Consider the following 138,757-nt stretch of genomic DNA (forward strand, 5'->3'; position numbering starts at 1 on the left):
TTTTTATCCATTGATGAGTTTTGCCCACAGGCTGTCCCAGTCCCTAGTTCACATCTCTTGTGTGGGCAGCCAGGTCCTCCCACATCCAGGAGTCGAATCTTATTTCCTGTCCGGTGAAGCTTCTCTTCCTCACTGCAGCCACTGCAGTCACCACAGCCACAGACTAGAATAGATCAACGCCGCAGACTAGATCAACGGGGCAATGGCGTTCAGTCGCCCAGGGCGGGGGGTGGGGGCAGGCACCCTCTTCCCCTCTAGCAGCCTCTGGGGCAGGGGATGGTGAAATCTCACCATCGAGGCTGTGGTGGGCTCCGCAGGAACCTGTGATAAGATGCCCAAGCAGTTAGGGCAGCTGCTTTGAGGTTGGGCTGCTGGGAACCCACAGGAAGTGACTCGGTCCAGAGCTGTATGCCTCCTGGGACAGGAGTTGCAAGCCAGGAAGGTGTGGGGCATGTCTGCGGAGCTCCAGGAACCCGGGCCAGAGGGGCCTCAGAGGCCCCCAGGGCCAGGCGGGCACTCAGGGGCCTCTGGCTCAGGTCAATGTCCTCCTCCACCCACGCCTGCCCCCTGGAGCCTGCCCCGCTGGAGAGCGTATGTGGCTGCGGCCGTGCTCTGCTACATCAACCTCCTCAACTACATGAACTGGTTCATCATCGCAGGTGAGGAAGGGGATAGGCATCCCGGGCAGCCCTGCCCATCTACCCCCTGGCTGTCCTGCCAGCTTTCTGCTTGTGAAGCGTCATTTCCCTGCTGTCTTCACCCCTGGCCATGCCAACCTAGTTTCCCAGTCCAGCCCCAAATTAAGAGTGTGCACATAGGTGGGTTGGTGCGTGGGTGAGGACAGCAGGCCTGGGCCTTTAGGCAAAGGCCTGGAGGTTCTGGGTGGAATGATTGGGTGAGGTTATGGAGGACGGGGCAGCCTGGCCTAGTCCCTAAGCAAGAAGTAGTTTGTTGGGTATTTGTGGGACAGTAGCTGCGTGCAAACCTTGCACATCTGCCTTCCTTCCTGTAGGCCCTAGGGTTTAACCTCCTCTGTCACTCATTTCCTCATTCATTCATTCAAAATTCAACCTTCTTTTCTCTATCCCTGATTCATTCAAAATTGACTGAGTACTAACTACGGGCAGGACCCTCTGGGTGGGGCTTGGGAACCCAGGGAAGGGGAAGCCAATCTCGTGGTTCCTGAACTCAGGAATGATCATCTCATAGGGCAGAGGGAGAAGCTCATTATCAAGACTCCTGCAAGGTAGAGAGATGCAGCCAGATGAGGGAGGTACCACATAGCCTGAGAGCTCAGAGGTGGCACCAGAAGTGGTTGGGATCCCTGAGACCACATCAGAGAGCGGCTGTGGAATGAATGGGACTCAGGGGTTGCAGAAAGCCCTAGATCCAGGGTCTGTCTTTGATGAACTCAGAGGGTCACAGACACGTGTGCAAGTAGGTCTAATACAGGCAGAGCGGGTGAGCATCAGCTGGGCGGCCCCAGGGCCAATGACTGAGGGTTCTGGTAGAATCCACAGGAGAGGGAGCATTTGTTCGGCCTTAAAGACTCAGAAAATTGGTGAGGCGGGGAATGGGATGAGGCAAGGGCATTCAGAGAGAGGGGTCCGGGTGAGCCAGGGCATAGGGGGCAAAAGTGCATGCTCTGATCAGGTATAGGGAGGGGGAGAAAGCAGGAGATTGTTCTAAAAGGGGGCTTGGGGCTAGATCATGGACTTTTTTGGCGCCAAAGCCAGGAGCCGGGACTTCCTGCTAAAGCAGTGGGGAGCCATGGAAAATGTTTTTACATGGGAGGGACCGCAGTCAGATTTGAGGCCCCGATGGAAGCAAAGTGAAGCAGGGGAGCCAGTTCAGGGGCAAATGCAAAGAATGAGGCCGAAGCCGAGGCAGCCTGAGCTGGAGGGTGGGCCCAGGGTGTGAAGAGGGAGGGACGGGCAGGACACAGATGACAGCAGGGCCATCATGGGTGCAGCGCTCTTTGAGCCCCACGGGCCGAGGTCCCTGCTCTCACTGCCACTTGTCCGGATGCCTATGGCTGGGTCAGGCCCTGAGTTCTGCCTGCCCGAGGCCCTTCCCGGCTGGGACTTCCTCTGCTGTGAGAAGCGAGGCTGAGGAGGCCGTTAGTGGGAAGAAGGAAGCCTGGAGAAGTGAAACCAAGCTGAGTGCATGGGGGCTGTTGGGGGCAGGCAGGTACCCCAGCCACTGGAGTTCTCTGTGGGAAGCAGCCCTTTGGGAGGCCGGAGTGACCGCTTAAGGTAAAAACGGAGGCTGCGCCTAAGCCCCAGAGCACCACGGGGCTGGGAGGGGCCCAGGAGCGGACCAAACCCGGGGTGAGTCCTCGTCCCTAAACATGGGAGATGAGTGTGGTTAGAGAGAATTTTTATTTAGTCATTTACTTTGCTGATCTGCTCGTCTATTTATTCTTTCCAATGATTCTGTCTTATTCGTGTAATTAAAAATATTGAAAGGGACGGAAAAGGCATAGAGGTTGGTATGCCTAGATGCTGTGGCAATTGGGCCCAGAGTAAAAGTCTGAACAAAAATCTTACTTCACTTCTCCAATTCTTTGCTCTTTCCTCACCTGCTGACAGGTCTTGGAGGTGTGGATGGGAGGCTTTCTCCTCCCTCCCCACCCCGTGGGCATTTCTGCAGAGGCCCATTGGGGGTTTCTGCCCCCTTCTGTGACTCTGGGTGGGAGAGCGGCCTGCCTCTGGCTGGGATTCTAGTCCCAGCTCTCCCGTTTCCAGCTGTGCAAGCATGGCTGGCTGGAGCCTCTGTCTCCTCGACTGTGTTGTGGGGACAATGATAGTTCCCCCTTCTTGGCAAAATGCTGCAAGTGTCCAGCTCAGGGTCTGGCCCTCATGCATCTCATAATTCAGTGAAAGTAATGATTGCTCCTCATCATGACAGGCCAGATACTCGGGTGCCTAGAACCCCGACTTCCTAAAATACACCAAGGGCTGAGGGATTTCAGGGAACAGAGCCTGGTGTCAGGGGGCCTGATTCCTACTCTGTAATAGGCTGAGGGCCCACGGCACCGCCCACGGCCCAGCAAGGCCTTAGAGGGGCTTTGGAGACCTGGCTAGTGCAGAGCGGGAGCCTGCCACCCTCAGGGAGGTGGGGCCAAGCTCGGATCTATCTCTGAAGCGTTCACGTGCACTCTCATGTCTGCGTGCTCGCGCCTCTGCAAGAACATGCTTGGGTGTGCGCACGTGCAGGCCACGGCACATATGTCTTTGGATGTAGATGGATGTCTGTGAATATCTGGGGTTTGTACGTGAGCAGGGCTGCTATGCGCAATCCCAGGGACTTCCATTACAGTGTGGCCCAAGGGGATGGCTGTGCACTGGGCAGCAGCAGGGAGCGGCCAGTCCCTCTGACTGTGATGTGAATGGCAGCCCTGCACATGTGCGGACGCGTGCATGCCTGTGGTGTGCCTTTATGCGTACACATCAGTGTGTATGTGTATGTGTGCCTGGGTGTACGAGGCTGGGCTACCACGTCTGTGAGCACAGGCTCCTCTGTGTATGTATATCTGTGTCTCTGTGAGTATATTCTCTGGGCGTTCCTGTTTGTATGTATGTGGACCTGCATGTCTGTGTGTCTGTATGACTATGTGTCTATGCCTGGGAGTGCATGCTGTGTATGAATGTGTCTGTATAAGTCGGGGCCTTTGGGATGCATGTTTCTGCGTGTGTTTGACATGCACACGTCTCTGTGTGTCTGCTTGCGTGCGTGCGTGCGTGTGCGTGCGTGTGTGTGTGGTTGTATTATGTGTAGGAGAGAGGGGGGGAAGGACAGTGGGCCTGGGGCACGCCCTGCGCTGCCTTTCAGCTGTGGCCCTTTCCAAATGTGGGGCAGTTGCCTGTAGAGGCCCGTGGGCTACTTCCCATTTCCTGAGCGCAGTCCGTCTGTCCGTCTGTCTGCAGGAGTGCTGCTGGATGTACAGAAGTTTTTCCGGATCAGTGACAGCAGTGCTGGTTTGCTTCAGACGGGTAAGGAGGGAGTCCTGGCCCTGGGCTGGGGCCGGGGCTCAGGCCGGGCTGGGGTTCTCTGGCAGGTCCTGCTCTGTGCCCAGCAATAGCTCAGTCCCCGGCAGAGGAGGGCACTGCGGGTGCGGTGGGTGAGAGGGACAGCCGGTAGCAGGGGAGACTCGTGCTTGCACAGGCAGCCCCTCGGGTCTGAGTGTGGTGCTGCCGGGAGAGCAGGGGCGCGGGCCTGGGAAGGGCTCCCGGGCTCCTGATCGTGGCTGTGGAGGTGGTCACTCACGCTTCATGTTGCTTCAGCTCAGCTGGGTACCGGAGCCTGGCAGGGGCTGAGAACTCCTGACGCCTGCTTTCCTCTCATGGACCTGAAAAATCTGGTCACCAGGACACACAGACAGACAGACAAAGACTCCCACCCCCACACACAGCCTCAAAGAGGGTCTGGGCCCACAGGCGCCTGCAGTCCAGCATCAGGGAGCAGCCACGTGTCCCATTCCTAAGAGGGGGCAGTTGGGGTCATATGTGCCTGCACATGCACCCCCCAAATGTGTGCATGCACAGTCATAACATAGGACACACATGTGTGAATACACCCGGCCAGTAACCAGCACATGCGTGGTTCCTCCTCCTAACAGTCCACCATCTCAGCATTTTAGAACAAGGCTGTCAAACTGGGGTACGGGGACCCCTGGGGAGACATAGAAACTTTCCAGGAGCTGCCGGAGCAGCGCCTTGAGAAAACCAGTTATAGATCCTCAAGCCCGTGGCTGTCTCTCCTACAGTGGACCTGCCTGAGAGCAGCCTCGGGCTCTCTCCTCTCTCCCCTCCAATCACCCACCCTCCGTTTCAGCAGGAAAGGACACCTCTCCCCCTTTCTGAGTCTTACGATGGACCAAAACCGGCCTGGGGGTGTCAAAACCTTTAGGGTCCAGACAGAGGGCTTCCTCAGGGGTGCGTGGCTTCTCTGGGGAGGGGCTGGGAGCAGAGCAGTCAATAGGATCCCCTGGGGATGTTGTCTCCAGGCCACAGATCCATGGCAAGACGCCAAGCCTCATCTTGCTGTCTCGCTGGCGTGACAGTCTGCTATTTATCTATGATTTAGAATTCAGAAGTGAGAAGGTTGTCTCGGGGATGGGTGTCGGCACATTTATTTCAATAAAAAGTGAAGCCAACATTTTAACGTCTTTCTTACAGACAACCAGTCTGATTTGTCCTGTTGGTTTGGCAAATAGGTCTGGTTTTGCTCATTAGACTCTCGGGCAGGCATTTCTCATAAACTGAATGAACTCGATCTGCAGCCTCGAGGATTTGGATGAAAATATAGTTTAAAAAAATACGATAATGCTGGAAATCACATCCTTTGCAACTATTTACACTTATGACGAACGTGTTTTAAATGTCAGCGAAAAACAAGTGGAGGGGTGCACAATTCTATCAACTTCTCTAAGAGGCACCAAGCAGAAGCTGCTTCAGACCATGGCTCTCCCCGTTGCTCCTGTCTCAATTCCTTCATAATTGTAGCTAAAGCGAGATCATTCTGCTCAATGCCCTCAAACTTCTAGATTAAACAGATAATGGTAGTTGAGTCAACATTTCCCTTGTCTGGCTCTTAACATGGTGAATAGGATCATTACTACAAGGCCCCTGATAAGGGAGATGCTGTGGAGGAAATAGTGTGTGTGTGTGTGTGTGTGTGTGTGTGTGTATGAAAAAGAGAGAGGGAGGGAGGGAGAAGAAGAGGGAGAGAGAGAGAGAGAGAGAGAGAGAGAGAGAGAGAGAGAGAGAGAGAACGTGCAGATGTGGATATGTGAGCGTGTGTTTGGGAGTGGGTGAAGGGCAGGGTGACCTCTGTAGAAACAGCCCCAAAAGGTGTATGGATGGATGGAGAGGGCAGTGGGACTGGAGGCCTGATGGCCGGCATGAAAGAAACCGCTAAGAGAGGGCTTGGTCAAGCTGTAAGAGGGGGATAGAGGGAAGGGGGAAACAGTGCTCAGACCCCCTGCCCCCCAGTTGGACAGAGAAACTTCTGGAGTTAATTGATTAATCATATTAAAAAGGAACATTGATGTGGCTTTACCCTGTGCCAGGCACTATTCTTTTCTTTTTTCTTTTTTTTTTGTTTTGTTTTGTTAATCTTCATCTGAGGATTTGAATCTATTGATTTTTATTTTTATTTTTATTTATTTATTTATTTTTTAAAAATATATTTTATTGATTTTTTACAGAGAGGAAGGGAGAGAGATAGAGAGTTAGAAACATCGATGAGAGAGAAACATCGATCAGCTGCCTCCTGCACATCTCCTACCGGGGATGTGACCGCAACCCAGGTACATGCCCTTGACCGGAATCGAACCTGGGACCCTTCAGTCCGCAGGCCGACGCTCTATCCACTGAGCCAAACCGGTTTTGGCATGAATCTATTGATTTTTAGAGAGAGTGGGAGGGAGAGGGAGAGACAGAGAGAAACATCAATGTGAAAGAGACACATCGATTGGTTGCCTCCTGCATGCACCCCGACCAGGGCCAGGGAACCTGCAACCAAGGTGCATGTCCTTGACTGGAATTGAACCTGGGACCCTTCAGTCCACAGGCCAACGCTCTATCTACTGACCCAAACCGGCCAGGGCCCAGGCACTATTCTAAGTGCTTTATAATATTAACTTGTTTAATCTTCAAAACAATCCCATGAGGCAGGTATTATTATGATGCTCATTTTACAAATGCGAACCTGAGGCACAGAGCGGCTATGGAGCTTGCTGAAGGCCTCACAGAGCTGGGATTCAAATCCAGGCAGCTGCCTGTAGAGTCCTCTTAACCTGGCGGTGCTTGGTGACTCACTCCCACCTTGTCACAGAAATTATTTGAACTTGGAGATGCCAGGAAGGAAAAAAGGAGTGCCTGCCTTCCCCTGAGGGGCAGGTCTCTCCACTCCAGGGCATCTGCAGGTTTAATTAAGGTGTTGATGTCCTGTGAAGCATCCCTGCCCCAAATCTCATAAAAGCATTAGATTTAGGGAAATATTTTTATATCCTTAGGGCAAAAAAGATAGGTGTTAACAGGACACAAGACAACTTCCCTAGAGGAAGATTACAAATTTGACTACATCAAAGCTAAACTCTCCTGCATGATGGTGATTGAAACTACAAATGCAATAAGTAATAACAGGTAACATTTATTAGGCATTTATATAAAGCCAGCCACTGCCTTTTATGTGCCTTATTTTATTTAATCTTATGAGGCAAATACTCTTACTGTCCTTGTGTAGGTGAGAGGGGAACAGGAGAGTTAAGGAATGTGCCCAAGGTCACAGAGCTAGGAAGTGGTGGCATCAGGAGGAGCCCAGGGAGTTTAGTCTCAGATCTTGCATTTTAAATCTTTGACTGGGAGAAATTATTTCCACCCAACAAAGAGCCCAACAGAGAAATGGGCAGCGGATGCTGAGCTTCACTGGGAATAGCACGCAGATTAAAACATCAGCGAGACACCATTTGTTTTTCAACCATTAGATGAACAATAACAAAGTGATTGATCCTATCAGGTGTCACAAGGGTGCTGGCATATGATTCTATGCAAGTGTAAATCGATACAGCCTTTTTGGAGGCCTATTTTGGCAGTAGCTATTAAAATTATAAATGCCATTGACACCAAAGACCATTCTCGGTGGAGTATTAGGTCGAACCATATTAAATTCTCGTTTTTGTAGGTCAAAACTGGCCTAATTTCTGCAATGGCAGGCGGCTTTACCCAACACTGGAGTGGGAGGGGCTGGAACCTGAGCCGGGAGGAATCTGGACACTCTTTGGGCTCAGGAAATGTCAATCATATGTGCTCAATGAATGGAGACCCAGGCAGTGGGCGGGGCCCTCCAAACCCTAAGGCCCTTGGATGGTGGGACTGGGTGGGGAGGGTCCAGACCTTCCCCTCCCACCTGCAGGCGCTCAGAGGCAGTGGGCACGTCCTCCAAGGAGGGTGGGTGGAGGTGAGTTATTTAAGGAACAGTACCAGTGAGGGCATCTATTCACGTGGCAGTTTCTTTGTCTTCACAGAATAGCAAACGTATTCATTAATACAGCCGCCAGTTCTTACGGGTTTACTTTAAATAATGCTATAAACACAACTCACTTGTCAGGGGAATGTTTTACCTACTTAGGAAAACCAACGCAGTTCCAGCCTCCAGGAACCACTGTGCTCATTCTAAACTGAGCTCATCTGCTCCCAGAGGGCCCAGGCACATCAGCATCCCTTCTGCCACCCCGCACCCCCAGCAGGCTCAGTCCCAGATCAGGCTCACAGAGGGCAGGAGTTCTGGCAAAGCTAGGGCACTGGTGGGCACCGGTTCCATGCCAGGCTCCATGTCCACTTCTATCTCACAGCCTCGGAGGGGCTCCCGAGGGTGGGGGGTGCTGGGGTGCTGGTCAGAGAGGTGGAGTTAGTAACCCAGGGCTGCACAGTGAGCAAAGAGCCCCGCTGGGATTTGAGCCTCTGCGCCGGGTCCAGCCCCTGACTCTGGGCAATGGGTTATGTGCTAGGAGGGGATTGAGGGTTCACCTTCTTCTTTCCTCCTTTGGGCCTTGACCTGCTGCCAAGGTGCCCTTCTGCGGGTCTGCTGGGCCCACCTGCCTGCCCCCCCTTTTGTGGGGAGATGCATGCTGCCCTTGCCTGTCTCCTCCAGTCTTCACAGGCTGCCTGTTGCTGTCGGCACCCGTGTTTGGCTACCTGGGCGACCGACACAGCCGCAAAGCCACGCTGAGCGTTGGGATCCTCCTCTGGTCAGGAGCAGGCCTCTCCAGCTCCTTCATCCCCCCCCAGGTAGGTGCTCTCACCCCTGCACAGGCCCCAGGGAACACCCCTTACCCCCCTTCCTCCCTGACCCAGCCCCATCAGAGCTGGGTGGGGCTGCTTCCCTGTTCCAGGGTCCAGGCTTGCTGGGGATTCCTTCCAGGGCTGAGAGAGGAGCCCGTTAGGCTTTCTTAACAGGGGCCTTCCTCTCTTGCACTTCCATCTGCTGCTGTGGCTTCTTTTCTGCCCACTGTGCGGGGGTTGGGGAGGTGGTGTAATACCACCTTACAGTTTGGGGGAACTGGCTTGGTGAGCAAGGGCTCCTTGGGGCTCAGGGCAGGCAGCAGCCGCAGGCGCCAGCAGGGGGCACCCGTGTGATTTGGGGAACCTGGGCTGGGAGGATAGCGAGGTGCCTGCAGCTGGATCCCCTCCTCCTCTCCTGGAGGCACGTGTCTCCACACCCCTCTGACAAACCCTTGAGTCCCTTGCCTGTGGCGATTTCTGGAACGCACCATGTTCTCATGCCTGCCTGCCCAGTACTCCTGGCTCTTCTTCCTGTCCCGGGGAGTGGTGGGCATTGGCACCGCCAGCTACTCCACCATCGCGCCCACCATCCTGGCCGACCTCTTTGTGAAGGACCAGCGGACCCGGGTACTGGCTATCTTCTACATCTTTATTCCTGTTGGAAGGTTAGTAGCACCCTGGACCCACTTCCTGGGGTGGCAAACTGAGACCCAAAGGAGTCAGAGCAGGGGCCGGGTTGGGGGAAGATCCATCGGACTCTACCCCTTTCTCACCGGGTCACTGTCCCTCTCTGGGCCTCAGCTCCTCATCTGTGAATGGGGACCACACACTGGTGGGCTGTGGAGAGGTTTAGCGAGAGGAAAGGTGCTCCCGACATGCTAGTGCACTGCGGAAGGGTGAGCAAGAGCAGCTTGGAGGCGGGCCTGCTCAGAGAGGGGTGGCTCTGGGAGGGGAGGCAGAGAAGTGCACCAGGGCTGCAGTGTACCCCACAGCGGGGCAGGACAGCGTGGGACTTACAGTTAGGCCCCAAGCGCTCTGACCCGGGTTTCCTGATGTCGCCTGACTCAGCCAGAGCTGGGCCTCGCGCGAGGGAGGGGGTCCTCGTATAGAGAGACAGTGGACAGTGGTGCTGGGATGGGCGAGGAGCCAGAGGTCCCTGGTGACCTGACCAAGGGCAGTGGACATCTGGGCCTCACGTGGCTCACTTTTCCCAGTGAAAGGGCCAGAGCTGCAGGGGGCCAGCTCCCTGGGGTGGGAGCGCCGGGCTCAGGCTGGTGTGGCGCCCTCACGGCCCCTCTTTTGCAGTGGTCTGGGCTATGTGCTGGGGTCAGCTGTGAAGGCGCTGACTGGGAACTGGCGTTGGGCCCTGAGGGTGAGTCCAGCTCCTGTTTCTTCCCTCAGCTTTCCCCCTGGGCCGAGGGGACTTTCCAGCCTCCAGTGGCCTTCGCCACTTGGCACCGGACCCGGCGCCATGGGGGGTGATCAGTATCAGCAGCTTCGGGCAGTTGGGCTTCCTATGGAATGTGGGCTGTGGAATCCATGGCCCTGGGTTCAAGTCCTGGCTGCTCAGGCTGCTAGCTGTGTGACCGGAAGCAAACCACCTCCCTCTTAGGAGCCTCACTTTGCCTATTTGTAAGACGAGGGAGTAGATGCTGCTTAGGAACTCTCCAGATTAAGGAGATGAGATGGAAAGTACTGGGGCAGGGCTGGCGTGGCAGATGGAGGGGGAGGGGCAGTGATGGGGGCGGCAGGACACAATAGCCAGGGCTCCGGTTCTCAGTCCTGTCAGGCTCATTGATCCAAAAGAGCAGTGTCCGCACTGGACCCACAGGTATTAAAGCAACCCCGAGGACACCTTGCTCTCATGGGGGAAGGGAGGGCGGGGGGTGATGGGGTGAGAAACGGGTAGGCTCTGTATAACCAGCACCCAGGAATTGAGCCCTTCTCCCAGCACCCCCAGGGCACAGAGCACCCCAAGAGCCTGGACCACAGAGCTCAGTCACCCTAACATCTCTGGGCCACAGGGGCATGTGGCACTGAGCTTCCCGGGTCCTCCTGTCCCTAGATCATGCCCTGCCTGGAAGCTGTGGCCTTGATCCTGCTGATCACGCTGGTTCCAGACCCGCCTCGGGGAGCTGCAGAGAAACAGAGGGAGGTGAGGGACCTGAGGAGCAGCTGGTGTGAGGATGTCAGATACCTGGGGAGAAAGTGAGTGTTCCTGCTCCTTCCTGCTTGTCCCCAGAATCCCTGCCTCCCCCTCTCTGCCTCCAGGGAGCCCTCTGTGACTGTCCAAGTTCACAGCCCTTTCTTTCTCCTCTGAGCTCCCACTCACCAACCGAGATGCCCCTCCCTCGCTTGGAGGCCCCTCCCCCTAGCCACGTGACAGAATATGGGCTGGGAGGGAGGGAGGGGGGGAGGGAGGAAGAGGGGAGGGGGTAGCATGAGCTCCAGCCTTGGCTCGGCCACAGCCTTAGCCCTAAGTGACCTGAGGCTTGGAGCCTCACTTCTCTCATTTATTCAGTGGACTGCTTCTCAGGGCGCCTGGGGGGATGGCGGGAGTTAATCACTTACCTCTCTGAGCCTCCTGGGAGTGCACCTCACCTCAATTCCAGGCATGGCCGGGGAGGCAGACAGGAGGCAACTGCATTCCCAGGCCTCATGATTTACCCAAATGTGGGGCTCGACCAGGACCCAGCTGTTTGTTACAGAGCCATGAGGCCGAGGGCGGGCGCCCGGAGGAAGGTGGGGGCAGCAGGGGGGCTTCTGGAGAGTGTGGTGTTGGATGTGGGCCTTTCAGGCTGGGGAGAGCTGGTCCCAGGGGAGGGAGGAAGGCAAAGCCTGAGTACAGGCGTGGAGGTGGGACGTGCAGGGGCCTCAGGGGATGCTGGGTAGGAAGCAGAGCCCCCCCTGAGTGCCCGGACGATGGGAGAAGGAGAAGGAACAGAAGCGGACGCCCCCTGCAGCCCCAGCCCTCTCCCTGCCTCAGCCAGGGTGCTTTCTCTTGCAGCTGGAGTTTTGTGTGGTCGACCCTTGGAGTGACAGCCATGGCCTTTGTGACTGGAGCTGTGGGCTTCTGGGCCCCCAAGTTTCTGTTTGAGGCTCGCTTGGTGCACGGGCTGCAGCCTCCCTGCTTCCAGCAGCCGTGTGACAGCAAGGACAGGTGAGGCCTCTGGGAGCCCTGGGCACCTGGCCCAGGTTAGGGGGCTCTTGGTGGAGAAGTGTCAGGAGGTTCCGAGCCCCCAAACTCAATCTGTCTGGGCACATGGTGCTCGGCGAAGACCCCAGAGCTCGGGAGCCAGCTGGCAGCAGGAGGCTGGGCTGGCTCTGGCTGAGCCCCAGCCACCCTGGGTTTCCTGAGGCGGCTCCCTTGTCCTCCCGGGACCCCAGTCCCTGGCTCCCCACTCTTGGACTGCTGCGGAGCTCCAGAAGGCACTTGGGGTGGGAGTGAGAATGATGGGACTCTTAGGCAAGTTTCCTTTGAAGGGACCCATAGTATGAGGTCATCCCATTTTACGGATGGCAAACCAAGGCACTGGGAGGCCTCGTTACCTGGCTTAGGGATGTCATCCATGCATTCATTTGTTCTTTACCTCATTTGGGGCTCTGAGAATCGGGGAAAGCTGCTGGGAGGGTGGGGAGGAGCGGAGAACAAAAGCCCTCAGGGAATGCCCGCCTCGCTCTCTGCCCTCCTCACCCTCTTCTCCAAGGACTCCGTGACTCCTGATTGAGAGAGCACATCTCGGTCCTCTCCTACTTGCTTTCTCCTCCTCCTTGAAACCCTTAATCCTAGTTTCTCCTCCTTCTAATGGATGCTTTTCAGTCCCTCCCTCTCTCTGCCCCTGCCCCATGGGCCCTACAGAGTCCTGAGGGCTCTGAGCTCTTCCCAGAGCTCTGTGCTCGCTGAGGCTTTAGTGACACCAGTTCTCTGCTGGCCCCCTCTCTTGCCTCTTCCTCACTCCCAGATGGCCAGAGGGAGAGCTCCCCGTCATTGCCAGGCTGGTCCATGCCCTCTCACTTGTTGGTGCCTTTGCTCAAGCTACGCCCTCTGCCCATAGCTCCCTCCCCTTCTCTCATTATTACTTCCTAGGCTTTCACTTTACTTCAGGCCCTAAGCTATGCATTCCACATGAAAAACCATCTGAGGTTTTATAATAATTAACCCTATTATTCCTGTATGACAAATGAGGCTTTGGAAGATAGGAGAGGGTGAGTGACTTGTCCGAGGTCACACCACTAACAGGTAACAGAGCCAGGATTCAAACCCATCTGACTCCAAAGCTGGTGCTTTTAAGCTCCACATCCTGTTGCCTCTGGAGACTTCCTGTTACTGTTAATTGACCTGAACGTCTCTCCACTTAGCTGGGAGCAGCTTCCTGGCACTCACCCCGTGGGTGCTCAGGGAAAGCACCCGTGAGTGAATCAATGGATGCATCCAACGAGGCTGCCATGTTTGTCTTGGAGCTTGTTATCTCCCCGGAGGCAAAGACTGAGTCCTAACAGCCCCCAACAGCTTGGAAAAGTGGGGAAAAGCAGTACTCGGTTCCACCCTGAGCATTAACTGGCTGTGTATTCCCTGGGCAGCTTACTTCCCCTTTTCTCAGCGTCAGCCTCTGTCTCAGCCCCGTCATAGAACCTGTGTGAGAAACTGACATGGGAGTTTCTGTTAGTGTCCTGGGGCTGGTGCAACAAATTACTGCAAACTTGGTAGCTTAAAGAAACAGACATGTATGTTCTCCTAGTTCTGGAGGTCAGCAGTCCAACATGGTTTCACGGGGCTAAGATCAAGTTCAGCAGGGCCAAATCCCTCCGGAGGCGCTGTGGGAGAAACCGTTCTTGTCTCTTCCAACTCCTGGTGGCTGTCGGCATTCCTTGGTCTGTGGCTGCATCACTCCAGGTTCCACATCTGCAGACACATGGCTTCTCCTCTTCTGTCTCCAATCTCCTCTGCTTCCTTCTTATAAGGACACGTGTGGTTGCACTTAGGGCCCACTAACTAATGGAGGATAATCTCTCCTCTCAAGACCCTTTGTGCAATCACATCTTGTCATGTGAGGTAACATTCGCAGGCTCCAGAGAATAGGATGTGGACATCTTGGAGGGCCATTATACAGCCTATCACAGAGTGGGTAGAAGGTCCCAGTGTTGAAGTTCTGCACAGACTCCATCTATTAATATGCCCTCTGTGGTTAGGATAAGCCTTAGGGTGAGGGTGGGTGAGGGCAGAAAGCTGCAGGACACAGGACTCTAGCTCGGCCAGAGGGAAAACTTCCAACACTCAGAGCTGGCCAGATGGAGAGGGCTGCATGGGGGTAGTGAGCTTCCCACCCCTGGAGGTATGTTAGTAGAAGCTGAACAGCTGCTTGCCAGGACCATTGTGCTGAGAATCAGCATAGAACTTTCAGGCCTTTAAGGACCCCCAACTCTTGGCTCTGAGAGTCTGATTCTGGGAAGGCCTTATAGAGGGGCTTGGTGACTGGGTGTGTCCTCTGGCCACACCCTCTGCTTAGGGGTCTCCCCTTTCTTTCTACACAGCCTGTCTGAATAACGAACCCTAAGACCAATCAATCTTGGTCTCGGAAATCTGCCAACACCGGCTCAGACTAGGACTCAGGCAGATCGCATTCATCCGGGATTCAGGGTCACTTGACTGGGCTGAGCCGGAGCCTTGCACAGCGAGGAAGGGTGGGAGGGTTCAGTGAGCACCTTTAAGCTGCCTAAGGACCCACGTGCTGCGGTCGGCAGAGGGCCAGGAAGCCCTGGCTGTGTGGAGGCCAGCAGGGGCTGTGTGTCCTCAGGCAGGTGCCTGCCCACTCTGGGCTCTATACTTTCTTCTGTAAACCGAGGGGGTGGGGCAGAGGAACAGGCCCACCAGTCCTCAGCCTGTGGAATGGCATTTCACAGAAGTTGTTTAGAGGAGAGGAGTTTCTTGCGACACTCAATTTGTCAGTAACCATAGTCTTGCATCTCTCATGTTCTTCCATCTTGTGGGAGCCACCACGAAGGTAATGGCAGGGCAGCGGGACATCCCATGAACTTCTGGAAATGTTTGGGTCTGGCCAGGTGGAGAAGTTGGGTGGGGGGTAATGTTACTCAAGGCCAAGAGAAGAGTGTGGGCCAAGGCAGGGAAGCTAGAAAGCTTAGGGCGAGTTTAGAGAATTCCCAGTCATTTGTGTAGAGGGAGGGAGAGAGAAGAGAGGGGAGGTTACACAGTGTGCGGGGGCCAGTCCTGCAGCACTGGCCGAGAGCTTGCCCCGAGGACAACAGGGAGCCACTTGGGGGCTGGAACGGTCCTGGTTACATTTGTGTTTTCAAGAATTCATGTTGGTCAGTCTCAGTATCCCTTTGAGCTTCTTTAATAGGAGGCTTGGGAGAGCAGGATGGACTAGAAGATGGAGATGTATGTCCAAATCCTGCCTCTGTCATTTATTAGCTGGGTAATCTTGACCTTAACCTTTTTCAGTCTAACTTTCCTCATCTGTCCACCTGGGAATTCTGGGAAGGTTCAATGAGCTCACCTGCTCAGCATGTAGCTCTTGTGGTCCAGGCTCTATGCTCCCAGCACAGTCAAGAAAGTAAACCAAACCTGGTCTCCGTTCTCCAGGAATTCACAGGTGATGCCCTGATGACAGAGACACAGAAGTGCGATGGTAACCGAAGGGAGTAAAGGAATCAGGGGGAAGACATTTCCAAAGAGGAGATGATTGTGATGGGTCTTGAAGGACGAGTAAGAGTTCAGTAGGTGCAAAAACTAGTGAAGTGTGTCCAGATGGAGGAATAAAAGTACGAAGTGGGAACGATAACAAGTTCCCACTTCTGGAGGCAGAGGAGGATGGAGCTGGAGGTTGGGGTTGAGGTCAGCCAGGGTCAGATCATGAAGGGCCATGTGTGCCAGGAGTTGGCACCAAGTCTGGTAGATGTTTGAGAGCTGGTGGAGAATTTTAGTTTGGGGGTGGGCAGGCGGACCGTCAGATCTGTGTTCTGGAAAGCACCCTCCGGGGACCTGTATGGAAATTGATTTGGAGGCACAGGTTTCCACAGGAGGGAGGTACAAGAGGGGCCAAGTGCGTGAAGTAGGCCCAGGCATAGGCGGGAAAGGTAGTGAAGTTAGGAGGGGGCTGCTTGAGAGGTGCTCAAGGACAGAGAGTGGAAGGTGGGATTCAAGGAGGGAGGGTGTGCAGAATGTCTAGACCAGGGCTGAGGATCATAGGAACTCAGTAGATAAATGTTCACTTGCCTCCGTTCCCATTAGGATTGGGGGTAGAAGGTGAGGAGGTTGGAGCAAGATTGGCACCAGAGAATTGAGGTTTCTGAGTGGGATAGTTTTGGGTGGTGAGAGGATGGAGAAGGTTACTGGGGTTGAGGAAGCCTGGGAACTGGGGTGCGGGGCAGCTCACCTCATGGCCAGTGGCATCCCCAGAATGAGGCAGGAAAGGGGGTGGAGAGGACCTGGGTTCCTACCACGTTCCCAAGGGCCTGGGGGCGCTGTGAGGAGGGAGGGAAAGGGGCCCACACCCACATTTCTTTTGGATCCCAGATCATGCACAGCGGCAGGTGGCTGCACCCACCCACTGACCAATCCCTTCCTGTGCTTTCCCATCAGCCTGATTTTTGGGGCACTGACCATTGTGACTGGCATCATTGGGGTTGTCCTGGGAGCAGAGGCTTCAAGGAGGTATAAGAAAGTCAACCCGCGGGCTGAGCCCCTCATCTGTGCCTCCAGCCTGTTCGCTGCAGCCGTCTGCCTCTACCTGGCTCTCATCCTGGCCCCGACCTCTCTCCTGGCCTCCTATGTAAGTGAGGGCCCCATCGGAGGCGGGGTGAGATGGGGTGCGATGGGAACTCCTGCCTGACAGAGGTTCACACTGTGCCAGGTCTTTACGTGCAGCAGGTGTATCAGTTCTTCCGGGTGGAGCAGGTTATTCCCATTTTACAGATGAGTAAACTGACGCTTACCAAGAGTTACCCAGCTAGGAAGGGGAAGAACTGGGATTTGAGCCTAAGCCTTTTAGATGCGGAAGTGTATTCTCTGAGCTCCCGGCTAATGCTTTGATTGGAGATAACAAGACTCCCTTGCTCCTAGGACGTGAAGAAATAGGGTGGTTCCTTCCAGGTTACAGAGGAGGACAGGGAGGCCCAGCTTGGCCATAGACAGTGCAGACACTGCTTTAGAGGTGACCCTTGTGATACTATCACGTTTCCAGATCCATGACCCACACGTGCGCCTCACACGCTATATCAGTGACAGGTGCTCACGCCTCCCAGCCGTGGCCATGTCTGCGCCGCTGCCAGGGGCACCATTCTCTACTGTGCACCTGGAGATCCTTCTCCTTCTGCAAGACCCAAGTCAAAGGCCACCTCCTACTCTCTGTCTGCTCCCAGTTCAGTTCCCACTTGGGCTCAGCGCATGTGTGGCTCCCATCAGGCACCGCGGCGCACGGGTGGGGCTGTAGCCACATACACACGTATGTGTGTGCAGCGGTGTCCCTGCCCCCAAAGCGCCAGCCCTGACGGACCCACCTGGTGGGAAGGGCGCCGACTCTGGGAACATGGCTGCAGCCTCGCCCCGGCCGACAGGCTTGAGCGCCTCCCTGTCACTGGTCCCAAGGCCGTGAGACCCACCCCATGGACACGGACGCCCCTGCACGTGTGTGCGGGGTTCACTGAGCAGACTGGACTCAGAAAGAAAAATAAAAAAAGAGAAAAGGAAAACAAAGAAAGCAAATCAGTAACAGCTTTCCTGTTCTCCTGCCAGCAGTTTGGAGATCTCACCGCCACCCGATCTCATAGCTTTTCCAGCCACACTCATGGGCTAAAAAGCTAGTCCCGTTTAAATCGAAACTTGGGTTCTACTTCCCAATAAAGCTTCTATCCAGGCCCAGATGGCATTGGGGGAAGGAGGGGAGCTCCAGGTGGCTCTGCTCTCCTGTCCCATCTCTGTCCCTTGTCCCCAACACGGCCCCTTCCCCAGGGTCCTGACCCCTCCAGGGCTGGGCAGGTGGGGCGTGGGGTGGGGGATGACCCCAAATGGGAGCTGAGCTGTTTTGCTGACTGTGCGTGGCCTCCACGGGCGGGTGCCCAGAAGCTGGCTGACGCCTCGCTTTGGGCCACGTCGTTAGGTGTTTGGGACCCGGGCCCTGGCTGCAGCATCGTGCGGCTCCCTGATGCAGCCGACACAGTCACCGCCGGCCTCTCGCTTCTCCCGCTGCCCCTCGTCAGGTGGTGCCTTTCCAACCTTCCTCCAGACCCTGTGTCCTGACAGGCACCCTGTGGGGCTTCTCTCATGAGCCTCAAGCCTGTCTCCTCTCTTGTGTCCGTTTAACCCCCTGGATGAACTCAGGAAGTGCAGCTGCCCCCACCCCTGCCCTCTCGCCTCACCCCACACTGCAGGCTGCTCCCTCTGGCACTACTGTCCTCAGCCTCCCAGTGCCAGCTGATGTGCTTCAAGATGCCCCGAGGATGCCCTCTGTGGATGCCCCTGGGTGGTCCTGGTGCGAAAGGGTCAGCATTTCCCTGGCGTCCAGCCAGAGGGAGAGGCCAGCCTCCTTCCTGTGGGCACTGCCCTGTCTGTGAGTGTCGCCAAGACCCCTCACTCAGCTTTCTCACGCTTCAAATAGACGCTCCCAGCCCAAGTCTCCAGCCTTCTGTACAAGCCGGGGCCACGGGACGGCTCCATTTCTCTCTCTAAACCCTGAGGGTGTGTCCGGCGCCTCTTGTAAGGTGCGGAGCTTCTCACCGGTGTCCTTAGCTCCGGTTGGGCCTCTGCTGAGATTCCTGGAGAGCAGACAAGTCCAGTTAGCACGCCTCTCTCCCTCGGCTCTTATTTGGTCTTTATGACACCTCCGTGGGGAAGGCTTTTTCTCATTCATGTGCACTTGACAGATTGGTAAACTGAGTCCCAGAGACAGCAACACAAAGAACAGAACAGACAAAACCCAAACTCAACCCCACAGACTATTAAGTGTCTGTCCTTCATGCTGCACTGACCTTTGTCACCTGCATGGGAGAGAAACAGCCTGCATACACTTGGCGCCAACAAATGCTTTAATGCTTTCTGGCTGAGGGAGCAGAAGAGTGACTGGGACCATCATCTCCAGCCGGTGGGACCTCGATGGGCCTGACCTTGCAGGCGGGCTGAGTCCCAGGCAGATGGAGGCCCGGCAAAGGCCTGTCCCCGCATTGGCTGGGGCCGTGGACCCCCTGCCAGCTCTGCTTCTGCCTCTGCTTGGTTGCCTCTGGGAGGCAGCTCCTTGGCTGTATTTTGGGGACACAGCTGTCCCCCCTCCCACAGCCTGGCACGTTTCCAGAGCTGGATGGCTCATCTAGAAATGACATTGCGTCTTGGCGGACAGAGCCAGCTGGAGAAGCTCTCCTCCAGGCCTGTCGGGTGCGGGCTGAGGGGCAAGGAGGCAGGAGGCCAGGATGCACGCGTCTTCCAGCACTGGGAAGCTGCTCCTGCCTGTGGCTCGTGTTTGGCCCTGGCACGATGCCCAGCGGTGCTGAGCCTCCACGGCCGGATCTCCAGCCTCACAGAAGCCATGCGCTTCTTCTGGACCTCCCGACTGACCCCCACCGCCACCGTCCTGTTGTACCTCTGAAGTGTACCTGAAGTTCTGACTTGAGATTCAGGCTCCAGCTCCTTCCCCCAAAGTGGTTATAAAACCCTAATACTGCCAACCTACTCACTTCTCTGGGTCCCCTCTGTCCTTTCCTGGCTCATGTCTTACTGTCTTTCTCCAAGACTGTTCTGGGAGCCACCTTCCTGCCCACCCACCACGATCTGTTCTTCCCACTCTGCCAGAGCGGCACAATGGACCTTCCCAGCTTCGAAGCCTTGCATGGCTCCCTGGTGCCTCTGGAACCAAGTCGAACTCTTCATCCTGGAGTTCAAAGCCCCTTACAGACTCTCCTGACAATCTTAGTAGCCTTATGCCCATGCCGTCCAGCCGTGCAGGTCCCCTCTCGATTTCCAGGACATGCCCCAGGCTTCCCACATCTGGGGCCTCCCTCTGTTGCCCCCACCCCTTTTCCATATGCCTGGACCACTCCGGGCCTTCAAGGACCGGCTTGAGCACCATCTCTCCATGGAGCCTTCCCTGATTGGTGGGCCTGACCCTCTTCCCATCCTCCATGCTCCTCAGCATTGCCTTCCTTGGTCCATGGTCATTTATACTTTCACCCTCTCCCAGCAGGGCCCAGGGTGGCTTTGATCTTTCTCAGAACTCCAGCCTGAAACATAATGTCAGGTGTCTTGGGATGGGAGGGGTGGTCACTGCTTGCTGAGTGAACGGTTGAGTGACTAGCTATGTGTGATCATTTATTTATCCAACACATAGTTATTGAGTGCCTATAGAGTGGCATGCTGGTTTAAATGCTATGGATGTAACACTGGATAAAACAGACTAAGATATCTATGTCCTCGGGGAGCTTACATTCTAGTCGGGGGAGATAGACAACAGGAAAGATACAGAAGTAAAGTTCACAATGTTCTGGATGATCATAAATGCTTAGAGCACATTGAGAAGAAGGGAGATAGGGAGTATGTGGGGAGAGGGCTGCACATTTTAAAAAATACGGGTTTTTTGTTTGTTTGTTTTTAATTAAATATTTATTGTTCAGATTATTACAGTTGTTCCTCTCCCCCCCCCCCCCACATAGCTCCCCTCCACCCGGTTCCCACCCCACCCTCTGCTCTTACCCCCCCACCCCACTGTCCTCATCCATAGGTGTACGATTTTTGTCCAGTCTCTTCTCGAAGCCCCCACACCCCTTTCCCCCTGAGAATAGTCAGTCCATTCCCTTTCTATGTCCCTGATTCTATTATAATCACCAGTTTATTCTGTTCATCAGATTATTTATTCACTTGATTTTCAGATTCACTTGTTGATAGATGTGTATTTGTTGTTCATAATTTGTATCTTTACCTTTTTCTTCTTCTTCCTCTTCTTAAAGGATACCTTTCAGCATTTCATATAATACTGGTTTGGTGGTGATGAACTCCTTTAGCTTTTCCTTATCTGTGAAGCTCTTTATCTGACCTTCACTTCTGAATTATAGCTTTGCTGGGTAAAGTAATCTTGGTTGTAGGTTTTTGGCATTCATCACTTTGAATATTTCTTGCCACTCCCTTCTGGCCTGCAAAGTTTCTGTTGAGAAATCAGCTGACAGTCGTATGGGTATTCCCTTGTAGGTAACTGAGTTTCTTTCTCTTGCTGCTTTTAAGATTCTCTCTTTGTCTTTTGCTCTTGGCATTTTAATTATGATGTGTCTTGGTGTGGTCCTCTTTGGATTCCTTTTGTTTGGGGTTCTCTGTGTTTCCTGGACTTGTAAGTCTATTTCTTTCACCAGGTAGGGGAAGTTTTCTGTCATTATTTCTTCAAATAGGTTTTCAATATCTTGCTCTCTCTCTTCTTCTGGCACCCCCATAATTCGGATGTTGGTATGCTTGAAGGTGTTCCAGAGGCTCCTTACACTATCTTCATATTTTTGGATTCTTTTTTCTTTTTGTTTTTCTGGTTGGGTGTTTTTTTGCTTCTCCGTATTTCAAATCTTTGACTTGATTCTTGCGATCCTCTAGTCTGCGGTTGGACCTCTGTATAATATTCTTTATTTCAGTCAGTGTATGCTTAATTTCTAGTTGGTCCTTTTTCATATCCTCCAGGGTCTCACTAGATTTCTTGAGGGTCTCACTAAGTTTATCGGCTGTTTCTAGAAAATTCTTAAAAAACCTTATAAGTGTGGTTTTGAACTCTATATCCAGTAGGTTCCTCTCCTCCATTTCTGTCATTTCTTACCTGTTTCTTTGTCTCTGCATTTTGGCTGCTTCCCTGTGTTGATAGAGTGGCTTTCTGTGCTAGGTGTCCTATAGGGCCCAGTGGCTCAGCCTCCCCAATTACCTGAGGTGGACACTCTTGGTGCACCCCTTTGTGGGCTTTGTGCACAATCTTGTTGTAGTTAAGCCTTGATTATTGTAGGTATCACTGGGAGGAATTGACCTCCAGGCCAATTGGCTGTGAGAACCAGCTGTGTCTACAGTGGGAGAACTTCTGTGCTGGAGACATCCTTCTGGGGCAAGACTTGCTTCAGTGGGGCTTTGGTGCTCACTGAGTCTGCCCCCTGAGTGTGTCCCTTATGGATCTGAGGAGTTGTAATCTGGATGGTCCCACTCTGACCACTGGGTACACTGGCTCTAAGGCGGTGTCAATTTAGCCTCTGCCTGAGGCTACCCAGCAGGAGCTATGGAGAGAACTGCAGATTCCTCTTCTTTGTTTGGGGTTTGGAGGTGCCCAGATGAGGCCCAGCTGTGAAGCAATGCAAGCTGCTGTGGGGCCTTGGGCCTTCTTTTGGAAGTTCTGGGTCTCTCTGACCCAGCTGCAGTTTGTTAGGTAATTTTCAGATTGCAAAGGGCCAGGCCTTTCATATGCAAAAGCCTCTGTGCACAGCTTGGGTGGGGCGGGGTCTCAGGGAATCAACAGGGCAGAGAAAACAGCTATGGCTGATCCTCAGTCCTACCCTAAGAGGCCCCGTGTCTCAGTGTCCCAGTAATTTCTGCAAGCACCTCTGAGAGAAAGTTGCCCTCGAGTTCCGACCGATGCCAGAAAGTCCAGTTTCTCCTCGTATGAGTCTGGGTCCCCAGAGACTCACTCAGAACTGGAGTTCAGAGCAGTCAGGAGCTTGAGACTCCCTCCCGATTGAAAAAGACAACCGTGTCCTCAGTTGCCAGCCCTTTCCACGTGCTCCTCTGTACCTCTGCACTTTACTTCCGCACCTCCTCTGAGTCTCAGTGTGCTTTTCTCTTTCCTTACAGTTGTAGAATTTCCACTCAGCCAGCCTTCCTGTGGTTCTGGATTATGTCCATTTTGTCTTTTAGTTGTTTTTTTCAAGTAGTTGTGCGAGGCAGCATTTTCCAGTATTTACCTATGCCGCCATCTTGGTTTCTCCTTCCAAAAATACGTTGTTATTGATTTTTTTAGAGAGAGAAGAAGTGAGAGGGAGAGAGAGACATCGACGAGAGAGATGTCTGCATGCCCCCTACTGAGGATGGAGCCCACAAGCTGGGCATGTGCCCTGACTGGGAATTGAACCGGTGACCTCTTGGTGCGTGGGACAACTCTCAATCAATTGAACTACACTGGCCAGGACAAGGGCTGCAGTTTTATGTAGCGTAACCAGAGAGGCGCCCTGAGAAGGTGGTTGTTGCGTGAAGACCTATAGGAGGTGAAAGTGTGAATTATGTGGCCATTTAGGGGAACAGTTTTCCAGGCAGAGGAAACAGTAACTGTAAAGACCCTGAGGCAGGAGTGTACCTGGTGAATTCGAGGAGCAGCAAGGAGCCTGTGGTTAGTGTGGCAAGAGTGAAGGGAGGGAGGGAGAAGAGGACAAGAAGTTGATGGGGCCGGATTACATAGGGCCTCATGGGAACCAGGTGGGATCGGCTTTTACTGAGAGTGAGACAGGGTTTTGTGTTGAGGAGCGGGAGATCTGGCTTGTGTCTTCTGCATCAATTGAGATGATTGTGTTGTTTGTCCTTTATTCCATTCATATGGTATATTACTTTGATTGATAGTTGTGTGTAGCCAACCTTGCATTCCTGGGATAAATCCTGTCTTGGCCATGGTGTGCCGTCGGCCCTCCATAGCCATGGGTTCTACATCCATGAATTCAACCAATCTCGGATAGAAAATAACTGGAAAAAAGGGAAGTTATGTTGTTGCTGACTTGTACTATGTTAAGCCTACAGTGGTTGTGTCTATACTAAACATGTACAGACCTTTTTCTTGTCATCATTCCCTAAACAATAATCTATAACCATTACTTACATAGCATTTCCATTGTGTTGGGTATTGTAAGTACTCTAGAGATGATTTAAAGTATACAGGAGGATGCATCTAGGTCATATCCAAATACTGCACCATTTTATTTTTTATTTTAATTAAAAGATATACATATATTTAATTGATTTCAGAGAGGAGAGAGAGAGAGAGAGAGAGAGAGAGAGAGAGAGAGAGAGAGAGAGAAACATCAATTATGAGAGAGAATCCTTGATTAGCTACCTCCTGCACCCCCCCCCCCCCTTACTGGGGAGTGAGCCTGCAACCCGGGCATGTGCACTTGACCAGAATTGAACCCAGGACTTTTCAGTCCACAGGCCGATGCTCCATCTACTGAGCCAAACCAGCGAGGGCTACTACACCATTTTATATAAGGAACTTGAGCATTCACAGATTCTGGGGTCCTTAGAGGCCCTGGAACCAATCCCCCTCCGTCGCCGAGGACAACTGTCTAAATCATTTTTACGTGATGCTGAATTCGGCTTGCCAGTATTTGTGGAGGATTTCTGTATCTAGTGTATTCATTAGGAATATTGGTCTGTAGTTTTCTTGGTAATGGCATCCTAGAATGATTGACAAGTGTTTCCTCCTCTTCTGTTTTTTTGGAAGGGTTTGTGACGGGCTTGTGTTAATCCATCTTTCGATGTTTGTTAGAATCCATTAGTGATGCCATCTGGTTCTGGGCTTTTGTTTGTGAGAAGTTTTTGATTACTGACTAAATATTTATTTGTTATAGGTCAATTAAGACTTTTTATTTCCTTCTAAGTCAGTTTTGGTAGTTTGGTATATTCTGAGTTTGTGGTGGGAGGTCAACATCCAAGTAGAGGTATGGTGGAGAGTTGGATACAAGAGTCTAGAGTCCAAGGGACATGACATCACCCCTAAAACTTCAATGGGTGGAACTGGCTGCAGCCCACCATGAAGGATGTCATTAGGTTTGAAGAACCTGTGAGGGTCAATATCAGAAAGGCACCTAAAGGGGCTGAGGAATTGGCTGATGCTGAACTTCAAAATAGGCAGGGTCACTTGAACCTCTTTCATCCATCCATTTATCCCCTTTCCTCAGATTCCTGGAACCAAAGTTCTTGCACTATCTCTGCAAGTCCTCAGAAAACTGATGGCCCCAAGATCTGCTTGGGAAGAGCCCAAGGAAAATTGAGCATGTGTGTCAGTGTGTGTATGCATCTAAGTGGGAATATATTTAGGTCTGCGTATAGGAGTGCTGATGTGTGCTCTGGTGTGTTCAACTTCTGTGTACCTGTATAGTCATACTTCATGGGTATTGCATGTAAATGCATATTCACTAGAGGCCTGATGCATGAAAATTTATGCACTGGAGGTGGGGGGGGGGGTCCCTCAGCCTGGCCTGCCCCCTCTCACAGTTCAGGAGCCCTCAGGAGCAGGAGGCAACCTGGCGATCTGGTGAAGGCGATGCCCCATCACACCTCTGCTGCTGCCACTGCTGGCAGTGCAAGCCTCAGCCAGCCCTGGTTACCTGTACCTCCGGCCAGCCCTGGGGGGGGTAGCGGGCTGAGGGGACTGGGTGCTGCCATCTTGTGGCTGTGGGTGCCACCATCTTCGAGGGCATGACAGTTAATTAGCATATTCCCTCCTTATTGGCTCTGGGTGCCGCCATCTTTGAGGGCAGGAAGTCAATTAGCATATTCCCTCTTTATTAGATAGGATTCTATATGTACACGGTGTGTATGAGTGAGTCTATGTGCGCGTTTTGTATTGTATATATGTTTGTGCATGTGTGTGCACATATACGTGTCAGGGCATGCAGATAATTGTGTGGGACATGTGTGCATATGTGAGTGTGCACATGTGTGTCTGCAGCTGAGTATAGTTTTTCTTCCATTGCTTTTGTGGCTGTAGATGCATCATCTGTCTGCCCCCAAATTTCCTGAAGTAGGAGCCAAATCGTGCTGTATGTTTCATGGCAATGAGGTTTCTTGAGCTTGCAAAGTCTAATCTGGGACCTTCCCCAGGGGAGCTCACGCCCAGTGGCCCACCTGCCGGCACAGGGGTTTCCATCTCTTCCCTCCTTCCAGTCCCCTTGGCACGGGAAGTGGACTTTTTTGGTTGTTAATTGGGATCCAGACATGCACAGCAGGTCTTGGCTCACACCCTCTTCTTTGGCCTTCTTCCCAAAGCAGCTGCCCTTCAGCGGAGAAGGGGTTTGCACTCAGAGAGGGACTGAGCCCAGTGCCAGGCTCCACCGTCACTGGCCTGATTGCTGGAGGACAGGGCTGAACTCTAGCAACCCCTGTGGGTGGGCTTTGTGGTCCAGATGGGAGGGCAGGAGTGGGGGATGGGAGTGAGCATGCATTGAGATGTCTGCAAGACCTGGATGTCATTCCCACTTCGTCACTTACTAGCTCTGTGAGCCAGGGCAAGATCTTGGCCCTGCCGTGCCTCCATTTTCTCAGCTATAAAATGGGAGTGCTAGTACTTGCCTCTTGGTTTCCTTAGGGAGCGAAATGAACTTTTGTGCTTATTCTAGTAACTATGACTATGTAATGAAACTTAGTTTAAAACAGCCAAAACACAGTTGTTCACAAATTTGCAGTTTGGGCAAAGTTGGGGTGTGTGGGTCATTTACCTTTTTTCCATTGGGGGTTAAGTAGGCAGGATGGGGTAGGGCTGGGCCGCCTGAGCTGATGCTATCGGCTGAGGCCGCAGCTGGAACTTTTAGCTGGAACACCTGCCCGTGGCCTTTCCATGTGGCCTGGGCTTCCTCAGAGCATTGTGGCCGGGTTCCAAGGACCAGCATCCTGAGAGCCGGAGCCAGATGAAGCCATATTGCCTTTCATGACCTGCCCTTGAAAGTTACATAGCGTCACTTTCAAGGTGTTCAGTTCTTTGCTGGAACCACAACTTCTCTCTTGGATTTGAGGGGAGAGAATATAGGTTCAGACTTTTGATGGGGACGGACAGTGATCTCAAAGAGCATGTGGAAATATGGCAGTGGGTGTTTGGGGGTAAATACAATCTGCCACAGTGCCCCAAGGGCTCCTCCTCCACTGTGGTCTGGGTCCTGCATTGTGGGAAATAGTGTCTGGGCACATAGCCACAAGGCCCCCACAAATGTGGGCCATCCCCTCCCTGGGCAGGTGTCTAATTCCAGGCTGCTCTTTTGGTCTCATAGGTGAGAAGCCTTGGGGTTCAGTCTTCACACTCAACCCCCGCTGGGCCCCCTGGGCTGAGGGAGCAGGGGCCAGGAGGAGCAGAGCCAAGGCCATGGTGAGGTGGCTGGAGGAGCTGCAAAGCTCCCTTACTTATCAAGCATTTCCCAAGCACTTCCTGTGCTCCATCCTCTGTTTCAGTTCTGGGGATACAACATTGAACAAAACAGGCAAAAATATGTGTGCAATGAAATAAACATGCAAAATAAGTGGTATGTTCGATGGGGATGAGCTCTGTGGACAATAACGGAGCAGGGAAAGGGGAGCAGAAGAGGGACAGGGCAGTGCAGGGTGGTCAGAGAGGCCTCACTTACATAGTGTCACTTCCGTAGTCACTTGAAGCAACGAGGGAGGGGCCATGCGAACCTGGAGTGGAGTGGGGAAGAGCATTGCACACAGAGGGAACAGCAAGTGCCAAGGCCACGAAGGGGAAAGCATGGCTGGTGTGTATAGGAAATGTGGTTGGAACGGGGCGAGCCAGGGAAGAGCAGGGGACATGAGGTCAGAGGTAATGGTGGTGGGGATGCAGGTTGCATGGGGCCCTGTACATACAGGGACTTTGGCTTCAAGTTTAAGTGAAATGGGAAGCCAGTAGAGGATGTCTAGCACAGATGAAACGACCTGATTTATGAGGGTACCAGTGCTCTGTTGCTATACAACAAATTGCCCCAAACTTAGTGGCTCAAAACAATGATTTATTATTTCCTGTGATTATGGGGGGTGGCTGGACAGTTTCTCTGTTGGTGCCCACTCCAGTGGCTCCCTTCACCCGGAGGACAGGCTGGGCTGGCATGTCCAAGCTGGCCTCACTCAGGTCTGGCTGTCCGATCCTCCACGTGGCCTCTTGTCCTCCACTCGGAAGACCACCTCCTTACATGGCGGTCCCAGGCCAGCATTCCAAGAAAGCAGAAGTGGAAGCTGCAAAGCCTCTTAAGGCCCCTGGCCAGGAACAGCTCACCATCTCTTCTGCTATTTATTAGTCAAAACAAGGTGAAAGGCCAGCCCAATTTCACCACGGGAGGGCGCTATGCAAGAGTATGAATGACAAGAAGGATGATGAATTGGGGGGTCGTTTTGGAAGATCTCTCATGTGGTTTAACAGGGTCTCTCTGGCTCCTCTACTGACAATAGAATGAAAAAAGACAAAGACTGAAACAGGGAAAGGAATTAGGAAGCCTTCCAATAATACAGGCGAGAGAGGCTGTGGCTGGGACCAGGGTCATTATGGAGGAGGTGTGGAGAAGTGGTCAGATTCTGGTATATTTTGAGGTGGAATCAACAGGATTTCCTGACAGGTTGGGTGTGGAGTGCGAGTGAGAGGGAGGAGTCGAGGGCGGCTCCAGGGGTTTTGGCCCGAGCCATCGGAAGTATGGACTTGACATTGACTGAGATGGAGATGCAGTTTGTTTTGTTTTTGTTTCAGAGGGGGTGAAATTAGGAATTCAATTTTAGACATGTTAAATTTAAGATGCCTCTTAGGGCAGTCAACTGGAAATGTTAAGAGGCAGTTAGATATATATGAGTCTGGAGTTCAGGAGAGAGGTCTAGACTGGTTATTTAAAGGCATGAGGTCGAATGAGATCATCCAGGGAGTGAGCATGACGACAGAAGAGGACCACGGATTAAGCTCCAGGGCACTCCCCATGTCAAGGCTGTGGAGGCATCAAGCGCTGAGACCAACAATTCAGTCTACCACACGGCATCCAATGACCTTTACCTTTTTAATTGGGAGAAATAAAAAAAACAAAAGCAAAAGCAGAAAGGGACAATATTATCCATATCCTCTTCTTTCAGAATTAGCAACTCTCAACATCTTGGCCTATGTGCTTCCACGTTTGTTATGTAATTAGGTGACTGTCATTCTATACATGTCACACAGATTTCTTTATTCATTTATTTATTTTAAAAATATTTTTATTGATTTTTTACAGAGAGGAATAGAGAGCTAGAAATATTGATGAGCGAGAAACATCAATCAGCTTCCTCCTGCACACCTCCCACTGGGGATGTGCCCGCAACCAAGGTACATGCCCTTGACTGGAATCGAACCTGGGACCCTTCAGTCCGCAGGCCGACGCTCTATCCACTGAGCCAAACCAGTCGGAGCTATTCATTTATTTTTTGTTAGTTCTCACCTGAGGATATTTTTTCCATTGATTTTTAGATAGCGTGAAAGGGAGGCAAGGGAGGGGGAGACAGAGAGAGAAACATCGATGTGTGAGAGAGACATCTATTGCCTCCCACACACACCCAGACCTGGCCAGGGATTGAACCTACAATGCAGACCCTAAATCAGTGATGGCGAACCTTTTGAGCTTGGTGTGTCAGCATTTTGAAAAACCCTAACTTAACTCTGGTGCCGTGTCACATACAGAAATTTTTTGATATTTGATATTTGATATTTGCAACCATAGTAAAACAAAGAATTATGTTTTGATATTTATTTTATATATTTAAATGCCATTTAACAAAGAAAAATCGACCAAAAAAATGAGTTCGTGTGTCACCTCTGACACGCGTGTCATAGGTTCGCCATCACTGCCCTAAATCGAACACTCGACCCTCCCCCTCAGGTGCATAGGCAGATGTTCTAACCCCTGAGCAACGCCGGCCAGGACCCAGCCTCCTGATTTTTGTTAGTTATATCATTAGTTTTACTTTTTCTAGATGTATAACACCCACAGCCTGTTCTGTAAGCATACTCCTTCTGGTTGTTTGACAGCAGTCCAGATTTAAATAGATGCAGTGCTCACTATCAGTCCCTTTACATAGATCCTTCATTCCCGAGTTCTTTATTTTGCTTCTTCTCCTAACCGGGTAGATTTTTGGGATTAAGTAGTTGTATTCATTCTCCCTCGTCCCATGTCCCCCCCAGAAAGGCTAGAGAGATTGTATTCCTTTGGTTCATGCATGTTTGAGATCGTTTTCTCCTCTTCGACTCTTTACTTGAACAACATCTAAGTGGATATATACACTCCTGGCTCACATTTTCTTTCCCTCATTCCTCTGCAAACATTTGCTCCGTTGTCTTTTGGCATCAAATGTTGCCATGGAGAACGAAGTTAGTCTGATTTTTAAAAAAATCCTTCATGTTGAGTCACTTTTTCCATCTGGATATCTGAAGGCTTGATTATTCATTCCTGAAATTCAGTAGCTTAGCTAGGATATTAGTTATCTCTTGCTGTGGAACAACTCACCCCAAAACTTAGCCATTGAAGGCAACACACATGTATCACCTCTCTTTCTGTGGGTCAGGAATCCAGGCACAGCCTAGCTGGGCCCTCTGCTTCATGGTCTCTTTCAGGCTGCAGTCAAGGCAGGGGAGAGAAAACAAGGGCCATCCTGGGAATCATGTCGGAAGACGCTTACCATGGCTAGGCTATGTCTCCGTGGTAAATATCCTATAGCATAACAAAAGCTCTTCCTAATAACATGAATGCTCTTCTCCTTTTTAAAAAATATGTTTTTATTGATTTCAGAGATAGAAACATCAAGGATGAGAGAGAATCATTGATTGTCTGCCTCCTGCACCCCCCGCCCCCCAATTGGGGATTGAGCCAGCAACCCGGGCATGTGCCCTGACCGGGAATCAAACTGTGACCTCCTGGCTCATAGGTGGCCGCTCAACCACGGAGCCACGCCGGGGTGTCAGTGTGGAGTATCCTCCTTCCCCATTTCAACTCTTTGAATATTTCTTATGTTTGTTTGTTTGCTTTTACTTGGGTTGTGTCATCTCCAGGGCTGGGCCTAGGGAGAGGCAAGCAAGGCACTGAGGGTGCATAATTTCAGGAGGTGCTCACTCTCAGGTATTGACTCTGCCCCTGTGTCACCTGAGAGTAAGCAGCTCCTTAAATCCGTGCCTTGGTGCTTGCTTGCTCCAGTCCCGCCCTGAGCACCTCCGCGTGTCTTCCATGTCATCTACTTCTCTCTCCTGTTTCCTTCTCTTGGTGTTTTAAAAAAATCACTGGTCAGTGAGATTATATCAAGCATTTTCTTTATATCAGTAAGTCTTCTGTTAAGGCCTATTCTGTTTCTAGCTGTTTATAATGTGTTTGTTCTGTAATAATGTTGTTTTCTGTTTTGTGCCTGCCCCCATGTGTTTCCTTAGGTCTGTGATATTCCTTTATATCTCATCCTATGGGGGTTTGTTTCATCTCTGAGCTCTTTCTTTTTTTTTTTTTAAATATACTTTATTGATTCTTTACAGAGAGGAAGGGAGAGGAAGAGGGATAGAGAGCTAGAAACATCGATGAGAGAGAAACATCGATCAGCTGCCTCCTGCACAGTCCCTACTGGGGATGTGCCCACAACCAAGGTGCATGCCCTTGACCGGAATCGAACCCGGGACCCCTGAGTCCGCAGGCTGACGCTCCATCCACTGAGCCAAACCGGTCAGGGTCTGAGCTCTTTCTTCATTGAATGAACATTCAATCTAGTTTGAAGCAATTATAAGGAATTGTCTTCTGTTCCTTCTCATATTATCTGTCTTCTAGGTTGGATTCTTTTTTCTCTCCACCCCCCTGCCCCCCTTCCTTCCCTTCCCTTCCCTTCTTCTTCCCCTTCCTCCGCTCCCTCCTTTCCATTTCTTTTCCTTTGCTTTTCTTTCTTCTACTCTCTCTGTCTGCTGAGTGTTTCCTCCTAGCTTGGGCCTGGGCAGCTCTGCTCAGATACTGAATTTGCTTTGATGGCCTGTGGGCGACTTTGCTCTTGACTCCCTTCCAGCCTTCTCTGTGACATTCTCTTCTCCAAAGGAGTGGCAGTTGGAGTTGAGCAGTAGGTTTTCTGCCGCCTGAGGGAATTGCAGGGCTCAGGTGAGGCCTGAGGAGTCTTTGTTCCAACAGCTGGGCTCCCTGCCCTCTCTTCTGGAATTTAGGTAAATGCTCTACCATATTCTACCTAATGACTGGGTGCGTCCCCTTCTGGGATGGGGGCTGTGCTCTGGCCTTGAGTGGAGTCAGTAACTGGAGCCATTGTTCACTTTCTCTACTTTTACCCATTCCCCCCACCCCACCCTGCCCGCACACCCCTCCCCCCAGCAGCTTTTGCTCCTGGTTCTCAGCCAAGAGCAAGGACTTAGGATCCTTCCGCCATTTCCCTCCCATAAGGGGATTTTGGAGAACAGTTTGGGGAGGGAGCTGGGAAGACCTCTGCGCTCTACTCTAGTTCAGAATTGTGTTTGTTTTCCCCTTGTCTGCCAATATTTAATGATTGTCTCATTAAGTTTTGTTCTTTGGTGAAAAACAACATTTTTCTGAGTTATTATTTTTTCCTTTGGGGGGAAAGGGAAGTCTATGTTGCAATTTCAGCTCCTTCCATCTTCACAAAGGAGCTGCCCCAGATGACCTCTGAGGCTCCCTCTAGCCCAGACCAGATCATAGCTCTGAGTTCCCTGCTTGCCCAAGGAGGGATGTGCCCACCACCATCCAGGACAGAGCTAGCTTGGCGGTGACCGAGGTCTTTACATCCAGGTGGGAATTCTGTCCTTCTGAGCTGTGAGGACTCCTGAGCAAAAAGCAGGGGTGGAGGCCCAGTATCTGACCAGCCTGGTGCCCACGGGGGAGACTTGTGAAGTGGTTGGTGGGGATGTGCCAGGACGAGTGCCCACCTCAGCCGTAGTGAGGGCCAGCTAAGGATTTTTCTCTCTGGCCCGGGGTGGTGGGGGCAGACAGATGGGCCATGCAGGTGCCCAAACTTGGACATGGCCATTCCTGCAACTTAGCCCTGGAGGAGCTTCGTGAATAAGCCCTTTTCTCTTGCATCTTGGGCTGGAGTAACCAGGCCTGCCAGGGGCTTCCTCAGAGGGACGGTAGAGACCCACTGGCCCTTCCTCCGAAGGCCCCACTTCCCTGCCAAGATCTAGCAGTGTCTCTTCTTGGATGGTCAGCAGAGCCCCCCTGGAGAGCCCACAGTCTCACTCCCCACCTGCCTGCCTATCAGGCTGCGGGCTGCTGCTGGCCCCTGGGAAACAGGTGGTGCCCTTGTGCCCTGAAGCCAGGCCCTGCAATTACAGATTGGCAGGCCCAGGGGCGAAGTGTGCCAGCCAGCACGGCAGCTTGCTGGCAGCCAGTCTGTGCCTGGGGCCTGTGTCCTGCCTGGGCCAGCCTCACGGGGAGAGGAGCTGATCCATGACAGGAGAGGATCGGGTCTTAGCTCTGTGCCCGTCCCCACGGGCCCATGGAGGATGTCTGCCACCACCCTTCCTGGCGGGGCCTAGCATCCGTTCTTTGCAGGTCAGAGGTCAGGTACTGCCCAATTGGAAGACTTAGGTGGACCAAGGTGAAGACATTGCCCACCACCCCATTGGGACTGAGCCTTCTCTGGGGCTTCCTCTTCCCTCCGGCTCCCTCCCCTGCGGCCCTGTGTGTGCAGGTGTGCCCGAGGAGAGGTGTGTGTGTGTGTGTGTGTGTGTGTGTGTGTGTGTGTGTGTGCAGGTGTGCCCGAGGAGAGGTGTGTGTGTGTGTGTGTGTGTGTGTGTGTGTGTGTGTGAAGGTCTGTGTGAAGGTGTGAGTGTATGCGTGTCTATGTGCATGAGTGCGAGGCCACGAGCATGTTTGTGTACATGCATACGTGTGTGTGCACATGGGATTGTGTGTGCTGTCCATGTTATGAGACCACAAGCATGCACACGCACATGCTAGGCTGTTTTTCACCAAGTGAGCATGTACCAGTGTTTACAGCCACCGTCTACTTGGTTGGTGCTTTGGCCACCTGAGTTTTAATGTCATTCATGTGACCTGCACATGCGTGTACCTGTGATGCATGAGTTTTGTGTGTGTTCCAGGTTATGAGTGTCCATGTACATGTGTGCATGTGAGATTGTGCACGTGTGCTGAAGCTTGTGTACACGTGTGTGTGAGGTCTTGCATACACATGTGTCTGTACGTGCTTGTGTGCCTGCATCATGGTGTGTGTGAGTGTGTGTGTGTGTGTGTGTGTGTGTGCCCGCCTCCATGGTTGGGGTGATCAAGGCCAGGGCTAGTCATCAAGGGGGAATCCTCTTGAGTCTGAAATGGGAAAGGCCAGAGGCTGAGGGGCAACACGGTTCTCAGGCTCCAGGCAGCGTTCCCAGGCCCTGTCGCCCAGGGGGACTCAGTCAGGGTGCAGGGGAGTGCGATGAGGCGATGAGGGGACAAGGGCAGAATCTGATTTCCCTTTTGGAAGTCCCCTCCAGCGCTGGGGCGGGGGTTTGGGGCCTGGGAAACTGGTGAGGAGGAGGGAGAGGGGAGGCCTGGACCGGGCCAGCAGCAGTGGGAAGGAGGGAGGGGCGATTGGAGAGATGTTTAGGATACAGAATGGACAGGACTCAGTGACTGGAGGGAGGGCTGTGAGGGTGAGCAGTGTATGGGGGAGCTCCCCCTCCCACTCCCTGTGTGTGGCCTGAGTGATGGCGTCCAACAGGCTTTCCCAGAGAGCAGCTTTGGGGCTCGCTGGTGGCCATCTGTCTGGGGCCTATGTCCTGGCTGGTTCATCCAGTGAGGACAGCGACGTGGGGGCACAGCAGGAGACAGCACGTTTGGGGACCTGGTCAGTGAGAGGAGCCTGTGGCCATCGGGAGAGGGTGACCAGGAGGTGCCGGCCTGTGGGGCTGAGGCAACCACGTAGGAGTAGCTTCAGACAGTCAGCTACATTCTTCACGGCAACTGCATTTCAAGCCACAGCCCTTTCTCACTTTTAGGAACCAGAGTCTGACCTGGTGACGGGCGCCCCTGAGCTCTCAGACCCAAGCTGCACGCAGCCTGTGGGGAACAGGAGCAGTGCCTGGCTGAGGGTCCCAGCTGTAGAAGCACAGGCTGGAGGCGCCTGGCAGAGCGTCTGGGCCACCCGATTGCCGCCTGGCTGGGGAAGCCAAGGCCCAGAGGGTGGTGCCCTCCCCAGGGTAGCCCAGCCTGGCAGGGTGGAGCCGCCCATCCACGGGGAGGACACACCCCTTGGTTGGAGGGCCCCTGCTTGAGCCGCCGCTGTCTCAGGAGACTGTAATTGTGGGATTGGGAGGCGGTGTCTCCGCCCGGCCTTTGGCCCCTGCAGCCGCCTCGTGGAGAGGATTTGGTGGCTTGGGGCCGGTTTCCAGGTGTGTCAGGAAACCTGGCACCCTCGGCGGCGGCTGCATTCAGCCTGAATGGCCCATTGTGGCTGCAGCCTCCCTCTGATCTGCTCTATTCTGGGCTCAGGACCCACCCTGCCCAGCTGCAGGAAGGAAAAGGTGTATTTCAGCATGTCCTGTGGCTGTGAGGGGGCAGGGAGAGGCAGAGTGCACGGTGCCAGGGCGGGTGCCCACCACAGGCTGGTGGTGGCGGTCCAGGTGGAGGGACTGGAATGTGAGGGGAGGTGGCTGTGAGCCCAGCCCAGGCTTTCATGTGGCCTCAGGAGGCTGGGGGACAAATCCTGTCAGGCTGGAATGCGGGCCTTCGGCCTGCCTGGCCTCGCCTGGGACCTTCCTGCCAGCAGGTCTGCCTCCCACCCTGTGGGTGCCCAGCCCTCCGCCTAGGCCCAGAGGGAGACCCGCCCTGCCCTCAGGGTTCCCGAGTTTGGGTGCAGAGGACCAGGGCCTGGTTAGACGAGAGAACACACAGCTGCTCCCCCTCCTCGGTGGGTTCTGCCCTCTCCTCACACTGGGCCATCCTCCTGCCCACCCCGCCTGGCCCGTGCATGCCCACCTCTCTGCCTCTGCTCCAGCAGGTCCTCTGCCTCCTGGCCGTGGGCTCTTCTCAGCCCAGCCTGATCCTGCCCACCCTCCAGGGCTTTGCTCAGGGCCACCTCCAGCGGGGGCCCTGCCCATCCCGGGCTTTCCGCTGCCTCTCTCCTGCCAGCTTCGCTGGGCATGTGGCTGCTGAGGCCTCTGTGGAGCCTCCCTCCCTGCCCCCCTGTCCCTCACCTTGCACAGGGCCAGCCACAGGGCGAGGGGTTTGCCAGAGAGGGTTTTGCTGTGTGACCTTGGGCCGGAGCCTCCTCACCTGTGAAATAGGTGTAACGATATCTGCCTTAGGAGGTGGCTGAGAGGTTAGGTGGGGGACAGATGGACCCTGCCTGGCACGCAGTAGGTGTGTGTGCAGGCAGTGAGCCCTTGGTTCCTCTGCCCTCGGTGCTCACGGGCCTTTGGAAGCCAGAGCCTGGGCTGCCCAGGGCACAGCCCCATGATTCCAGGAATGGCGGGTTCCACCCCAATAAGCTCTTGGAAACTCTGAGAAATAAGACTTCTTTTTCTCCTTCTTGCTGCTTCATTAAGCTCTTCTTGAGTGAGTGGAATGAGGATTGTCCTAATCCTTTGGCACGAGGAGGGGGTTTAGGGAGCTGGAGAGACAGGCCTCCTGTTACCAGCAGACATTGGGGTGGGGGTGGGGGTGGGGGACACACAATAGGCACCTCATCAGTGTCCACAGGCCTTAGGGGAGCAGAGAGGAGGCAAGGGCTTTGCCCTCTCCCAGGCTGTTGTCCTCCCTCTGAAGGTGGCCTGGAGTCCTGCCTGCCTCCTGCTGGGGCCCCAGGGGTGACCTCAAGTGCTGGACCCGGGGGCTGCCCATGAGAGAGTGCTGTTCCCAGGCCGGCCGGGGCCTGCCCCCTTCTGGGTCATGGCTGCCCACCCACCCCTGAGGCTGCCGGACTAGGAAATGGTTCCAGACTCAGCATCCCAAGAAGTATTTTTTTTAAAATATATTTTTATTCATTTCAGGGAGGAAGGGAGAGGAAGAGAGAGAGAAACATCAGTGATGAGAGAGAATCACCGATTGGCTGCCTCCTGCTCGCCCCACACTGGGGGTTGAGCTCATCCCAGTAAGTCTTGATGGGCCTCCCTCTGTGCAGCCTCAGTCTCCCTCTCCGCAGCGGGGAGAGCCATTGCTCGGAGGGGGCGGTGACAGGTCCAGGGGCCTCACCCGCTGCCCTTTGTCCACAGGTGTTCCTGGCCCTTGGGGAGCTGCTTCTGTCCTGCAACTGGGCAGTGGTTGCTGATATCCTGCTGGTAGGTGTGGGGTTGGGGGGGGGGGCGCTGGTCTTGGGGCCTTTGAGCAGGGGGAGCTGGAATCTGCCTGGCTCAGGCTGGACCCCTGCTCTTAGGTGGCCTGGATGTTGGGAGGAAGACCCTGGGGGAGGGGACCCAGGTCACCGAATAGTTCCTTGGGCATGGGCTTCCCTGACACTCCTAAGCGTCTCCTCTACCACCCATTTTGCAGATGAGCAAATGGAGGCGCAGAGAGGGCAGGGCCCGGATGAAGGGCACACAGCATGTAAAGGCCCTGAGCCAGAACCGGAGCCCAGGCTTTCTGACTCCAGGGCTCCTTTCCTCCCACCCTCTTGCTCGACTACACTGCTTTTCAACAAGCAGGCTCCTTGGCCTCCCCTCTGGGCTTGTAGATGGGGATGCTGGACTTCAGGGCTCTGGCCACTGAGCCCAGGCGGGTCCGGGCCACCACAGCTCCCATGCCAGGGGCTGTAAGAGGCCGGATGCTGTCCTGACCACATCCCTCTGCTAGGCCCAGAGTCTCCCTTCTGCCCGGCCTCCCTTCCTTCTCGGAGACACCAGGGAAGGGCTTTGAGCACCGAAGGGCTGTGCGCTTGTGGATGACACAGGGTCCCAGACCTTGGGGCACCCAAGAGCCCTCATCCCTGGGCACAGGGAGTCGGAGCAGCCTGGCTGAGCGCTGTCCTGAGGATGGGGTGGCCAGGGCACGGGCTCGGGTTCAGGAAACAGACCTGGTTTCAGCCCTGCTGCTGTCCCTTTCGGGCTGTATGGCCAAGGCAAGTGCTTCTGAGCCTTGGTTACCCTGCGTGGCAAGTGGGGATGAAAATGCCCTATGGGTTACTGTGAGGGTGAAATGAGATGGTATGTGAGCAGCTTTGCCCGCTGGCTGGCACGGAGAATGCTGGCTGGGATTCTGAGAGCGGTTCAGAGGTTCCCGCTTCCTCATCCTCCATCTCCCAGAGATATCCTGGCTCCTAGAACCTGCATTTGAAAGGGCCGTGGGGAAGTGCAGTCACTTCATCAGCCGACAAGGCCTGCTTGAGTACGGCTGCTGAAGGGGTGCTCACTCCTGCTCCTCCCCGGGGCCCAGGCTCAGCGGGTAGACGGGCCTGCGGGGTCTTTGACTCTGGGTGGCTGTATCAGCTGCAGGGCGGGCAGGTCTGCTCTTCTCCTCTCTCCACACGGTACCTGGGCTCCCGCCCACACTCAGCTCCGGACCTGCTGAACGGCCCTCAGCCTCAGTTTCCTTGTCTGTAAAAAGGGGTAACCATACAGGCCTGGCGGGGCACGCGAGGGGGCCTCAGGAAAGCCCTGCAGGGGAATGGGAAAGCAGGAACGTGTTGGCAGACGTGCTCTTTGTGGAATTGCCCACTTTCAGGCACAGGGAGCCACCCCTGACCCCACATAGCTGTTCTCCCAGGCGGGTCAGAGGGAGCTGAAACCTGCCCCCCGCAGCGCCCTCGCCTGCCCCCCACTGCGCTGCTCCCTTTTCCACGCGACAGCACCAGAGATATGCGAAGACTGCGCCCATGTCCCCCCGTGTCTGTGTTCGCAGGAATGATTAACCTGGCCAAGAAGCGCCCTTTGTAGGGCTGTGTGTGCTGGGGGTAGGGGTTGGGGAAAGGGGAGGGCTAGGGCCTGCTCGGCCATGGTTGGACCCATCTGGCTCTGCTGGGGAGCTACCCAGGGGGCCGGCTGGCTGTGGTCCAGACCCCTGGGTGCTCCCTGGGGTCCTTCCCTGGCCCAGAGACCTCCAGCCCTCAAGCTTAGCAAGGCCCACCACCCCGGGAAGGCTTCATGCCCCATTCTTCTGCCTCCCCGCCTTCCCGGAGCCCCTTAGCGTAGACTGCCTTTGGGCACTTTGTCGGTGGGAGCTGGGCCAGCGCTTGCAGTCTTGGGAGCTCAGATCCCTGGCAGAGAGGAAGTGGCCTTGGCCAAGCACAGGTGAGGGGCAGCTGTGGGGACCTGGTATGTGGGGAGGAGGAGTAGATGCCAGCTGGGAGCAGGGCCAGGAAGGAGTGGGAGGGGAAGGAGACCTGGAGTGCAGGCCCAGCCCGCAGGAAGCTGTGCCCGGGAGAGACAGGATGGCAGCTGGAGTTGGCAGAAGATCCTGGGAAGCTGGTGTTGCTTTTCCAGAGATGGGGCAGGAGCAGGGAGGGGAGAAGGGGGGGGGGGTAGGTGAGGGCTGCGGGGAAGCAGCCTGGATCAGGGCAGGGAGCGTGTGGGGACATGGGTATGGCCGAAGGGTCCCATCTGTGTGCAGGCTCTTGCTCCTGAGGCACAGGGGTCTCATTGGGCAAGACCCAGGGAGTGAGGAGGCCCCGGCTATGAGGACAGGTGCGCTATCCCTGCTACCGCATCCTGCGGGCTCCTGAGGCCTCCACGGAGGCAGCCCCCATGTCCTTCCTGCCTCAGGAGCACTGCTCTCTGGTCCGCATGTCCACAAATAAGAGAGGCCAGATTCCCCCTGGGAAAGAGACCTCAGGGCTCTCTGGTCCAGTGGTTCTCAAAGCTCATTATTCAGGTTTGGGGAGCTTGTTGCAAATTCAGCTCCGATGCAGTGTGTCTACACTGGGGGCCAGGCACCTGCATTTCTAGTGGACGTTCCATGGGATCCTGACATAGATGTTCCTCACAGCACACCTGGACCCTCTGCAAAACCTGACTAGTGCAGTCCACCCCCTTGTTCACGTCTCTCTGACAAGGAGCTCCCTCCCTGAGCCCTGGGAAGACCCCGTCCTGGCTCATGCTGTTGATGAAAAGGACCTGGCTCCATCACAGCCAAGACCCACCTGAGACCCACTCCAACAAGCTCCCCCTAGCCCAGCTGGGTTCCCAAGGGCACTGCTCCCCGGAAGGCTAACAATTGTGTCTTCCAGACGGAGCTCCCAGCTTCCCTGAACCTACCGTGGGCTCCAGCTCCCGCCCAGCCCCCCTGTCTGTCTGGGCCCCACCTGGGGTGACCCATAGTCAGCTCACTCCAGCCCAGCCCCCCTGTCTGTCTGGGACCCACCTGGGGTGACCCATAGTCAGCTCACTCCAGCCCAGCCCTGGGGAGAAGAGCAGAGGGGAGCTCACACCCTCTCCCAGGTCTGTCCTCTGGGGTCTGGAATTCATCTCCCACCTCCCAGCAGATTCCTCCTACCCCCTGCAGGGTAACCCTCCTGTTCTGCTGACCTAGTCCCAGCACCTCCCTGCTCTGCCTTCTGCCCTCCAGGTAGCTGTCTGCTCACATTCCCAGGGGGTCCCAGTGTGAGGGCTGAGTGGAGAGCGCAGGAGGCAGGCTGCCAGGGTATCTGCACCTGATGGTTGCCACTCTGAATCTCTGTGGGCCCTTGGCTGGTGCTGGTTATACCCCAGGCTATAAAGGGAACAGCTCCTTTAAGGAGGGGAATAAAAACAGGGGTGTATTTGTCTCAGAATAGAGCGAGCCTGGGTGCTTGGGAACCCAAAAGCCTCTCGCTTCTACAATGACCAGCTGGGCTCTCCAGCAGCTGGTGGGCCCAGCCCTGGCCCTCTGGCCACGTGGAGACAAGGGGGTCCAGAGCAGGCAGGGGGTCTGGGGGACCTCCCTCTCTAGCCACTGCCTGGGGTTCCTGGAGGGGCAGGGAGGATGGGAGCAGCCTGCCTGGATCTTACTCTGAGGGTCCAAGCAGCCCCGGCCCCCGAATGGGCTTTTCTGGGCACTCAGGGCCTGGCCTCTAGGAATTCCTGTCCTTTCCCCAGAACTGCTAGTGAGTAATCACATAATTATGGGGTGAGAAGGAAGTGCTTGGGGAAGGTGCAGCGCTGTGGTCAGTTCCTCCTCAGGCCTGTTGGCAGGTTGCCGAGATGGGTGGGAGGCCCCGCTTTCTCAGCACCTGGAAAGAGTGGCTCAGCCCCAGTGACCCCAGGACGAGCGGGTCACCCACAAGAGTGACGCCAACTACTCTGCCCTGCCCACCCACGAGGCCCCTCTCACCAGACCCCCGGCGGCTCCCAGTCCCTGGCCTCCTGCTCCCTTTGCTCACACTGTCCCTGGCCTGGAATGCCCCACCCCAGCCTCTACCAGCTACCTGTTTGCAGGGCTTAGGGATGAATCTGTCCTTCTTATCCTTCTCTCTGCTTTCCAAATGTTCTAGAACAAACACATAAATACTGTGGAAAGGCTCCTCCTTGCTCCTAGCAGCTGAGTGGTCAGTAGGCCAGGCACTGGAGGGAGAAGGCCTGGGGTTGAAGCTCAGCCCTGCTGTTTCCTGCCTGGGTGACCCTGCAAGTTACTCACCCTTCCTGTGGGAGGTTTGCTTACCGAGAAAATGTGGATAATAATCATATCCCCTCATGGCTGGGCTGAATATACATATGTATATTCATTTGTGTATATCTGTACATACATATATACACACACATATATTTAAATATATATACACACATATATAAACATACACACATAAATATATATTCCATATAAAATATATTCACATATAAATATATACATGTACACATATATAAGTGATATGCACACAGGAAGCATTTAGTACATGTTAGTGATTATTCTCGTTGCTAGTGCTCTCTGATGGGCTCTAGGGACACCTAGAGCCTCTGCAGTGGGAGGCTCCCCTGTGGCTGCTCCGTGGGGACCGTGTGGCTTCTGCTTGAACCCCCCACCCTGGCCCCTGCCACAGCTGTGGGTCCAGGCAGGGTTTTTCCTGGGACCAGTTTCCAGATCTACTTGATTTATGTAGCAGTCCGCTCTGTGCCTGGTGCCTCGCTGTACGCCAAGGACCCCAAGAGAAATTCAGAGCTTTGCTGCCCAGCTCTCCTGGAAACCACTGGTCTGGCACAGCAGCTGCTCAGTCCGTGAACCCTCTGCAAAATCAGACGAGTGCAGTCCATCCCCTTGTTCATGGCTCTCTGACAAGGAGCTCCCTCCCTGAGTCAAGAGGGGTGTACACCAGGGCCGTGGGAACTCAGGGCAGGTCCCAGAACTCTGAAAGGCTTCACAGAGGAGGTGACCCAAAGGTCAGTCCCAAAGGACAAAGAGGGATGTTCCAGCTGGACCAGAGAGGGAAGGCCGGCCAGGCAGAAGGCACAGCATGTTCCAATGTCCGGAGGCGTTCTGCCTCCCACAGTCGTAGGATGCTGTTTCCATCCGATGTCCACAGAAGCCTCCGGGTACCAGATGAAGAGCGATAAGAGCATAACCCTCCAGGGAGGCACTATCATTATCCCCATGTGGGGAGGAGGAGACTGAGGCACAGAGAGCAACTTGCCCAAAGTCACACAGACATCCTGACCCCAGAATTCATATTCCCAACCTCCCTACCCTCTTCTGGGGAGCAGTGTGGGGCTCCCCAGCTAGGCTGCTGTTGGTCTCTGCCAAGTGGGGCTTGAACAACTTCCTCCTCCTCCTCTTCTCCTTCTTCTAATATTTTTATTGCTTTCAGAGAGGAAGAGAGAGGGTGAGAGAGAGATAGAAACATCAGTGATGAGAGAATCATTGATCGGCTGCCTCCTGCACACCCCCTACTGGGGATTGAGCCTGTAACCTGGGCATGTGCCCTTGACTAGAATCCAACTTGGGACCCTTCAGTCCCAAGCCGATGCTCTATCCACTGAGCCAAACCAGCTAGGGTGGGCTTGAACTTCTTGAAAGAAAGGCCCAGCTGTCCTTTCCCTGTTCTGCCCAAGCACCCACCATGCCTGCACCTGGCGGGGTACCCACTTTCACCCTGGCAGCCTGCACTGCTGCTTCCCGGGCCCCTGAGCTGGAAGGCCCCACCCACCTCTGTTGTCCCAGCCATGCCTTGTCCCTGCTGGTTTAATAGCAAACCCTCAAGGGGGGTGGCCTCAGCAGGGGCCTTGGCACCCCCATCCTGGGAGACCAGGGAGTCTTCCTGAACCTCGGTGGGGCCTGCCATTTGGTGGTGGGGCTTCAGGCACTGGGGTTGTTGACTCCCTCTCGTCGTATTCCCTGGGCCAGCTTATCACACCTCCGGTTCTTGGCAGGATAGAAGCAGGAGGGGCCATGAGGGGGCACCCACTCCCTGCCCTCGCTTGGAGAGCTACCCTGGTCTCCTCTGTTTTACAGTCAGTGGTGCTGCCCAAATGCCGGGGGACCGCAGAGGCGCTTCAGATCACAGTGGGCCACGTCCTGGGAGACGCCAGCAGCCCCTATCTCATTGGACTGGTAAGGCCAGGTGGGTGGCTGGGCTGCCGGCGGGCATGAGTGTGTGTGAGGTGGGGAAGGTCTGGGGAGGAAGTGCCTGTGGTAAGGCCTGCAAGCTGCCCTGGTGGGCCTGCAGCCCCAGCCTCCCTTCTCCGCAGATCTCCAGCGTCCTGCGGGCCAGACGCCCGGACACCTACCTGCAGCGCTTCCTCAGCCTTCAGCAGAGTTTCCTGTGCTGTGCTTTCGCCATCGTCCTTGGGGGTGGCTGCTTCCTGCAGGTTGCACTGCACCTGGAGCAGGACCAGGCTCAGGCCCAGCAGCCTGGCTCAGGTACCTCCACCGCTCACACCCATGCCAGGCTCAGGGCTGAACCCCATAGGAGCAAGGGGCACCAGCTACCCCTGAGCTCCTGGCCAGTTTATTTGTTTGCTCATTCATTCATAATTCATTCATTCATCATTCATTCATTCAAAAATAGTTATTATGCCCTTGCTATGTGCCAGGCAAGGTTGCAGATGCTGGCAAGTGAATGCCAAGTCCAAGTTCTCCTGGAGCTGATGCTCTAGAAGGCAGAGATTCATGAAACAAACAAACAAAAAAAAAGCAAAAGATGGAGTGTGTTTGAGGTGATAAGTGCTACGGGGAGACATAAAGCAGGAAAAGTGGGTCGAGAGGAACAGGTAGGGGCCGTTTAAAATTTTCAAAAGGATGGTGAGGGAGGTCCTCACTGCACAGGTGACATTGGAGCAAAGATGTGGAGTTGAGGGCATGAGCCAGGCAGCTGTCTGGGGGGAGGAAACAGCTAGTGCAAAGGCCCTGAGGTGGGATGTACCTGATGTGTTTGAGGACTGGCAAGGAGGCTAGTGTAGCTGGAGCAGGAGCCAGGGGAAAGGCATAAGGGTGGCAGCAACAGGGTCAGAGCATGGGTGTTTCGAGGGGCCCTTGTGGGAACTGGGACTCTAACTCTGAGTGAGATGGGGGCCCTGTGGGCTTTCCAGCAGATGAGCCTTAGGGCAACCGATTTATCCTGCAAAAGCATCACTCTGGCTTCTGTGCTGAGAACAGACTGTAGGGGCTTGGCAGTGATGCAGAGAGGCCACAGGAGGCTGCGCAGTCTCAAGAGAGAGCAGCAGGGCTGGGACCGTGGTGGTGGCATTGAAGACGGGGTCGGATTTGGAATTTGTTTTGAAAATGGAAGCTAGAGGACTTCCTGACAGACCTGGTCCCAGAGCTCCTTTTGCCTCCTTTGGGGTTGGCTGAGCTTTTCCTCACACAGGGACCCCGGATGACAAGGATGTGGAGTGCCAACGCCTGCTTCCTGGCACGGACGCTGCCACAGAGGACTCCTGAGGCCCCCCGTCTCGCAGCGAGGAGTCCCACCCACCCTGTCTGCAACCCGCTGCTGGTCTCCACAGTGTCAGTGCCTCTGCTAACCCTTGGCTGTGGCTCCGGGACGCTGGCCGAGCTGCACCTGCCATGTCTTTGCTCCCAGCTAGAGAGCTGGCCGTGCCTGCGGCGGGGCTGGGAATTGAGCTATCAGCACCCTCCGTGGGAGGCCTGGGCCTGTGCCTGCACCCAGCACGGGGCTGCTCTAGCCTGGGGTCCTCAGCCTGTCTGTCAGGAGGCCCTGATTAAAGTGTGGCCAGTACAAAGCCCATGGATTTCAGGCCTTTGGGCCACTGTGTTATTTATAGTCTCGCCGTGTCTCTGCTGGGAGTGGGAGCAGGAAAGGAAGAGGTGGGGAAACTGAGGGAGCCGCTCAGATGGGTCTCTAGGCCTCTCCACCCTCGACTTCCCACTGTGACTGTGTCCTCACTCTGCAGGGTCAGGAGGCCCAGGACGCCCCTCTCCGGGAAGTCAGCCTCTGAACAAAAGGCGGGGGCCGAACCCGTAGTCCTGGAGATAGGTTTCTGCGAGGGTGCGGGTGTGGGTGTGTGGCTTCAAGTTCCAGGGAGCTGCATGGAGGAGTGCCCAAGCCTGCGCAGACCCAGCCGCCCCAACCACAAGGGGCTCACCGGGCTGAGCAGGAGCACTCCTGGCTGTGCCTTGCTCTGCACACTGGCCCCCACCCCGTCCCCACGCTCTGACCCTAGCGCAGCCCACAAGGAGGCTGGCTCTGCGGGACTCCCACTGGGCTCGGAGCAGCTGGGCGCAGTGGGCCCTGCAGGAGATCAGCAGCTTCCAGGCGGGCGGCATGTTCTTTCTGCCTGTGAGCATGAGCTCCTCGCCCCTCCCCTGGTGCCCGGCCAGGCGATCACTTGTTTACTTGCTGATCGCCCCCTTCCCTGTGCCAGGCTGTGCCTGTCTCCCAGCAGCTGTGGGCAGGGCAGTGACCCAGCCCTATGCTCACCTCCTGGCCCTTGCTTGCTCCATCCCTGCCCCCTGTGTGCCCTCCCGGTGCTCATTGGTGGATGGGACAAGTTCCAGGAGCTGCTAGACTCTAGCTCAGCCCACGCCTGTTCTCCAGGCCCAGCTCTCCCCGAGGAGAGGCCACACCAGGCCGACCAGCCCCTCAACCCAGGATTTGACACTTGGAGCTCATGAAGTGGGGGGAGCTGTCCCGTGATAAGAAAAAGGATTCCTGAGGATATTTAGTAAAGGGTTCTGCACCCAATTACCGTGCGGGTGGGGGCTTCCACAGCACCAAGCAATTCTCTGATGGCAGCTGGGTGTCCTGCAGTCCCACTCGGTTCTGACAGTCTACCCAGAGATGGCGTCACACCCTACAGGCTAAGGGTTCAGTCCTACAAGCCTCCCCCACTCCCCCCACTTCTGATGCCAATCCCAAGTCCAGGTTGTTACCTGTGCCTCTGACCAGCTAGGCCTAGTGAGGCACACCTATGGGCCGAGGAACGGGTTACATCCCTCAGAAGCCTTTGGGGAGGTGGCCTAGGAGCTGACAAATAGCAGAAGTTGTGGGGGAAGGGAATTCCCAATGGAAGGAAAAGACCAGGCCAAGGTATGGGAAATAGAACAGATCTGTGATGAATGATGGGGGGGGGGGGGGGGGGCGGACGGGGAAAGGGGGGAAGGTATGGTGTGGCAGGAGAGGAGAGTGCGTGTGTGTTTTAGGGGAGGGAAAGTAGGCAGAAGAGACTGGCTGGGACCAGAGGGGCTCAGATGCTAGCTGAGGAGTTGGGGCTTGAGTCCTGTAATCTGGGAGAGTTTCTTCTGACTTCAATGGATTCTGGTGTTTGGGTTGCTGGGCAGGGTGGGTGGAGCTTCTCAGGACTGAGCTAGACAAGATGCTGGGCAGGAGTTTATAGGATGTTATCATCGGAAGTGGTTTGAAGCAGAGTGGGAGCTTCGGGGCTGGTGGACTTGGGAGGGAGAGACCAGTACCAGACAGGGCTGAGGTCACAGGTGCAGGTCGGTGTGAGCTCAGCCACTCAGTAGAGCAGAGGCGTGGCCACTGGAACACACCTGTCTGGCTTAAAGGGCATTTGCTTTGTAATCCCCGTCACTAATACTCGGGACTTGTTTGTTGGGAATGTCACAAGGGAACATGCTGCTCAACAGGTTGAGGTCCTCAAGCCTGACCTGCTCCCACAATGTATGAACTGCTCTTCCCAGAAACGTGCCGCATGCCAGGTCCCAGGTGTCATCCTGGCATGCGGGTGTGCCTGCAGTGTGTGTGCCTGTGCTGCTCCTTTCTGTGTTGGTGTACGAGCATGTGGAGATGTGTTTACAGGGTCTTGATAAAAGCTCTTCTTCCGCCCTGACCCCAGGCTTGAAGGATTGAACATGTGTATCGAGATGATCACCCCAACCCTGGCTATTCCCCTGCAATACCAGACATCGGCCTGCCTGCTTTAGTCCCTGAAGTGTCTGTCTTTCCTCCATGTCTGGTGGTGGTGGTGGTGGTGGTGGGGCGGCTGTGAGGTTCCTTGGTTTAATGCAGACTCTAGAGACAGAGCTGTCAGGAGGCAGCAAGAAGTATGTGACTACATGTGCTCCTTCTGTGTGGCCATGCCAGTTAGGGTGGTAGGGTTGTGTGCAACAGAAACTACCTTAAGTTGGTAGGAAATGTGCTGGAAGCACATCAGGAGTTCACAAAATTGATGGGAAGATAGGAGATTCAGGAGCCAGGGCTCCTTGGATCATCTTACTGGGGGGCCTTCACCAAGCTCCAGACAGATTTTCCCTGTTCTCTTGCCGCCCTACTCAAGGTTTAAAACACTGGGCAAGAGGATCCTAGGCCAGTGATGGCGAACCTATGACACGCGGGTCAGAGGTGACACGTGAACTCATTTTTTTGGTTGATTTTTCTTTGTTAAATGGCATTTAAATATATAAAGTAAATATCGAAAATATAAGTCTTTATTTTACTATGGTTGCAAATATCAAAAAATTTCTATATGTGACACGGCACCAGCGTTAAGTTAGGGTTTTTCAAAACGCTGACACGCCGAGCTCAAAAGGTTCGCCATCACGCTCCTATGCCATGCCTTGATGTCTAACTCCACTAAGATCAGGAAACGAGAGTGCTGTTAGGAGAGGGGATGGACTCTGAACATCAAAAGAAAACAGTAATGAAAGGGGCGGGAAAGACCAACCCCCCCCCCCCCACACACACACACACACAACAATAAAAAACAAGAGAACAAACATGGTGTCCATTATAATGGTCGTGTGCAGGCCACTGGTCCTATCTCAGATGCAGTCTCTCCATGGGAAAGGGAAGAGGCTGGATTCGATGTTTTTCGAGGGATTCTTCTTTTCTGATGGTCTGTGTCCATGACCAGAGGAGGATGAAGCTTCTGTCATTTAGAAAGTGTTAGAAATGTTCAGATGGCAGAACAGAAATGCCTGTGTTTGTGGGTACTCAGAGCCATCTGTTCTGAGCAGGAGAGAGAGGCAGAGACGAAGCATTCTGAGAAAACTCCTGAGCAGGCCTGGGCTGGGGATGGAGGGGCTCCACCAAATCCGAGCTGGGAACACCTGGCCAGGTGCCTTCTCCCCACTTGTGGGTGGTGACCTGGAGAAGGTAATCAAAGGGCGGACAAAAATGGCACTTAGAAGCTAATGGAGGGTGGAGTCAACCGGGGAGAAAATGCCTTTTCCAGAGGGGCCGGGAGAGGAATCTGGCTGGTTTTGGAGTCGCTGAGAGCAATAGACACATGATACAAATCAACGCATACTTCTGAGCACCTGCTAAATGTCATTTACTCATTCAATCAACAAACATTCTCTGAACACCTCCTGTGGACTGGACGGCAGGGATGAGTCAGACAGGGTATGGGCCCTGGAGACTCAGAGCCTAATGAGGGGCGGGTGTGTGTGTGGGTGGACAAACATCATCAGCACAATGTGTGGGTGGGATGGAGGGACACACAGGTTACTCAGGTAGCCCAGAGGAGGAAATGACAGGTGCTCAGCTGGCTCACGAAGGGCTTCCTGGAGGAAACCATGTCTGCGCTGGGTTTCTAAATAACAAGTGGGAGGAGGCAACTAGGTAGACAGCGTAGGCAGAACAAGAGGAGAGCCCCTGGGGAGGGGGACTAGCCCATGTGACGCTCTCCGTGGTACTGAAACATCATTGCATTAGTAGGACAAGGGCTTTTTAAAAAAATATATATTTTATTGATTTTTTTACAGAGAGGAAGGGAGAGGGATAGAGAGTTAGAAACATCAATGAGAGAGAGAGAGAAGCATTGATCAGCTGCCTCCTGCACACCCTCTGCTGGGGATGTTGCCCGCAACCAAGGTACATGCCCCTGACCGGAATTGAACCTGGGACCCTTCAGTCCGCAGACCGATGCTCTATCCACTGGGCCAAACCGGCTAGGGCAGGGCAAGGGCTTTTGTGTGGATGGGAGAGCAGGAACTATACCCAAGTGGCCCCAACTCCTGCCACTCCTCTGGGCTCCAGGAAGTATAACTATGCGTGAGTTTATGGAGCTCAATTTTCTGTGTGGTGGAATGTAATTTTGAGAGATGGGCGGCAGGATCTGAGGCTAGGGGTTGGTATGGCTCACAAAGCATTATGAAAGGTTTCGGAGATCATATTAAGGACCTTAGATATATTTTTTTAGGGAACTTAGATATTTTTAATCCCACAGGCAGTAAGGAGACATGAAATGTTTTTGTGTAGGGTAGTGATGGGGTCATACGTGCGATTTAGAAAACTGCTGGCAAGAAATATTGAGAAAAGACTGGAGGAGGATGTTGGGGCAGGTGGTGCTGAGCTTTAAAAGGGTCCAAGTGAGATGGAGAGATTTGTACTAAGTCAGTGAGCAATGCAGACCTTGGGAGATATTAGAGCAGCAAATGGAAGGGACTTAGATGTGGGAGTTGAGTGAGAAGAAGGAGTCCTAAATGGCTCCCAGATTTTCGGCTTGGTGACAGTGTAGATGATGATGCTATTTGTCAAGAGATAAATGATACTGGGGTGGGGGAGGTTTAGGAAAAAGATGATGAGTTCCATTTCGGATGTGTTGAGTTCAAGGAGCTGTGGGACGTCTAGGAGGGAATGTGCAGAAGATTGCATATGGACCTAGTACTTGGACATGAGGTTGTGTCTGGAGATGGAGATTGGTGTGTCATGGGCACGGGGTGAGGGCGGAAAGCCCATGCCTGGGTGAGAAGCTGCCAGGGGAGAGTGTGCCGAGCGAGAAGGGAAGAGGCTGAAGCCTGAGGTGGGAACATTCTCATGTAGGGGGACGGGTGGAGGAGAGGTAGACTGAACTCCTAGTTGCTTCCTTGGTGATATGGAGACAGAACCCTAGAAGTCCTTTGACCAATGGTCTCATGACTGCCAGAGGCTCTCCGAAGGCTGCTGGCACTTGCCGGGGGCCACACAGCCAGAAAGGACTATGGCTGAAAGGATGAGGAATTTGGGGGAGGCAGACGGGGCCCCTAAGGCTGGGCTTACAGCTGTGGCTGTGCCTCCTTCACAGCTGGGCAGTCTCACAGCCGGACACTGTGCTCCAGCTGGTACCATCGCCCATGAGGGTCATTGCCAGGGCCCAGCCCCAGCCCCATGGAGCTCCTAGGTCTGTCTCTCTACCTTTTAGTCACCTGTCATCCCCGGCCACCCATCGGAACTTCCCCTGTCCGGCTTTGCAGGCTTGGACTCGGCAAGCTGGAAAGAGGCAGCGAGGCAACTTTCAGAATGAAATCTGCTTTTCTAACCCTTCCGTCACAGTCAGTCATACCCAACATGCCAAAGCATATTTTTAGTCATTTCGCAGAATTTAAAATACACCTCAAGGGTGTCAAAAGCCACAAGCAGCTTGGGGATTAACTGCTCACAAGAGACAGTGGGTCGGGGTTGTGTGGGGGATGCCTCATGCTGAGTCACCCGTTTGCCATGTCATGACTCACTGTGGCCGACACCCTCTGAGAAGCACCTGCCTGTGGACTTTGGATCTGGAGGAGCCTGAGGTAGGAACTGAGCTCCCAGCCCAGGGGGTGGTGTTAGAGCCCCCCCCCCCCTCAGCACCTGACACTGACTAGCCGCGTGCCCATAACGGGGTCATTTCTGGGCCCTGGGCCCTGTCTGTGAAAGACATGGAATAATTCTGGTTTCTCAGGTTCTGTCTAGTTCTACCATTCTGTCCTCAGCATTTTGTACAGGATTTTAATTTCAATCAAAGTCTCAAACGCATGAGTGGGGGGTGGGGGCGGGGCAGAACCTCAGCACCTCTGAGATGGAAGACGGGACTCCCCCCTCCCCTGACCACTCCTTGACTTCCAGATTGTCTGATTCCCATCTTTCCATCTACCCCGCAGAGAGAAACTGAGTCCCAGGGAGTCTAGGCCAGGGTCCTGCCACCCTCCGGGCACAGCTGGGCTAGGTCCAAACCCCTTGTCTTCCATTCAGGGGTCCCTCCCTTACCTACTGCACAGCTGGAAGCTGACGCTTGGGGATGCCACCCACTCAGGAGAGGAGGCCCCTTCTTAATGCCCTGCTTCTGGTGGAGCCCTGGCTCTCGCTGCCCGTTGCCCGGGGCTGCCTTTCTGTGAGACAGGGGTAGGGTCTCAGCGCACACACAGGAATGGGCCCAGGGGGAGATGGGGGACTCATCTGGTTTCCCTGGGGAGATAGCCTCGTGTGCCTGTTGGAGACGAGTCCTGGGCTAAGGCCGCACCGCTCACGCTTCCCGGTTATTACGCGGTTCTCTCCGAACTGATTACATGAGGGCGGGAGAGCAGCTGCTGGAGCGGCCACGGGTTCTCCTACAGGAGCTCCCCTCATCCCCCCCCCGCCCCCCCCCCCCCCCCACTTCAGAGACCCTCTCTCCAGCACGTGCACGAGCTGGAGCCTTCAGCTTTCTTCCAGCTCCGCCAAGGGCCCAGTCTCGTGGTAGGAAGTGGAGACGGAGCGCACTGAATGGGTTCTGGGGAGTCCTGCTTCCCGCACCCTGATCCTCGCCCCGTAGGTCCCGCGGTGGTGCGGCTCCAGCGTGACTGCGCCCCCGTCGGGCAGAAGGGGCTCTGCGGAAGGACACCCCCGCCCCCCGGGGCAGCACGTGCGGGGCGGGGCTGGGGCCGGCTCTGGAGCTGATTGGGCGCGGCGTGGTGGGCGGGGCCGGACCTCAGCTGTCAGAGCCGCGGCGGCGGCGACAGCGCATCGTGCTGAACGGTGGCCGCGCCGCAACCAGGGCCGGAGCGCAGGAGCCGACGGGGCCGGGCCGGGATGGTGCTGCGGCGGCTCCGCGGCGCACACACGCACTGAGCGGGTCCAAGCTGGGCCGCGCGCCCCCCGCGCCCCCCGCCGCCGCGATCCCGGCCGGCATGATGTGCCTGGAATGCGCCTCGGCGGCGGCGGGCGGCGCGGAGGAGGAGGAGGCGGACGCGGAGCGGCGGCGCCGGCGCCGGGGGGCGCAGCTAGGAGCTAGCGGCGGCGGTTGCTGCGGGGCGCGGGCAGCGGGCGCCGCTGGAGTTGTGGCCGCCGACGATGAGGTGCAGACGCTGTCGGGCAGCGTGAGGAGGGCCCCGTCGGGACCTCCCAGCTCCCCCAGCACCCCCAGCTGCGCAGCCGCTACCAAGGCCCCTGGCGCGCAGCAGCCCAAACCCGCCAGCCTGGGCCGCAGGCGAGGGGCAGCCGCCGCCATCCTCAGCTTGGGCAACGTGCTCAACTACCTGGACAGGTACACCGTAGTAGGTGAGCTAGTGCCCCAGCCAGCCCGAGAACCAGAACTCCCCGCCTCGAGGTACCCCGGGGAGCCTGTGGTCCCAGATCCCCTTTATCCAAGCCTTACGCGGGGTCCCTAAGGGCCCTCCGCTCAGGCCCCCTGCTCCAATCCAGAAACCGCCCCCCCCCCCCCACCCGGGGCTTGGGGTTGGGGGAGTCCCACCCCTGGAATAGCCCGCGCGTCCTCGCCAGCCCTTGACGTCCCATCCGTTGTCCTCTTTTCCAAGAGTCTCCTTTGCGTCTCTCTGCCTTTCGCCTCCGCGCCCCGTTCCGCCCCCACCTCAGATTTTCTGGCCTCTCCTCCCCTTCCCCCCGTCCAGGCTTCTGTAGGTCGGCAGCCCGTCAGTTCCTTCCTCCGCCGCTTCCACTCCCCTGCGTCCGTGCGGCGAGTGCGCGCGCCCCTTGCTGGTGTGCGCTATGGGGGACCAAGTGTGTGCGCGCAGGCAGCGCGGGTGTGTGTGTGTGAGCGTGTGAGCGCGTGGCTGACAAAGGCTCCAGGCTGCGGGGAGCAGAGGGAAGGGCGGAGCGGGTCTGTGGCGCCTGGGGACCCAGGATGCGGTTTGCAGCTGGCCCTGGCTAGAGGCCTGAAGACGCCTCCCCCTGCTCTATGGCGCCTGGGGCCTGGGGTAGGGCGCTGGCCACTGGGGCTAGAGAAGGGTTGCCTCGTCCTCTATGGGCATCTCGGCGAATTAGCCTTGGAGATGGGGTGGCGTTCCATTGAATAACCGGGTTCTAGTCCCAGACTTACCTCTCGGGTACCTCGTGTGTGACCTTGGGCCAGTCTCCGCCTGTGTTTAGGTCTGTTTATGAGGTGGTTGATCGCTGGGCCTTTGCGGATGGAGTTCCAGTCTGCTCCCTCCCCTCCCCCAATTCTCAGGAGTCTGGGAGTAGGGACTTCCCCCGGAGGCTGCCCTTAGGTGGGAATGGTGCAGCCCAGAGAGAAAGGGACCTGGCATGGGTGGGGGCTCCGGAGCGTGCTGGAGAGCTGAGGCGGTGTATCTGGCATGCAGGTCCAGAGCCTGCCGAACCACAGCTTAGTAAAATCCGGAACTACAAACAAATAAAAGGCAGGAGGAATTTGGGACAGACTTTAAGGAGGACTTGGAGGTGATCTAGAGGAGAGCCCTGTATAAACCAGATGCTACCTGGGTCCCCTTCTCTGGGTCTCGGTCTCCTCCTCTGTTGATGGGGGTTTTGTGTGAAGTGGAAGGGAGGAACTCTGATGGGAGTGCAGCGGCCTCCCCCCTCTCTCCAGCTTTCAAAACCTTTGCTCTCTCCGTCCCTCCGCTGCACGCTCAGGGTGGAAGTGGATGCCAGTGGCACCAATTTCTTCCTTTGCTCTTGTGAGCAGGAACACCCACTATGGCCCAAGTGCACCAGCTCTGTCATGCAGGTGCCTGCCTGCGACCTGGGAGTTTAAGAGCCACCCTAAGGCGGGGAGAAGTCAGAGAACATTGGGACCCTGTGGTCAGTGCAAAAGACTTCTGTATACAGATGGGGAAACCCAGGCCCCTGTACGAGCCTTGTCCAAGATGGCCCGAGAGTGCACGGCCAGGATGGCGTTAGAACTACCAGTAAAGCTTGCCTAGGAGAAGGTTTCCACCCTCTCTCTGCTGAGCAGTGGATGGGCTGCTGCTGGCACTGCAGCACTTTCAACTTGTTTTTTCCGGCCCCAGACCACCCGCTCTGATCTTCTTAAGGAAGCCAACCCTGCCGGGGGCTGAGAGGAGAGGGTGGGATCAGGGAGGTCTGGTGTTTATCTGCCCCCACCCCTGCTCGGGTTCCAGCATCAGAATATCAGAAGCTAGGAAATTTCTGGTGAATTGGTACCGGGGTGGGGGTGGGGTGGGGGGGATGGGGAGCAGTGGCCAAGCGGGGCGTGGACAGGAGGGAGGAAGGCCAGGAAAGCCCTGTGCAAACAGGGCCGGAGCTCATGTACCACCCGCCTCCAACACAACATACACAGATTTCCTCTCCGGATGAGTCTGTCTCCCTCTCCCTGTCTTTATGGTAGATTTCCCCTACACTCTCCTGGCCCCAAGTGCAGTTTTTAGGAAGATTTACTGTCTCTATGGCAACTACTATGGCTTGGGTGGGGCAGGGGAATGGTCATTCCAGGTCTGAGCCCACCTGTTGCTGGGTGGCCCATCTGAGAGAGAGCCAGGGGAGGCTGACACTCCATTGATCGGTCACTTTTGATGTCCCCCCCCACACGCGCCCCTCCCTCCCCCCCCAGAACTTTACAGTCTGGTCCTGGCTCCCGCCTCAAAAAAGAGAGTTCCCACTCTCTTTTAAATCTGTCCTGTGGATTTCTGTCTTCATGGTATAGATCAGCTCTGTCCAAAAGGAATATAATGTAGGCCCCATATACCATTTAAAAATTTCTAGCAGTCGCATTTAAAAAAGTAAATAAGTGAAATGAATTAATATATTTTATTCAACTCATTATACCCAACCTACTACGACATGTAGTCAGTATAAGAACTGTGGGTGAGATATTTTGCCTTCTTTTTCATACAAAGTTTTGAAACCCTGCGTGTTTGACATTTTAGCACGTGTCAGTTCAGGCGACTTGCATCTCAGGTGCTCACCAGACACAGTGGCTGGGGCCGCTGCAGTGGGCAGTGCAGCTCTAGAGTCCCTGGTGCCAGATGTAAGTCCAGCTCTTCAGCAGCCAGCTGTGTGACCTTGGGCATGTCCCCCGAGGCTTGCAGGTGATCATTTCCTCCTCTCCACCAAATGGAATGTCTTTTAAGCACCTGGGACAAGGCCAGACTCCTAGGAGAGCGTCACAGATGTCAGCTGCCTTCTCTCCCTTGCCTCTGAGCAAGCTGTGGCCTGGGCCCGATGCCCTCCCGCCGTTCTCTGTTTTGAACAGTCTCTTTCAGGACACCTTTTCGAACCTCTCTCTTCTCCACCAGGGCTGCTCTCTGTCCTGGGAACAGCGGTAGGCCTGCCTCTGCCCTAGCATTCCCAGCGCCACCCAGTGATCCAGCTAATTATGGCCTCTCCTTGCCTTGAGAACCCCTGAGGGCAGCAGGTGAGGAGGGCCAGGCTCCGGCTCTTGCTTCCTTCCCGAGCTGTTTCAGTTGGATGAAATCGAGGGAACCCAGAAACCACCCCTGCCCTCCGCCTCCTTGTGCCGATGGGACACTGGGGAATGCAGGCTCATCCGAGGTCGCAGGGCAGAGAGAGCGGAACCAGAGCCCCCAGTGCAGTGTCTCTTGGTGGAGGTCCCTGCTCTCTGCTGGCCAGACTCTGGGCGATGACTTTCACTCAGTTTATCAGAGGCTGGTTAAGCCCCCCCCCCCCAGGGCATGTGGCTTCTGCTCCCCTGGCCCCTCCCAGCCTGGCAGCCACCCACTCTCCATTCTGAGTCCACTTGTGGCTGCCAGGTGAGGAGAAGGAGGGAGCTGCTCAGGTGTGGGTCCTGGATCTCCTCTTCCCAGCTCTGCTTCCTGGTGCCAGAGTTGCCTCTGCCCCTGGACTCCCATTCTTTCATCTGTAAAGTGGGAGCAGAGCTGAGGGTGTGGGCGGCAGCCTTCTGCTCCTGCAACCAGGCCCCGCAAGAGGGGGTCGGCGCCGGCCCTACTCATGGTTGGAAGACCAACTACTTGAGAGCTGGGATCCTTCCCCAACTTCTCTGGGGTACCTGTCCCTTCCTAGGTTCCTTCCCTTTGATCCAGCCCATGGATCCACTAGAAACTGGGTGGGGTGGGGGCTGGTGAGGAGAAGCAGAGCCCTACCCTGGGGGAGTCCTTTTCTGCGTAAGAAGCTGAGACTGGTGTCCGTGGCAACCGCTCATAACACAAACCCGGAAGAATAGTGGAGCATAGGGACCCAGCCAAGAACACAGGCCTGGCACGGGGCCTGGGGGCTTCCCCAAACACCTGAGCTGGTGCCGAGGGGGCTGCCAGGCTCGGTGTCTTGGCTCCTTTTTATCTGCTTGGTTGTCTGTCCAGAGCTGACAAATGGGGAAATGGAGGCCCAGGGTCTCTCTCCTACAGGGTTACCTGGGTGGGAAGGGCCCGTTAAGCCTCACCTCTGTGGCTGTCTTTGTGGATAAGGTTGGTCAATACTGCCTCCGTCCCGTCCCCCCAGGTAGTCTGTCCCCTTGGGTGGGCCTGCTGTAGCCTCTGACACACCAGCACTCCCTGAAATCTGCAGGGCAGGTGTCCCAGGGCTGCATTCCAGAGCACCTGTCTGCCAGGTCAGCAGGCAGGTGAACCGCAGGCCGGCCTGGAATGCCGGCACCCTGATGACTAACTGCCTGCTGCCCATTTCCTTGATCCTTCTTCCTCCTCAGGCATTTTTGCGGTTGGTTCCGTCAGTACCTGGGCTGTGCTGTAAGACCTGTTGGAGGAAGTGTCTTTAAAAAATTTTTCTTTTAAGTTTATTAATTGACTTAAGAGAGGGAGAGAGAGAAGAAGGGAGAGAGAGAAACATTGATTTGTTGTTCCACTTATTTCTGCATTCGTTGGTTGATTTGCATATGTGCCCTGACTGGGGATCGAACTGGCAACCTTAGTGTATTGGAAGGATGCTCTAACCAACTGAGCTACCTGAACCTCACTACCTTAGTCTGGGACCCAGGGCCATTGAAGGCCCCAGCCTGTGCCTTAGAGTCCCATTTTATGAATGGGGCAAGAGGCTGCAGGCTGCAGGTTACAGCCTGATCTGAGAGTAAGGCTGTCTGGGTCAGAGCTGCTCAGAGAGGAGAGAGCTCCGTGTCACTTCTCCAGACAGGAAGTGGCTTTTGTTCCTGCCCAGGTGTGGGGGTCCTGAAATCCTGAGAGTAGAAAGGGAGTGAGAGGAGGGGGGCAAAGGGGATACGGGTTTGATTTTCTTTGTGTTGTTGTTAAAAATACATTTTTTTTTTTTTTATTTCAAAGAGGAAGGGAGAGATAGAAACATCGATGATGAGAGAGAATCAGTGATTGGCTGTCTCCTACAGGCCCCACACTGGGGATCGAGCCCACAACCCAGGCATGTGTCCTGACCTGGAATTGAGCCATGATCTTCTGGTTCATAGGTCGATGCTCAACCACTGAGCCATGCGGGTCGGGCTGTTCCTCTCTTCTTGTGGTTAGCATCTTGCTCCCAAGGGTAGCATGGGCCACTTGGTCACAGGAACACTGATCTGCTGGCCCCTGGCTCTGCCTGCATCTCCCTCCCCCAGTAACCAGATCTGTTCCCCAGTTACTGCAGCAGCCAACCTGTTTCCCTGGTTGGGTCTCAGTGGTGCCGCTCCCCTCCTTCCAAGAAGTCCTCCCCAACTTCCTGGGCTGAGCCAGGCACCTAACTTGTGGTTTTCAACTGTACTCTTTCCCATATCCATCCCAACACCTACCCCTGTGTAGGGTGGCTGTCTCCCTCCAGCCTTGAGGGGCTGAGCCTGGTCATCTCTGGTTGTGGGTTCGATATCCAAGGGCCTGGCACAAGCTTGGCCCTTGTTGACTGACTTGAATGGCAGAGTTGGGTTGACCCTGACCTGTCTGACCCCAAAGCCCATGCTTCTGAGCTGAAAGGGCCTTGAAAGGTTTGGACGACCTAGATAAGGAACAGGCCCCTGCTGCTGAGGCCAGGGTTTCTCTCTAGGTGGCTGGCCCAACCCTTTCATCCTGACCAGATCACACAATGATCCGTGGGACCTCACCCCCCCAGAAGGAAATTGGGGAAGTGGTCAGCATGGTCCCTGCCTGCCCAGCTCTTAGCCCTGACAGTGGGGGCCCCTGGCCCCTGTACTGGGAAGAATGGCTTCTGTACATTCCGGAGGGCACTGGGTGGCTATGCCCGGTCTCTCCTGCAGAGAGGGCCCTAAAGGTGAAGGGCTGGCCCAGGTACACAGGGAGGCTGTCTGCTCTGGGCCTGGCCCTCTCCGGGTAACTAGCTGGGAAGTTGGTGAAAGGAGCCCTAGGGGAGACATAGCAGAAATAAGCAGGAACAATGCTCTCCCTGGAGATCAGAGGGAGGACTGGGGCCTGGCTTCCTGCCCCCCCCGCCCCCTCAGTCCCCTGCCATCATGGAGACCTTGCTGGGGTCTCCCCCCAAACCTGGTAGCTCATGGAGGTCTTTGTGGTCCCTTTACGTCAAGCATGGATTTCCCAATGGGGTCCCAGGAGGCAAGGTGCATGATTAGGCTTTGAAAACCGGAAAGGGCTGTGCCTGGGGAGGGGTGGTGCTACTTGGTCACGCCCACGTGAGGGCTGTGGATGTGGATGCTCAGAAGGGGCTGGTTGCGCCCCCTTTTCTGGGTTTTGTTGGGGTGAGGTGGGACAACACAGGCCAGGTCTGGACCTTGGAGGCCAGCTCAGCCTTACTCCCCCCCTGTTTTTTTGGCCTTTGTCCCATTCACCTCTGAATCTCAACTTTCCACCTGAGAAGTGGGAGCCGAAGCCGCTGGTCCCCTTGGCCACTGAAGCAGCACACCAGGAAAGCTGGGAGTCGGTGGCTTGAGCTGCACCATTCTGGTTCTGCGGTCTCTTATCTCTCTCCCTACACTCCCCTTATCTTAAGCCCGTGGTCACACAGGCCACCCCTCTGAGGATCATGGCGAGGGTGTGGCCACCTTGTCCTCCGTCCAGTGATCTGGGGAGCCTCTGAGGCAGGACAGGGCCAGGGAGGCTGAGCTGGGAAAGGAGGGGCGGTGCAAAGCCCCCAAATTGCTAAGGCCGAGCCTGGTTCCAGGAAAGCTGGCCCCAAATGATAGACTAGAACCACAGGACAGAGGCCGGGCTGCCTGTCTCCGCCCACCCTGGGCATGGAGACTTGGTGGGAAGAAGGGGGGCTCTCTGAGCTCTGAGGGTGGGTCCTCTCTAGGGCTGGCAGGCAGGGCTCTTGGTAGGGAGGGGTGCTATGGTCTCCAGCTGGAGTGCCCTTTAGGGGGACAAGCTTGCAGTCTAGATCCTCTAGGGAGGGGATAGGGCCTCTCTGAGGGCACTGGGGTTGGGGCCTTATACTCAGGATCCCTGCAGAGATAACCACTAAGCTATCCTGTCATTAATGACCCAGGTTCGGAGAACAACATGTGGGTAGGAGGGCCAGCATATGAAGAACAAATGTGATTGAGGTTTAGGATGAACCTGGCAGGGATGTAGGGCAATCCTGGGTTCCTCTCGTCCTGAGGCTCCTGGTAGGGGCCAGAAGCTCCTGGCAGTCACTAAGCTTGTCCCTGGTGGGAGCTCTGGGTGGAAGACGTGTGTTTGCTGGAGAGCCTGGGGCCCCGATCGGGGACTGCCTTGGCCAGTCCCGTTAGGCTAAAGGGGGGGAGGGTGTTGTCAGTCGGGCCAGGCTGTGGTTTCCCAGCCTTAGCCATCCATCCAGAGCCAGGTCAGCAGAGCCAGGCCCTCAGGCCCTATAATTACTGGGGTGGTAGCTGTGGCCCAGTGTTAAAGCAGAGAAAGCCAGCTCTGAGGCCTCCACAGGGGGACCAGGGTCCCTCCTAGGGGGACCAATCAATGGTAGGCCTGACCCATCCCTTCAGATCCCTAGGCCCTGTCTCTAGCCATCTGCCCTCATTTTGGAGAAAAGATCACCGAGGTGGGAGTTCCCATTGTTCTCTGTCAGGACGAGGACTCCTGCCCCATGAGCTAATGACCTGTGATGACATTTATTGACTACCTACTGTGTGCCAGGCACCATTCTAAGCACTTTACATGGACCAACCCATTCAAACCTCACAACAACCATAGAAAGCAGATCTTAAAACTAAGTCATATTACAGAAGATGAAACCGGCACAGAGAGGTTAAGTAACTTGCTTGGGTCACACAGCAGGGAAGGTTGAGAAGCCAGGATTTGAACCCAGATGGTTTGGCTCTAGAGCCCATGCTCTTGGGAATTCAGCTAAGTTGCCTGTTGCTCTGAGAGAGGCAGAGTGACTGTGGGGCGGTGATGACTGCGCTTGGGGAGTGAGCTTGAGTGGCCTGCCCTGGCAGACTAGGCAAGAAGAGACCTCAGGATCACAATGTCCCTACCTTGCATCTGAGGCTGGTCTGAACTGGGGCTCCTGAGGTCATTGTGGGCTTCCTTGTACACCGTGGCCTTTCAGCGGACTCTGTGATGTCAGCAGTTTGGGTCTGGACCTGGCTCCTCTGGTGGCTACAGAGGGACCAGCAGTGATGGGGATCACTGTGAGTATCTGTGACCAGCCAACTGGGTGAGTCAGGCCAGATTCCAACCAGCTCTGGGGGTGCCCTCAGGGTTACAGGTACCTCTTCAATAGGAGCTGCAGAGGAGGGGTTGGGTGAGGGTGGGGGTGTCCTGGCAGAAGTGATCTTGGATCTGGGCTCCGGATCAGGTGGATCTTAACAAGTGGACGTGGACACTCCAGGAGGAGGGCATGGCTGTAGTCAAGTCCTGGAGGCCTACATACAGGCTGTTATGTGAGAGTCATCGTGGCTTCAGATCAGTCAGGCCCGTGGTTTCCCAACACCCGGGCTGTGTGTTAATAGGCCCCTGCTCCTCACCTGTAGACCGGGTGATTGTACAGACGTGGATCACGGAGGCCTCAGATGCTAGAAGAAATCTGGCCTTCATTTGGGTGGCCATTGGGAGCCACTCAACATTATTGGGCAGCCACGCCAATGAGCTAATACTGGTAGCCCTCTGAGAACAGTGCCTGGCACATAGTAAGCACGAAACACGTTGAAACCCAGATTATTGTTGCTGTTGGTAGTCGTTATGCTGAACCAGGGGCCTGGGCCAGTGGACTTTGAAGAACTCATGGGTAACTGAGCCCTACCCAGAGGTGGCAACCACTGGATCATGGCATTAGCTCCCCGAGTCCAGACACTGTCTGGAGTCTCTGAACCCAGCCCAGGACCTAGTAGATCCGTACGTGCTTGTGAGGTCGGGCTGTGGGAGCGATGCTAGATGGGCCAAGAGAGGAAGCAGGGCGCCCGGAGAGGAGGCCACGTGGTGAAGGAGAGAACTGTTGGGCCCATTCATGGGCCCGTGGGAGGCAAGGGGGTATCATGGCTGACCCCCAGGTGTCTGGCCTGGGGGGTGCCACTCAGGGAATGGGGACCAAGGGGTGGAGCCCAGCTGGCTGGAACATTGAGGCGTGAGAGGGTCTGTGGGACTGAGCCACCAGGAGGAGTGATGGAGGTGAGGCCGTCGAGTTGAGGAGGGACGAGGACATTAGCTGTAAAGGGGGGAGAGAGAAGAAGCAGTTGGCAGAGGGGACAGGTCAGGATTGCTTTCGCCAGCAGGATGAGAGAGATGTGAGCTCTTTCTTAGGCTGATGTGCAGGAGACAGAGGTGAGGGAGCTGAAAGTCCAAGCTCAAGCCGGGGGCAGGCCCAGGGCAAGATCCCCGAGAGGCAGGAGGAACAGGTGGCCTAGAGGGGCCCTTCCACAGGAGACAAGACCCTTGGGGCTCGGAGAGTGTAGCTGGGGTCAATGGAGGAGAAGATTCCGATGCTCCCGCTGTTCCTGAATGTTTCCTCGGCTCAGGGAAGAGGACCCTGCAGGCAGAGGGCGATTCTGGCTGTGGATTCGGGGTGACTGCCTGGAGACGCCTGGATTGGGACCTTTGGCCATGGGACGGATGGGGTGGGGCCTCCACCGTGCGTGCCCTGGCTGGTGGGGCTGGTGGAGTGGGCTTGGCCTGAGCTGTAGGCGGCTTCTCCTGGGCGTGAGGCCCATCCTGTGACCCACCAAACCTCAGCCTCCAGGAAAGAGGCTAAAATAAGGCTGTGGTGAAGAAGGGAGGGGGTGTGGGCCCAGGCCAGGCTGGAGCCCAGAGGAAAATCTGAGACGACCGGCCGGGCTGCTGTGACACACGCTTCCCGTGCCAGTGGCCGGCGGGATCTCATCCTCTTGTGGCCATCGCTCCTTCCAGGCCCGTTAGCGGGACAACAACCCAGAAAGGCTCAGGCGGGGCCTGCAGGAGGCCCTGCTTCCTGGGAAGGTTCCCTCGGGCCTTCTGCCTAGAGCTCAGGCCTTGGACATAAGCTGGGGTGCTGGGGGGTGTGCATGGGCAGGGGCATCCAAAGCTTCCTGTGTCCTGGGGTCTAGACTGCCTGGGAGCCCCCTGGGACCCTGGATGCCATCTGGATGTGGAGGAACGTTCCTCCTCCTTCCCAGGAGCTCCGTGCAGTAGAGGAGGTCAGGGAAGCTGCCTGGAGGCAGAGGCAAACTTTGGGCCAAGAAGACATGGGAGGGAGACTGTCTGGTCAGGTGGCTAGAATATGCCTTGGGAGGAAGCAAGAGTCTTTCTTTCTTTCATTCTTTCTTTCTCTCTCTCTCTCTCTCTCTCTCTCTCTCTCTCTCTCTCTCTCTCTTTCTTTCACATATTTTTATTGATTTCAGAGAGGAAGGGAGAGGGATAGAAAGATAGAAACATCAATGATGAGAGAGAATCACTGATTGGCTGTCTCCTACACGCCCCAGCTGGGGACCAAGCCTGCAACCTGGGTATGTGCCCTTGACTGGAAACGAACCTGGGAAAGATACTCTACCCATTGAGCCAAACCAGCTAGGGCGAGAGTGTTTTTATTTGTGTGCACATAGGCCGTCTTCATGATGCTGATTGTGATATGGCCTTCTTCCCAGGAAGTGGCCAATAGTTACTGTAGATCTGTGCCCTTCATTCGGCTGTGGTTGGGGACCCACTGTTCAGGGGCCCAGGGGGAGTTTTACCCGCCTACCCAACTCCCCACTCCACCCATCCTTACCCAGTCCTTAAACAGCCCCTGTTCTGGGTTCTGGAGGTGACTTTCTGGCTCCAGCGCCCCAGGGGCTCCTGGTCTAGTTGGGGAGGGGGCAGACACACACATTCGTCTGTGCAGCCGCTCCACAAATGGTCACGGTGGGCTGGCTGCGTGCTGGGCGCTGGGCCGGGGACAAGAGCAAACCACACAGAAGCAGTGTGGCCGAAGAACAAGCTTTGATTCTGGCAATAGACCGGTTTCAGATCTCACCTCTGACACCTGAAGTGCTCCATGACAAGCTATTTAACTTCTCAGAGCCTGTTTCCTCCTATGTAAAATGGGGTTAATAATTGTAGATATTAGCAGAGGCAGCAAGGGGATGATAATCATAGACACCTGCACAGGTAGAAATACCATCTGAAGAGCCTCACACGGTACCTGGAACTTAGTGGGAACCAGTACCTGGTGGCTCTTAGCTCCTGGCTACAGTGGGTTCCCCACCCCAAGCCCTGACAAGGAGCTCGTATCCATGTCCCTATGTGTCTTCCCTGTAGAACTAACTAATCCTAGTGTGCCAAGTGCTAAAACAAGGACAGGGCCATTAACTCCTTGAGGTTGGTGGGAGGGGGAGAAATCAGGGAAGACTTCCCAGAAGAGGAAGCACCTGTACTAGTTTTGAAGGAGTGGCAGGAATGAGCAGAGTCAACAAAGTTGTGCCAGGGTAGAAGAGGAAGCATGTGTAATTGTGGGGCCATGAGTAGTTTGGGGTGGCTGGAGTATGGGGTGGGGGGGTGGTTTCCTGAGCTGGAAGGTGGGAGGGTGGGGTTGATAAGGCTGAACCTGCAGCTGGTGGCCTGGTGAAGGGGCCTGTGTCCCCCTGAAGCACTGGGGAGTCTCAGTCGATAAGGACTCTGCGAGAGAGGGATGTGATCAGACCCACACGTCAGGAGGGGAACAAGTCCTGGCTCAGGAGTGGGAATGGACTGTGGGGTGGGAGGTGAGTGTGGGTGGTTCCCCAAATCAGGCCCACCCACAGGTCATGATGGAACTCTGGGCCTCTGAGGCCAGGTCAGGGACCTTGGAGGTCCCACTTGGTGGCTGCATTCCACAGGCCCAGGAGGGGCCCTGGGCTTCTGCCTTCAAGCAAGGCCACAGCCCGCCTTGGTTATTAAGTCATTACCTGGGCCTTACACAGCCTCTTCATTACGGGTAATTATGGTAAATCCACCGCGGCATTAGCAGAGAGGAGGCCAGCTTCTCTTGGCTGTCAGGCTGCAGCTGGGGCTGACCCCCATCCCAGGCATCTGCCCAGCATCCCAGCCCTGGGTCTTGGGAGAGACAGTGAGACAGTCTCCCCACGTACACCCCAGCCATCAGGTGGGACCCTCATACAGTGCTTGGAGATTCCACTTTCACGAGGCATGACTTTGACCATGCGGCTTCACTTCCTGTGCCCCGGTTTCTTCCTCTGTCCAGTGGGATAATAGTACCCTAATAGGGTTATATGAGGATTAAACTGGCAAAGCACTTAATGCTCAATAATTTGAACCATCATCATTTCAAATGCTGACATCATTTTCATCATCATCATCATCATCATCATCATCATCATCATGAAGAGCCTGGGAATCCCCTGAAGGCAGGGTCTAGGCCAGTGATGGCGAACCTTTTGGGCTCGGCGTGTCAGCATTTTGAAAAACCCTAACTTAACTCTGGTGCCGTGTCACATATAGAAATTTTTTTATCTTTGCAACCATAGTAAAACAAAGACTTACATTTTTGATATTTATTTTATGTATTTAAATGCCATTTAACAAAGAAAAATCAACCAAAAAAATGAGTTCGCGTGTCACCTGTGACACGCGTGTCATAGATTCGCCATCACTGGTCTAGTCCCTTCTTCTGTCCCCTGCATGGGGTGCTCATAAGGCAGGCCCCGTCTCCTCCTCCTTTCCCCCCCGCCCTTCCCCCCCCATCCCTCCCCAGAGCAGGTGTGTGGTGGTCAGCGACCTCCTGGTGTCCTAGAGATAAGCCTGCGGGGGCCCCTGGGTCCTCGGGACTGGGGTTGTGCGCACTCATGGCCCTGGTTGAGTGCAGAGAGGAGAGAGGGCCCCAGGAGCTTGCTGGCCCCTGGACAGCCTTGGCCCTGTCTGTTCACAGCTGGGGGCAGTTTCTGGTTGTTCCGGTTCCCCCCCCCCAGCCCCCGCCCTGACATGAGTGCGCTAATGGGAGAGCAGAGGTGGCTGGGACTTGGGGGAAGGAATCTCCTTCCCCCAGAAAAGCAAGTCTGGAGCCCCACCTGCTTCCCTCTGCGTCCAAAGGTGGGGGTCCTGGTTATACTTCTGAGGACACCTGGGGGGATGTGTGTTTGTGTGCGTGTGCGCATGCGCTTGTGCACACGTGCAGGTGAGCAGGTGTGAGCATTGCTCCTCAGCCCTCTCCCAGCCAGAGAGCTTCCCTCGCAGTTTCAGCAGCTGCCCCGCTGCTCTCTGGGCTGAGGGGCCGTGTCTGCTCCTCACTGAGGCTGGGGCTGGGCCACAGGTGGGCAGGTAGGAAGCTCAGCGGCCTCACTGGGCCGCGGAACCACGGAGAAGCCGGCCTGCCTGCGCCTTGGGCCCCTGCAGTGGTGGAGGGAGGGGGTGAGATCCTCTCCCCAGGGTGGGCACAGGAGGCCCAGTGGGGCAGGATGGAAGCTTGGCCCCCAAGGCCCCCAGTGGCCTGGCTGACCTGGCCAGGGTGGAGTTGTGTAGATGGGGCCAGGCTGGCCCTGCAAGGTGGAAAGAGGGCTGGTGTGGGACTGGGGTAACCCAGTCAGGTGGGGGATGGGGGTACCAGGCATCAGACGTCACCAGTAAGCACCGTCTGTCTTCCCGCCAGGCGTCCTGCTGGACATCCAGCAGCACTTCGGGGTCAAGGACCGAGGAGCCGGGTTGCTGCAGTCAGGTGAGGCCTCTACCCCTGCCCGGTCCTGCCCCTCCTTCCTGGGGGGTCATTCTCCGCTGGGGCTCTGCTTTGTGTACCGATCCCACTGTTGCCACTCACAAAGCGCCCCCCCCCCCCACCTCTGCTTCTCTTCTGGCAAAAGAAATGAAGCTGCCACGCCCCTGCCCTGAGAGGCCTGGGAGGCCGAGTGCAGGCCAAGGGCCCAGGTCCCTGCGGGCGGCTCCCAGGTCCCTGCGGGCGGCTCCGGGGCCTCAGGGGACCCAGGGCTCCAGGTTTCATCCGGAGGCTTGAAAGGAGCTCCTTAGGGTCAGTAAGTTGGGCGCTGTCCTCAGGGCCCAGGCAGCCCTGTTTCCATATCCCCCCCCCCCACCCCCAACTCCTTCCATTGCCATCAGCCGTGAGTTATCGCTTAGATTCAAATCAGGAACCCTCCTGGTCAGCCCAGAGCCCTTCCCAGACTTGGGGCAGGAGCCTAGATCCGGGCCTGAGGTTCTTGGCCCCGTCTCCCTTGAGGCTCCGGGCCTTCTGACTCTTGGGGAGGCAGGGCTGGAGCCCCTGGGCCAGGGCAGGGTGGCAGGTCATTAAGCAATTACCCCTGCCTGTCGGCCCCTCCCTGCAGGGTCCATGTCTCCCTTGTCCATGCCCTGCCCACTGCATGGCCCGGGTGGGTCTGAGCTCCTGGCTCCCTGGCCCTCTCACTAGTTGTGGCCATGCTGGCTGTGTTCTCGGCAGGCCCCTCAGACCTGGGCCGAGGCTCAGGGCCAGCGCCGCGTCCCAGCCTTGCTGTGCGGCGGGGCCTGGCCCCCTTGGCCCTGGTACCCCCGGGCCCAGGGGTCCACCTGACTTTGAGGCCCAGTCAGATGTGTGGGAGGAAGTCCATAGTCTGCATTCCAGGCTGCGAACCCCTTCCCCTGCCTGGGCTCTCCTGGCGGGAGGGGTGGAGTGAGCTGGCTTTGTCCAGGACCCTGCCTGACCTGTCTAGGTGGCATTCCAGTCGAACAATGAGTTCATACAGCCTGGCTACCTGTTGGGGTCTTTGGGGCTCAGAGAGAGGAGGGGGTGTGACAGCTCCGGGCTCATCCCTACTACGTGAGAGCTGACACAGTGAGGACTGGGGCAAGGCAGTGTGGTCCAGCACCTCCTAAGGTCCCTGCCATTGCAGATGTCACCTCCATGATGACAAGGATGTGAGCCCAAACCCCCTCCCCTGGCCCTTGCTGGGTGTCCCTGGCTGGGCGTCCCTGGCTGGGCCAGAGCAAGTCAGCCTGCACTGGAGTCTGGGTCAGGTCCCTCCAGCCTGGGCTCTGCACTTAGAACAGCGGTTCTCAACCTGTGGGTCGCGACCCCTTTGGCAGTCAAATGACCCTTTCACCGGGGTCGCCTAAGACCATCCTGCATATCAGATATTTACATTACGATTCATAACAGCAGCAACATTACAGTGATGAAGTAGCAACGAAAATAATTTTATGGTTGGGTCCCAACATGAGGAACTGTATTTAAAGGGCCAGAAGGTTGAGAACCACTGATTAGAGAGTTCAATCCAGGTGGGAGCATGGGAGGGAGCAGGCTGCTGAGCTGGGGAGGAAAGGGCAGGAGGGAGCCCAGCCACCAGACCCTCCCTCTGTGGCCCCTGGGTCACTGGGAGCTGCTGAGCTTCATCCCCTCCTGGCCTTGGCCTTGCTGACTGATACAGAACAAGGCTCTGCCCCAGTCTCTCCACTCAGCCCCACTAGTGAGGTCAGGCCAGTGCAGCCACCCAGCGAGCAGGTGGGAGGGCTCTGAGGGCTGTAGCGCTGCCACAGTGATGTCCCAGGCTGCCTTCTTGGCTAAGAGAGAAGTCGTGGTGGTCCCTGCGATCCCTGGCGACCTGGCCAGAGATGGACAAATATCCCATAGGCATCATCTCGTTTGATTATTCCTCCTCCAAGCTTCACTTTCTAGATCAAGGGACAGAGGCTAAGAGAGGGGAAGTGACTTGTTTAAGGTCTCATGGTGAGACAGTAGCAGGCCTGGAACAGGAATTCCGCATATACTGTCCTCTTGGTTTGGGGAGGGAGCACAGATGGCCCCTGGATTGGTGAGTCTTGTCCCAGGTGTCCGAGAGTCTGGATCTCAGCGTTCTCAGGGGGAGGGGATGGAGGTGGGGGCTCTGGGCCATGATGAGAGTCCCAGCACTCTCAGAGACCCCCTAGTCTTACGCCCTGACCCTCACCCTAACACCTACCCCAGCACAGCTGGGATGGTTCCTAGAGTGTCCTCACCCCATTGGCCATTTGAGCCAACAAGCCAGGTGAGCTAGACCAGGAAATGGCCCAGTGGGCACCCAGGCAAATCACCTAATTGCCTGGGCCGCAGGCACCTGTCTCTTCTCCAAGCCCTGATAAGGTCGGAGACAGGTGGAGGGCGCCAGCCAGGTGTTGGTGCTTGCCCGGATCAAAGGGCCAGGGCTGAGAGCCAGTTGTCTGCTTATTTCTGGGCACCGGGGGCTGCTGGGCCAGGAGACAGGCTGGGATGTGGCTGAGGGTGAGGCCTGGGCCTGCCCCTGCTTTTCCGGTTGGGACCAGAGCCGGAACCTGGCTTGGGAAAAGTCTGCTTTCTGTAGCCCCCTTGCAGGTTGCTGGTAGCTCAGAGCTGACCCCCGAGTCTCCAGAAATCTAGCTCTGGCTCCTCCTGTTTGGGAAACCTGGGCCTCCTTAACCTACACCTAAAGAGGCAGCTGCACGACAGGCCCTGAGCTGGGCTCTGCCACAGATGCAGTCCCTGCTCTCAGGGAGTCCCCTCCGATGATGGGAACAGAAAACATCCAGTCTCCAGCCAGGCCTGGGGGCAGGGGGCCCAGCTCTGCCTGGACGCAGGTGGAGACGTTCCTCAAGGAGGGCATGTGAGTGGGGCTTTGAAGGATGAGTTAGAATTTATTCAGGGGAAAGAACGTCTACTCAGTCTGTCAGATTGCGTGGCTGTGAGAAGCCTTCCATTCCCCTCCACACTGGATGAAAGATGCTGGGAAACACCTAAATCACACGGCTGAGCTTGAACGCTGAAGCTAGCAGGACAGTTTCAGGGGCCACAAGCAAAGAACTGAACTCACACACAGGAGTGGGAGCTGGTATTAAAGCCCAGTGCTGCAGAGTGTTTTGGGAAAGTATGTCTTAGACGCTTCTTACAGTATTTTTAATGTAAACATTAAACGTTTTTATTGATTTCAGAGAGAGGAAGGGAGAGGGAGAGAGAGATAGAAACATCAATGCCAGAGAAACATTGATCAGCTGCCTCCTGCACGCCCCCTACTGGGGATCCAAGCTCACAACCCAGGCATGTGCCCCGACGGGAATTGAACCATGACCTTCTGGTTCATGGGATGACACTCAGACAACTGGGCCATACAGGCTGAGCTCATGTAAACATTTTGTATGATGAAAAAAATTTAAATATCCATACAGTGTAGAGAGGATAGTACAATGACCCTCCATCTAGCCATCACCCAGATTCATCAGGTATCTCCGGGCTCCGGGGTTACTTTGTTCTGAGGAGCGGGCAGTGCAGGCTTGGCTTCTCGTGTCGCCGGGTAGCTTGGTTTCCACTCAGAGCCCAGGCAGCTCCCTGATTTCAATCTGTACCCCCAGGCCGGTAGGCAGTGTTTCCACCTGTGGAAGACATCGCCTTCCTGGTTCCGGCTTCATGCAAAGCCTCGTCCAGCCCCTGCCCTGTGCAGTTCTGAGACTTCCCCTGCCTTTCCCATGGAGACCCGAGGTTTCCAGGAACCCAGCAGAGGCCAGTGCAAAAGTGCTCGTTAGGGAAGCCTTAACGATCCAGATCCTGCCGGGGACGCAGGGGACCACTCCCGCTGAAGACAAACTCAAATGTGAAATGGGTAGAGCACACACAGACACCCACCTTGGAGGGAGGGAGTCAGCTGGCCCGGACAGTGGGAAAACCAGCTCCCGGAGAGCCGCAGAACCCCTGGAGGGGCCTGAACGCTAGGCAGACTCAACTTGCAAAGCTCTCGGGAGAGAGTAGGATTTGTAAGGCAGGAACAGTCCCTGATTACAAAAGAACAGGGAGACATCGAAAAGACCTACATTTTAAATTCTACTAGAGAAAAATCTAATGGTTAAAATTAAAAAGGGTAATAATTAGCATTCTTAACAGGTAGACTAGACCCAGTTGAAGAGAAAATGAGCAAGTTGGAAGATGGAGCTGAGGAAATCAGCAGAAGTGCAGCCCGGAGCGGGGAGAGTGAAGGTTGTGGCTGGAGTGTGGGGGGGTGAGAGGAGAGTCTGGATAGCAGGCAGGGTCTGATGGTAAAAGGCACCCGGGCTTTGTCTGGGGCAGTGGGGAGCCAGAGAAGGTTTCAGGGCAGGGCAGGTGCCTCAGGACCTTTTCTCCGGGGCCCAGTGTGGGAAGGGATGGAAGAGGAGGCTGGACAGCATTTCCGGCCTAGGGTTTGTGGAGTCTTGAGGAAGTGGGTGGGGGGAAGACCTGGGGGGAGGGGGGAGGCGTAGTGGGGACAGAGGACAGAGGAAGAGCCAGCTCAGACTGAAACCAGACAGCGCATCTGCTTTGGGGCTGAGTCTCCTTCTGGCCTTGCTTCCCTCCCCACTTTGGCCAACGTAGTGGCATCCTCTGCTTTGATTCTCAAGGCAAAGCTGGGCAGCCCCTGTGGCTACTCCCCCAGGACCTCCTGAGGCCTGAGGGGCCCACCTAGGGCTTCTGTCCCAGCAGACTGTAAAGGAGAAGTGGTTCCCGCAGGAAGTCTGGGCATGGTGGCTTTCAGGCACTGCTGGGTCCAGCTGTCCGGGTCCTCCCCTCATCTTGGCTGGCCTGGGCCGCCATCCTCCACATCCCCCGGGCAGGGAGGGCACTAGGCAGAGCCTGGCCCCTGCCCACCCATGCTGCCCGCAGGATGTGGAGGAGGCGGATCTTTTCCAAATCACAGGCCAGCCAGATCTGGACTTGGTAAAAATAGTCCTGGTTCAGCCCGGGCCAAGGTGGGGGCTGGAGGCGTGCTCCAAGGCCACAGTGTGGGAGCCAGGGCTCCCCAGCTCAGACCTTGCCTACTCCTGCTCCAGGACCACCTTCTGGAGTCAGACGGGGAGCATGTGCACTGAAGGTGGCTCAGCAGCCTGTGGTGGGTCCCGGGGTGTCCTGCCAGGGCACAGAGGCCTCAGTGGGGCTGTCCTGAGCTCCTGGGTGCTGGTCCCTCTGTGGGCCCCCAAGGGGAGAAGGCCTTCAGCCAGTACCCTGAGCCCCTGGACTGCTGTGGGGTGGACAGATGGTGCCCATGCCCTGCCTTCTGGTGACTCTCAGCCGCAGGAGGAGGGGGCCTGGCCATCCCACTGGAAGCGGGTGAAGTTCAGCCCTGACTCCCCCCAACCCCTGTTCCCCCACCCGCCCCATCCCACCCCCTCCCTGCTCGCTACTCCATTGTCCCAGACCTGTGGGCTCAGCACACGTGAGCTGAGCGTGAGCTGAGCGTGAGCTGAGGGAGGGCTTCCCCACACCGGGCCACAGGATGTCCTCCTGCGGGAGCTGCTGGGAAAGCCAGCCCCGGGGAGATGAGGGGTGGGGCAGCCGCGTTGCCCAGAAAGCTCTCCTGAAACAAACAAAGCCGGTGGGGTGGGGGTGGGGCACAGGGAAGCTTCTAGCCGGGCTGGTCTCTATTTGCAGCAGAGCTGCCTGCCCTGCTGGCCAGATTGGCCCCTGTGCCCTGCCCGGGACAGGCTCACGCGCCCCTGCCTTTGTCTGTGCCCTTCCTCCTGCCAGCAGCATCTTTCCTCCTGTTCCTGTCGTGATCGATTGTGGTCAGCCCCCTCCACTGGCCAGGGGAGGTCCTCTCTCGCCTGCCTCGGGCTGAGCAGAGGGGCAGGCTGCAAAGATGGGTTGCATCTCCCATTTCCCAGCCGGGGCCACTGGTTTGTGGGGGACTTGCCCAAGATGACACTGACCCTCCTGACCCTGGACTCCCTTGTCCCCAAGGAAAGGCACTGAGGGAAGAGGGAGCCCGGGGTCAGGAGGGTCAGATACCATCTTGGGCAAGTCCCCCCATGTATCAGTGGCCTCAACTGTGACAGGGGACAGACATGCTGAAGCTCAGGGTGGTGCCTGGTGACCTCAGCAGGCTGGAGTCAGGGCGGGGATAGGGAGTACCTGCTGCAATAGGGGTGCACCTGCAGTCCAGGGTACCTCTGCCCACCCAGGTGAGCAGGCAGAAAGCCGGGGAGTGGGGTGGGGGGTAAGGGGGAGCTAGCAGCTGCCTCCCTGCTCCGCTGCAGGCAGGCAGGTGGGGATGGACCAGGAGGGTCGGGGTCTGGCCAAGGCCCTGCTCCCTTCCTTCAGCCCCTCTCCACCCACCAGGTGGAGCAGGAAGGATGCTGTGGTTCTCGGCTGCCCGCTAACTAAAGCCCAAACCTGGTCCTAGTGTTTAGGGCCCATCCTCACTCCACGCCTTATCTCCGCTGCTTCCTCCAGCTTCCTCAGCTGTCGCCTGACCCACTTTCTCACTGTCCCCAACACACTCTGAACTTTCTCTGACCTTGGGATCATCGGCCGGGACCACCCCCCTTCCTAGCCTGACAGTCCGTAGTGTGATTGAGAGCAAGGACTCCGGAGTCAGACAAATTGGGGGTTAAATTCTGGCTCAGCCACACACTAGTTGTGTGATGCCACTCCTTTCAGCCCCTATGGTCCCCTCTGTGCGATGAAGACAATAGTGAGACTCAGATGAGAGAACCTGTGCTTATGTCCAGGGCACATCCTTGGGCCTTGCCTGTAGTGAATACCCCGTAAATGATAGCTGAGGTTATTATTAACAAAAGGCATGGTGCCTCCTTCACCGTTATACAGGATCGCTTATAAGATTTGTAGTTTATATTTTAAGTATTATTATCATGGCCAGTTGCTATGCATCCCTCAATGCCCAGCACCGACAGCACCACCTCCAGGAAGCCTCCCTTCATTATCCTGGCAGGAGCTGGCCTTCCTTGCTGGTTCCCTGACATTTTAGCCCTTTACTCTGGGCAACCCACGGATGGGGTCTGCCCCCGGGACCAGACAGGGTGCAGCTCCCACTCTGATTCTTTTTGCTCACTCCCCACCTAGCACAGACAGGCACAGAGGGAACATTCTCCCTCCCCCCTGAGGTGTGTAAGTTCTAATGAGACCGACATCTCTTTCCTGCCCGTATCCTGGTTTGATCTCAGAAAGGGCCTGGGAGACAGGCCCAGCAGGAAAAATTATTTTTCTAGAGACGAGGAAATGATTTCTGCCTTGATTAATCTAAACAAGGGCCCAGTGTGGACTGGGCGGGGTGTGGCATGAAGCACCTTACGATCCTTATCTCATCCTCTGCCAAGAGCAACTGGGGAGTCGCTACTTTTATCTTCATTTTACAGATGAGGAAGTTGGCCTGCTGGAAATGACTTAGACCTGCGCCTCAGAGTCATTGTTAGATTTTTGGGAATCGTGTGAGCTGGTTTTTAAATACAACCATTATTAAAATCTAAATTATGTAAACTTACGATTATACAACTTATATGAAAAATGAAGGTAATAGCCATGGCCAGGGGTTGGGTGTCATCCCGTGCACCTAGAGGTTGCATGGGACATTCCCCGGGGTTTGGGGCTCCATCCCCAGTAGGGGGTGTGCAGAAGGCAGCTGATCAATGTTTCTCTCATTGATGTTTCTCTCCTCCCTCTCCCTTCCACTCTTTCTAAAACCAATAAAAACAGCCCTAGCCTGTTTGGCACAGTGGATAGAGCGTCAGCCTGTGGACTAAAGGTTCCTGGGTTTGATTCTGGTCAGGGGCATGTACCTTGGTTGCAGGCTCCATCCCCAGCCCTGGTCCAGGTATGTGCGGGAGGCAACCAATTGATTTGTCTCTCTCACATCGATGTTTCTCTCTCTCTCTCTCCCTGTCCCTGCCACTCTCTCTAAAAATTAATGGAAAAATATCCTCGAGTGAGGATTAACACCCTCCAAAATAATAATAAAATAAAATTAATAAAAACATGTTTTAAAAAAACACAAATGCCCTAACTGGCTTGGCTCAGTGGATAGAGCGTCGGTCTGAGGACTGAAGGGTCCCAAGTTCGATTCCAGTTAAGGGCATGTACCTTGGTTGCAGGCACGTCCCCAGTAGGTTGTGTGCAGGGGGCAGCTGATCGATGTTTCTCTCTCATTAATGTTTCTAACTCTCTATCCCTTTCCCTTCTCTCTCAATAAAATACATTTAAAAAAACACACAAAAACACAAAGATGTTAAGTACAATTCATCACTTCTTAATTATTTTCTTAATTGTTTTACTCTTATCTGTGTTCTTAAAGCTACTTACTTCTATTATATCTGCCTGGTAGAAATACTGTATATACCAGCAGTTCTCAACCTGTGGGTCGCGACCCCTTTGGCGGTTGAACGCCCCTTTCACAGGGGTCGCCTAAGACCATCCTGCATATCGGATATTTACATGACGATTCATAACAGTAGCAACATGACAGTGATGAAGTAGCAACGAAAATAATTTTATGGTTGGGGGGTCACAACACGAGGAACTGCATTTAAAGGGCCAGCAGGTGGAGAACCGCTGGTATATACAGTGCTGTGTGTGACAGTGGCATCACAATGGTAGCTTGAAATCAGCCAGGGTGGGAGTCTTTACACCGTGGAAATTGGCACACAGCGTACATCAGGAGAGCCAGTGGTCCAGCATTTGCCAGCACACCACTAACTGAGGCGCGGAGAGGCTGTGACCTGCTTAGGTCACCCAGCTGGGAGAGAGCAGAGTGGACTTAGAACCCAGGCAGCGTGTCCCTGGCGCCCACTTCTGTGCATCTGTATGTTGATTATGTCCAAGGCCCAGTCACACATAGCTGGGATTAACAGGCCCCCACACACCCCATACATACCGTTCCCACTAGGACAGGAGACCGCCATACCCTCCAGCCAGCCCTCTCTCCCCTAGTTCACCTCCTTCCCTCTTTCCTCCCCTCCCCCTTTCTCTTTACCAGTCCAGCCTCCCTGGGGACTCGGGTCTTGAGAGAGCAGCCCAGCCCATGTGCACATTCAGCCTGGTGTCAGAGGCCAGTCACTGGCCACCTTGTCTGCCCACTCCCAGCCTTTGTCTGGCCATCTGCCCATCAGCTGTGGGACTGACTTCCTGGGGGGGGCAAAAGGGTGGCTGCCTTGCCTATTGACCCAGACCTACCTTTGCTTGCTGGCCTCTTTACCCCACCTGGGACCTCCAAGGCCCCTCCCATCGCCCTGCCCTTGTCTTGCTCTGGAAGAACAAAACCAGGTCAGATCACTGCTCTGCTCACAGCCTCCAGTGTTTTCCTTTCTCACCCCCCCCCCCCCCCCAAGTCACAGCATCACAATGGGCCGCAAGGCCGCAACCCATCTGGCCTTTCCCCTTTGCCTCTTGTTCCAGCCACTCTGGCCTCTTGGCTGTTCTCAGATGTGCTAAGTACACTCCTGCCCCAGGGCCTTTGTACTGCCATTCTTGCCCCAATATATGCATGATTTGTTTTTTTTCCCTCCTCCTCCAGGTCTGTGTTGAAATGTCAGTTTCTCTGACCCTTCTATGTTATTTTTTAAAAAAATATTTTTTAATTGATTTCAGAGAGGAAGGGAGAGATAGAAACATCAATGATGAGAGAGAATCATTGATCAACTGCCTCCTGCATGCCCCACACTGGGGATTGAGCCCAAAACCCAGCTGACGCTTTATCCACTGAGCCAAACCAGCTAGGGCTGCCTGTTTTGTTGGATGGATGGACGAATGAATAAATGAATGAATGAACAAATGAACCACAGTGTTTCCAAATGTCAGGGAAGCCTTGCAGCCGGCTGGGAGGGAGGGTGCTGTGATGTGTCAGGGGAGGGACCTGGCGTTTCGGCCCATTCTGCCCTGACTGGCTGTGACCTTGGGTCGCCCCCTTCCCCTCTTCCCCAAGTCTCACGGGGAAGGCAGTGTGGCCGAGCATCAGGACCGCTGGCTCTGGAGACAGACAGGCGGTATCAAATCCCCACTGGGCTGCTCACTACTGGTGGGGCCCTGGGCAAGTCCCTTCTCCCCGAGCCTGTCTCCCATCTGCGAGGTGGGACGGGCTGCAAGGATCCACAGGAGGCTGTGCGGCGAGGCCTAGCGCAGCTCCTGGCATGTAGAACCTGTTCCACGAGAACATCTGTACTGTTTTAAAAGTACCCAAGGGCTCCCCTCCAGCTGGGTAAGTCGGGGGCCTGCATACAGAGGATGGGGTCGTAGAATCACCTGAACCCAGAGGGCCTTTCCTGCCGCCCCTGGGCCCAGGCCTGGCTGAGGCTGCTTCCCCATCATCATGGACATTTATCCTTCACGCGTGCTTCCTCTCTGGGGCTGCTGCCTCGGGCCCTGGCCCAGGCTAAGCTCAGTCTCCTGGGCTCTGGCCTCGAGCTGGCGTGGTGCGGGCAGGTGGGTCCAGGCCCAGGGACCCTGCCCCAGCCTCACGCTCTCCTCTGCCCGGCCAGTGTTCATCTGCAGCTTCATGGTGGCGGCGCCCATCTTCGGCTACCTGGGCGACCGCTTCAACCGGAAGGTGATCCTCAGCTGCGGCATTTTCTTCTGGTCGGCAGTCACGTTCTCCAGCTCCTTCATCTCCCAGCAGGTGAGCCTGGCCGGACGGCCTGTCCCCTCCGCTCCTCCGGTGGGTGCGGTCTGCTGGCCTGTCTTCGTCTAGACTGGGGGTTCCAGCCCCTTTGCTCCAGCTCCAGAGAGTATCCTCCAAGGACAGTGGGATGGGGGGGTCTGTGGGGACTTTTAGAAACTGGCCCTGCAAATAGGGCCTTCCCCACACTGGCCGGGACTGAGGGACCCACAGCCCAGCAGCCGGACTCTCTAAGCTGCCTCTGACCTGGGGCGGATGCGAGGGACACGGGGAACTAGGAGTTCCCTAGTCTGGCCTAGGAGTCGGGACCCAGTGGGTCTGGTCCTGGCCCCACCATCACCTTCTGTGAGCCACGACTCCTGTCTCGGCCTCCCACAGTTAGATGACCAGCTGACTACCTGGATCAAAGTCTTAGGGAAGCCAGCGTGACTTCAACATGAGGAAGATGTTTCTTACTCGGCTCCCACAGTGCTGGGTTTGAATACATCAATTCTGTTGCCCACTCAGCCTTGTGATCTGGAGAAACTTACTTAACCTCTCTGAGCCTCAGTTTCTTTATCTCTAAAATGGGGATAATAGTGCTCAACTTAAAGGGTTATTGTGAGAAATTACTAAGCCAAGACTATCTAGGCCCTGGAACATGGCAGGTGTTCAGCAAATCATTACTTTTACTTTCTTCCAAAAAGGAGATACGTTGCTTTGAGAGGTAGTGAGTTTCCCATCACTAGGGAAGGACAGTCAGCAGAAGGACAGTCACATGATGGTGACAGTAGAGGGAGGTAGAGGGAGAAGGGGAGAATACCAGATCTGTCTCAAGAAGTTTCAGCTTAGAGAACAGAGGAGGAGACCCTGGCCCTGTCCTTGGGAGCACCCAGGCTGGGGGTGGGAAGATGTGACAGAAGGTCCCATGTTTATTTTTTTTATTTTTATTTTTTAAAATATATTTTCTTGATTTTTACAGAGAGGAAGGGAGAGGGATAGAGAGTTAGAAACATCGATGAGAGAGAAACATCGATCAGCTGCCTCCTGCACACTCCCTACTGGGGATGTGCCCGCAACCAATGTATATGCCCTTGACCAGAATCAAACCTGGGACCTCTCAGTCCACAGACTGACGCTCTATCCACTGAGCCAAACCGGTTAGGGCAAGGTCCCATGTTTAGAGCCTTCAAGATGTGCAAAGTGCTGAGAGTCGATGTAAGGAGTGCAGTCTCTTAAAATCCATGGTTCAAGGAAGGCTTCCTGGAGGAGGTGGCATTGAGCAGGGCAGGCAGGACAGGGAGATGAGGCCTTTTAGTGGAGATAGCATGGGCAGATGGAGCAAACCCATGGGTGCAGATGGTGGGGTGTGTTCAGAAATGGAGGAAAAGAGTGTTTTGGCTGGAAAGGAAGGCAGGGAACAAGTCAAGGAGAGCTTCAGATGCCAGGCGGGAGGGCCTGGGCTTCCTCCTGAGGGCAGTGCAGAGCCCTGGAAGAGTGTGAAGAAGGACATGGTGAGTCAGAGTTACATCGATCGAGAGGAGGTTGGAAGCCAGGGCAGAGGGAATCAGCAGGTTTGGGGATACAACTTTGCTTTATGGGCTGCTTCAGAGGAAGGTCAGGTTCAGGAAAGCTCTGAGCCGTAGTGTCAACCTGACACCCACAGTAAAAAATGGGGCCTGGACCAGAAGCCCCTAGGGCCTCGCTGGGCTTGCCCTGCCTGGCCAGGCCCCTGGTCTTCTGATCTTTGGTGCTATTTCTGGGACTGACCAGTGAGCCCAGGACCAGGATGCCAGGGCTGAGCCCCTCCAGGTGTGTAGAGGAGAGAGGGTCGGGGAGAGAAGATGAGCAGAGGCAGAGAGAGAAGCAGACAGATCACCCCAATTACTCTATAATAAACTCACTGCAAGCACAATCTGAGTCCCACAGGATTCTGAAGTTAATTTGGCAGAGAAAACGCCTAGGAACAGCCAAGGACATGCTGAAAAATAACAGCGAAAGGGGACTTGCCCTGTCAGTTAATCCAACATGGCTATTCTACCTGGAACAGCAGAGGGACAGACGAAGCCACCGGGAGACACAGTTCTCCTTCCTGTGGGAACTGGGTGTAGCATGAAAGCTGCATCTCAGGGTTTCGGGAGAACTGACTGTCCATCTGGACGAAGCATAAAGTTTAGCCGGTATTTCGAACCACACGTCAAAATAAATTCCGGATAAGTCAGAGTAAAGTAAAAAGCAAACTATAACCGTGTAGAACTATGAATCAACAAGCAAAAGACAGATAAACCCAGTGGGAAAATGGGCAAAGGATAGCGACAGACAATTGCGGGAGAAGATACCCAATGGGCATTGACAGTAGGAAGAGACTAGAGCAGGGGTGGGCAAACTTTTTGACTCGAGGGCCACAATGGGTTCTTAAACTGGACCGGAGGGCCGGAACAAAAGCATGGATGGAGTGTTTGTGTGAACTAATATAAATTCAAAGTAAACATCATTACATAAAAGGGTACGGTCTTTTTTTTTTTAGTTTTATTCATTTCAAAGGGGCCGGAGGATCCAGCCTGCTGGCCGTAGTTTGCCCACGGCTGGACTATACTCCTCTCAAGTAATCAGGGAGATGCAAATTAAAACAACAATGAGATAGCATTTCACACCCATCAGATTGGCAACAATTAGAAAGGCTGGCAATACTAAGTGTTATTCAAGCTGCTGGTGGGAGTGTAAATGGATAGACTCTTTGGAGAGCAACAGGGTTTTGCAAAATTCTAGCTGTGTAAATCCCACAGCCCAGCCTTTTACTTTGAGGTCTATGCCCAAGCCAGAAACTCCAACTTGGGGACACAAGTGCATGTGAGGATGTTTGCTGTATCTTAAAATAGAACAAAAGGAAGACTAACTAAAGGACCATGACGGGGGGAAGCCCAGATAAAATGGGGTGTCTTCATCTTATGAGACTTTTTCTTTGTTAATACTCATCTCAGGATATTTTTTTCATTGATTTTTAGAGAGAGTAGAAGGGAGGAGGAAGAGGGAGGGAGGGAGGGAGGGAGGGAGGGAGGGAGAGAGAGAGAGAGAGAGAGAGAGAGAGAGAGAAACGTCAATGTGAGAGAGACACATCATTTGGTTGCCTCCCGAACGCACCCGGACTGGGGCCAGGTATTGAACTTGCAACCCAGGCACCTGCCCTTGACTGGAATTGAACCTGAGACCCTCCGATGCGTGGGCCGGTGCTGTAACCACTGAGCCACGGCAGCCAGGGCATCTTATGAGACTCCTAATCACAAAAGAAGGAACTAGATCTATATTAAAAGATAAGAATGAGGGAAAGAGCAAGTTGTGGGACAAGATTCATGGAATGGTTCCTTTTATGGTCATTTTTTTTCAAAGCACATGGGACACTAAATGCTGTTTGTTCATTGGTACGTGGGTGTGCAAGTAACAAGTGCACAGAGCAGTGGTCTGGGGGGAGGGGCGCGGGGGGGGGGGGGAGTGGAGATCAACAGGATCCCTGGTCAGTCAGGGCTGGCCTGCCTGCTCCTGCACCGAGGAGAATGGCTGAGGACACCCATACAAGTCGCGGTCCCTCTACAACAGCGGTCCTCAAACTGCGGCCCGCGGGCCACATGCAAATACAAATACTGTATTTGTTCCCGTTTTGTTTTTTTACTTCAAAATAAGATATGTGCAGTGTGCATAGGAATTTGTTCATAGTTTTTTTTTTTAATTATAGTCCGGCCCTCCAACGGTCTGAGGGACAGTGAACTGGCCCCCCGTTTAAAAAGTTTGAGGACCCCTGCTCTACAATAACATACCAGAGAACACTTGTCTCATTTGGGGATGGAATAGGCCTTCCTGAACGAGATGTGAAATCCAGAGCCATTAGGGAGAAATGAGCAGACCGGACATTCTCAAATTAAACACCACGAAGTGAAGCTTCTGCCTGGAGGAGTCCATGCACGAAGTGGAGGGAAAGATGACGGAGACTGTTTGTGACATACGTAAGAAAGGGTCATTATCCAGGATGTCCAGCAAGCTAACAGAAGTCAAGGCAAGAAAGACAGTCCAACAAAAAATAGGCAAGGGCTGTGGGCAGATGGCCCCCAGGAAAAGAAGCAGAAGTAAGGAACCAGGAAAGGACTCGGGGATGGAGAGAGCGACGAGCTACAGAAATGAGAGGCGCAGTGATGGCTGAGCAGGACCAGTGACGCAGAGAAAGGCCGGGAAAGAGCCGGGCAGATGGAGAGAGGGAAGCAGAGCCCGGAGGAGGGCTGGATGTGGGCGATGCTGGCCGGATGGGTGGTCAGGGTGGGGCCGGGGAAAGATGACCAGCTGGGTTCTCAGGCCCTGGGCAGCTGGGGACAGAGAGGACCGGTCCACATCAAAGGGGTCGTATCGTACACTGGCAGCGGGCACGGCCCCACCCTTCCCAGATCAGCGGGGCTGAGCTCTTTGATGTGTGTGTGTGTGTGTGTGGGGGGGGAGCACCGAGCACTGGGCTGCCCTGCCCACTCCCCACTCACACTTGCTCCTCAGTGCTGCCAGGGCCAGCCCGGCCGCCCTGCCTGGGGGTGGGGCACAGAGGGGGGTGACTCGGGCTCCCAAGGCGGGGCCAGAACTCAGGGAGGAGGCCTCCCAATTGGGGTGGTGGGGAAGACACAGGCTTCTGTCCACGGTGCTTACGAGGACAGAGGGGGCCTGTCTGGGCCAGAACTACAACAGTCAACGTGGGAGAGTCAAGTCCCATCTCAGCACTGGGCCAGCCGGGCCCTGTCAGACCCACTCTCCGGAGGGGGAGACTGAGGCCCAGAGTGGCCTGAGGGTGCCGTTGTTGCTGGGGCAGGGGTTGGGCTCCATCCTCTCCCCTAGCCCCCGGGCCCTGCAGGGGTGTGGGGCAGATTGGGGGCGGAGGATGAGCAGGCGGAGGAGCAGGACGGCCCCAGCATTCTCCGCCCCTCCCTCCCCCACAGCACTTCTGGCTGCTGGTGGTGTCCCGGGGGCTGGTGGGCATCGGGGAGGCCAGCTACTCCACCATCGCGCCCACCATCATCGGCGACCTCTTCACCAAGAACACGCGCACGCTCATGCTGTCCGTCTTCTACTTCGCCATCCCGCTGGGCAGGTGAGGGTCGGCGAGGTCCCCTCCAGCTCTGACCACGCCTCTCCCTGAGGTTTGGTCCTCGGTGACCTAAACATGCCGGGGGGCAGCCTCGGGGCAACGCTGGCCCTGCTCTCCAGGCGGCTGGCCAGGCGGTTGGGGCGGGTGGGCGGGGGTCCTGCCTCGTGGACGGTGAGCATCCCCCACCCCCACCCGTCCTGCTGACTGTGCCTGTCTCCCCTGCAGCGGCCTGGGCTACATCACTGGCTCCAGCGTGAAGCAGGCAGCCGGAGACTGGCACTGGGCCTTGCGGGTAAGGACACCTCCAGACCAGCTTGTGCCCAGGGTCACCCAGAGATGCAGGGACAGACCCGGGCTAGGATGCAGGCCTGGGCCTCCAGGCTTCCCGCCCTGCAGGCCTGCACTCTGTTGGGGACTCCAGGTGTGAGCAGAGCCCAAGTCAGGCCCTTCACCCTCAGGGGCCCCCAGGCTGAGGGGCGAACTCTCCCAGCAGGTCAGGAAATTCCAGCTCCGCGATGGCGCTTCCTGCTGTGAGCGCTGGCTCTGTGCTAGGGCGAGGCTGAGACAAGACCTCTTGGGGGCCTGCAGCCCCTTCCTGTCCCCGGAAACAGAGATCCCCAGTCTCGCAGAGGAGAGGAAGCTAAGACAAAGTGTTTTTTCCTCAAAAGCAGGAAGGAAGCAGCCTCCGTGGAATTCCTTAATGGGAGTGGGAGCGCATGGGGGTGGGAGCAGGTTTCCCGGTTCTCACGAGCTGGCGGAGGAGCCGGCACCGTGGAATCCAGGCTGCCGAATGGCCCCCCATGTGGAGAGAGGCTGGGGCCTGGAGCTTCTGTTCTCACACAGGGCAGGACCCAGGGAAGACCCCAAGGGGGCCCTGAGCCTCTGTTCTGGGACCACATGGGCTCCTCCCACACGATAACCTACCTGGTCTATGTGCTGGATGCTTCATGCCCAGCCAGTCCCTTCCCAGAGACCCGCAGGGCGAGGACCTGCCTGGGAAACTCTCCCCGACCCAGGGGTTCGGGCAGGGCTGGTGTCTGGCTCCCTGTCCACAGGCACTCTCTCCTCTCCCACTCATCATCCCACATGCCTGTCCATTCCCTACCTGTCTTCCTTCTTTCCATCCCTCCATTGCCCACCCAGCCATCCAGCCATCTTCCTGCTTTCCCATGTGTTCATGCACCCACCCAGTGATCCATCGTCCCATCGTCCATCTTCCTGTTAATTCACTCATCCATCCATTCTTCCTTCCATCTGTCTGTCCACATATCCAGCCATCTGTCCTCCCTCCTCTATCCATCTGACCACCCCCCCCCCTTCTTCCTCCGGTCCCCCCTCCCATCCCGCCCCTGCTCCGGACACTGCAGGTTGAGCCCCCAAGCTCTTTTTGCTGACCTCATTCCCAGCGGCTCTGCTCAGCTGCACAATCGGGAAGGCTGAGCAGATGCCAGCCCAGAGGAACCTGGAGCCCAGAGCCCAGAGTGTGACTTGCCTGCGCTCCCCCTCCTGGTGCAGCAGAGACAACGCCGGCTTGGCCCTGGCGTCCTAACCTGGTGCTCCCTGTGCCATCAGGTGTCCCCTATCGCGGGCATGATCACAGGAACGCTCATCCTCGTCCTGGTCCCAGCCACGAAGAGAGGCCATGCCGACCAGCTCGGGGGGCAGCTCAAGGCCCGGACCTCGTGGCTCCGAGACATGAAGGCCCTGATCCGCAAGTGAGTCCTGCTGGGGGTGTCTGGTGAGAAGAGGGGGGCCCACCTAGCACCCGCGGCCGGACTCCCTGCTGTCTCCGCTGCCGGCAGTGCTGGGAGTGACATGGTGGCCACGTGTTGATTACTCTGCCGCCGTAGCCCTCCCGCCCGGAGCCCGCGAGGGGGGACAGCAGAGCCTTCCACCCCCGGGAGGAGTGGGGAGCGAAGGCTGCCTCCGGGCCCCACTCAGTGTCACTGCCCGGCCTCTCCCCAGCCGCAGCTACGTCTTCTCCTCCCTGGCCACGTCGGCCGTGTCCTTCGCCACAGGGGCCCTGGGCATGTGGATCCCGCTGTACCTGTACCGCGCCCAAGTCGTGCAGAAGACGGCAGAGGCGTGCAGCAGCCCGCCCTGTGGGGCCAAGGACAGGTGGGGCCAGGCCCAGGTGGGGGAGGTGGGCGGTGAGGGACGCTGGACAGAGGTGCCAGTCCTCTGCCCCAGCGTTGGCCTTCCTCTCAACCCATCCCCCACCATCCTCTGTCCCACAGCCTCATCTTTGGGGCCATCACCTGCTTTACGGGCTTTCTGGGTGTGGTCACGGGGGCAGGAGCCACTCGCTGGTGCCGCCTGCGGACCCAGCGAGCCGACCCGCTGGTGTGTGCTGTGGGCATGCTGGGCTCTGCCATCTTCATCTGCCTCATCTTCGTGGCCGCCAAGAGCAGCATCGTGGGGGCCTATGTGAGTGCAGTGGGGGGCTCAGGGGTGGTGGGGAGCAGCCTGGCAGGAGAAGCAGTGTGATTTATGGGGAGGCTCCTATGTGCCTGCCCCTGTTCTGTCCAGGGCCTGTCCAGGGCTCGGCTGTGGTCATCTTGATAAGCCACACAATCCTCACGAGCCTGACTGCCGGGAGCTGCAGGCTAGGGAAGGCTGGGAGGCTTTGGGGTTCCCTGCCTGCAGCCAGGGTGCAGGGAGCAAGCTGAGGCCACGGGTGTGTGTGTGGGGCTTCCTGACGGTTGTTCCGGTCTCTCCTGGGCAGATCTGCATCTTTGTCGGGGAGACGCTGCTGTTTTCTAACTGGGCCATCACCGCAGACATCCTCATGGTGAGGCAGGCTGAGGTCGCCTCTGCTGACCAGGCCTCTTGACTCTCCGGGCAGCTGGGGAGGGCGAAGGAAGGGGAGGAAGAGCTGCAGGACTTGGTGGTGGTGGTGGTGTGTGTGTGTGTGTGTGTGGTGGTGGGGGAGGCAGGCTGGGAAGGTGAGCCTAGAGGCAGGGAGGTGATCAGCTATGTTGGGGTCTGCATGGAGCAGGGCCTGAAATTGGAGTGTTGAGCAAGCAGGATGGATGTGGAGACTGGTTAGGGAGGGGATGTCTGGAGGCTCAGGTCTGTGGCCAGGAGGCTGGCAGTGCCAGGCTGGCACCGAGGGGTTGCCGCCTGCCAGCGCTCCTCCCCCAGGGTCTGAGCTTCCATCGACCCAGCTCAGCCTGGGTCCCAGGCGTGCCTGCCTGAGTGCCCGCGGCTGGGCTGTGGCCAGGCGGACAGAGGCCGTCTTCACAGGGCCAACAATGGGCTCCAGACCAGCCGGCCGGGGACAAAGGGCTGTCTGAGTGCAGGGGGCGGGGGTTTGTGTCCCTGGGCGAGGTTGGGTGCGGCCCCCTGGTCAGTGGCAGCAGTCTGAGGGTGGCGAGGGTTGGGGATGGGGTGACACCTGGTCCTATGCCTTGGACTCCAAGTCAGTGTCAGGAGAGAACTGGGAGAAGGGGGTGCAGAGCCCAGCAGGGTGGGGGTGGGGTGGGGAGAGTGTCTGGGAGCTTCAGGGACAGGCCCTGGGGCAGAAGGCTGAGGGCTCCTCTGGGCTGATCCTGGGGCACTCAGGGTTTGGTGCCACTGTAGGGGGCAGCCCAGGGGATCAGAGGTGGCCGGGCACTGGGCTCCTGCCAGCCCCTTCTCCAGGAAGGCTGTCCTGCCCACCAGTTTCCTGCATCTCTGCCTCCCCGAGCCGTCTCTCTCTCACCCACACCAGGGACTGGGCTAGAGGGTACAGGGGGGTCTGACTCAACTGTGCCTAGGCATGGAGCCAGGCAGGGTGGCAGGGGTTGTGGGGGTGTCACTGCACATGCCCGGAGTGGAGGGAGGAGGACTCTGTCTGAATCAAGTGTGCTGGTGCTGGCAGGAGGCCCTCCCTGCCTCTGCCCCCAGGGGCAGCCCCAGCTGCTGACAGGGTTTGGGTCCCAGGGAAATCGTGTCCCATTTTATTTAGTGTCACAGCCAAGTGACAATTGTTGGAAATGGGGCCACACAATCCCATTGGGTCCAGGTCTCCTCCCTGCCCCCTGTAGTGGGGTGCCCATGGGGCACTGGCTGCTCCCACAGACTGTCCAAGGGCAGGCACTCTGCCTGGAAGAGGAGCTCGAGCTCGGGGCAGGGGGCTGCTGCCTGCCCATGCTCCTCCGCTGGCCTTGGCCCTCGCAGCGCGGGGCTGCCACCGGTGGTGAGGGCCGCTTGGTCTGACAGGGTTCCCGGCCCAGCAGCCCAGGCACTTGGTACTTAGGGTGCCCAGGGGTCAAAGTGCAGGCTCTTCCAGGTAGGGCTCTTCTCCCCTCCCTCGTGGGCCAACCTAGGCCTTGCCAGGTCCTCAGGAGGGGAACCCTGGTGGGTCTGTAGCTGGGGAAGGTGAGGGCAGGAGGCTGAGGAGTCAGGGGCCTGACCCTTGTGCAACCTGTGTCCCTCTGGGCCTGTTCCCCTGACCACTGCAGCTGGCTCTCCAGGAGCCCAGTGCAGAATCCAAGGCGCCGGTCTGTGAGCCGGGGATGAGCAGAGGGCCCTGGGGCGGAGGTGGGAGGGAGAGGGGGGAAGGAGAAGGGCTGAGGGGGGTGAGGTGCTAAGACACCAGGCAGAAGGGATCTTCAGAAGTGTCCTGACCCCAGGGATGAGGCCAGGGGGTGGCCTGGCTCCCCGGCCTCTGACCTGCCACCTCCTCCACAGTACGTGGTCATCCCCACCAGACGGGCCACCGCCGTGGCCCTGCAGAGCTTCACCTCTCACCTGCTGGGGGATGCTGGCAGCCCCTACCTCATCGGCTTTGTGAGTGCCTGGGGTGGGCGCGGCCGTGGTGGGTGACGGGCTGCAGGAGCTGGCCTGCCTTGACACGCACCCCCGATCCTCGCAGATCTCCGACCTGATCCGCCAGAGCACCAAGGACTCCCCGCTCTGGGAGTTCCTGAGCCTGGGCTACGCCCTCATGCTCTGCCCCTTCGTCGTGGTCCTGGGTGGCATGTTCTTCCTAGCCACTGCCCTCTTCTTCCTCAGTGACCGTGCCAAGGCCGAGCAGCAGTGAGTGGGTGTGGGTGGGCCGGCTGCCTCTGCTGCCACAGCCCTGCCTGGGTGGGAGGGGGGTGGGTCGCCTGGCCCCTGGGGTCCCGCCTCCCTGACCTCTTGATGGAGCTGTGGGAGCCCGTGGTGAACCAGCTGTGCCCGTGGTTCGAGGCTTGGGTTTTTCTTGGAGCTGGGACCCCTCTCCTTCCTTTTCTCTCATTTTCTGACTTTCTCCTCTTTACTCTTCTCTCTCTTTCCTCTCCCCACCCCTGGGCTCTCCCACCTCCCCCTGGGGCTGACGAGGTCCGTGCCCAGCACGTCCGGTCAACTGGCCCCCGTGACTCGATGCGCCAGAGCAGTGCCCGGGCCCGGCCCCCGCTGATGTGCCACCTTGACCCCTGCCCGTCTCTCCCCCAGGGCGAACGAGCTGGTGATGCCACCCGCATCCATGAAGGTCTGAGGCGGTGAGTGCAGGCCAGGGAGGCTGAGGGAGCTCCCGGGAGGGGAGGCGGGACTAGGGAGGGGGCACTCAGGGCACTTCCTCCTGAGGATCGGGGGAGGGGTGCAGGCTCCCTCTTCCAGTAAATCAGCCCCTTCCTTCCTCAGAAGGGCTGAGGGCACAGGTCAGGGCCACGACTCCCTGCTCTGTCATCCTCATTTCCTAGAAGTGCCAGGGCCTGACTACTTTGACCTTCCTCTGGACCTGGCCCCTGGGGCAGCACTTCCTAGTAGGGCAAGACCCAAGGTCACCACCCCATACCCTGGCCCCCGCAGACCCACACCCCTTTCATGCCCCCAGAGCCCAGAGGAAGTCACTTCTCCAAACAGCAAGGGAAAGGAAGCTTTAAAAATGCCTCCCAAAGCCCCACCTCTGACCTCTGACCCCCCTTCCCTCTAGGTGCCTCTGGAACTATGAAGAATGCTCGCTCCCACCTAGTCTGGGAAGTGTCCTTCAGCTTCCCAGTCCTGCTGGGCTGCCCAGCTTCCCACGGGACCCACGGCTGGACGCCCAGCTCTGGTCTGGGACAGCTGAGTGGCCGTGGCTCCACGAGGCCGTGTCCTCCACTAACCTGGAAGGCTGTGTGTGCTGGGGCCACGTGGTCAGACAGACCCCCAGCCCTGGGCTTGGCCTGCAGGGCCGCTGGGACCCAGGGAGAAGACAGCCCCCAGTGAGTGTGTGGAGAGAGCCTGGCCTGTCACCAGCTTATATGATCCTGGGCCAGGCCCTGACCTCCGCAGACTGCGGGGCCAGGGAGTCAGACTTTGCAGTGCAGCTGGCCGGGCAAGGCACCACCAGCAGCTCTGAAGACCCATTAGCTCCCGGACTGCGCAGAGAGGTCGTCCCGGCCTCGGGGTGGCCCTTCAGGCTCTGAGGCTCCCTGGTGTGGGGACCGTAGCCTTTCGGCTGGGCCTCTGGACTCAACCTGGCAGAGCTGGGCAGCTGTTGCTGAGAACTTCCTAGCCTGGCGGTCACTCTAGAGGGCACTTGTCTCAGTGGCTTTGTCTGGGCACAGCCTGGGTCCCTCAGGTGGGGACCACCCCAACAAGGAGCTGGCATCACCAGGGGTGAAGGCCCTGGTGCTTGCTACAAGCCACCTGTGCCCCAGGCCTGAGATCACTGGGGGTGCCCACCACACAGGGCTCCTTGAAGCCCTTGGAAAACCTGTTCATCTCCTGAACCCCCCACAGGAGCCAGACCACTCCTGCCCCACTCTAGACTCTTTCCAGGGGCAGGGCCCTGGGGGACCATTCCCAGAATCCCTGGGGCAGTGGCCAGGGCTCTGACAGCCAGAGGAAGCAGCCTTCCACTCAGCTTCCTGACCCAGGGAGTAGCCTGGTGGAGGCTGACATCCCAGAACCATCTCCATCAACATCAGCTGCCACTGCTCACGCGCATTTCCACAGCCCACTACTGCCCCCAGCCGCTGGCCACCCTGTGGTCCTGTCTGCATATGCCACCCCACCCTCATGCAGGGTGCAGCTGCCAAATGTCACCTGAGCCCTGGTCCCCAGCGTGCAGCTTCTCATGTCTGCTCCGCTCCACTCCCTCCCTGCACACGTGCTGGGCCTAGTGGCCAGGAGCCGCTCTGAGCCAGCCTAGACAATGCTCGCTGCCCTGTAGTTACTGGCCGGTGTGGCTTCAGTGGTGTGGAAGCTACTGGAAACCCCACTCCCTGCCATGCTCTGGGGCACCCTGGGGGGCCTAGCGAGGGGGTGGGATCCCTAAAGACCAGCCTGGCCTCCACCCCCAGCCCAGCCTCAACTGGGGCCCCAGCAATGTTTTCTTGTTGTACAAGAACCAGGTCCAAGTGTTGCCTCCTCTTCCTTCCGGAAGCCAAACTGCTCCTTTATTTTTTAGAGCTGCTGATTGTGAATCTCAGAGTCTTAAGAGAAGCCAAATATATTCCTCTTGTAAATGAAGAAATAAACCTATTTAAATCATGCTCTGGTGGCTCTTGCAGGAAAGCAGCGTGGGGGGAGGGCACAAGGAGTGGTCACACCTGTGCTCAGCCAGCCTGTGGCCAGGCCTGCACTGGTGGGGGGTCTACGAGCTGGCCCACACTGCCAGGAGCCAGGGTCCCAGCCCCATACAACGTACACGTGTTCTGGGCTGAGAAGGACAGCAGCCCAGGTCATGCAGGAAAGGACTCGGGTTGCCCCTGCTGCAGCAGGACCTCCCCGCAGACCCTCTCCCCCCACTACCAGAAGGCAGTACCTCAGAGTGGCTGGTTTATTGAAATCCTGGTGAAAAAATAGGAGTCTCTAGGGCTGACGGGGAGGGCCGAGGGGCAGGGCCGGCACTCAGGGCTTCGTCGCCTTCCGCAGCTGTGCTTTCTTTTTCTTGGCCCCACTCTGGAGAAAGCTGGGGCTCCTGTTGGCCAAAGACAACCTTAATCTTGCCTTTTTCCGCGGCAGTGCCGACTGTGGCGATTTGCCGGAGACCCCCTTTTGGGGCAGCTCCTTCTGATACTGCTTTTCGATAGCAGGCTCCGTGGGGGACACAGGCGTGTCTCCGTTCATCTGAGACAGCTTCCGATTTCTCTTCTGTAGCTTTGGGGTCTTGGCCGGGGGCTGCAGCGCCGACTGTGGCGATTTGCCTGCGACCCCCTTTTGGGGCAGCTCCTTCTGATACTGCTTTTCCACAACAGGCTCCGTGGGGGACACAGGTGTGGCTCCGTTCACCTGGGACAGCTTCCGATTTCTCTTCCGCAGCTTTGGGGTCTTGGCCGGGGGCTCTGGGGACAGACTCTCGGTGGCAGGCGTCCCTTCCGCCTGGGCCTGGGCTGCAACCTTAGCCTTCTTCCTTTTCCTCTTCTTGCCTGTGCTGGGGGGCGGGGGCTGGGGCTGGTCCCCGCCGGTGGCTGCAGGCTTGGCCTCCTCCTCCGGTGTGGTGCCCTCTGACTTGCGTTTCTTGCGCTTCTTGGTCTCCGGCAAGAATCCCTTTTTCTTCCGTTTCATGCTAACAGGGCTCTGCGTGGCACTAACTTCCTTGGCTTCCTTCTTCTCCGACTTGGGGCGCCTGGGAGGAAGTGAGCAAAGTAAGGAAGCACCTGGTGAGGGCAGAGATAAGAGTGTCCTCCATCTCTGTGGCCCACGGGACCCAACTGCCCACACCGGGCACGCCAAGTCAGAATGTGTGCAGCGTGGGGTCGCTCCAGCCCTCCCAAGGTGTGTGGGCCCTCCTCCCAGAACCTACTGGACTCCGAGGACCTTCATGGCCTGCCAGTAAATGTTGTAGAGGCGGCTGGACCCGGCCACTTGCTCCTTCTGCTGCACCCTGTGCTGCAGGTACTGCTGTTGGCTCTGCAGCACGCCCCGCACAACGGTCAGGTCCAAGGTCAGCTTCTGCGGGAGGTGGGAAAGCTGTGGTCAGCGTGGACATGGGAGGCGGGGCTTCTTCCCACCCTTGACCAATGACTGCCTCTCCAGGGACCCCCGCGCCCCCTTCTGTACCCTCAGCCACTCCTGCCTGTGAGTCACCAGTTTCACTTGCCTTAGGAAGAAAAGGAGCCCCAGGTGCCGCATTCATTCCCTCTCCCTACAGCCAGAAGCTCCGATCTCTGCGCCCGCACCTCCCTCCCTCTCAGCCCGCCCCTCTGGCGGCCCCATGCAATGACGCGAGGGTGGCCACATCCCTTCTACCCATCTCACCCTCCCTGCCACAGACGGGATGGGTTATGTGAAACCCACTGGCTTCCAGAACACCCTTTCCTCCTGGCATTTTGCTGCCACTCAGCTGCTTTTCAGGTCCCCCGCTGTTCGGCAAGGCCCTGCCCTGGCCCCACCTGCTCCCTCCAGCACCCTCAGCAAGCTTGCCCTGCATGTGGGCCTTGGCCAGTGTCTATGCCGGAACTCCCAGACCTCTCCCTCTGGGCCAGACTGAGGGACCCAGACACTAAGCCACAGCTGCCACCGCCCCATTCTGATGGCCCCTGGCCCATCTCTGCAGGCCTGGGAACTGGCTCCTCCTGACGCTGCCCACCAGGAACCCTCACCTCCTCAGCTTTCTGACTGGAGCACCAACACCAGCACAGCCTCCTACCCTGACCCTGGCCAGGCACAGGTGGGCACTCTCCCTCCCAAGTCAAGCACCTGTGTCCACGGCTCTCTAAACACAGAAAGAGCCCGATTCCTCCCCTGGCAGCCTGAACCTCCCCCACGTGGCATCCAGAACCTTCCCCTGTGACCTCCCTCCAGCTCACCTCATGATTAATAATCCAGAGGAGGGTGTTGAGCAGCTCCAAGGAGGACCGGTTCTTCAGCTGCTGCGACTTGGTCTGCGCCTCCCCCAGGGCCCGCAGATTCTGAGGAGAAGGTGGCCAGGCTGAGCCACTCGAGCGCTTCCCATGTGACCAAGTGTCTCCCAACCCCCAGCCACCCCCAGGCTTAGTGTCCCGGTAATCCTCCCTCCTCTGAGAGAACAACTCCTGATGGGGGGTGGAAGGGGAGCCCTGTGGCTGTTACCTCCGTGACCTTTGCCAGGATCTGGCCGGTCAGCTGCTCCCACTCGGGGTCCTCAAAGCACAGTCTCAGCTCCCGCATGGGCAGGGTCTTCTGGAGCAGCAGGCAGGCCTGGGCCTGGGGTGGGGGAAAGTGGTCACCAGGAGCTTGGGCATGCTGGCCAAGGCTTAGGGAACCACAGGGGACCCCAAGAGCTCTGGCAGCCTGCTGGGCACCTCCTGAGGCCAAGGCAACACTAGGTTGGGGGAGGGGCACCTGCTGCTCTGGCTCCAACCTGCCTGGGTTGGCACCACAGAGCTCTGGGCTCAGAAGTCATCTGCTCCTGTCCCCTCTTCTTAGGGGGGTGGGGGAACAGAGGCCTGGGGTGCGGGAGCAAGGCTCTCAGCTGGGTAGAGGTAGCAACCTGGATTGAGAAGTTTTGCCCTCTCGCGACTCACTACTGTCTTCCTCCAGCCTCCCCAGCCTCGTCTCCGTCCTCGCCCTGCCCTGTCTGCTAGGACCTGAGCGGGTAGCCAGAGTGTGAGCGCTATGGAGTCGGAGGGCTCAGGCCACATGGACAGGGGTGCGGTGAGCCTGCCTGCCCTGAGTCAGCAGGGCACTCCTGGGCCTCACAAACACCCAGAAGTGAGTCGAGTGGGTAGTTCAGACAGGCCCTACCTGATGGCGAGGCCGCGTTTGGCCCGTCACATGCTGGACCACCACAGGGAGCAGGCTCTTACAGAGCATCTAGGGAGGGAATGGCAGGGCTGTGAGACGGGGAACGGGGTGAGCAGGGCCCGAGGGGTGGGCCGGCCCCTACACTCACCGGGTGCCGGGAAAAGAGACTGAGGAACATGGGAACGCTGAGCGGGCTGTTGCGCTTGGTCAGGAAGGAGCTCAGCGCTGATGAGTAGATCGGGGTCACGAGGTTCAAATCCAAGCAGCTGGCAGCCTGGGCCACCTGCGCGAGCGCACCGGTTAATGCCAGGGAGAGGGAGCCCTGGTTGGGAGCCGAGCCTGGGCCGCCTCCAGGAGGCTGAAAGCTGGGCCCTTGGGAAGTCACGGCCTCAAGTCCCCATCTGTGAAACAGGCAGGTGGTCCCGGCTGCTGCCTGGAGTCTGCTCCTATCTACCGGCACTGCACTTCCTACTAGTAGGCTGAGCCCTCTGGGCCAGGGCCTGCTCACCTCGGGGCCCTTGGGCTTGGTGCTGGTGCCAGCTTTCTCCTTCTTCTGGGGCTTGTGGATGGACCTGTCAGCGGTGTTGCCCTTCAGCACCCGGAGCAGGTAGAGGGAGGCGTTGAAGTAGTAGAGGGCGACGGAGGAGTCGGCCTGGTGAGCAGCCTGCTGCACCAGCCGCTCCACCTGGGTGGACAGCGTCCCCACGCAGTTGCCCACGTCACGGCAGTAACGCCGGGAGCGGCACAGGTGGTGTCTGCGGGGAGGTAAGGGGCACAACTAGTTACAACATTCTCTTCCCACCCCTGCTCCCAAGCAAAGCCACCCCCCAATAGGGACCCCAAGCCCATTTCCCAGGTGGGGAATCGACACCTAGAGAGGAAAGGGATCTGACTAAGGCTTAGTGGGAGGTCCAGGGCCAGCTGCAGATCTGCTCCGGAACGGGCCCCCTGGGCCTTGGGCTCAACACCCCCGACCGGGTCCACATCTGTCTACACCTCTCTCCCCTGGGCTTTCAGGCCCTTCATAAAGCAAGACCATGGTCTATGTACTCAGAACCTGCACGGCCCCGCAGGGCTGGGAACACAGTAGCGACGAAAGGTTAGGACACTAAGCAAGACCAAGGGTACCCAAGCAGGTGGCAGGAGGAGCGGAGAAGGTGTGGCCTGAAGCTGGCACAAAAGAGTTGGGGTGCACCGTCCGTCACACTCTCCCCACCTGCGCTAGTCTGTGTACCCGGCATCTCCCGTCCCTGGGCCTTCGTCTCCCAGCACGCCTGTGCTCTGAAGGCAGGCCGGCACCTGCCCCCTCTCGTCCCTCTGGCTGGGCTCCCTGCGCTAGTGCCGCCCATGCTGCCACCCATTCCTTAAAGGGCAGGCCAGCCCTGCCCCCTGCCCGAGCCCTTGGTGAAACGTCTGTGGCTCCTAACACAGCTAGAGGTCCACAGGACTCTCACGTCCCAGCTGCACCCGACCGGCTCCCCGCTGGCCCTTCTGCCTCACCCGTGGCCGCAGGCATGACGGCCTCTACAGGTCCCAGCACTGCTGACGCTTCCCCAGCCGGCCGGCCCTCACCCTGAGACCGGGTTAGTGCCCTCACCACCCTGTGCCCCCACTGTCTCTTACCCACTACCCTACCCCGCCCCCACAATTCCAGGGTGTCACTGCCGGATCGACAGTCTGGTTTCCCAACTGCAGGGACCCTGAGGGCTGGGGCTCCCCGAGGACTGCTGCTCTAGCGCAGAGCTGCTCCGTGTGGGCGATGGATGATGAAGCGGCCTGTGGGGGGGTGGCTGAGTGACACGTGCTCTCAGGGCAGAGCAGTGAACCTCGAGAGCGGAGAGGGCCCCCTCTGGAAACCTGGCTTCTACCGTTTTACTTGGGAAACCCCGAAGGCCTAGTGCTCCTCGGAGCGTGGGTTTTGGGGCCCGTCAGCGGTCCCCGCCCACCCGCCCGGGCTCACGTGAAGATGCGGGCCGTCTTGTGCAGGAGGTCCTGCTCCTGTTTGGTGCTGCTGGTGCGCATGCTGCGCCGGATGATGTTCAGCAGCGGCTCGAGCAGCTCCAGGACCAGGGGGTTCTCGGGCTGCTTGGTCACCAGCACCTCAATCAGGTCCAGGACCTGTGGCGGGACGGGTGGGCTCAGTGAGGTGTGGGAGGCGATGGGGCTGGACAGCGTCGGAGGCGCTCAGGCTGGCTCTCGGCTCACCCTGATCTGGAAGTCCCGCCGGAGCGCCTTCTCCTTCTGCAGCTTGTTCTTCTCGTCCCTCCGGGCCTGGATGTGCAGCTTCTGCTCGGCAAAGAGGCTGGCGAGGTTCTGGTCCAGCGCCATCATGGCCTCGTCCCCCAGCTCCTCATCGTCATCGTCATCGACTCCACCCTGAGCGACAGATGCCCAGTGAGCAGCCTGGCCTCCGGGCACATGCAGACAGACAGGGACAGGAGTCTCCGAGCTTCTGCTCACCAGTGCCTTCCCTGCCTGCAGCACGGCCATCAGCTGCTCCCGGAAGCCGGGGTCGACGTCCCCGTCGCGATCCTCCTCATCACTCTCCTCCTCTTCACTCCCGTACTCACTCTCCGAGTTTTTGTTGTCCTCGCTCTCAGAGTTCTCGTCCTGTGGGTGGCTGGTGTGTAGTAGTCCCCACTGCACACCACGTGCCTGCCCACCCCGCGCCGCCCCTTGCTGGCAAGTACCTCCTCATTCTCCAGCTGCTTCTCGGAATCGTCCGTGACCACCACGTTGTCGTCCTCGTCCTCGCTCTGCTCTGGGTTTAGCACCTGCAGGGTATTCCCAGATGCTGACACTTTACCTCCTCAGACCACTGGGCCCTCTCGACTAACTTCCCTGGCCTTGCCCAGTCCAGTCTCGGCCAAAAGGTCAAGGCAGGAAAGTGAAGCCCAGGAGGTGAGGCTACACTCTCCATGCCCAACGCCAGCACCTCCTGGTCAGGGCTGCACGGCAGCAGAGCGACGAGGCCCCCACGCACTCTGCAGGTTCCAGGGAGGACCAGGAGCTGATGTGGCAGCCCTGGTGCTTGGACAGCCACCTCCTGGGACCCTTTTCCCCAAAGGCCCCAACTTACATCCAGGATTAGCTGCAGGGCACGTGGAGTCAGGTGGGCGCAGACGTGGCTAAACACGCTCCGGGCCACCTGGCGAATCAAGTGGCTGGGCTGGACCAGGAGGGCCAGGAGGATCTCCACCAGCACCTCCACCCATGGCGGCTCCTGGGGTTCTGCAAGCGGGAGAGGTCTGAGTCCGGGCAGGCAGCGCTGTCCCATCCTGGTCCCCGCTGTGCCCAGGATGTGCCCTGCCCATTCCTCCTCGCTCCCCCCAAGGGGCAAGGACCCACTGGCGGCCTTGGAGCGGGTCCGGCGTGTCTTCTCCCCCAGGCTCTTCTGGATGCAGGTCTGGATGTCACCTAGGAGTTCGCAGCTCTCTGTGGGGTTCTGTGGGGAGGGCAGAAATCAGGAGCCGAGCCCCATCCCCATTCCCAGGGGAGGGGCCAGTCCAGGGGAGCTGCTGCATCATCAGAGGCCGAGAACATGGCAGCGTGCCTTGGCCAGTCACCCTCACCAGCCAGGAGGACCCCAGCTGGACACCAGAGAGACAGAGCTGGACAAGGATGGCTGGGCAGTCACAGGAAGCCAGCAGGCCCCATGTTTAAGGTTCACAATTCTAGGTTGTTCCTCCTACTCTTAGTTCAACATTACTACATAGAAAAAATGGAAAGTCATTAATTTTAACTAATGTAATTTAAACTCATTTAACCCGTCTTGTTGGGGACAAGCCCAGACTCCAGCCACCTACCCTTTAGGGATGCGGGGGCTCTAAAACCAGCCTGTGTGATCCATGGTACTGAAATGGCGGAGTTCTCCCTCACCATGCAGTGGGGGTTTAATGTTGGGGCCAGGGGTCACAGAACAGGCCGGAATAGAAGCCCAGCGCTCTGGCCACCTTCGTCTCCAGCTCCCTGGCTGTGTAGGCACCTTTTCTTTTTTTAAAACTCTCACCCGAGGAGATGTTTTTATTGATTTTAGAGAGAGAGGAAGGAGGGAGGGAGAGAGAGACAGAATATGACTTGTTGCCTCCCATATACACCCCGACTGGGGATCGAACCACAGCACTGTGTGTATGGGATGACACTCCAGTGGAGCCACCTGGCCAGGGCCATGGATCCCCAGCCGATTGATGCTTCTTACATCAATGTTTCTCTCTCCCTTACCCTTCATTTTTCTCTCAAATCAATAAAAACATATTTTTAAAAAGCTTTAAAAAAAAGTACCACTACAGAACAACCATAATTGAGAACAGCCTGAAAACTAGCTGAACAGAAGTCCCAGAATTAAGAATGTACACAAGAAGCGAGGCTGGTAGGAGGGCAGAGACATGGAAGGGGCTGGCCCCACACCCATGTATTGTGGTTAAAAATTGGGAGGCGTATCTCGGCTGTGGAGACCTCCGCTGAGGAGTAAAGGGTCCCGGCACCACAATGGGCTCCCAGCCTAGGGTTCCAGTGCTGGGAAGAGAAGTCCCCGTAACTTCTGCCTATGAAAACCAGCGGAGGTTGTGGCTGATGGGACAGAGGGATGCTGGAGTCCCTAACCGCTCTAAAAGTGCAAGAGATATATAGGGAGGAACGGAATTGTCTGGCGCAGGCCACTGTTCCTTTTTGTGAGCCTTTCCCCTACAGAGCAGGCAACATATCTGAGTCTCCATTAACCTGGCTAACATGGTCTGCCCAGGCCTGGGGATTCCCTGAGACCCTGCCTCATCCAGCTTTCGGGCCCACTCAGTGCTTCCAGTGCCTTTTCCACACTAACAGCCTGTTTTGGCTCATGACGTGGACTTTCCTAAAAATCTCACAAAAGCTCACAAACCCTAAACAAGGAGCCTCTGGCCTCAGACCTCTTGCTAAGCAGCCCAAGCCTGCACTAGTGGTAGCTGCCTCAGTGTGCAGGCTAGCCTTTCCCCGGCACCGCCAAGTGGCAATCGTCTGCAGATCGCTTTGAAGCTCATACCAGGTAACCCTAGGCAAAGCAAAGGCCACTGCTGAACTTGGCTGCACCAGCCTCTCCCAAGAGCACCGCCCAACCACCTCCAAATGGCACACCCAAGGGTGGACTCAGCAGGCATCGGAGCCTGGCCACAGCAAATCCTGCTCTGTGGGGCCAGTCCCCACACAACAGTTCCTCCACTTTAGTCATGGCCAGTCCTCAGACACTCAGCCTGAGGGTCAATCCCTCCCACAGCCCACAGCAATCAAAGCTCAACTATAACAGCACACACACAGCCCACACTAGGGACACACCTGGCGCACCCAGCGCGGCCAACCAGGGAGGCTAAGCCACTGGGCCCCACGGGATACCTATGACTTAAGGCCACTCTACCAAGACCGTAGTTTGCCCCTGGCTGCCCTAGAGGGTATTATGCTAAACGAAATAAGGCAGAGAGAGAAAGACAAATACCATATGACTTCACTTAGATGTGGAACCTAAAAAAACAAAAAACAAGCAAACAGAAACAAACTCATAGGTACAGAGAACACTTTGATAATTGTCAGGTGTGAGGGTGACTGGGAGGATGGGTGAAAAGGGGGCAGAAATTTAGAAGCACAAATCGCCAGACATAAGAAAGTAGTCATGGGAATATGCAGTACAGCACTGTGGGTGGGTATAGTCAGTAAACTGTAATAACTACGCATGGTGTCAGGGGGTACTAGTGTTACTAGGGCGATCACTCTGTAAGTTACAGAAATCTCTCATCACTACGTTGTACACCTGAAACGAATATTGTACGGCAACTGAGAAATGAAGGTTCAGAGTTAAGAAGAAATCACGAGGGTGAGAAGAGCTGCTGGCACTAAACTCCCTAAAAGTTCAGCTCCCCAGAGCCTTCCCTGGCAAAGCCCTCAAGCTGCTCGGGAGGAAGCCTTAGGGCCCCGACCCCACGTCCACAGCCCCTCCTGTCCAGGTGCCGTACCTTGAAAAGGTGGATGCCCACCAGGAGTAGCAGGTGCTGAAAGGCAGTGGCCTTGGCCTTGGCCTCTGAGGAGCAAGCCTCCAGTTCCTTCAGCGTCTGTAGCATCCTGGTGGGAGACGGGCATGCTCTCAGGCCACGGCTGCCAGTGTCAGACCCCAGAGCGACCCACCCACCCTCTGGAAATCCCACCCCTCACCGGGTCCAGGCCTGGCGCTGCTGCGTAGTGAAGGGCGCCAGGGGGGACACGTTGCGGCTGTGGTTCAGTAGCATGTCGGCAAACTGTACCAGGCGGTAGGTCCAGGGCTGCTTGTCCTGGGTCTGCTCCAGAGCCTGCTTAAACTGTGTGCTGAGGGTCTGCAGCAGGCTGGGGGAGGGCAGGGTCACCGGCGGGGTTAGTAAACACGGCCGCCCGTCCCAGCCCCACACCCTGACCCACTGGAACGCCAGCGTTTCTCCCAGCTTAGAACTGGAGAGAGAAGCACCCAAGGCCACCTTCCAGCCCTGCCAGCCCACCCTCAGCTTCTCCAGAGCTGCCCGTGACCTACCTGAAGAAGGCAATGCTGACCACCGATCGGGCCCGGCCCTCCATAGGGAAGGAGAACTGCTGCCCAGTTTCAGGGATCTGGGATGTGGGCTTCTTTGTTTCAAAGAACGAGTGGAAAAAGCAAAACCTGGGGAAGGTGGGAGATCAAGCCGTGTTACCGGTTAGTGCCACCCAGTTTCACCAGCCCCTTCTTAGATGGCACCACCGAAGGCCTGGAGGCAGAGGAGGGAGCCACTCCGAAGAGAAGTAGACACTTCTCAGATCTGGAGCCAACATCCCTCCCTTGGAACCAAGACCCACTCAAGGCTGTGTGACCTCAACCAAGTCACACCATTGTTTCTGCAAACACGGGCTACCCCCCTGGGACTGCAGTGAGAGCCGAATGAGCACCTGGCAAGGTGAGGCCAATGGTGAGACCTCCCTGACCCTGTCCATGTGCAGAGGCTGCCCATGGGACACTCGGAGCCTGCGAGGCCCCTGCAGCCTTGCACTTCCTGGGTCCCTTCCTTTCACAGGCTCCCAAGGAATTTCTCCCAAATCCCTTCTGCCTAAGGGACAGGGATGGCTTGCCGGCTCCCCATGGACAACCTGACCCCAACACTTCTGGCTCCAGGGGCGACCCAAACTAGGACTAGGCAAGAGGCCCAACTCTTCGGCCGCTCCACCCATGGGGGGTTGTGGTTTGAGCACGTCTCACACCTGGCCACCTCCTCAATCAAGGCCTCCTCCTTCTCCAGGTGCAAGCTGTTCACGATGCTGACCAGGCGGAGGATGATCCACTTCCGCAGCCGGAACACAGCTCGCTCAGGCCTGGAGGGCAGAAGCCAGGTCACAGGAGCCATTCAGCCATGGTAAAAATGGTACTCCTTTGCCCATTTTGGAGACAGGAACACCAAGACCTCCGCCCTCTTAACACCAGCATGGGAACACGTGAGGAAACCGAGGCCTTCTTTGAGAGCTATGGCTCAGCTCCCCACCATCTTTCCTCCCCTTCCATGTAGGAGGGAGAGTCCTGGTCCCTGGGCTCAGCAGGCCCAGGAAGCCCACTCCTGAGCCCTGGGCCCCTCCCTGCCCTGCTGGGCCCATTCACCCGTGGATCGAAGCATCCTGGGCTTTCTTCTGATTGCCGGTGCTGAAGTCCACCAAGGAGTCCAGGTCAGGCTGCAGAAACATGTCCCGCAGCCAGGCCACATAGCCCTTGAGGGCGGGGGAACTCAGGAACCGCGCGACCCGCCAGTAGGTAGGCACCACGGGGAGGCCCTGGTTGGTGATGGAAGTGTAGGCCACCAGCACAGCCAGCTGCCTCTCGGGGTCATCTCGGCAGCCTTCCAGGAAGGTCCCAACGTACTCGTTCATCTCTGGAGCAAACTTGAACTGGCCCGGGTACTGCAAGAGTCAGGCACTGCACTGACCGACAGCCCTGCCAGCCTCTTCCGCCACAGGGTACACGAGGCCCAGCCAGTGCCTCTCCCTCGTGCAGCCAATAAAAGGCTCAGAAGTAATTTCCGGGGGCTCTGACTGGTACAACCGGGATGTGGGCCCGGTTGGCGGGGCCTCCCAGCCTGTGCTCTTTACTTTCTGGTCTGCCCCCGCCCCCACCAGCCCGCCCCGGATTCTAACAGGAGGCAGCTCTCCAAAGCTGCTTGTGAGGGTGGAATGAGCCGGCGAGGAGCAAACCCAGCCATGCTTCCTGCTTTAAGAGAACATCTTCACAACAGCTCTGAGGAAGCTCCGCTCCTCTCCTCGGACAGGGAGAGGCAGGCACGGGGCCGGGAAGCACCCTGGGTGGGCTCACAGAGCAGTGAGTGGTGGAGCCAGGACGGGGACTGTGGTCTGGTCCCCCATCCCATGCTCCTAACCACCACCTGACTCCCCTGTTGAGTGCTTAGCTCAGTGAAGGATGCATGGACAGTGTTAAGATCGACACAGGGGTGGATGGGGGTCTGGGCAGGCTGCTGGCTGAAATGCCTCTGCCGAGGGCAGAAGGGCCGACCTTGGCGAAATTCTGCTCGGAGGGGCAGAGGGAAGGGACACCCAGCTCCCAGGCTCCTTCCAAAAGCAGTTGTGCTTACCCCTACCAGGCAGGACCAGGGGCAGGAAGACCCCTGATGCTGGAGCAAAGAGCAACCTTGTATTCCAGAAGCTGACTGATCCCTGAGGCGGCCCACCCCCCTGCTTAGCAGGAAGCCTGGCTGTTTCTGGCAGTGGGGGCTGCAGGGGTGGCACCCACCTTAGAAGTGACCACGTGCTCCCCATAATGTCGGATCGTGTCTCCTCGCATCACCAGCTGCAGCTGCTCCTTGGACAGCATGGGCAAGGACGCGCCCAGCAGGCGGAAACACACGTAGCTAAGGGTGCGTGACAGAGCCTGGTCAGAGCCCTCAGCTCCCCTGGGTGGACTTTGGGACTGCCAACCCACCTCAGCCTAACAAACAGGAAAGAGGGGTCAAGACTGGAGACGCGTCACAGGCACCTGGCCGGCCAGAACTGCTTCTTCAGCAGCCCTTGTTCCACAATTTCGTTCCAGAACCATGGGAACTTGTCTTCCCGAAGCGCCAGGCGGAGCAGGTCCAGAGCCACAGCGGGCAGTTTGCGCTCCCTCTTCACAGAGTTGGCGGCCATCTTCAGCACAGTCACCAGTCTGTGGACGGCAGAGGGGACTCAGGTGGCATCCACCGAGCAGACAAGGGAAGCAGGGACAGCCCAGGCCATACTGCAAATCCGTGAATGGCCAGATGCAGCCCCTTGGCCTCAGAAACCCGCCCCCCTCCCTCACACCTGGGGATATTCTCATCCGACAATAGGTTGACCGATCCCATGAGCTTCTCCAGCTGCACGGGCACCTTCTGCTGGGCCAAGAGGAAGATCTCCAGGTGCTCAGGGGAGCCAAGTATTGAATTCAAGTCGGGCTTGAGAACCTTCGGCAGGAGCTCCTGCCACATGGCCTCCGGGACCTGGGGTGGGGAGACACAGCACCCTGTCTCTTCTCCTGTGAAGAGAGGCCTATGGGCTCCCTCGAGGGCCTTGGTACAGTGCCAATCTGAGGTGGGGGAGCCACAATCCCCCTTGCTAGGCATCAAAATCATCAGAGAGTATTTGTTAAAAAGCTCCAATTTCCAAGTCTCAGGAAACTGTTTTTAAAATATATTTCTTTATTGATTTCAGAGAGGAAGGGAGAGGGAGATAGAAACATCAATAATGAGAGAGAATCACTGAGTGGCTGCCTCCCGCATGCCGCCTGCAGGCCGATGCTCTATCCACTGAGCCAAACCGGCTAGGGCAGGAAGCTGGGTTTTTAATAAGCACCCCACTGATGCCAATTGGTTTGGGGTCACCATTTTTATCATTCCTCTTTCACGTTTTTCAGGACTAGCCCATTTCTTATATAAGGAACCCCAAGTGGAGAGCTGGGGTTCAAATTCAGATCCTCTGATTCTGCAGCCAGAACCGTGCAGAAAGCTGGAGCCCAGTATTTTGCTGTCCTTGCCTTTTCCCCAGTAGCAAAAGGTTCCAGGTATTAGCCTATCTCCATTTCCCAAGTAGGGCAGTGGGGAGGGGGTTCCCCCCTGAGGGGCCAGTTCGGGCCCAAAACAACAGCAAACATGTTTAAATATAGTTGCAACATGCCAGGTGCTGTTCTGGTAACTACACTGTCCAAAATGGCAGCCATTGGGTACAAGTGGCTACTGAGCACCTGGGAAATGCTCATCGGAACAGACTTGCTCTAAGTGCACCATACACACTGGCTTTCAAAAACTTAACATGACAAAAAGAATGTAAAGTACTTCTACAACTTTTTATATTGATTGCATGTTGAAGTAACACTAGGTTGTTATTTAGGCAACCTAATAGATGTATCAGGTTAATTAAGTATGCCATTAAGCTAGTTGGTGTTTGTGTTGTTTTTTTACCTTTGTAATATAGTTACTGTCAGTTACGCATTTTTGTATTTCTACGGAACAGTGCTGCTCTAGAGCATCTCCACCAGTTAACATTAACTCGTGTCTTCTCCATGTCTCTATAACGAGTAGCGCTCGCTACCCAAGGTCCCACACCCCATAAACCCATACCTCAGAGAGGATGTCCACCAGGGCCTTCTGGGGCTGCTCCCGAAAGTGGTTGTAGTGCTGGGCCAGGGTTTGTAGTAGCTTCACGGACTTCATCAGTGCCTCTGAGTCCTGGTGCCCACAAAAGGGTAGAGGGTTCGAGCAGGATGTGTCACTGTCACCCAGCACTCCCCAGCCAGTCCACATAATCCCGTTCCCCCAAAGCTTTTACCTTCACCAGCCTGCCCGACTGAAAGAGGGCTAGCACCCCAAACAGGTTTGCAAAAAGAGCAGGTCTCCTCATCACCTGCAAAAGGATTCCGGCATCGGTGAGAAGGCCCCAAGCACCCGCCACCCAGGGCTGCTGACCTCCGTGGGGACACTGGCTCTTACCTTCTTAACTGTCCGCAGGTCATGCTTCTCCTGTATCTGCTGCAGGATGCTGCACAAAGGGATGTCTTCGAAAGACTGTAACAACTGCCAGGAGTTGTGGCAGGAGGGGAGAGGGCTCAGGGGGGTGGCCCAGCCACATCCCAACAGATCGCAACCTCCTCCTGCTTCTCCCTTCAGTTTCTGCCCAGAGGCCTTGGATCCCTGCTCCAACCCTGAGGATGCCTCTGAAGCTACCCACCGATGATGGCATCTGCTGCTGGAGAGGAGCTGAACCTTGCCTCCCTGCCCCATGCCTACCCAGGTTGCGGAAAGTACCTCCTTCGGACAATCGATTCCCAGACACTCTATTCCCACAGCCTGCTCGGAGCTCCCCTCAGGCTGACCCTAAAGGAATGATCTTTATTGCGCTTCCAGCTCTTTAAGTTCCTCAGAAGTGGTCGGCCTATAACTGGCTGAGCGGCACTTGGCATCAGAGGGCCCTAGACGTTGCAGAGAGAAGTGAACCCACTCCCAAGCTTACTGCCCCCAGTCAACTGCGCACTCAGAGGTCGGTCAATCCATGTACCAAGAAGAAAACCGCTCAACCTCCTATCCACCTGTCAGGGCTTCTCTACAGACATGCCTGGCTCACACACTCTCTACACCTCCACGTGGGGACGCGTCCCATCAGCTCAGATGTCACCTCTCCCAACTTCTCCCTCCGAAGACCACTGACTCCATCCCTTCCTGCAACCGAGACATCTGCCCTCCTCACTCCCCACCGTTTTGACCGGCACGGCCGGTCCCCTTCCAGGAGTCCCCATCTCACCTGGGCCAAGGCCAGACTGTAGCAGGGCCGGGCGGTTTCTCGCCCCATTCCGAGCCCAGCGATGAGGCGCTTCTGGGCGTACTTCATCTCGGACCCCTGCGGAACCAGCGCATTCCCGGGGCGACCCGTCACGAGAATCGCACCGCGCCCGCCTCCCGCCTCCGCCCTTTGGCCCGCGCTCACCTGGACATCCAGGTTCGCGACCATGTGCCCCAACCCCCAACCCCTCTTTGCTGAGACCCTCGCAGCCCGGTCCCAGGCCCCGCCGCCATACCTCCGGTCTCGCGCGCAGATACTCCAGCAACTTCTCCGTGGCCTGCAGCCGCGTCTCCTGCTCCGGCTTCGCAATGTCCCAGAAAAAGTCCAAGAACTCGCGGCTGTGCTGCAGCAGGCCCTGGCGGTCGGCAGGCCGAGCACCGCCCTTCGCCGCCTCTCCGGGAGACATAGCCGCGGCGCCGTCCCGCTTCTCCATCTCCACCGCCACCATGCTCCGCGAACACGTGGGCTCCGGGGCAGCCTCTTCCGGGTCAGGTCGCGGCGCGTGCGCTCTGGGTTGGGTCGGCTGGGGACAGCGCAGCCGGGAAGAGATGGGCGGGGCCGGAGAGATTGGGCGGGGCCGGGAGAGGCTGGGCGGGGCCGGGAGAGGCTGGGCGGGTCCGGCAGAGGCTGGGCGGGGCCGGGAGAGGCTGGGCGGGTCCGGGACCGTCAGGGCCTTTCGCTCTGGCACCAGTAAATGAGTTTGAATTTTATCCTTACTGTGGTGGGTCGTTGGAGGGTTTTATGGAGGGGCAAGTCTTGATTCTGTTTACACTCTAAAAAGATTATACTGCAGCTGTATTGGGAGGTGGGGGGTGGATTGTAGGAGTGAAGAGGTAGAAGCAGAAGGAACAGACAATGGTGGATTGGGTCAAGGTAATATGAGAACAGGTCAGAGTCCAGCTAATTTGGAGCTGGTAGGGGGTGATGGATGTGGGGGGTGGGTAGGGGTGGGGGGGAGAGATGGATGCCAGATTTAGGGCTAAAATGAGTGGGTAGATTGTGCTACCATTTACTGAGCAGGGGAAGAATTTTCTTTCTAAGCAGGGGTGGGGGGCAGATTGAGGTGGCAGGATCTAGAGTTCTATTACATCAGAGATACCTTTTACAATGTGTATATATGGAGGGGCTACTGGTCACCCCGTTTGTCAACTTGAGAAGCTGTCTTTGGAGGGTGTAGTCCAGAGAGACCCCAGCCCTGAGGGAGGTGGGGTGGTCAGGGCCCAACCTGGCATTTAAATTTCATACACCCAGCTTTTTTGTACCCAGGCCCTGGGGAACCTCCTACTCACGCTCTTAACCTCTTCCTTGCTCTGCTGCCTGTTTTAGGAAGTGAGATGAAGAGGTTTGCCTTGTACATATGGTGCCCTAGGAGACAGGAGGTGGGCAGAGCAGGGGGAGCTGAAAGACATCAGCGCAGGCTCTGCCTCTCTGGGTGGGGCCTCCTGTGCTGCTCCTGGGGGAAGCCCTGACACAGGCGCCTCAAAGACTGACGGGAAATTAACCAAGAAGCAGGAATGGCACATGGCATCCGTGGGACTTGATCTTTATTTTGTTTCCAGCCTCATTGAGGGAGATCAGCAGAGGGTGGCCTGAAGGGGAGGATGGAGATGCCAGCAGTACCCCAGGCTCTGCCTGCCCTGCCCACGGAGCCCAGAGCCTAGGCAGGCACTTGGCATTCTTCCTTCTTTCCTCCCCAGAGCTGGACCCCAACTCAGGGCTGGCCCCAGGCCCTGGTGTTCTTTTCTTATTATCCTCAGTTTCCTTAGCTGAGAAGAGCCAGTCCCCGTAACTGACCAGGCCAGAGCCTGAGGACTTCAGCCAGCCGTGAGCACATACTCCAGGCATACTCTGCGCACTCCATCGCAGCTGGGCCTGCTCTGTCCTGCCCGCTTAGAAGCCCTGGAAGGGGCAGCAGCCACTGGGTACACTGGAGACGTGGGCGTGCTCTGCATGGGCTGCCACCTGGAGCAGGGTCCCTTGGCCACAAACACTGGAGGCCTCTGTTGGTCCTTGCTGGTGCTGGTGCTGGTGCTGGTGCTGGTGCTGGGCCTGGGTTTGGGACCCGGCCAGGTGGCTGAGCAGGGCATGAATTGTCACTCTGGCTACTGCGGGGGTCCCTGAAGCCACCAGTCCCAACACATCATCCTCTGTGCCATCTGGGCTACCACGAAGAATGAGGGGGCAGGCCCAGGTACTAATTGCGGACTTGTCCACTAGGTTGCTGAGTAGAACCCCAGTGCTTGGGGACAGGCGGCCAGAGCCGAAGGAGCTGTTGAGTGAGGAGATGAGAAGGAGCACAGAGCCGCTGCTATCCACGGTGGCCAGGACACTGCTCGCGGGGGTCTCATCAGCGTGGAGGGGTGGTGGGCACGGAGCAGGGCTGAGTCCTCTAGACTGCAGGGCTGCCTCCAGCAATGCCAGCAGTTCTGGGCCAGCTGAGGGGCTGGGGGTGGTGAACAGGATGCCCTGGGCCGACGTTAGCTGCAGTGCTGGCTCCAAGGTGGGCATAGGCTCAGCTGAGGGTCCCTCCAGCCCCAGGTCTCTGGCCAGCAGACTCAGTAGAGCATCCTCAGCAAAGTCTGGGGTGGGGGCCAGTGCTGCCCTGCGTAGCACAGCTGCCAGTTTAGGGTTGGTAGCACGGGCCCCAGCGCCCAGGGGGGTCCCATCAGTGTGGCAAAGTAGTGGACAGAGGCCCTCTGTGCCCTGGGCTGCCAAAGCCCTGGCCAAGGGTGTGTCCACCAGGAAGCCCTCTTGAGCCAGTGTGGTGGGGCCCACCAGCAGCCGTGGCCAGGGCAGGCGGCCGAAGCGTGTGTGCAGCAAGCGCAGGGTCGGCAGAGCTGAGGGCAGCCCCAGGCCGGGGGCCAGGGTCTGGGCCGGGCCTGATGTCAGGGCGGTTGAATTGCCCGAGGAGCTATTGTGGAAGAGGCCCCAAAACATGGCACCTGGGGAAGACAAACGGGTCACACAGGGGTCACGGCCACTCAGTAGCCCCCGGTGAAGGACTACTGACTTAGCCTGGGGCCGGGAGTTCCTGGCTGGGCCTGGAGACCCACCTGGGGTCAAGATCACATGGACCTAGAATTTAAAGTCACAGCCTGCCCTAACCGATTTGGCTTGGTGGATGGAGTGTCGGGCCTGTGGACTGAAGGGTCCCAGGTTCGATTCTGGTCAAGGGCATGTACCTTGGTTGCAGGCACATCCCCTATAGGGGGTGTGCAGGAGGCAGCTGGTTGATGTTTCTCTCTCATTGATGTTTCTAACTCTCTATTCTTCTCCCTTCCTCTCTGTAAAAAAATCAATAAAATATATATATATTTTTAAAAATCATTAAAAAAAAAAAAGTCACAGCCTAGAGTTGGCCAAGTCCCAGGCCTGCTCACTAACCAGCCTTGAGGTCAGGGCCACTGACTCCCCGGCTTCCAGGTCACCGATTGGGCCCAGGGTAGGGATCCCTGGGGTTGTGGGTCACTGACCTAGCCCTGTGGCATGAGGATGCACTACTGCCAGACACAAAGCTGCTCCAACTCCGGCGTCCACGACATTGCCCCCGGCAACAAGCAGCTCTCGGCCCAGGTCGGAGCACGGGGCTGCAGCAAGGAAGGGACTGTCATGGGAAGGGGCCGGAGTGATCCTGACCCTTCCTTTCCCCGAGCTGCTCTCATCACTGACCTGCAGGGCTGATGATGGCACCGTGGTGGTAGACGCCAGGGCGGTGGGAGTGCCCGCTGGGGGGAGGGGCCCCAGAGCCCGAGGTTTCTGTAGCGCCAGCCCTGGTGTGGAGTTGCCACACGGCCAGGGAGAAGCCAACGGCCAACAGCAGCAGGGCGGCCACTAGCTGAGCCCAGGCCCCGGGCCGAGCACCAACTTTCTTCCTGCAGAGAGGTTGTCCTGAGCCAGGGCCGAGGCAGCAGCCAGCCGGGAGCCCCAAGAAAACCCAGGGCATATTTCCCCAAAGGTTGACCTTGCTTGCAAGAGGAGTATAAGTTTGCCAAGGAGAAGGGCTTCTCGGTAGATGGCCCAGCCTGGACAGAAACAGGAAGATTGGGGACAGCGAGGGAGGGCGTCCTAGAGAGGAGGTTGGACAGGCAGGGTTGAGCCAGTGGGAGGACAGCTGGACAGGAGCTTGGCAGGCTGGGGAGCGGGCCCAGCCAGGTGCAGCCAGGCCCCAACCTGCTCAACAGGTGCCTCCTGCACCAGGGGGTGGGATTGGGAACCTCTGACAGAGTAGCTGGCAGGGCTGGCATGGTACAAATGTCCCTTCAGACACACAGACCTTGAATTGACTGGTTCAGGCCAGGTCTGGGGCTGCAGCAAGGGTTCCTCCTATTCAACCAGAAAGTTCCTGGAGCCGAGCCAAGCACCAGGGGCCCCAGAGGGAGGGACATGCCCAGCCTCGGTCCTGAGTTGCCAGGTGCCCAGACCCCTCCCTGACTCACCCAGAGGAGTCCTGCGGCTTCCAGGGGCCCAGAACGAGCGGCTCTGCTATCTCCTCCTCTTCTTCCCCGGACTCCCAGCTCTCCTCCCAGAGCAGCAGTTTCCGATAGAGCATGGGCTCCGCTGTGGCTTCCATGGCCCCGGAGCCTGCCCCAGCCGCCTGCCTGCCAGCTTTCCCAGCTGAGTCTCAGGAGGCCCTGCCCGAGCCAGGCAGGTGGGAGGTGTAGGCAGCCTTGGGGAAGGGTGGTGTGGAATCTAGAACAGGTCTGGGCAGGTCACGGTCCTGGGAGGCTGCGGGAGAGCCTGGCCCAGTAGGGCACAGGGCCTAGGGGCTCACAGGGCCGGGGACTCTTGCCATAGGCCCTGAGATCCAGGATGCTTGCTTGCTGGCTCCCTGTTCAGGGGATGCAGCCCCGGAACCCCCAGGCCTGTTCAGAATGCTAATACAGGGCAGTGGAGCTTGAATTGGGACTGCAGTTACATTGTTGCTTGGATCGGGGCTCAGCACACGACTAGGTTCTAAGTGGAGGTAGGTGTCTGGCTGGGTTCAAGGCTCAGCCTGAGGCTCCTCTAGGACAGTGGTTCTCAACCTGTGGGTCGTGACCCCTTTGGGGGTCGAACGACCCTTTCACAGGGGTCTCCTGAGACCATCGGAAAACACATATATAATTACATATTGTTTTTGTGATTAATCACTATGCTTTCATTATATTCAATTTGTAACAATGAAAATACATCCTGCATATCAGATATTTATAGGACGATTCATAACAGTAGCAAAATTACAGTTATGAAGTAGCAACGAAAATAATTTTATGGTTGGGTCACACAACATGAGGAACTGTATTAAAGGGTCGCGGCATTAGGAAGGTTGAGAACCACTGCTCTAGGATCTGGGTTTCTGAACTGGGGAGCAACTGGAGGTAGAGAAACAGTCATATGGCTCTTGGCCAGCAGGTGGCGCTACAGCCCCCCCTCCCTTGGGGAGCCACAGCCTGGAAACCAGGTTTCCGAATTCCTTCTCTCTGGGACTCACATCAAGGAATTGTTCTATGGCAAAATCCCAGAATCCCAGAGTACTACCGGACAGGTTATGGACTCAGTCTCATTTGTCCTCCAGTCATCTCTCTGCTGACCATTCTGACCACCTCAAACCTTCCCCCTCTCTCCTGCCTCAAACCCCGAACCCTGGCTCCACACTTCAGGCTACCATCTTGCTTCCTACGTCACGTGGGCAAATCAAGGCTGGTCCACCCCCAAGTACAAACCCACCTTCCACTGCTCTCTCCTCCCCACCTGTTGCCACTCCCTGCCTTGGTTCAGGCCCAACCCTTCCCACCGCTTGCCTCCTACTTCCCCAGGGACCTCGCTCCCTTTGACCCCCTTCTCTCCAATAGCTTCACATCTTCTCTACTGGTTTCTTAACGACGTTTAAACAGGGTCGAGTCCTCAGAAATTCCTCTCCTGGGTATGTACCCAACGGACACGTCCTAGAATGTTCATAGCATCACTAATGGGAACAGCCCCACTTTGGGAAGTGTCCGCACACCCATTAACAGTGGTTCTCAACCTTCTGGCCCTTTAAATACAGTTCCTCATGTTGGGACCCAACCATAAAATTATTTTTGTTGCTACTTCATCACTGAAATGTTGCTACTGTTATGAATCGTAAGGTAAATATTTGCTATGCAGGATGGTCGTAAGCGACCCCTGTGAAAGGGTCGTTCGACCGCCAAAGGGGTCGCGACCCACAGGTTGAGAACCGCTGCATTATCAGCAGCGGTGGGAATGAGGGATCTACAATAGTATGCCACAACACAGACGATCTCACAGACACACCGATGAGTGAAAAAGTCCAGATACCAGAGAGCACATGTCTTTTGCTTCCATTTATATAAGGTACAAGGACAGGTAAAACGAGTTTCTGCCATTAGAAGTCAGGTGGTGACGGGAGGAGGCACGAGAGCGCTGCTGGGATGTGGGCGGTGTTCTGTTTCTTAATCCGATGTTGGCTACACGAATGTGCTGAGAAAATGCCTCCAGCTGTTCATTTATGACACGTGCACTTCTCTGGAGGTGCATTGTATTTCAATAAAAAGCTTCTTTAAAAGCTCGAGTATTGCCCTGGTCGGTTTGGCTCAGTGGATGGAGCGTTGGCCTGCGGACTGGGGGGTCCCGGGTTCGATTCCGGTCGAGGGCATGTACCTGGGTTGCGGGCGCATCCCCAGTAGGAGGCGTGCAGGAGGCAGCTGATCGATGTTTCTAACTCTCTATCTCCCTTCCTCTCTGTAAAAACTCAATAAAAAATACTTTAAAAAAAATAAAAAAAAATAAAAGCTTGAGTATTTTCTCCATTTAAACAACCTCCACAAACATCATCTGTTAGTCTCATTTGGCTCTCCAGCCACATCCTTTCTCTCGGCCTCTTCACAGGCAGGTCGAGTTGGTGCCCTGGCTTTGGTGTGCACTGGAATCACCCAGGGAGCTTGTTAAGTCAGGATGTTGGGCTCATTCCCAGAGAGCCTGGCTTTGTAGGCTTGGAGCAGGGACCAGGAGTGTGGTTCCCTAACTCCTAGGTGACGTCCTACCACCAGTCCTGGAACCACATGGATCTACAGAAAATCACCCCCCCCCCTCCCAAGCTGCTCTCCATCCCCAAACCCCCAGAGAAACCTTTGGTTTCCAGATTTTCTGATTTTTTTGGACCAATAAAAAAACCAACCAACCAAGTGAAGAGATTAGCAAAGGTTGTCACCTCTTTTTTTTTTTTTTTTTTTTTTTTTTTTTTTTTTTTTTTGGCCAAGGGTGGGGTGGGGGAACACAGTTCCACTCCCTCTACTGAGAATGGGTGTGTGGACACTTTCCAATGAGGGACTGTTCCCATTAGTGAGGCTATAACATTCTAGGACATGTCTGTCGGGTACATACCTAGGGGAGGAATTTCTGAGGACTCAACCCTGTTTAAATAAATTGCTCTTATTAACATGATTTGATCCCACTTCCTGTTAACACAATGTGGGAAGGTTATAATCTCAGACTGAAGATCAGGCCTTCCTTCCTTCCCAAGAAAAGGTGGCTGGGACTCTAACATCCTGGGCTGCCCCACCTCCTGCCCCATCTTCAGTCTGACCTCTGGGCTCCCACGCTGGCTCCCTTTGTCCAGCAGACATGATGCTTTGGCCCCTGTCCAGCCAGAGTTCCTTTGCTTCAGAGCTATGTCCCAGCCAGCTCTTTGGGACCAAGGCCTCCATGATTGGGTCATGGGGACCTTTCCCTCTGTGGTCGTTCTCACTCCCGAAGCCCTGGGCCTGGACAGCACTGCCCACGCCCCAGGAGATGACTATCAGCTAAGCTTCAATTAGACGCCAGGCAGGCTCTGGGGATGAATGGTGGTCAGGCCAAGACATCTTCCAGGCAGAGGGGCCAGTCATTTCAACGCAGTCAGGAAAGGCATTGGCTTTAGGACACCTGGGTCTCATCTAGTTTCTGCCACTGACTCACTACGTGACTGCAGGCAAGTCATTTAACCTCTGGGAGTCTTGACTCCAATTCTGTAAAAACGGGTCTAACAATATCTATCCTCCCAGGGCTATTGGGAGGATTCCACAAGGAAGTACATTTAAAGCTTTTAGGCCACTGTCTGGGACAGAGGGGACCCTCCAAAACACATGAAGCCCTTGCTCCTGTTCTGTGGGCCTCAGTATCACAATGCTGAAATGATGTGGGTAACCCCCACCTCTGCAACCTCTCTCTCTCTCTCTCTCTCTCTCTCTCTCTCTCTCTCACACACACACACACACACACACACACACACACACACACACACAGGGTAGCTCTAAGTGGGAAGTACAGAACTATAGATTCAGTCATGCCTTCATTCATTTCCCCATTTTAGCGTTTATTCATTCTCTTATCCTAATGGTCCTCATCACTCATTCGTTCTCTTATCCTACTAGTTTTCAACCTCATCCTACTGCTTCTGCACATTAGAATCACCTAGGAAAATCCCAATACCCTGGCAGATCAATTAAATAATTTAGTCAGAATCTTTAGGTTGGCATTTCATTGGTATTTTCTTTTTAGAAATATATTTTTATTGATTTCAGAGAGGAAGGGAGAGGGAAAGAGATAGAAACATCAATGATGAGAGAGAATCATTGCCTGGTTGTCTCCTGCATGCCCCCTATTGGGGGATTGAGCCCACAACTGACCAAAATCGAACCTGGGATCCTTCAGTCGGCAGGCAGACATGCTATCCACTGCGCCAAACCAGCTAGGGCCATTGGCATTTTCTTTAAAGCTTCACAGGTGTTTTATTATTATTACTATTACTAGAAGCCCGGTGCACAAAAATTTGTGCACTCGGGGGGAAGGGGGGGCCCCTGGGCCCGGCCTGTGCCCTCTTGCAGTCTGGGACCCCTCGGGAGATAACGCCCTGCTGGCTTAGGCCTGCTCCCGGGTGGCAGAGGGCAGGCCCAATCCCTAGGTGCAGCCCCTGGTCGGGCTCAGAGCAGGGCCGATTGGGGAGTTGGGGTGCCGCCCCCTGTCATGCACAGAGCAGGGCGATCGGGAGGTTGCGATGCCACCCTCAGTCACGCTCAGGGTAGGGCCAATTGGGGCGGTTGGGGCACCGCCCCCTGTCACACTCAAGGCAGGGTCGATGGGGAGGTTGCGGCGCCACCCCCTGTCATGCACAGAGCAGGGCCAATCCGGGGGTTGGGGCGCTGCCCCCTGTCACGCACAGAGCAGGGCCCATCAGGGGATTGAGGAGCTCCCCCTATCACTCAGAGAGTAGGGCCGATAGGGGAGTTGGGGCACCGCCCCCTGTCACCCCCAGAGCAGGGCCGGTCAGGAGGTTGAGACACCACCACTCTCACACTCAGGGCAGGGCCGATGGGGAGGTTATGGCTCTACCCCATCACAGACAGAGCAGGGCCCGTGGGAGGGGTGGGGGTTGTGGCGCCGCCCTCTATCACCCACAGAGCAGGGCCGATCAGGGGGTTGGGGCGCTGCACCCTGTCACACACAGAGCCGCAGGGCAATCAGAGGTTGGGGAGCTCCCCCGTATCAGGCACAGAGCAGGGCTGATGAGGGGGTTGGGGTGCCTTCCCCTGTCATGAACAGAGCAGGGCGGATAGGGAGGTTGTGGCCCCGCCCCCTGTCACACACAGAGCCGCAGGGCGATCAGGGGGTTTGGGCGCTGTCCCCTGTCACGCTGATCCTGGTGCTGGGAGGCCTCTTGGCTCCGCTGATCCCGGTGCTGGGAGGCATATTACCCTTTTACTATATAGGATAGAGGCCTGGTGCATGGGTGGGGCTGGCTGGTTTGCCCTGAAGGGTGTCCTGGATCAGAGTGGGGGTCCCCACTGGGGTGCCTGGCCAGTCTGGGTGAGGGGATGATGGCTGTTTGTAGCTGGTCACACACCATTCAGGGTGGGGGTCCCCACTGGGGTGCTTGGCCAGCCTGGGTGAGGGGCTGAGGGCTGTTAGCAGCTGGTCACACACCCTTCAGGGTGGGGGTCCCCACTGGGGTGCCTGGCCAGTCTGGGTGAGGGGCTGAGGGCTGTTTTCAGGCTGGCGGTTGACGGAAGCTCCCAACTGCTCCTTTTTTCTTTTCTTTTTTTTTTTTAATTCTGGGCCAGCTTTAGCTCTGAGGCTCCAGCTCTTAGGCCTCTGCTGCTGAAAGTAGGTAATCGAAAGAATGTATAACTCCAGCTCTGACTCCAGCTCTGAGATCCCAGCTCGCTGAAAGCTGGTTTCTGGGTTTTTTTTTTAGCTTCTATATTTGTTAAAATGTTTCAAACTGCAGGCTCAGAGGCCTGCAAGGCAGGCGGGGAACGTTGGAGTCCTCCGTCACTGAAGCAAGCAAGCCTCATGTTAGTTTCAAGCTGCGTGGCTGCCGGCCGCCATCTTGGCTGACAGTTAATTTGCATATTGCCCTGATTAGCCAATGGGAAGGGTAGCGGTCATACGCCAATTACCGTGTTTCTCTTTTATTAGATTAGATTATTCCTCATTCGAGGATATTTTCCCATTGGATTTTAGGGAAAGTGGGAGAGAGAGGGAAAGACAGTAAGAAACATCGATGTGAAAGAAACACGAGCCCTGACCAGGTCCCGGGGGTGGGGGGGTGGGGGGGAGGAGTCTGCAACCGAGGTCCATACCCTTGACTGGAATTGAACTTAGGACACTTCGGTCTGCAGGCCGACACTCTATCCACAGAGCCAAACCGGCTAGGGCTCCCAGGTGCTTTCAATGTGCAGCCAAGGCTGCGAACGACTGCCTTCTCTAGGCTCCTAGTCCAGTGATTTCTGCAGCTGGAATCCCTACCAGTGATTAAAAAATACAACCAGTGTGCCGGTCCTTCCCCTTCCCCCAGGCCCCACCAACGGCATCAGCATCTCCGGAAGTGAGCCTTGGCCATCGTGAGAGTTGGTAAAGCTCCCCACGTGATTCTAAGGGGGAGCCAGGGCTGCGAATGGCTGCTTATGATGATACCCTCGCTGGTGCATTTCTGGCTACCTCTCCTGAGGGGCGTGTGCTGGGGGAGGGCAGGGAGGAGCTTGGGAACAGCTAATGGTTGGATGTCCCCCGTCCACAGAGCACGTCCTCCAGCTCTTGTCCGGTCCCTTCAGCTGACTTTCCCACTCATCCTCTCCTCGGCTCAGACCTGCTGTGTGTGTTGACTTGACAACTGGCCCCCGGGGCCATGCTGAGATTTGACTCTGATGATAGATTTGGAGACAATGAAGTGTCGTGGGGATCGAATCATTGGTGTTTCCTTGCACAGTGACTCTGTGCTGTGACCAGAACATTGGTCTGTGTGTTTCAAGTCACTCCCGGTGAATCCAGTTGCAGGAACCACTGAAGAGGGCTCTTGAGCAAGTCAGGAGCAGCCGCGGCAGACAGGCGGCAGCGTTAGAGTGAGTGCAGGCGCTTGCTAGGGCACGTGCCCTCGGGGAGGAGAAGTACCCAAACCTTCCAGGGTTATTGGGTGCTGGCTCTAAGCTGCTAATTCCCGAGTGCCACTGTGGCCCACTAGTCCACTAGCTAGAAGGGGGACTTTAGGCGCTACAGGGAAATTGGTAAGTCAGATAGAATTCTTAACTTATCCACATGCTCAGATTCCCAAACACCAGTAGGAAATACAGTTAAACACAATGAAAATCCGTCCGGCTGGCGTGACTCAGGGGTTGAGCGTCGACCTATGAATGAGGAGGTCACGGTTTGATTCCCAGTCAGGGCACAGGCCCGGGTTGCGGGCTCAATTCCCAGTGTGGCATATGGGGTGTGCAGGCGGCAACAGCTCAATGATTCCCTCTCATCATTGATGTTTCTATCTCTTTCTCCTTCTCCCATCCTCTCTGAAATCAATAGCCAAAATGTATTTAAAAATAATGAAAATCCAACCCATGTTGTTCAGGGGTCAATTGTAGTAATAAGAGGTAAGTCAAACTGCCGCTGCTATTCCAGGGGATTCTTTATTGGGGAAAAATCAACACAGCCCCTGGCAAATGCTTCATTCTCTGTCCCAATAAGCCGAGAATCCAGAAGTCATTTGTTTTTACCTGGCAGGGATAGCAGCACACCTTCAAAATCTTGCTTCAGAGTTATGGCAACACAGCATCCAGTGCTCATGTCAGGGGTACACGCTGTGGCATCCGCTCCCAGATGAAGGGGAGACAGCAGTGCCCTCACCAGACATCTCAGCAGCACGATTCTGAGCGCTGGTCCCTGCTGCATACCCCCTGGGCCGGTTCTCAGACAGCATCCACTTTCTGTGCGCACAGACCGTTCATACATGTATTTCTTTGTGGTTCAGGCAGAAGTGTGGCTTTGCTTACAGCTGATGACATTGATGGGGGACACACCGCTAGGAGTCTCTGGAGGGCAGCGGACACATGCACTGGAGAGGCGGTGGTGCCAGGAAGAAGCAGCACTTTGACCTTGACTCGAAGGCCCTGAGGACCTAAAGTGCCGGTAGCCGGTCCACCCTTGCTGCTTGACACAGTCGCTGCAGGGAAGAAACATCTGCACAGCTTATGTTTCAAGGGACCTGGCGTATGTGGCATATGTTTGCTCCCCCTCTTAACGCTATGTGTTTTAAACAGGACCACCTCCCCGAGAAAGGTTGTTTCCCCAGGTGAGGCTTTTTCCCTGGAGTTAGGGAGGGAATAAAACCCCTTAACTAAGTGCCAGCCGGGTAATTAATCACTTTAACTATGAACAATCACACTTAAGCTACATAATCTTTACTTAGGATAATCTCCTTCAGTTACTTCCTTGTAGTTTAATAGAACAATAGAGTAACCTTGGAATGGAGATAAGAAACGCCCTAACCTTTGGAATAGAATGGATAGGATTAAAATCAACTGGTATAAATACAGATGTAACAAGACAATAAACACAGAACCTGGCCACAGAACCTGGCTAGAGAACCAACTATGATGATCATCTGAACACTGCCTCTGTGTCATTCCTTCTTCGCCGACTCTGTCCACACCTTTGGGAACCCTTGGACCTGCTGGGGTTTGACCCCAACATCTGGAAAGTGCAACACTAGAGCAGTGATGGCGAACCTATGACACGCGTGTCAGAGGTGACACGCGAACTCATTCTTCTGGTTGATTTTTCTTTGTTAAATGGCATTTAAATATATAAAATAAATATCAAAAATATAAATCTTTGTTTTACTATGGTTGCAAATATCAGAAAAAAATTCTATATGTGACACGGCACCAGAGTTAAGTTAGGGTTTTTCAAAATGCTGACACGCCGAGCTCAAAAGGTTCGCCATCACTGACCTAGAGGGCAAGGAGGCCATATGTGCTCTCCTGACTGCTGGCTCCCAGGTGCAGTGTGTCTCACACCCAGACTTAGAATGGGGAGTTCAACTCCAGTAAGAGGTTGTTGGTCCGTGTCTTGTCTGAATATTCCTAAAGCAGAAGGCCTGAATCTGGAAGTAGCTTTGAAGTAGGATGCTGTCCCTTTCCTGGCAACATCTAGGTCTTTTTTCACCGCTTTTATTTTTTGCCAAAATGTTCCAGTTGCCTTTGGGCCCAGTCCTATCCTCGGCTGAGGGCCTTATTTCACGTAGACACTACCGACTGTAGTGTGTTTACCATGTTTTCAGCTGTCTACTCTCTATTCTCTTTCCTAATAGCATCGAGATTTTCTACTGGGGAATTATTCCCCTCCCTAACTCCTTCCTGTTGTGTGGAGTTCTAAGATTTGGGGCTGATCAAGGGGAAAAAAGCATGACCACCAGGTGGCAGTAGCACCCAGAGAGCTGTGTGTGGGTGGTGCCTGGAGAGGGCTGCCTGGAGGGGAAGTCCCCAGTTGCAGAAGACCTTCCGGGAATGGGAATGGACCTCTTGGGGCAGAAGGGACTGGAGAGGGGATTTCCGTAGGCGTCTAGGTCCCTGGAGGAGGGGAGTCCCTAGTCAGAGGGCTCTGAGGGGCAGCAGTGGCTTGGGGTCTTACAGCCCTGAGGTTTGTCGTATCTATGGCCAGCAGACATTGGATAAAGTTTACAAGGTATGCAAAGCAGGCAGGCACTAAATGGGTAAAAATATGCTTATCCGGGCTATGCTTAAAGCAATTGGATGTACATAAATTTGAGTCTGCCTTCTGTGGTCTTTTGAGCCATCAGGCCCCAGCCTGCTGTGAAGAAATACACACCACAGGAGCCAGTATACAGGGCTCAGCCATAGCCCATTCACCTGACAGAGGCGGACACTGTCAATACACTCTCCCCACTACAGAAGCGGAGGGAGCGAACCCCTCCTCCGCCTACCCTGCTGGTAGAGCAAGGACATGCATGTGGCTCAGCCAGTTAGACAAGTGCCCTCAGGGCTTTTCCTCTGGGTGAGGGACTTGGCTATTTGGAGAGTATTTGTGTCCGTTTGCATATTACCCTGTTACTATATAGGATAGAGGCCTGGTGCACGGGTGGGGGCCGGCTGGTTTGCCCTGAAGGGTGTCCTGGATCAGGGTGGGGGTCCCGCTTAGGTGCCTGGCCAGCCTGGGTGAGGGGATAATGGCTGTTTGCAGGCTGGCCACAGCCCCTTCAGGGTGGGGGTCCCTACTGGGGTGCCTGGCCAGCTTGGGTGAGGGACTGAGGGCTGTTTGCAGGCTGGCCACACCCCCTTCAGGGTGGGGGGTCCTGCTAGGGTGCCTGGCCAGCCTGGGTGAGGGGCTGATGGCTATTTGCAGGCTGGCCAGGGCCCCCAGGCACCCAAGCTCCCAGTGGAGGCTGGCTGGAAGCAGGTATCTGGGATTTATTTGTCTTCTATAATTGAAACGTTGTTGCCATGAGCAGAGGCCACAGCCGGCTCAGGTTAGGCGGGAAGCTTGGCTTCCTCCATCGCCCGGGCAACCAAGCCTCCTGCTTGCTCCAGCTCCGTGGCTGCTGGCCGCCATCTTGGTTGGGTTAATTTGCATATAGTTGCTCTGATTGGCTGGTGGGTGTGGCTTGGGCATAGCGAAGGTATGGTCAATTAGCATCTTTGTCTTTTATTACTGTAGATGAAACTCACTGACCAGCCTGGCCCTACAGAGAGACAGTGCCACGCTCTGGCTTCATAATCTGTTAGAGCAGGTTTTGTCATCCAGTTACTCACTGAACCACAGAGCACAGAAGTGACTGAATGAAAATTTCCCCAATTCCTCCCAAAGCTTTTGCCTTTTCTCTTCCTTCCTTCCTGGAACTCAGAGACCCAGGCCAAGTGGATGGGAGCTACACTAAGGATGGGATGGTAAGGAGCTACTAGTAAGAGGAGCCTGTGCTCTGATGACTTTGCAACCAGCAATGAGCCCTAGGTTGCCTGTTTTTAGATTTCTTGTCACATGAGAAAAATAACCCCTTATTTGTGAAGTGTGAGGCTGAAAAAATAGGACTCAGAGGGTGCCATCTTAACGCAATTTTTTAAAATAAATATATTTTTTTTAAATATATTTTATTGATTTTTTACAGAGAGGAAGGGAGAGAGATAGAGAGTTAGAAACATCGATGAGAGAGAAACATCGATCAGCTGCCTCCTGCACATCTCCTACTGGGGATGTGCCCGCAACCCAGGTACATGCCCTTGACCGGAATCGAACCTGGGACCTTTCAGTCCGCAGGCTGACGCTCTATCCACTGAGCCAAACCGGTTTCGGCTAAAATAAATATTTTCATTGATTTCGGAGAGGAAAGGAGAGAGAGATAGAAACATCAATGATGAGAGAGAATCATTGATTGGCTGCCTCCTGCACGCCCACACTGGGGATCGAGCCTGCAATCTGAGCATGTACCCTGATTCTGTAACCTCCTAGTTCATAAGTCGATGCTTAATCACTGAGCCACGTCGGCTGGGCCATCATAACACAATTTTATTTCTATCTCCCAATCTCCATTGAAACTTGTCCTGTGGGGATGGTTTGTCGCCACCCTTTGCATTGAACATAGGGCGGGCCCGTGTCTTCTCTGGCTACTCTGTTGGTAAAAAGTTTCTGGGTCGCCCTGACCGGTTTGGCTCAGTGGATAGAGCGTTGGCCTGCGGACTGAAGGGTCCCGGGTTCGATTCCGGTCAAGGGCATATGCCTGGGTTGTGGGCTCCATCCCCAGTAGGGGGTGTGCAGGAGGCAGCCGATCAATGATTCTCTTTCATCATTGATGTTTCTATCTCTCTCTCCTTCTCCCTTCCTCTCTGAAATCAATAAAGAAATATATTAAAAAATAAAATAAAATAAAAAACTGGACAGAGCCTAGCCGTTGTGGCTCAGTGGTTGAGCGTTGACCTGTAAACCAGGAGGCCATGGTTCGATTCTAGTCAGGGCACATGCCTGGGTTGCAGGCTTGTTTCCCAACAGGGGTGTGCAGAAGGCAGCCAATCAGTGATTCTCTCTCATCATTGATATTTCTATCCCTCTCTCTCCTTTTCTCTCTGAAATAAACAAAAAATATATTAGAAAAAAAACACCACACTGGACAGAGTGGTCAGATTCATGGAGACAAGGGGCAGAATGCTGGTGCCGGGGGCAGGGCAGGGGTAGTGGGGAGTCATTCTTTAGTAGGTAGAGGTTTCAGTTGGGGGTGATGAAAATGTTCTTGAGATGGATGTACAACAACGTAAGTGTACGTGGTGTCACTGAATTGTGGTTAAAATGGTAAATTGTTATTTATATTTCACCACAATAAAAAATACAAGAAAATGGAAGTTCCTTTACAGTTAAAAACTCCTCCCTAGCACCTTCTTGGTCTGTTTTGGGTTGGCAGCATGCAGTGGGGAAAAGGGTACAGGTGTGTGTGTGTGTGTGTGTGTGTGTGTGAGAGAGAGAGAGAGAGAGAGAGAGAGAGAACGTGTGTGTATCTGATTAACTCCTTCTCAGTTTCCCCTCCCCTCACTGCTCATACACCCTGAGATTCTCTTCCTCACACACTAGCCTGCTTTTTGCTCCTCCGGAGCTGAAGTGGGGAAGAGAGAGGACCAGGGCAAGAAAGCTCGTGTTCTGACCGGTTCTGTGTGAGCTGCCACAGTCTCCCCAGGCTTGGTGTGTGTGTAAAGCTGACTCCTCATCTAGTGGGTTCTTGTAAGTTCTTCCAAAACCCTTTAGCGCCTGGTACCATTATCAAGGTGAGTCCAGGGATGTGGTGGATCCGCAGCTGGTAGCTCAGGCTTTAGCTTCTTGCTGCTAAGGTCTCATCTCTCCTCCAGGGGGCACTCTTGGACAGGTTTTAATAGGGCTCTATGTAGGTCTTCGCTCAAATCTGGACCATGGATATTCACACATCCTTATTCTTTCTCCCCCATAGATTTAAAAAATTTTTTTTTTTTAAAAAATATCTTTTTATTGATTCAGAGAGGAAGGGAGAGGGAGAGAGAGATAGGAACATCAATGACGAGAGAGAATCATCAATTGGCTGCCCCACCTCCCCACCCTCGCCCAACACTGGGGACTTAGCCTGCAACCCGGGCATGTTCTCTTGACTAGAAACAAACCCAGGACCTTTCAGTCCGAAGGCCGATTCTCTATCCACTGAGCCAAACCAGCTAGGGCTCCCCCATAGATTTGAGGGGTACCAATTCCAGTGCAGCAAACTGTTTTCACTTTATTATAAGAAACGTAATAGGTCAGCGAGTCTGTCATGAGTTCTATTTTTTAAAAAAATTGATTTCAGAGAGGAAGGGAGAGGGAGAGAGAGATGGAAACATCAATGATGAAAGATAATCATTGATGGGCTGCCTCCTGCACGCCCCTTTCTGGGGATCAAGCCCACAACCCGGGTATGTGCCTTTGACTGGAGTCAAACCCAGGACTCTTCAGTCTGCAGGCCAGTGCTCTATCCACTGAGCCAAACCAGCCAGGGCGATTTTAAGAATCAGATTTACCAACAAACGACAAGTGCTGGCGAGGATGTGGAGAAAAAGGAACCCTCGTGCACTGCTGGTGGGAATGCAGACTGGTGCAGCCACTGTGGAGAACAGTATGGAGTTTCCTCAAAAAACTAAAAATGGAACTCCCATTTGACCGAGTGATCCCACTTCTAGGAATATATCCCAAGAAACCAGAAACACCAATTAGAAAGGATATATGCATCCCTATGTTCATAGCAGCACAATTCACCATAGCTAAGATTTGGAAACAGCCTAAGTGCCCATCAGCAGATGAATGGATTAGAAAACTGTGGTACATCTACACAATGGAATACTATGCTGCAGTAAAAAAAGGAGTTCTTACCATTTGCAACAGCATGGATGGAGCTGGAGAGCATTATGCTAAGTGAAATAAGCCAGTCAGAGAAAGGTAAATATCACATGATCTCACTCATTTGTGGATTATAATGAACAACATAAACTGATGAACAAAAACAGATCCAGAGACAGAGAAGCATCGATCAGACCATCAAACCCCAGAGGGAATGTAAGGAAGGTTAAGGGAGAGGGTGAGGGTGAGGGGGAGAGATCAACCAAAGGACTTATATGCAAGCATATAGGCCTAACCAATGGACACAAACACCAGGCGGGGGAGGGGATGAGTAGGGGGGACAGGGGCTAACGTGGGAATAAGGACACTTATGTAGTAACTTAATCAATAAAAAAAATCAGATTTATTGAGGTATAATTGACATAAACTAAAACTCAGCAATTTTAATGTATAAAGCCACAATCAAGATAAAGAACATTCCCATCACCCCAAAAGTTTCCTTGTGTCCCTTTGCCATACATCCTCTGCAACCACCAATCTGATTTCTGTCCCTACATGTTGGCCTTTAGCAAAGGAATCATGTTTTGAGATTTACATATTATAAGCAGAATGATAAAATATGTAATTATTCATATCTGGCTCCTTTCACTTTGTATAAAGCCTTTGGGAAACATGCACATTATTGCATGTATCAGTAATTTTTTTTATATATATCCATTGGTGGAGATTGGATTGTTTCCAATTTTTTTATTATGAATATAGCTACTATAAACATGTGTACACAAGTCTTTGTGTAGACACAGGTTTCCATTCCTCGTAAGTAAATATCTAAGAGTGGGATTTCTGGAACATATAATAAGTATATGTTTAACTCAATAAAAAACTATTTTTCAAAGAAAAACAAACAAACTATTTTCCAAAGTAGCCATACCATTCGCATCCCTACCAACAATGAATGGAAGTTCCAGTTGCGCTGTGTTCTTGGTGTCACTTAGTATTGTCAGTTTTTAAAATGTTAGTGTGTGTTTGTGCAGTGGTATCTCACGTGGTTCTAATTTGCATTTCCCTAATGTCTAACGATGTCAAACATCATTTTATTTGCTTATTTTCTGTTCATATATTTTCTTTGGTGAAGTGTCTGTTCAAATCTTTTGCCCATTAAAAAATAAGTTATTATTATTGAGCTTTAAGAATTCCTTGTACATTCTAGATACAAGTCCTTTACTGGATAAACATGTTTTATAAATATAGGGTATCCCCCCAAATGTATGTACAAACTTTGAATAATTATAAAGACAGTGTTGATTAAAATACCTTTCATTTTCAAAATTGAGCTGTTAAGGTGTGTATACATTTTTGGGGGGACCCCCTGTATGTTTCCTCAGTCTGTGGCTTGACCTTTTGTTTTCATTTTCTTGCCTCTCCTCCCTGCTCCCCAATGCAAAAAGCTTTGTTGTTTCCATTGGTCCAGCGCATGGGCGAGGGCTCGAGGGTGGTGAAAAGGGTGCCTGCTGGTTTCGGGGAGAGGCTCAGGCAAAAGCCGGACACCAGGGGAACGCATGGGGCCTCTCAAAGGCTCTGGCTCCAAGGCTCCCAGCTGTGTTCCGTCCAAACGCTGTGGAAGCAAGAGACAGACCCGGGCATCACTGAGGCACTGCTGCCCTTTTGTTTTCTTAATGGCCTCTTTTGAAGATCAGAACTTTTCATTTTTGATAAAATTCTATCTGTCATTTTGCTTTTGTCTAAGAAAGCTTTGCCTAACCCCAGGTATGAAGATTTTGTTTTTAGTTTTCTTCTATATTTTTAGTTCTTATAGTTAGGTCTAAGATTAATTTTTAATTAATTTTGGGGTATGGTGTGCTGTACAGGTCAAGGTTCATTTTATTTTTGCAATTATTCCAGCTGCATATATATATATATATATATATATATATATATATATATATATATTTGATTTCAGAGAGAAAGGGAGAGGGAGAGATAGAAATATCAATGATGAGAGAGAATAATTGATTGGCTGCCTCCTGCATGCCCCCTACTGGGGATGGAGCCCACAACCCAGGCATGTGCCCTGACCAAGAATCCAACCATGACCTCCTGGTTCATAGGTTGATGCTCAACCACTGAGCCACACCGGCAGGGCTCCAGCTGCAATTTTAGAACTTATTTTGTTTGTTAATTCTCACCGGAGGATATTTTTCCATTGATTTTTAGAGAGAGTGGAGGGGGAGAGACAGAGAGAGAGAGAGAGAGAGAGAGAGAGAAACATTGATATGAGAGAGACACATGGATTGGTTGAGATTGAATTTGCAATCGAAGTATGTGCCTTTGACTGGAATTAAACCTGGGACCCTTCATTTGAGGGCCAATGCTTTATCCACTGATCCAAACCGGCTGGGGCTCTAGCTGCATTTTTAGAAAAGATTTTCCCTTCCCCACATTTCAACATTTCTTGAAAAGCAATCAACTATATGTGTGTGACTTAATTTTGTTCCAGTGATGTCACTGTTTATCCTAAATGGAGAGAACACTATTTTGATTACTGTAGTTTTAGAGTGAGTCTGAAAATTGAGTAGTTTGAGTCCTCCTACAGATATACTTTTTAAATTTTGGGATAAATTTTGGAATTATCAATTTTTAAGAAAGAAAGCCTACAGAAATTTTGATTGGGATACTAAGACTCTATAGATTCATTTAGGGTGAATCGACAACAGCATTGATTCTTATGATTTGTGAACATGGTATATCTCTCCACTTATTTAGGACTTCTTTAGTTTATCTCTGCAATGTTTTGTCATTTTCCATGTACAAGTCTGTTAAATATTCTGTTAAATATGTCCTTGAGTGTTTTTTTAGTTTTCTCCAATTGTAAATGGTATTGAGTTTTCTGCTATTATAAATACTATTGTAAGTAGTATTTTAAACAATTTCAGTGCCCCACAGTTTCTTGCTCATATAAAGAAAGGCAGTTAGCTTTCATGTATTGACCTTTATCCTTATATCCTGAGACCTTGCTACACTCAGCTATAGTAGATTTTTAAACTAGGTTGCTTAAGATTTTCTGCATGGACAATCATGCTTTGTGAATGAAAGAGTTTCACTTATCCAATCTGTATGCCTTTTTAAAACCTTGCCTTATTGCACTAGCTGAAACCTCACATTTATAAGATTTAAAGTAGCTGTTCTAGAGTCTTTCCCTACTAATGCTGTCATCGCTGTCATGTCTGGATCTGTTTATACACACACACATTTGATGTATCCGTTATTCTATTGATGAACAATGAGGTTGCTCCCATACCTTGGCTGTTGTGGATACTGCTGCAGTGCTTGGTGTATTATAAGGTCTCTCCATTCTGGCTGGTGGCATAGGAACTATTCCCACTTCTGTGTGAACTCCAGACATTGTTTGGTCTACTATTTTATGGTGGTTCTCTCCCTTGCCCTGGGTAGTTTCCTCTCGCACATGAAGGTATCAGTTCTTACTCCAACCCTCCAGGAGAGCCCCCTGCAGGCATCTGGTGCTCTATTTCTAGGAAACTCCTTCCTCAGTACTTTGCCCTGCAAATCCTGGCTGCCTTGACCTCTGAACTCCAGGCTCTGAGCCAGGGTGTTAACACTGTGCATTGGTTTTCTCTCTGTTGTTCAATGTCTGAAAATATGCTTTGTATATTTCCTCCAGATTTTTAATCGTTTACAGGAGGCCTGGCGATTCTTGAGGCAGGTAATCCTTCACAGCGGAAGTGTAAGTTCCCTTCATCGATTTCTGAGGCATGGATCAGAGACATTCTACTATGTCCTCTGAGTTACTGAGGGCCCCTATTGCCTCCTCAGCTGAACCCTTAGTTCCTGGAACCATCGGCAGCTTATTGACCAATTGGCTGACGCCTACTGAGCTTTCTTTTCTTTCTTTTTTTAATATATATTTTATTGATTTTTTACAGAGAGGAAGGGAGAGGGATAGGGAGTTAGAAACATCGATGAGAAACATCGATCAGCTGCCTCCTGCACACTTCCTTACTGGGGATGTGCCTGCAACCAAGGTACATGCCCTTGACTGGAATCGAACCTGGAACCCTTGAGTCCACAGGCCGACGCTCTATCCACCGAGCCAAACCAGTTAGGGCCTATGGAGCTCTCTGAGTGGTCCTATGGAAGCCCCATTCCCTGGACCTGTGGTAAGCGACAAACACACCTCCACACCCTTCCCATTATGGGGGAGGGGGGGGGGTTTGGGGGGTGGGGTGGGGGTTGGTGGTGGGAATCACTGTGTAGATCCCGCCAAAGACATACCACCTCTACTTTCTAACCCCTTTTAGCTTCTCTAACTCCTTTTGTGAGCTGGATGGGGTGGTCCGCCGAGGTTCACAAAACTGGACTTTTGCAAGTCCCGCTTGGTGGTGTTACCCCACTCTGCGACGTAGGAGTCATTGACACCCATTGTCCTGGGGTCTAGTCAGTACGGAGACAGGTTCTCATGTCTTGTTACACCTGTTTAAACCACTGCAGGCTGGTTTCTGTTGAAGTTTCTAACTCATGTAAGCCTTGAGAAGAAAATAGCTCCTGGGGCACATGGGTCATTTTGACCTAATTCAGGCAATTGAGTGAGACTGGGTTAGGGGAGTGACAGCGAGCTTCTGTTGGGCTCGGGGGTGGATATGATGGGGATGGGGATGGAGCGCACTTGGAGGGACTGTGGGGCTGAGAGAAACCGACAGGATCTAGGGCGGTGCTTCTCAACCTTCCTGATGCCGCGACCCTTTCATACAGTTCCTCATGCTGTGGTGACCCCCAATTTCATTGTGACAAATTGAACATAATTAAAGCATAGTGATTAATCACAAAAACAATATGTAATTATATATGTGTTTTCCGATGGTCTTAGGCGACCCCTGTGAAAGGGTCGCTCGACCCCCAAAGGGATCTAGGGACCCTGGAGGTAGTGGGAGTGGTTAAGACAGGGCGGAGGGCTCAGAGGTGCTGGAGGTCATGGAAGGATTGGGGAAAACGGGAGGGATGGAGCTGGGGAGGCTGGAAAAACCAGGAGAGTGGAGGGGACATCCGTTTCACATGGGAAGAGACACGAAGCAAAATAGCAGCTAGGGGGAGCTGGAGAGGACTGGGGTGGGGGTGTGGGGGAGGGAGTAGCTGGGAGTGACCAGCAGTTGTTTCTTGTATAGAGAAAATAATTTGTTTCTTTCTTTTATTGTGGTAAAATAGACATAACAGTTACCATTTTAAGCATTTTTAACTGTACAGTTAGATGATATTAGGTACATTTACAATGTTGTGCAACCATCCCCCCAAATCCACCTCCAGAATTTCCCCATCTTCCCAAATAGAAACCATTAAACAGTCACTCCTCCTTATCCCCAGCCCCTTGTAGCATCTATTCTACTTTTTGTCTCAGACAGAGAACATTTAAAGCATAATTTCCTTGTCCCTAGCCTTCTCCTTCACAGAGGTATGGGGACTGGGAGGCAGGGAGGGGCTGGGGAAAAGGGGGTTTAGAGAGATTAGGAAGCCCTGTGCAGAGCTGAGGGCACTGGGCGGGGGAGCGGGCTCACGGGAGGCCAAGAGAGGCCTCCGCCCTGTGGCTGTGTGCAGGTTCTTCCCACCACGCAGGAAAGAATTCAGGAAGGAGACGGATTCGGCAAAGCACAGCAGATTTGCTGAAGCGGCAGTACGCACTCAAGAAGGAAGGGAGTGTGGGCGAAGTCAGAGAAGAGTCGCCCCAATGGGGTCTGAGTGGAGATTTGTTGTTGTTGTTTTGTTAATCCATCTATTTTTAGAGAGAGTGAAAAGGAGGGAGGGAGGGTGGGAAGGAGGGAAAGAGAGTGAGAGAGAAACATCGATAAAAGAGAGAGATACATTGATTGTTGCCTCCTGCATGTGCCCCGAATCGAACCCAGGACCCTTCAGTGTGCAGGCCGATGCTCTAACCACTGGCACACCGGCTGGTATTGAGTGGAGGTTTTTATCAGCTCTGGCCAAGGGGAGGGGATGGGTGTGGTTCGTGGTCTCTGACGCTGAGTGGGTGGTCAACGGTGAGCTTGTCTCAGCCCCTCCTCTCCGGATGGCGGCTCTTTGGTTTCCTGGGGACTGTCATGGTGATCTGGAGGGCAGAGACCTTCAAAACTGCAACATCGGTTAACGTGGCTGCCAACTCTGGCTGAGATCAGTTTTTATCGTCTCAACTATTTCTTTTTAAAAAATACATATTTTTATTGATTTCAGAGAGGAAAGGAAAGGGAGAGAGAGATAGAAACATCAATGAAGAGAGAATTATTGATCTGCTGCCTCCTGCATGCCCCCGCCTGGGGATTGAGTCCACAACCTGGACACATGCCCTGACAGGGAATCAAACCATGACCTGGTTCATAGGTCGACGTTCAACCACTGAGCCATGTTGGCTGGGCTCAACTATTTCTTACCCTGGGAAGTTGGGAGGGGGGGATTGTGGGGACAGGTGTGTACCCGCAAGTCACATGCTCAGTGCTTTGAGCCAGAAAGGGGGTGCGGAAGAATTATGGGAAATGGGTGGAAGTTGGCAGGCCTGGAGGTCTGGGTTTTTAAAGACTGAGTATCTGGAAGGGTTAGAAAGGGACTGGGGAGCTGGATGAATATCATCGGCAATGGTTTTGTGATTTGAGCTGCTAGAGGGGACAGGGAATGGAAGGAGCTGAGGAAGTTGGGAGGAGCTGAAATTTAAAATGGGGTGAGTAAGAGAGGCTGAGGGGAGGGGAGTGGGGGATGGAGAAGAGAAAGGGTGAATGAGGAGAGCAGAAGAGGCTGGGAAGGCGGGGAGGTCATTGGAGGGACGTTAGGGTCTGGAGTGGGCCTGAGGAAAGGCAGTGACAGGCAGGGACAGGGAGGAGCTAGGAGGTTCTGGTGGGGAGGGTAATGAGAAGAAGTGGGGGTGAGGAGTGGGGGCATGGCCTAGAAGGCTTGGGAAAAATGTGGGAACTACAGGACAATATGGGAGGACAATATGGGAGGGGCTGAGAGAGTCGCTCCTTTATTTAGAGGTAAAACTCCCCACTGTGATTAATAGATTTCTCAACTTCTTGTAGTTCTACCAGTTTTGGCGTTTCCCTACTTTAGGGATGAGTTATGTGCACACCTGACTGGAATCCCTACCTTCACTCTGGCCCCATTAAAATCCACTCTCCGTGGCATTAAAGCGAATCATGTCCTTCCCTCGCTTAAAACCCTCCAAAGCTCCCATACCCCATGCCATTGCCCTTAAGGACACCCCTCACCCGGCCCCGCCCTTCACCTGGTCCTGCTTCCCGCTGGGTCCTCAAGTCTCTCTACCTCATGCAACCCTCTAGCCTCACTGCTGTCTCTGCTCCTAAACACTCCCAGCTGGATTCAGGCTGAGGTTTTTGCTTCTGCTGTTGCTTCTGTCTGGAATGTTCTTACTCTTCAGGTCTTCACTCAACTTTTACCTTCTTTGGACAGGTCTTCCCAGACCACCCTAGATAAAGCAGCTCCCACCTCGCCAGTCGCTGAGACCACAGGCCTGTACCCTGTTTCTCCAGGCACTGACCAGCACTTGCTGTCACATGATGGCTTCATTTGTGTGCGTGCTGACTGCCCCACTAGGATATAAGCTCCCGAGGGCTGGATGCTGTCTTCTTCACTGCTGTATTCCCTGTACCCGGAGTAGTGCCTAGAAGGTGGTAAGTGTTCAATAAATGACTTTTAGTTGACAATTGACTGACTCATTCATTCACACCCGTGTTCATAGATAGCAGCATTATTCACCACAGCAGAAGGTGGAAACAACCCAAGTGTCCATAGACAGTTGAGTGGATAAACAAAAGGTGGTATATCCATACAATGGAATATTATTCAGCCTTAAAAATAAAGAAGCCTGGCCAGTGTGGCTCAGTTGGTTGAGTGTCGTTTGTGCAGTCAAAGGTTGCTGGTTTGATTTCCAGTCAGGGCAGTTGCCTAGGTTTTGGGCTCAACCACCAGTAGAGGGTATGCAGGAGGCAGCCGATCCATGTTTCTCATCAGTGTTTCCCTCTCTCCCGCTCTCTTCCTCTCTGTCTAAAAAAAAAATAAATAAAAACATATTTAAAACAAACAAACAAAACCATGAAGGAAATTCTGATCCATCCTATATAATAAAAAGCTAATATGCAAATCGACCAAATGGCCAAACTACTGGTCGCTATGACGTGCACTGACCACCAGGGGGCAGACGCTCAATGCAGGAGCTGCCTTGTGGTGGTCAGTGTGCTCCCACAGCACCACTCAGCCAGAAGCCCTGAGCCAGGCTCACGGCTGGCAAGCGCAGCAGTGGTGGTGGGAGCCTCTCCCGCTTCCGCAGCAGCACCCTGAGGGCTCCCGGACTGCTAGAGGGCACAGGCTGGGCTGAGGGACCCCCAAGTGCATGAATTTCGTGCACCGGGTCTCTAGTACTATAATATAGGTGAACCTGGAGGACATCTATGAAATAAATGAAATAAGCCTGTCACAGAAAGACAAATACTGTATGATTCCATTTGTATGAGGTGCTCAGAGTAGTCAAATTCAGAGACAGAAAATAGAAAGGTGGTTGTCAGGGGCTGCAGGGAGGGGGAATGGGGAGTTGTTGTTTAACAGGGACAGAGTTTCAGTTTTGCAAGATGAAAAAGTTCTGGGGATGATGCCTGCACAACATGAATGTACTGAACGCTATGCACTGTACCCTGAGCAATAATTAAGATGGTAAATTTTATGTTATGTGTTCTTTACTATAATAAAAAAGGATATCATTGTTACACTCATGATAGCTGAATTCTACTGGTGGGTTGCTCATTTTATTAGCATGAAATCACCATCTTAATCTTAGTGCCTTTGGTACTGAATTCAATTTTGCCTGACATTGCTGTTGCCATACCACCTTTACTTTTTCTTTGGTAGTTGCCTGAGAAAGATATTTTCATCCATCCTTTACATTTTAATCCTCCTATATTGCAGTAGCTTTTCAGGCATGTCTCTTGTTAATAGAATATAGTTGGATTTCACCCATTTTGAAAGGCTTTTCTTTTTTTTTTTTTTTTTTCCTGTTTTTTTTTTTTTAATTAAATCTTTATTGTTCAGATTATTACATTTGTTCCTCTTTTTTCCCCCCATAACTCCCCTCCTCCCAGTTCCCGCCCCACCATCCGCCCTCACTCCCCACCCACTGTCCTCATCCATAGGTGCACGATTTTTGTCCAGTCTCTTCCCGAATCTCCCACACCCCTTTCCCCCCCAAGAATAGTCAGTCCATTCCCTTTCTATGTCCCTGATTCTATTATAATTACCAGTTCATTCTGTTCATCGGATTATTTATTCACTTGATTCTTAGATTCACTTGTTGATAGATGCATATTTGTTGTTCATAATTTGTATCTTTACCTTTTTCTTCCTCTTCCTCTTCTTAAAGGATACCTTTCAGCATTTCATATAATCCTGGTTTGGTGGTGATGAACTCCTTTAGCTTTTCCTTATCTGTGAAGCTCTTTATCTGACCTTCAATTCTGAATGATAGCTTTGCTGGATAAAGTAATCTTGGTTGTAGGTTCTTGGTATTCATCACTTTGAATATTTCTTGCCATTCCCTTCTGGCCCGCATGGTTTCTGTTGAGAAATCAGCTGACAGTCGTATGGGTATTCCCTTGTAGGTAACTGAGTTTCTTTCTCTTGCTGTTTTTAAGATTCTTTCTTTATCTTTTGCTCTTGGCATTTTAATTATGATGTGTCTTGGTGTGGTCCTCTTTGGATTCCTTTTGTTTGGGGTTCTCCGCGCTTCTTGGACCTGTAAGTCCATTTCTTTCACCAGGTGAGGGAAGTTTTCTGTCATTATTTCTTCAAATAGGTTTTCAATATCTTGCTCTCTCTCATCTTCTGGCACCCCTATAATTCTGATGTTGGTACGCCTGAAGCTGTCCCAGAGGCTCCTTACACTATCCTCGCATTTTTGGATTCTTTTTTCATTTTGCTTTTCCGGTTGGGTGTTTTTTGCTTCCTCGCATTTCAAGTCATTGACTTGATTCTTGCGCTCCTCTGTTCTGCTGTCAGGAGTCTGTATAATATTCTTTATTTCAGTCAGTGTATGCTTAATTTCTAGTTGGTTCCCCAATATAACATCGAGGGTCTCATTAGTTTTCTTGTAGATCTCATTAAGTTTATCGGCAGCTTCTAAACAGTTCTTGAGAGACCTTAAAAGTGTGGTTCTGAACTCTAGATCTTCCATTGACAATTTTGTCCTGTTTCTTTGTCTCCGCATTTTGTTATGCTTCCTTGGTGCACCCCCTAGTGGTCTTTGTTCACAGTATTATAAATCTTGATTGTTGTAGCTAATTCCAGGGAGGGTTTGACCTCCAGGCCAAGTGGCTATGAGAATCAGCTGTGTCTGCAGTGAGAGAACTTCTGTCCTCTAGGGAGGTGCTAATCTGGCGTTTGCCTGAGGCTATCCGGCAAATGCCTCGGTGCAGGGCTTGGGCGGGGCGGGTCGCACAGGATCAACAGGGTGGGCCGGAGAGAGCAGTTATGGCCGCTCTCAGTCCTGTCCCCAGGGGCTCTGCCTCTCTGAGTCCCAGCACCCGCTGCAAAGCTCGGAGAGAAAGCTGCACTCGCTCTGACTGAAACCAGACAGTCGCGCTTCTCCCTTTTGAGTCTGGGTCCCTAAAGACTCGCCCGGATCTGGAGCTCAGAGTCTGCGACTCCCTCCCGATTGAAAACGCCAACCGCGCCCTCCGCCGCCAGCCCGCTCCGCGCGCGCACTCCGCACCTCAGAATTTGACTTCAGCACTGCGCCTCCTCTGAGTGTCCGTATGCGTTTCTCTTTCCTCCTAGTTGTAGGACTTCCACTCAGCCAGCTTTCCAGTGGTTTTGGGTGATGTCCGTTCTGTCTTTTAGTTTCACTTTTGAAGTAGTTGTTCAAAGCAGCAAACTCAGGCATTAACCTATGCCGCCATCTTCGCTTCTCTTGAAAGGCTTTTCTTAATAAGTGAGTGTAAACCATGTGAATGTATTGGGATTGAAACATTGGGCTTATTTTGTGTTTTCTATTTACCGTGTTTTCTTTCTTTTTCCCCCCTTATTTTTCATTCCCTTCAGTTCTATATGCACATAGTTTAAGGAATTAGTTTCTTTCAAGGTTTGTTTAGAAAAATATCTGTATGCTGTTCCTTTCCATTTCTTCTCCCCCACAGGAATCACTTTTTAAATTTATTTTTCACTGGATTTTAAAAATATTGCCGTGTTTCTAAATAACCTGTTTGTGTACTGTTTCCTGATTATTAAACTATAATCTTGCAGCTAAAACCCACCCTTCCATGTTTTGCTCTGCCATGCAATGGGATGCCGTTCAGCCATCAAAAGGCACGGACCTTGGGAACATTGTGCTGGTGAAAGAAGCCAGTCAATAAAGACCACAATGTTGTAAGATTCCATTTATATGAAATGCCCAGAATAGGCAAATCCATAGAGTCTGAAAGTAGATTAGTGGTGGGATTGGGGTGTGATTGCTAATGGGTATAGAACTTCTGTTTGCAGTAATGGAAATGTTCTGGAATTAGATAGTGGTGATGGTTGCACACCTTTGTGGATATACTAAAAATCACTGGCTTTACATCCATAAAACTCCTCTAATGAACTATGTCTCCATAAAAACAAACAAGCAAAGAACCCGTGTCTCTATGATCCACTGAAGAAGACAAGAACCTTGGTGTCTGAGCTCAGAGTCCTTTGGAAAGCAAAGCCAGGGGAAGGCCTTGTGAGCTAGAAAGTTGATTGGCAGGTAATGGCAGGAAGCTGGAGGGAGGGACCGGGAGAGTGAGAGATGGAGAGAAAGCCACTATGAGTGTGTTACTGAGGTCTCCACTGTGGGCAGTTTGGGCTCAGCTTCAGGGGGGGACTTTCTGAGGAGCCTTAAGAAGCCTTTTCAAAATGGTCCATGGGAAGAGTCAGTGGGAGAAGCGTCTATCCATCAGCTGCCATGCCCCTGGGTGAGGGCCACCTCTGGAGGTGTGAACTCCTGAAGTCTTGCAGTGGGAAGTGAAACACACCTGAGAAGAGAGCCTGTCTTCCCCAGCGAGCGCAGGAGCAGCTGGCCGCAGCTCTGGCTGGCGTCGGAGGTGAGGCCGAGAGGATGTGATGGGCACATCTGATACGTGGTGCTCTGCACAGCCTCCATACTCCGTCCTCCCGATTCCCATGTTCTCCAAAATTTTATTACCAGTAACTAAGCATAATACAATTAAGATGGTTTGTTGGATTTGCCAATATGTTTAGCTGATTTATTTGCTCATTAGTGCTTATTGCAAACCACAGCTTCTCTTGAGGCTCATTCTTTTCTTTTAAATGATGTCTGAAAGTGGATTTAATTTGTCATTACTCTTAAAGGATAGCATTGCTGTGTCCACAACTCTAGGTTCAAACTTATTTTCCTGTATCCCTTTGAAAACGTTATTTTATGGTCTCCTGGCTTCTAGCCTTGCTGATGAGGACCCTGATGTCAGATTCTTGTTCCTCGTTTTTAGGTAATCTGCCTTTTTTTTCTTTCTTCTGGTACTAGGATTCCCCCTCCTCCTCCCCCACCCCGCCTTGATCCTTGATGTTCTGAAGTTTTACTGAAGTGAAACTAGTATGGACTTTTTCTTTGTTTTTCATGCTTAGCGTGTGGTGAAAACTTTCCCCAATGTAAGGATTTATGTTTTGTTTTGTTTTTTTAATTTCTGGGAAATCCTCAGCCATCACCTCTTTAGCCATTTATCTCTATCACTTTTTCTACCTCTCTGTTCTGGATACTTCAGTTTCCGTTCTCCTCGTGTCTACTTTTTTCTTTCATATTTTCCATTTCTGATCTCTTAGTTACATGTTATTGGAGATTTTCTCAGTTCAGTCTTCCAGTTTATTTTGTCTCTCTCCACTGTATTCAGTCAGGGATTCAGCTCATCCTTTGAGTATTTTCCCTATGATTTTAATTTCCCATGTTTCTAATGGAATCTTTATCATTTGTTCTATTATTTCCAGAATTTTTTTTTAATCCCTATCCAGGGATATGTTTTTATTGATTTTAGAGTGAGAGGAAGAGAGAGCGAGGAAGAGAGAGAGAGAGAGAGAGAGAGAGAGAGAGAGAGAGAGAGGTATGAGAGAAACATTGATCAGTTGCCTCCAGTATGCACCCCCATTGGGGATCAAACCTGCAACCTAGGTATGTGCCCTGATTGGGAATTGAACCCGAAACCTTTTTGTGTACAGGACGATGTTCCAACCGACTGAGCCACTGGCCAGGGCTGTCCTATTCTTATTTCATGACTCCTTTGTGGTTTTGTGGTTGCTATCCCTTTGATTTCTTTGAAGACTTTAAAAATATTCACGTTAAAGTGCTTTCCAAATTGCTTAAAACTTCATTTTTTCAGCTCTTAGTTCTTTCATTTGCCGATTTTTTTTTTTTTTTTGCCTCCTCAGTGCTCTGTGATTCCTGGTGGTGAGGAATCTGGAGATTCTGCGAGTGGCCTCAGCTTGGTCTGCATGTGGCTGGGCTCCAGGCCAGGATTTTCTCAGAAGTGTCCACTGTGGCCTTCACTCCATGTTAGTGATGTATTTCTGGGACAGTGGCTTTGAACTTGGTGGCTCTGCTGAGGACCAACCACAGGCCGTGGCTTTTTTGAAGAGTGCCTGTGGCTACTTGGGTTTGTGTTCATCAACTAGCAGCACAGGTCCAGACACCAACCGGGCTCAGGCCCCAGCTGGGCTTAGCATTGACATCGTGGCCACACCTTGCACAGCCGGCTGCTCACTTCCCAGGCCCCAGGGACTGCCTTTCTTTTACGGAGAAGTCTCCATTTTTTGTCTACAACCATGTCCCTCGAGTGTTGCTGACTGCATTTGTGTGATGATTAATCTTTAAAATCTCAAGTCTATGTGTTTGGATCCGAAGGAGATGTTTTCAGCTGTCTTCCACCAGAAGCAATGCGACTTCCCCACGGGTGGTCTGGCCTGTTAGCCACACGCTGTTTCACAAGCAGATCTGCAGAAACGCACACAGCCAGAGCCGCGTGCTGCTCCTGGACTGGAATTACAGCCGCTCGCATCAGGCCTGTCTGGACCTGTTGGTGACCAGGGTCTGGCTCAGCCTCAGGCAACAGGATTAAGGTGAAACAACCTGTAGCTTTTGAGAGTCAAGGTTAAAGCAGGTATGCAAAGCAGGTATGCATATAAGCCCTCACTATCTGCTAAGGGCTTTACGAACATGAATTAATTTAATACAGCAATCCTAGGATGCAGATACTAGTAGATAAGACAACAGAGGTACACAGAGTAGTGAGCCATGACTGAGATTTGGAGTCCTGTGCTCTGAGCCCCTGCCCCGTGCTATGTGTGTGTATGTGTCCGTGTTTGTACATTAGCTTGCACATGGGGGTGGGGGGCATGAGGTCAAACTCTGGCTGTGGTGTGACTTTCCACAGCTCGCTGTGGAATGAGGAAGGACAGAGGAATGGCCGGCTCCAAGACTGGCCCACTGACACGGCCTGCTGCCCAGCCCTGGCCACTTCCTTCCTGCCTGCCCTGTGGCTGTGGGGCTGGCCTCGGTCTGGCTCAGACACAGCTGGAGGGCACCAGGGAGCCGGCTGCAGCAGGGGCAATGGGTCTGTCCTCCCCCATCCTCTCCCACCCCTGTCCCACCATCAGGAGCCAGCTTTTCCCTGCAGACTGTGGGGACCGACCGGGGCTGGAGAGGGAGGAATGTGCAAGCTCCTCCTTAGAAGAAAGGCGAACGTGCCACTCCATCGTGACTCTTCACGTCTGGGGAGACACAGAGAAATGGAAAGAGACGGTGATACAAGGACCAGGGGCATAAAAACATGCAGAGAAAGGTGGGGAGTGAGACAGAAAGGGGCAAAGACAGAAACAGACACAGCGACTGGGAGGCAGAGAAAGATGGGCCGGAAGGGTGACTGAGATGGAAGTGAGAGATGGGGCAGGGGTGAGTCAGAACTGACATGGGTCTGACCTGCCTGGCTCCGTGGTTGAGCATTGACCTATGAACCAGGAGGTCATGGTTTGATTCCTGGTCAGGGCACATGCCCGGATTGCGGGCTCGATCCCCAGTGTGGGGTGTGCAGGAGGCAGTCGATCAATGATTCTCTCTCATCATTGATGTTTCTATCTCTCTCTCCCTCTCCCTTCCTCTCTCAAATTAATAAAAATATATTAAAAAAAACTGACATGGAGGGTGAAATTCAAGGAGCTGAGCCCCTGGGGTCCTGAGGGGCTTGGAGTCCTTGGGGGAGTCTGGAACAGAAGGGCCTGGAGCCAGGGGTTCCCTACCTGCCGATGCAGCCCTTTATCCGGGGGCTGGGCTGGAGTAATGTGTGTTCAGCCTCCGCCCTGGGCTGCTGGCCTGGTGTCCCGGAGCTGGGACAGGTGCCTTGCCTCTCTGCGCCCTCCTCCTGAATGGGCCCAGCCTCCCACCCACTCCCCAGTGTCAGGTTTTCCAGGCTGTTCCCTGGGGGAACTTTGATCTGGAAAGAATGAGAGTGACCGATCTGGCTGCCTCCCAGAGCCAAGCCATGTCACCGAGCCCTGGCCTGGGCTGCCCCGCTGCCTTCCGCCCACTGGGACACCAGGCGGTGACTTTGGGCTCAGGAGATACAGAGGGTCTTTTCTGCTTTCCCTCTCTGCCGTGTTCTCCTCACCTCCACTCACCCCCCAGCCACTAGTTCCTGTGCTCATTCATTCAGCCCTCTCTCTCATTCACTCATTCAACAGCAATGGCTGGTGGAGCTGGGAACTGGGCGATGGGCGGAGGGAGGAGTGAGCCGGGGCCTGCTCTTTCTGGAGTCCCTACCCTGAGGGGCGCAGGGAGCCTCACACCCACACCCACACAGAGATCAGAACTCAAGAGCGCACAAGCCCCACATTGGAGGAGGGAGACCAGGAAAGGAGAGGAGTGGTGATGGCTCCATCAAGGATGGCTTCCCCGAGGAGGCGGCCTTAACGATAGGCTCTGAAGAGTTGAAGAATGACCAGGAGTGTGTCAGACAGGATGGAACCGCAAAGGGTTGCTTCAGGCAGAGGGACCAGCACCGGCCTGATCGCAGAGGTGCGAGTTTTGTGCATTTTGCTGGAAGGACCTTGAATGGCACCCTCAGGCATTCCTGTTGGTGGAGGGAATCCACGGGTCAGAGGGACCATTTTGTTAGAGAAGATGACTCTGGGGGCTTGCAGGGAGGTGGCGGCCTGATGTTGGTCTTTGCCCTCCGGGCCTTCCCAAGGAGGGGCTGGTGCCCCCTCAAACCTCCCGCACAAGTCCCCTGCCCCACTGAGTCTCCAAAATGCCGAGAAAGCCCAGCTTCTCTATGGACTGCAAAAGGCTCCCCGGGCCCTGGATCAGGTCCCAGCCCAGCCCCCACCTCAGCCTGGCCTCCCCACCCCCACTGATCACTCTGAGTGACAGGCCTTTTGCTTTGCTGGACTGAAAGCGGACACTGCCCAGGCTGCGGGGCCCCTGGGGAAGGCCCGGTGAGCGGCAGTCCTGAGCTCTGGCTCCTCTTGTCCTGGAGGCCCCTGAGCCAGGCCCTATAAATAGCCCACGGAGGGGGAAGGGAGGCAGGCCAGGCAGGGCTAGACGGGCCAGGCCTCTGGGTGGGCAGTCGCGGAGGGGGTAGGGAGAAGGAAGAAGGAGCCCAGAGTTGGAGCCCAGAGTTGGAGCCCAGTTTGCCCCTCTGGGTCTCAGGGTCCATGTGCTGGGGCAGCCAGGCTGGGCAGGGACTGTTGTTGTAAGAGGAGGGGCCCATCCTTCCTCCTATCTCTGGGCGGGTTTCCGGAAGCCCCAG

The 138,757-nt window shown here is 54.8% G+C and overlaps 4 protein-coding genes across 5 annotated transcripts; 2 read left to right on the forward strand and 2 right to left on the reverse strand.

Annotated features, from left to right (window-relative positions):
- The first annotated feature begins 399 nt into the window (after positions 1–399).
- SPNS3 (SPNS lysolipid transporter 3, sphingosine-1-phosphate (putative)) lies at positions 400–44,573 on the forward strand. The gene is made up of 12 exons (XM_081110641.1): positions 400–659; positions 3,930–3,995; positions 8,659–8,795; positions 9,303–9,454; positions 10,095–10,161; positions 10,855–10,997; positions 11,797–11,949; positions 16,390–16,579; positions 36,695–36,760; positions 42,831–42,929; positions 43,067–43,238; positions 44,185–44,573. The coding sequence occupies exons 1-12, from the start codon at positions 452–454 to the stop codon at positions 44,256–44,258; spliced, it is 1,527 nt and encodes a 508-aa protein (XP_080966767.1). The 5' UTR covers positions 400–451; the 3' UTR covers positions 44,259–44,573.
- Positions 44,574–51,647: 7,074 nt separating this feature from the next.
- On the forward strand, positions 51,648–88,828 carry SPNS2 (SPNS lysolipid transporter 2, sphingosine-1-phosphate; the record flags this gene model as incomplete). Of its 2 annotated transcripts, none has more annotated exons than XR_013996960.1 (13): positions 51,648–52,017; positions 65,578–65,643; positions 76,149–76,285; positions 81,232–81,383; positions 81,606–81,672; positions 82,953–83,095; positions 83,346–83,498; positions 83,618–83,807; positions 84,106–84,171; positions 86,055–86,153; positions 86,239–86,402; positions 86,688–86,848; positions 87,283–88,828. XR_013996960.1 is itself a non-coding variant. In XM_081109316.1 (13 exons), 12 exons carry the CDS (start codon positions 51,648–51,650, stop codon positions 86,842–86,844), a joined length of 1,650 nt encoding a protein of 549 aa, XP_080965442.1. In that variant the 3' UTR covers positions 86,845–86,848; positions 87,283–88,828. The 2 variants fall into 2 exon arrangements, 1 of the variants encoding a protein (XP_080965442.1); XM_081109316.1 differs by having other exon boundaries at positions 86,802–86,848.
- On the reverse strand, positions 88,697–104,268 carry MYBBP1A (MYB binding protein 1a). The gene is made up of 26 exons (XM_081109315.1): positions 104,047–104,268; positions 103,773–103,868; positions 102,965–103,048; positions 102,804–102,878; positions 102,596–102,703; positions 101,304–101,479; positions 100,999–101,166; positions 100,756–100,873; positions 99,616–99,911; positions 99,225–99,335; positions 98,527–98,652; positions 98,178–98,345; positions 97,982–98,087; positions 95,352–95,448; positions 95,083–95,234; positions 94,694–94,777; positions 94,464–94,613; positions 94,209–94,379; positions 93,964–94,121; positions 92,512–92,758; positions 92,152–92,286; positions 92,004–92,072; positions 91,350–91,463; positions 91,088–91,189; positions 90,082–90,230; positions 88,697–89,904 (listed from the first exon to the last, which is right to left on the reverse strand). Exons 1-26 carry the CDS (start codon positions 104,257–104,259, stop codon positions 89,187–89,189), a joined length of 4,191 nt encoding a protein of 1,396 aa, XP_080965441.1. The 5' UTR covers positions 104,260–104,268; the 3' UTR covers positions 88,697–89,186.
- A 1,433-nt stretch (positions 104,269–105,701) lies between these two features.
- On the reverse strand, positions 105,702–108,513 carry GGT6 (gamma-glutamyltransferase 6; the record flags this gene model as incomplete). The annotated part of the gene is made up of 4 exons (XM_081110567.1): positions 108,248–108,513; positions 107,481–107,683; positions 107,285–107,398; positions 105,702–106,753 (listed from the first exon to the last, which is right to left on the reverse strand). Exons 1-4 carry the CDS (start codon positions 108,379–108,381, stop codon positions 105,702–105,704), a joined length of 1,503 nt encoding a protein of 500 aa, XP_080966693.1. The 5' UTR covers positions 108,382–108,513.
- Between the last annotated feature and the right edge of the window lie 30,244 nt (positions 108,514–138,757).

Source organism: Myotis nattereri (genome assembly GCF_964212035.1).
Source record: "Myotis nattereri genome assembly, chromosome: 16".
NCBI lineage: Eukaryota > Metazoa > Chordata > Mammalia > Chiroptera > Vespertilionidae > Myotis > Myotis nattereri.

What these genes read in the sequence shown, in the direction of transcription:
- SPNS3 (XM_081110641.1), top strand. Translation starts at nt 452, where the DNA reads ATGTCTGCGGAGCTCCAGGAACCCGGGCCAGAGGGGCCTCAGAGGCCC. An exon ending in GAACTGGTTCATCATCGCAG is followed by an intron (nt 660 to 3,929) that starts GTGAGGAAGGGG and finishes GTCTGTCTGCAG; the next exon opens with GAGTGCTGCTGGATGTACAG. An exon ending in CCGTGTGACAGCAAGGACAG is followed by an intron (nt 11,950 to 16,389) that starts GTGAGGCCTCTG and finishes CTTTCCCATCAG; the next exon opens with CCTGATTTTTGGGGCACTGA.
- MYBBP1A (XM_081109315.1), bottom strand. Translation starts at nt 104,259, where the DNA reads ATGGTGGCGGTGGAGATGGAGAAGCGGGACGGCGCCGCGGCTATGTCT. An exon ending in GTCTCTTTTCCCGGCACCCG is followed by an intron (nt 92,073 to 92,151) that starts GTGAGTGTAGGG and finishes TTCCCTCCCTAG; the next exon opens with ATGCTCTGTAAGAGCCTGCT. An exon ending in TCTGGATTATTAATCATGAG is followed by an intron (nt 90,231 to 91,087) that starts GTGAGCTGGAGG and finishes CACCTCCCGCAG; the next exon opens with AAGCTGACCTTGGACCTGAC.